Source organism: Sarcophilus harrisii, chromosome 2 (genome assembly GCF_902635505.1).
Source record: "Sarcophilus harrisii chromosome 2, mSarHar1.11, whole genome shotgun sequence".
In the NCBI taxonomy this organism is placed as follows: Eukaryota; Metazoa; Chordata; class Mammalia; order Dasyuromorphia; family Dasyuridae; genus Sarcophilus; species Sarcophilus harrisii.
The window spans coordinates 245734420-245878598 of NC_045427.1; the positions used below are offsets into that span (position 1 = coordinate 245734420).

At 37.2% G+C, this 144179-nt stretch overlaps 2 protein-coding genes across 2 annotated transcripts; both read left to right on the forward strand.

Annotated features, from left to right (window-relative positions):
• The first annotated feature begins 21002 nt into the window (after positions 1-21002).
• Positions 21003-91400, forward strand: PRPF6 (pre-mRNA processing factor 6). The gene is made up of 21 exons (XM_003757553.4): positions 21003-21345; positions 22892-23060; positions 24384-24502; positions 32861-32939; positions 33967-34143; positions 34370-34525; positions 34778-34872; positions 35648-35804; positions 37871-38033; positions 46558-46676; positions 47527-47745; positions 48594-48716; positions 55538-55659; positions 57567-57705; positions 59504-59623; positions 61448-61624; positions 62249-62382; positions 62956-63047; positions 83909-84023; positions 87723-87849; positions 90492-91400. Exons 1-21 carry the CDS (start codon positions 21275-21277, stop codon positions 90642-90644), a joined length of 2826 nt encoding a protein of 941 aa, XP_003757601.1. The 5' UTR covers positions 21003-21274; the 3' UTR covers positions 90645-91400.
• A 5638-nt stretch (positions 91401-97038) lies between these two features.
• On the forward strand, positions 97039-104054 carry C2H20orf204 (chromosome 2 C20orf204 homolog). The gene is given in 5 exon segments (XM_023494393.2): positions 97039-97212; positions 97214-97379; positions 97540-97617; positions 97801-97965; positions 98183-104054. Coding segments are annotated over 5 exon segments (798 nt in total). The 5' UTR covers positions 97039-97054; the 3' UTR covers positions 98414-104054.
• Positions 104055-144179: the final 40125 nt, after the last annotated feature.

The window sequence follows — 144179 nt, forward strand, 5'->3', positions numbered from 1 at the left end:
ATGGCTCTTTGCATGACAAATCTGTTGGAATTGCTTTGAATGACTTCACTGTTGAAAAGAGCCAAGTCCATTACAGTTGATCATCAAATAATCTTGCTGTGTACAATGTTTTCTTGGTTCTACTCTTTTTATTTAGCATCTGTTCATATAAATCTCTCCACGTCTTTCTGAAATCATCCTGTTAGTTGTTTCTTATAGAACAATAATATTCCATCACATTCATATACCACAATTTATTCAGCCATTCTCCAACTGATGGGTATCCACTGAGTTTCCAGTTCTTTGCCACTACAAAAAGGGCAGCCACAAACATTTTTGCACATGTGGGTCCTTTTCTCTTTTTTATGATCTTTTTGAGATGTAGACTCAGTAGAGACACTGCTGAATCAAAGGGTCTGCACAGTTTGATAGCCCTTTGGGCATCGTTCCAAATTGTTTTCCAGGAATGATTTGATCAGTTCACAACTCTACCAACAAGGTAGTAGTGTCCTAGTTTTCCCACATCCCCTGCATTATTTATCATTATCTTTTCCTGTCATCTTTGCCAATCTGAGAGGTATGAAGTGGTACCTCAGAGTTGTTTTAATTTGCATTTCTTTAATCAATAGTGATTTAGAGCATTTTTTTCCTATGACGATAACTGACTTGAATTTCTTCACCTGAAAATTGTCTATTTATATTCTTTGAATGGCTTGTATTCTTATGAATTTGAGTCAATGCCCTGTATATTTTAGAAATGAGACCTGTATCAGAAATACCAGATATAAAAAGTTTTCCCCAGCTTTCTGCTTCCCATCTAATCTTGGCTGCATTTGGTTTTGTTTGTATAAAAATTTTGTAATTTATTATAATAAAAATTATCCATTTTATATTTCATAATGTTCTCTAGTTCTTCTTTGGCCATAAATTCTTCCCTTCTCTATAGATCTGAGACAGAGAAACTAATCCCTTGTTCTCCTAATTTTCTTATAGTATCACTCTTTATGTTTAAGTCATGAACCCATTTTGACCTTATCTTGGTAGAGGGTGGTAAGTATTGGGCAATGCCTGGTTTCTGTCATACTATTTTCCAGTTTTCCCAGCAACTTTTGTTAAATAATGGGTTCTTATCCCAGAAGCTGGAATCTTAGGGTTTATCAAACACTAATTTTTTTCTATTTTAGAATAAATATTTTATTTAGAATAAATGCATATAGATATTCTTTACCTTTGTTAAAAATGAAGATATCACTAGGGAATATCACAAAATCAAAGAAATTAAATATCAAAAATCTGTTTGAATTATTGAGGCTATTTTCACATCCAAGGATAGAATTGTATCTTTGTAAAATAGCTTTTGATTCTGTCTAGTATGGTTTAAGTATCTTAAAATTTTCTTAAACTGCCCAATGATGTCAAACACTAAATTATTATAGTCATAACTATTGGGTCTTATAAATCTAACCTATTCAACTAATCCACTATTTCTTAGTACCAAATGGTTTTGATGATTGCCACTTTATAATATAGTTTTAGGTCTAGTACAGTTAGGTCACCTTCCTTTGAATTTTTAAAAATGAATTCCCTTGAAATTCTTGACCTTTTGTTTTTCCAGATGAATGTTATTATTATTATTATTTTAGTTCTATAAAGTAATTTTTTGGCAGTTTGGTATGGCACTGAATAAGTAGATTAATTTAGGTAAAATTGTCATTTTTATTAAATTAGCTCAATATGCCCACGAGAGCTTGATATTCTTCTAACTGTTTAGATCTAACTTTATTTATGTGAAAAGTGTTTTATAATTGTGTTAATATAGTTCTTCACTTTGTTTTGACAGGTAGATTCCCAAATATATTATTTACAGTAATTTTAAATGGGATTTTTCTTTCTACCTCTTGCTGCTGGACTTTGTTAGCAACATATAAAATATTGACAATTGATGTGTATTTATTTTATATCCTACAACTTTGCTAAAGTTGTTAATTGTTTTTAGTAGTGTTTAGGTGATTCTCTAAGATTCATCATATCATCTGCAAAGAGTAATCATTTTGTTTCATTATCTATTCCAATTCCTTCAATTTCTTTTTCTTCTTATTGTTAAAACTAGCATTTCTAGTACAATATTGAATAATAGTGGTAATAATGCACAACCGTATTTCACTCCTAATCTTTTTGGAAATGCTTCTAGTTTATCCCTATTACATATAATGCTTGCTGATGTTTTTAGATAGATGCTACTTATTGTTTTAAGGAAAACTCCATTTATTCCTATCTTCTCTATTGTTTTTAATAGGAATGGATGTTGTAGGGTGGTTTTTGAGATGTAGACTCAGTAGAGACACTGCTGAATCAAAGGGTCTGCACAGTTTGATAGCCCTTTGGGCATCGTTCCAAATTGTTTTCCAGGAATGATTTGATCAGTTCACAACTCTACCAACAAGGTAGTAGTGTTTCCCACATCCCCTGCATTATTTATCATTATCTTTTCCTGTCATCTTTGCCAATCTGAGAGGTATGAAGTGGTACCTCAGAGTTGTTTTAATTTGCATTTCTTTAATCAATAGTGATTTAGAGCATTTTTGTCTTAAAAGCATCAAATGCTTTTTCTGCATCTATTGCTAAAATCATATGGTTTCTGTTAGTTTGGTTATTGATATGCTCAATAATGCTGACAGTTTTCCTGATACTGAACCAGTCCTTGAATTCCTGGTATAAATCCTACTTGGTCACAGTGTATTATTCTAGAGATAAGTTGTTGTAATCTCTTTGCTAGTATTTTATTTAAGATTTTTGCATCAATATTCATTAGGAAAGTTGGGCTATAATTTTTTCCTCTTTTTTGGCCTTTCCTGGTTTAGGATCAACACCATATCTGGGTCATAAAAGGAATTTGGTAGAACTTCTTTTTTCCCCTATTTTTCTAAATAGTTTATATAGTGTTAGAATTACTTATTTTTGATTTTTATTTGATTGTGGTTTTTATGTCCTTATACCTGGTCAGTTGTTGATTTGGTGCTATGTACTGATGAGAAAAAAGTATATTTCTTTCTGTCTTTATTCAATTTTCAATATAAGTTTTCTAAGATTTTATTAATCTCCTAGTTTCTTTCTTATTTATTTTGTGGTTATATTTATCTAATCTGAGAGGGGGGAGTCCCCTACTAGTTTATTTTACTCTCTATTTCTTTCTATAACTGGCTTTTCTAAGAATTTGGATGCTGTACCACTTGATGCATATACATTTAGTATTGATACTACTTCATTGTCTATGGTATCCTTTAAGAAGGTATAGTTTCCTTCTTTATCTCTTTAATGTAATCTATTTTTACTTTTGCTTTATTGGAAATAGAATTGCTATCCCTGCTTTTTTTTTTTTTTTTGCTTCAGCTGAATCATAATTTTACACTTACTCTGTATGCAGCTCTCTGTTTCAATGTGTGTCTTGGAAACACCATATTGTAGGATTCTGGTTTTTAATCTACTCTGCTATTTGCTTCCATTTTATAGGAGAGTTCATTCCATTTACATTCACAATTATGATTACCAACTCTGTATTTCCTTCCATCCTATTTTCTCCCTAGGATATATATATATTTTTTGTCTCTTTCTCACTTCTTAGTAGTGTTTTGTTTCTAACCCATCCTGCCCTCAGCCTGCTCTCCCTTTTATCACCCCTCCTTTTGTCTTTTACCTCTTTCTGCCTATGTTTCTGCTCTCCCTTCTATCTAGCCCCTCCCTTTTCTTTTCCCCTTTCTTCTCCTACTTCCTTATAGGGTAAGATAAGTTTCTTTACCCAACTGAGGGAATATTATTCCCTAGGCCAGAGGGGAAATTGTCCCAAGCTCTTTTGCAGGGGTATAGGGACTTCTCATTGACTGCGCTGGGCTAGGACTGGGACTGGGACTGGTGGTGCTGCAGGCTTTCCCACTGCTGGGTGGGCCTGGCCAAGTCCTGTTATGTCATTTGCCTTCTGTAATTGCACTGAAGTTCTCACACAGGTCTGCAGCATGCCTTCTGAACCAGGCCAAACTTCCAGTTTGGCTAAAAGCCTCCCCCTAGTTCCCTGTGCCAGGCCTTCTTGCATTGGGCCTCCCTGTGCTGTGCCTGTGCTGGGTCATGTTCCCCCTGACCAGAGAGACAGACCTTTCCTGAAGTCCTTCCAAGATATCTTAAGCTGGAAAATATTTGTGGGTCCCATCACTCCAAAATCCATTCAGAGGCTTGATCTACTGTTGATTCTGAGGGAAGGTGGGAAGAGCCCAGGCCATGTCCTGACTACTCTCCACCTTCTTGGCTCTGCCCCTGACTCTTGCACATCTTGGGAATCTCATGATTCTGCAAAGATGGAACCAACATTGAAACCTCGGTAGGACCCTCAGTCTCTGGGGACCCTTTTCCCTCTGACTGGTGAGGGTGGAGGATAGACGGTATAATTCTCCTCCAATTTCCTCTTTAAAAAAGGGGTCCCAGGGCAGCCAACTCATTACTTCCCGCTCCTGGACTCCTTTACCCTTCATCATGACCCTTCCCTTTTTGTGTGTCATCTTCCTCCATTAGATTATCAGCTTTTGGAGGTCACAGACTGTCTTGTCTTTCTTTGTATCCCCAGCACTTACAGCGCAATGCCTCACATTCATAGCAGATGCTTAAGAAATGTTTGAGCAGCTATACAGGGTAGTGGATGGAGTGCCAGAACTGGAATCAACAAGATGGGTCTTTCTGAGTTCAGATCTGATCTTAGATACTAGCTGTGGGTATGATCCTGGACAAATCACTTAACTCTATTTGCCTCAGTTTCCTCATCTCCAAAATGAACTGAAGAAAGTGGCAAATTACTCCATTTATCATTTGTTTTTGCCCAAGTAAACCCTGAAAGGGGTCAGACGTGACTGAACAACAACACCAAAGAAATATTTGAATATTGATTCCTTCAAATTGTATGAACAGTCTAAGACAAGTTATGTAACTTGTCCAGAGTTGCATGGTTCACCCAGGCTTATGATAATTTTAACTCTACTGAGGATCAGTACATATAAAGAGTGTCATTGATATAAGCCATCTCTCCTCTTATCCCTCCCCCCCCAAAAAAGAGCTACTTTTGGGAGAGTTAGAATGATGTGCTTTGGAGAGACTTTGAAGCATGTATAGATATTCTATAACAATTTTGGTCTGCTAACAATATGGTTAGACAGAACCTTTTCATTTAACTATATAGCTGGAACTGGGGGGCTGGAGAGAGTAGAGTAAGGGGGACTAGCCAAATAGAGCCAAAACTTTTTTCTTTGGGCACTCTTTCCTGGTGGATCACAGCTGGTGGTTTGACTTTCAGTGATGGAATCCATTAGACTGTGAGTTCCTTAAGATCAGGAACTATTCTTTGTCTTCGTATTCTCCAGTGCTTAAGACAATATCTAACACATAGCAGGTATTTAATAAATACTTATTGCCTGATTTAATGAGTATCTAATACAAGCCTACTAAGCAGAATGGTTTTGGGTACTTTCTTTTCGAAGCTAACATGTAGCCCTGTCAGGATGAATTTGATTACTTTGATTCAGTGTTTGTTATTTCATTTTAGATGGAGGAATTAGAAGGTCTACCTTCTGAGTTTTGAAAGATTAGAAGGAGCCATCCAGGTGTCTGCAAGCATCTAGGTATCTGGGAGACTGGGGAGTCTGGAGAATCCAGAAAGCCCTAGTCCATTCCATGCTAGGTTTGGAAAGCAGGCCAACATCAAGAGCATACTTCAGGACCTAGCCCATCTAGAGAAAAGAACTATGGAGACTGATTGTGGATCACAGCATAGAATTTTCTCCTTTTTTGTTGTTATTTGTTTGCTCTTTTTTTTCTTTGTCTTTTTGATCTTATTTTTCTTATGCAGCATGATCAATGTGGAAATATGCTTAGAAGAATTGTACATGCTTAATCTATATTAGATTACTTGTGGTCTAGGGGAGGAAAGGGAGAAAAATTTGGAATACAAATTTTTTTGCAAGGGTGAATGTTGAAAACTATCTTTGCATGAATTTTGAAAAATAAAAAGCTATTACTATTAAAAACAAAAAAGATAACAAAACAAAACAAAAAATATCCAAACAAATTCTTGAGGGTAAGCCCTAAGAGCCATTTTAGCCCATATTATGTACTTAGATGGGCTGGATTCCATTTCCTCATCTGTAAGATGGGGACAACCATATTTGTAGTATGTATCTCACAATCTCATTGTAAGGCCCAAATACAAAAAGCACTTTTTAAACTTTATATTGGTATAAAATTTCACTTATCAACATCATCATCATCATCAATGACAACAACAAAAGTCATACCTCATATAGAGAATACTTCTAACTCCTCAGGTTATCCCTAGAACCAAGGGGGAGATGTGGGTTTTGGATGATGAGACAGAGCATGCTTGCTACACAGGTTCATGCTATCTCCTAAAACAAAAGGTAGTTTCTTTTTACACCTCCAATAGTTTACATTTCATTCTAAAACCCACCATCTTTTATTTTATTCACTTGGGTTAAGGGAACAGTGGATCTATCCAGAGTTGCTGGGTCGCTCACATCCGTTAGCAAAGTTCCATAGTACACATCTGCACAGAAGGGAGTCAGAGTACATGCCCAGCTCTGTGAAAAGCTCTATTGTTTCCTCACTACAATTCTTTGATGTCTCCTTTGATAAAGAACTTGTAGTGACTCCTAGTGCTTTAGAGTTCTTGGACTAAAGTCTAGGCAAGGTGTTTCTGTCCCCTGTGACCTCTGGTTTGGAAATAAAAATAACTCATATTTTTATTTTATTTTTATTTATTATTGCTTTTTATTTACAAGATATATGTATGGGTAATTTTTCAGCAATGACCCTTGCAAAACCTTCTGTTCCAACTTTTCCCCTACCCCCTCCCTTTGATGGCAAGTAGACCAATAAATAATTCACATTTAAGGGATTATTCAGGAGCTCCCACTTTTGTTTTCATAGGAAGAAGATAGAGAACTTCACTCCGAAATGCAGCAGGAATAAGGAACAATGAAAGGTTTGGGAAGAGGATATTGGGTAGAAATAGAATTTTACAATAAAAGATTGCCAATTTTTTTTTCTAGGCCAGAAAAGTCCCAAATGGAAAGGGGAATATCACTCACAATTAAGTCCCAGTTCATTCTCAATGAGGTCTTTCTGACTTTCCCGGATCCCCTGGTTTGGTATCATCACTCTACAATTCCACAGCCCTCCTGGCTTATGTAAGGATAAAACTCTTTTTTTCCCCTTAATTCCACAAGATCTCACATAACTCTCTCCTATCTCTCTACCTCTACTACCATGTCTCACTGAGACAGAGCATGCTTGCTACACAGGTTCATGCTTTCTCCTAAAACAAAAGAGGTAGTTTCTTTTTATACCTCCAATAGCTTACATTTTGGGATGCTCCTCTTGACTCTAACTGCCATTATCCCAGACTATGAGGTCAATTGCTTTCACGTTCTTCCCTCTAATATTTCTTCATACCAGTACCAGATTAATCTTGTTTACATGTAGATCTGTTAACAGCAGCAAAATCACTTCTGTAGTACCTCATTACTTATGGAATAAAATTTAAAATATCGTTGCCAAGCATTTAATGCCTTCCACAGCCTTGTGGCATCCTCCCTTTCCAGTTTTGTCTCATATCACTCTCTTCTCCATTCTCTAGCCTCTGATGAAATGGAACTGTTGTTGGTATACAACCTATTCCTCTGTGATTTGCTTATATTGTTCCAAATATTTTTAATGCCCTCCCAATCCCAATTTTCACCTATTCTTTATTGTTACTATTCAATTGTGTCCAACTCTTCATTTGGGTTTTTCTTGATAACAATACTAGATTAGTTCACTATTTCCTTCTCTAGTTCATTTTACACATAAGGAAACTGAGGCAAACAGGATTAAATGGCTTGACCAGAGTCACACAGTTAGTAAGTGCGTGAGGCCAGATTTGAATTTACGAAGATTAGACCTGGCATTCTATTCACTATGATACCTGTCTCTTTCTTTAAAATCCAAATAAAAGGCTACCTCTCCTACTACAATCTTTTTTGCCTTGGACCTCAGCATGACAATTTGTGATAGATCATAAGAAAATAGATCACTAGATCAAAGGGTCATAGAATCATAATTATAGAGCTGAAAAAGACCTTAGGGGACAGCAGATTGTTGAGGTCCAACCTTCATTTTACAGATGAGAAAAATGAGGCAAATAAAAATTAAGAAACTTGACCCATATTACACAGATGATATGTGAGGCAGGGTTTCCACCCAAGTTTTTCTGAATCCAGGACTAGTTAGTGCCCTATCTACTATATCACACTGGCTCTTAATGCACTTGATTTATATTATAGTTATCTTTATTTATTATAACTACCAGCTCTTACGCTCCATTAGGGTTTTATGTCTAGCTAAAGTTTGTATCTCACTCAGTACCTACTAAAGTGGCAGATAAAACCAACGAGGGCCTTGTGTGTATGGATTATCTATTCCTGGTGGGTTATTTTCAGTAATTTCGGTATTTTTGCTTGCTGCTAATCTATCACCTGAAGGCTTAGTGATATTTCTTGAGCCATGAGTGATTGAGTGGCTGGTGCTGTTTTCTAAAGGAAATTTTCTGATTAGCTGAGGAGCTGGAAAGAAAGAATAAAGGAGAGGCTGAGCACTCAGTATGTTTTGACTGAATAAACAATCTTTCTTCCCTAATGGATTTCAAGTGAGTGAGGAGGATTGGTATAAGCCATCAGGTGAGAATAATGGTGACATTATCTTGTAAGTTGGCTGCCATGTGTCCCTAAGGACATTGAACCTATTTCTTTTATGCTCCTTCTCTTCTGATTTTAGGTGAATATTCTGGGATAGGAGTGCCCGGGTACCTATGGAGACGGGGAGATCTATCAAAGCACCTGAGATCCCACTAACTGGTGTTTCAAGGTTAGCAGCAGCAGCCAAATAACCTTTACCCGGCCCATCAATGGATTGACCTGTCACCTGAGACACTGAATCTCATAAAGAGATAGCCTAGTTTAAGAAGGGAGAGACTCACCCTTTGAGGACACCATCCTTAGAATCAAACTTGGGATTTTGTGAAGGTGGAAAAAAAGAACTTAGATTCAGGAATATTGAAATACTTGTACTTGCCACATGTTTTCTAAACATATATCTCACGGCCTTTGCACCATACATTTCCTTTTTTTTTTTTTTTTTTTAATTTTCACCAGTTATGTGTAAAAACAGTAGTTTTTTGGTTGCATATGTACATTTATTTTCTTATATTTTCTTTATGAATCATGTTGGGAGAGAAAAATTAGAGCAATAGGGAAAAATCACAGGAGGGAAAAAAACAGAAGAAAAAGACAAAAAAAAAATGAACATAGCATGTTATTGATTTGCTGTGGCTATGTACAATGTACATAACATTTATGTACAATGTACATAACATTCTATAGTTCTCTCTCTGAATGTGGATGGCATTTTCCATCCAAGGTTTATTGATATTGCCTGAGATCATTGAACCACTGAGAAATACCAAGTCTGTCATAGTTGATCATCACACAATCTTGCTGTGGCTATGTACAATGTTTTCCTGGTTCTACTTGTTTTTACTCGGCATTAGTTCATATAAATCTTTCCAGAACTTTCGAAAATCAGCCTATTCATCATTTTTATAGAACAATAATATTCCATTACTTTCATATACCATAACTTATTCAGTCATTTCCCAGTTGATGAGCATCTACTCCATTTCCAATTCCTGGCTACCACAAAAAGAACTACCACAAATACTCTTGCACATGTGGATCCTTTTCCCTCTTTTATGATCTCTTTGGGGCATAGACCCAGTAGAAACACTGCTGGATCAAAGGGCATGCAGTTTTATAGCCCTTTGGGCACAGCTCCAAATTGCTCTCCAGAATGGTTGAAACAATTCACAATTCCACCAACGATGCACCAGTGTTCCAGTTTTCCCACATCCCTTCCAACATTTATCATTATTTTTTCCTATCATTTTAGTCAATCTGAGAGGTGTGAGATGGGTACATTAAATTTCAAAGTACTTTCTTCAGGGACCTTGTGGGAGGAGGGAGAGGAAAAAGGGTGGGAAGAGAAGAGTGTTCCTTTTGGTTTGAAAAGGAGCATTTTATAATTACTGTTCTTACTATAACTTTTCTATGCTTACTCATTATGTGACTCTGGGCAAGTCATTTAACTTCTCCTTGCTTCAGTGTAGTAGTATCTTTTACATATGTAAGCACTCTATAAATATCAGCTATGATTGTTATAATCTTCTCAATAAATTCCTTTTGTAAAAACTAACTGATGTCAACTGGTTGATATTGGAGAGATTGGGGAGATATTCATTAATTGCTATTTGGGAGTGTACTAAGAGGAAACTTGACAGTGATTGCATTAGAAACTCAACCTCTTTTGAGAGATGTCACCTTCTTGGGACCAAGTCTAATAGGAGATGGGAGAGTGAGTCTAAAGAGAATGCTATACTAACAAAGGACTCTGTTCAAAGTTAGTGGTTATTAATAGTAAGTAGTACAGTGAATAGAATCATTCACTGAAGTCAAGATCTAAGTTCATCTTGCACTTCAGACACTTGCTAGCTGTGTGACCCCAGGTAAGTAACTTAGTCTTACTCTACCTCAATTTCCAAATCAATAAAATAGGAATAATAATAACACTTGGCTGTAAAGATTTCTGTGAGGATCAAATAAGATTATATTTCTAAAATGCTTTGCAAACCTTAAAGTACAATGTAAACACTATTAATAAACATTTTAAATTGAACCCACTGAAAATAAGATTTTTTTAAAGCTTTACTAGCAAATTAAAGAGAAAATCAAACACAACAAAATGTGACATGGAATTTAGTCAAATCCTCAGGTATATAAAAGTTCTTCCATTTAACTGTTTGTAGCACCAAAGTCTACTATCCTTTTTTGCCAGTCCTGAATATATTGTTTAGTACTGTCTAGAACACTGGTTTTGGAGTCAGAGGGCCTATTTTCAAATTTTGGATGCCTGTGTGATCTTAGGCAAATTGTTTAGCATCTCTGGGCCTTTGTTCCTTCATGTATTAAATGTATAAATTAATGAATATTTAATCTTTAATGCTGCATGCTGGGCAGACAAAATAAAACGAAGGAGGTTGAATTGGATCACAAATATCAAATGTGTGACCTGTGGCTCACATTTGGCCCAACAACATTTCCGGATGTGGCTGGAATAAAATTAAAATGTATTGGGAAATATTTAACAAAATAAATAAAAGTACAATAAAACAAAGATATTATTACATTTTAAAACTAACTCAATATGTGGCCCACTGGAATTCTAATGTATGGATTAGTGACTCCCATTTCCATTTGAACTTGCTCATCCCTCAGCTCAGTAATCTCTGAATTATGTCAATGCTCTAAATTAATGATATTTCTATACTCTCTTCCTGAGTTCAGAGGAGAAATTGTCGGTTGGAACAGTGAACATTAGGATATATATTTAGAGCTGAAAGAGAATTTAAAGACCTTGTGGTCCAACCCTTTTTGAAAAAATGAGGAAATAGAAGTCAAGCAAATGGAAGTAACTTAACATACAAGTCACATGGACCTTAAGTGGCAGTCAAGATTTGAACCCATGTCTCCTAACTTCAAATTCAGTTCTCTTTCTCCTACATGAAGGTGTTGGGAGATGCCCAACTGTTGAGCTGAGTTATATTTTTCTCTAGGCTACACTGTACACTGTACATAAACTTGGCAGACATTCAGGCATTACTTTTTCCTCCTTTCCTTTGAAGTAAAGGTCACTATAGAGTAAAAAAGGAGGAAAAAAGAGAGAAAAGTAATTTCTCTGTGTTACAAGGATATTGGAATATATATATATATATATATATCATATATATATGATATTGGAATGAGAGGACATAGATACAAATCCTGATTGTCTTATTTTGGGCAGTCCAATTTACTATGTAAATTTGCATAAATCACTCAATCTCTCTGATTCTCATTTCTCTGTATTCAATTCAATTCAATAAACATTGATTAAATTCCCACTGTATGCCAGACATCGTGCACACTGAGGATACAAAAAGAGATAAAAAATAGTTAAGGAGCTTAAATTCTAATGGGGAAGACACCGTGCAAACATATATACAAACCACATTAGGTTGAAGGTAAATATGAAATAATTAAAAGAGGGAAAGCTTTGGTATTAAGGGGGTTGGGAAAGGCTTTCTGTAGAAGCAGTTTTAGTTGGGATTTAAAGTAAGCCACAGAAGTCAGTAGGTGGAATGAAAGAGGAGACTATTCCAGCAATGGGGGACAGCCACAGAAAATGCCCAGAGCTGAAGGATGAAATGTCTCTTTCATAGAACAGCCAGGAGATCAGTGTCCCTGAATCAAAGAATATTTGTTGGGGAGTAAGGTGTAAGAAGACTGGAAAGATAGGAGGGAGTTAGGTTATGAAGGGTTGGAGACAACAGGAAGCCACTGTTGAGAATCATATATAGTTGAACTAACTCCTCAGTGTGACAGAAGCACTCTGTAAATCCTTAATGTGCTATAGAAATATGAAGTCCTCTTCTCTCTCCCTTCCCTACAACTCTGGTAACTAAACTGGGTCTTTGGAAAAGAACAAAGTGATATATATGTATAGAGAATATCAGATGACATCAAAAGGTCTGCTTTCAATTGAGTCCTCATTACTGATACTAAATTGTATGGTTTGAGGCAAGTAAATTAAGCTTCTGTCTTTCAATCTAGTCCACAATTTATTTTTGGTTCTTCCAAACCCAAGGGTAAGAATTCTGCTTTGGAATGTTAATTCTGGGAGGGCAGTAGGTAATCGGATTCCCAAATCAGGGGCAACTTCCTCCCATACAAGATTTAAGGACAACACTATGACTGAGGGACAGGAGGAGGTAGAGGCTGAACTCAGATAGTTTTGGTCAAAACAGTTAGTTTCCAGGTGCTTAGGATAATTGAGATGTCTTAAGGGAGATAGGAACTGGGGGGTCAAGCCACCATTCCATGGGGTTTCCTTGACTCCCTGAACTTGAAGATCTAAAGGAAATGTAAAATCCTTAAGAATAATGCACTATCTCACTGCTTCAAGCAGGACTAAGAGGGTGACTCAACCATCAGTCAATTAACAAGAATTTATTAAGTGCCTATGTGCCAAGCAATGTAAGCAGAGGGGATATAAATATAAAAATGCACTCTTTGCTCTTTCTTTGAATCTTTCAGCTAAGATTTTTTTTCATGGACTCTGCAGATTCATAATACTCCCTCCTCCTCAAGATATCTCAGATGTCCTAGGCACTATCCTTCCTTTGGATAAAACCTGAAAAGATTAAAGAGTAGTCTAGTTAATCCCAGATACAGTCCAGCTCTGTGTGAACTCTGTAATTCTTTCGGGGAGAATAGGGCCATCTATATTTCACTTGTGCATGGGGATCCCCTAATTTTGACTTAAATAAATTAGAGGTTCACCATCAGACTTCCCAGGGAAGTCCTGTGACGAAAGGCCCAAGGCAGGACAGGAATCAGCCACAATATAAACCTCCAGGGGGCGCAGATCCTTCAAGTACCTTCAACCTAAGTGTGGATCCTGCACATCTCATCTGTTCTCAAACTTCTGAGTGTTTTTACAACTACTCTTAAAAATTATCGAGGTTGTTCCCAAAGAAATTCGGTTCACTCTATATTATATGATGATATTTATTGTATTAGAAATTAAAATGTCTTCATATAATTATAAAAACAGTTTTGATGCTATGGATCCTCCTGAGAATTGTGGCCCCAGACTCCTCTGCTGCAAAAAGGTCTGGATTTTTTAAAAGAAGCTTTGTTAAGTCATTTATACTTGCATATTTTAGGGGCTACAGTTCTTGACTTTTGCCTTAGTCCTGTTTGAGGAGCCCAGAGCTTCTTCCCAAGATCAGTTTGGCTTTATTCTGGGACTGTTGCTTCACCTGTTTCCACAGTCAGAAGGAGACTTTCCCTTTCCTGTTGCCTAAACACATCCACCAATTTCTGAAGTCAGTTCTTTGCCAGGGAAATCAGAGATGAGCTGATGACTGACAAGTCCTAAAGGTTTTTTTTTAATTATAACTTTTTATTGACAGAACCCATGCCTGGGTAATTTTTTTTACAATATTATCCCTTGCACTCACTTCTGTTCCGACTTTTCCCTTCCCTTCCTCCACCCACACCCCTAGATGGCAAGCAGTATTATACATGTTAAATATGTTATAGTATATCCTAGATACAATATATGTGTGCAGAACTGAACAGTTCTCTTGTTGCATAGGAAAAATTGGATTCAGAAGGTAAAAATAACCCGGGAAGAAAAACAAAAATGCAAACAGTTTACATTCATTTCCCAGTGTTCTTTCTTTGGGTGTAGCTGCTTCTGTCCATCATTGATCAATTGAAACTGAGTTAGATCTTCTCTTTGTCAAAGAAATCCACTTCCATCAGGATACATCCTCATACAATATCGTTGTTGAGGTATATAATGATCTCCTGGTTCTGCTCATTTCACTCAGCATCAGTTCATGTAAGTCTCTCCAATCCTCTCTATATTCATCCTGCTGGTCATTTCTTACAGAACAATAATATTCCATAACATTCATATACCACAATTTACCCAACCATTCTCCAATTGATGGGCATCCATTCATTTTCCAGCTTCTGGCCACTACAAAGAGGGCCACCACAAACATTTTAGCACATACAGATCCCTTTCCCTCCTTTAATATCTCTTTGGGGTATGAGCCCAGTAGTAACACTGCTAGATCAAAAGGTATGCACAGTTTGATAAGTTTTTGGGCATAATTCCAGATTGCTCTCCAGAATGATTGGATTTGTTCTCAGCTCCACCAACAATGCATCAGTGTCCCAGTTTTCCCACATCCCCTCCAACATTCATCATTATTTTTTCCTGTCATCTTAGCCAATCTGATAGGTGTGCATAATGGTATCTCAGAGTTGTCTTAATTTGGACAAGTCCTAAAGTTAATGAATGTTCATCCCTGCCACCTTCCACAAGTTAGTCCATAAGTTTGAGGAGTGAGTGGCAGGAGAATGCTGGAGCCAGCTCAATGGGAGAGCTGAATGCTAAATTTCCTGTTTGAGTTTTTCTCCTCAGAAATTAGTCAGTGTTACAAATCAGGATATGATCTATTGTTTTGTAATGGAGAAATTGTTAGATGCAGATTAAACTTAAAGGCATGCCATATGCCCATTTTTTTCCCAGAAAACTTATTTTTAAGCATTTACTAGCATACTCCTGGGTGAATGTGTATAGGGGTGGTGGGTGAGACTTCATAGTCTCAGGCCCTCCAGCTTCCTCCTTCAGAATGAGCTATCAGAAGAAAACTATTAGAACCTAACAGGATATCTGGAACACTTCCTATGTGATCTTGGGCAAGTCTCTACCTGATAGGTGGATTGATAGTCAAATAGGTCAAACACATAAGTCTGGACCACAGAGTTATAAAGAGAAAATGGTAGCACGCTGGTAGGTGTAAAGATACTAGCTCATATCTACATAAGCTAGCATGAAGAATATAAGAAAGTATGGGGTGGGGGCGGTTTGGCTAAGATGACAGGAAAAGATAATGATAAATGGAGGGGATGTGGGAAAACTAGGACACTAATACATTGTTGATAGAGTTGTGAACTGTCCCAACCATTCTGGAGAGCAATTCTGAATTATCCCAAAGAAATCATAAAAAAGAGAAAAGGACCTATGTGCACAAAAATATTTGTAGCAGCCCTTTTTGTAATAGCAAGCAACTGGAAACTGAATGGATGCCCATCAGTTGGGAAGTGGCTTAATAAGTTATGGTAAATGAATGTAATGGAGGGAATATTATTATTGTATAAGAAATGACCAACAGGCTGATTTCAGAAAGGCCTGGAGAGATTTACCTGAATTGATGCTAAGTGAAGTGAGTAGAACAAAGAGAACATTGTTCACAGAGACAACAATGTTATGTGATGATCAACAGTGATAGGCTGGGCTCTTTTCAAGAACAAAGTGATATGGGTCAGTTCCAATAGACTTGCAATGGAGAGAGCCATCTGCATCCAGAGAAAGGACTATGGGAATTGAATGTGAATAACAACCTTTGTCATTGTTGTTGTTTGCTTGTTTGTTTTTTTGTTTCTCATTTTTTTCTGTTTTTTTGACCTGATTTTTTCTGGTGCAGCATGATTGCACGTGCTTAACCTATATTGGATTACTTGCTGTCTAGGGGAGGAGAGGAGAGGAAGAATGAGGGAGAAACACTTGTAACACAAGGGTTTTTGCAAGGGTGAATGTTGAAAACTATCTTTGCATGTATTTTGAAAAATAAAAAACTATTATTATTTTGAAAAAAAGAAAGTATGGGAGAAATTTGTCTCAGGGGATGTTGCCTTCAGTTTCTGATCATTTCACCTTCCTTCTATTGGTTCTGAAGCCCAGTGGCTGAGATATCAATTAGACCATGCTGAATAACCCCAATCTAGTCTTTTTCCCACATCTGAATATTTCAGGACAGAAATAGAGGATCATATATGTTACAGAATTTATCTAGCAGGGGTTACAAGAGCCAGAGTAGCCTAAGCAGAAGGTGTGTGTGTGTGTGTGTGTGTGTAGATTCTTCCAGTCTTTCCTCTTCATGTGTGGTATGGCAAATCCTTACATTCATTCAGATGGGGGAAAGGACATGTTAGCCTGTTTAGGTGGGTCCTAGCTATCACAACTCCAGAGCCACAATAGGATAAAATAAAATATGAAGGAGATAAAAGAACAAATATACAGTTGAGGGATAGCTCAGGAGGTATTAGATACAAAGTTCCTCTATACCAGCCCCTGCAAACCCAACCTCATCCAATTGAAATTGAGTTCCAGGTTTACCTCCTCTAATCCTGGAATCTTTCCATACTGTACTATAATATGAGTAGGCCAGTGTTACTTATTTCTTTTCTTCCCGCCTCTCCAGGGCTGGGCAACAGTAAGGCAAAGGATTGAGAATAAGGGACTTTGGAAATAATTGTGATGGTCATTTTAAGAAACGGTCAGTCTGTGATAAGTCTTGTCATAGAAGTGTCAGGAACTCATATGTATGCACAATTCTGTGTACTAGTGTGCCCTCCAACCAGGCAAATGCTGGTAAATATTTGACTCCCACCCCTGAAAGGCAGGTGACACTTAAGTTTAATCAGCCTTATTAACATTTTCTCTACCCCTTTCTTAAATTCAGATAATCAACAAAACAATAAATCCTTTGAAGTTCAGTTGTGTTGTACACTTCCTGATCTCATTTAGGGTTTTCTTGGCAAAGGAATAATTTGCTATTTTCTTTTCCAATTCATTCTATAGATTAGAAAATGGAGGCAAACAGAGTCAAGAGACTTGGCCAAAGTCACACAATTATTGTCTAAGAACAGATTTAAACGCAAAAAGATTCAGGCTCATCCCTATGCTGGTGATTCTCAAATCTACCTATCTTGTCTCAAACTCTTTGCTGACTTCTAATCTCATATCTACAATTGCCTTTTAGACATCTAGCTAGATGTTCAGTAGATATCCTAGACTCCTTGTGTACAAAATGGAACTATTATCTCCTCTTTCTCCTCTCCCTCTCATGTCCTAGCTTCCCTATTTACTATAGAGGGTAACACCATCTTTCCTGTCCCTCAGTCTCATAACCTTAAAGTCAACCTGGATTTCTCATGATCTTAGCCCCCATATTCAATCTATTGCCAAGGTGTATTGATTTCACTTTTCTAACACCTCTCATATACTCTCCCTTCTCTCCTCTGACACTGTCACCATTCTAGTGCTGGCCCTCAGTATTTCAAGCCTTGATTATTGCAATATCCTGCTGATGGGTCTCTCCTTACCCCAACCTATCCTCCATTTGACCACTAAAGTGGTTTTCTTAAAATGTAGGACTGATAATATCACTCACAGTCTCTCTCCCCAACTCAATCAGCTCCAGAGGTTCCCCATCACTTGCAACATCAAATGTAAAATACTCTCTTTAGCATTCAAAACCCTTCCTAGACTCTTCCTACTTTTCCAATCTTCTTATCCTTCATTCCCCAATACATATTCCTTGATCCAGTGATAACTGGCCTCTTGGCTGCTTCATGAACCAGATATTCTAAATCTCAGCTCTAGGCATTTTCTCCGGTTGTTCTCTACACCTGGAATGCTTTTTCTCCACTCTATCTATTGACTTCCCTTGGCTTTCTTTAAGTCTCAATTAGAATCCCACATTCTATAGGAAACCCTTCCTAATCCCTCTAAATTTCAGTCTCTCCCTCATGTTAGCCATTTCCTATTTATCCTGTACAGAGCTTTCTTTGTATTTGTTTGCATAATGTTTCCTGAAATTATCAGCTCCTTGAGGACAGGGATATACCTCAAAATTCCTCAAAATAAATGACAACAGAGGTATAATTGTGTGTCCCAGTGAGCCTTTAGAAAGTTGAAAGGTAAGGGTAAAAAGACAGAGAAATGAAATGTAAAACTGACATTCCAATTCTTAGAAAAGTTCAGATGCATGTAGAGCATAGCTGCATATGAAAATCAGGGCAACTAGGAGGCACAGTGGATAGAATGCTAAACCTTCAGTCAGGAAGACTCCTCTTCCTGAGTTCAAATGTGACCTCAAATGCTAGCTGGGCCCTGGGCAAGTCATTTAATCCTGTTTACCTGTGTTTCTTCATCTGTAAAAGGAGCTAGACAAGGAGATGGTAAACTATTGCACTGACTCTACCAATAACACTCTAAATGGGGTCTTGAAGAGTTGAACATGATTGAAAATGACTGAAAAACGACACAATTCTTCCCCTTCTCTTCATTCCCTCTGTTAGCAGTTCAGGATTGTTGTGAAAATCAAATAAGATAAAAATTTTAAACACAACAGTGTCTGACAACATAAGTGCTATATAAATAGTATTTATTATGTACATTCTTATTTCCTTTCCAATCTCTATTAATGGATCACTGTCCATAAATCCCCCAACATGTACTACCTTCATTTCTGTTAAATGTTCTTAATTTAATTTTTTGCCACCTTTTGACAATTTGGTGATCAAAATCTATTTTTGCTATAAACCCAAACTCAGAATAATAATTTTGAATGCATAAAATAAGATATATAGGCTTGCAAAATAAAACAATTATAGTGAAGTTATTTATCTTCTTTCTTTTTTTTTGTGAGCTTCAGAATGTTTTTTTTTTTTATTTAATAGCCTTTTATTTACAGGTTATATGTATGGGTAACTTTACAGCATTAACAATTGCCAAACCTCTTGTTCCAATTTTTCACCTCTTACCCTGCACTCCCTCCCCAAGATGGCAGGATGTCCAGTAGATGTTAAATATATTAAAATATAACTTAGATACACAATAAGTATACATGACCAAACCGTTATTTTGCTGTACAAAAAGAATCAGACTCTGAATTATTGTACAATTAGCTTGTGAAGGAAATCAAAAATGCATGTGTGCATAAATATAGGGATTGGGAATTCAATGTAATGGTTTTTAGTCATCTCCCAGAGTTCTTTCTCTGGGCGTAGCTAGCTCAGTTCATTACTGCTCCATTAGAAATGATTTGGTTGATCTCATTGCTGAGGATGGCCAGGTCCATCAGAACTGGTCATCATCTAGTATTGTTGTTGAAGTATATAATGATCTCCTGGTCCTGCTCATTTCACTCAGCATCAGTTCGTGTAAGTCTCTCCAGGCCTTTCTGAAATCATCCTGTTGGTCATTTCTTACAGAACAGTAATATTCCATAATATTCATGTACCACAATTTATTCAGCCATTCTCCAACTGATGGACAACCATTCAGTTTCCAGTTTCTGGCCACTACAAAAAGGGCTGCCACAAACATTCGTGCACATACAGGTCCCTTTCCCTTCTTTGTAATCTCTTTGGGATATAAGCCCACTAGTAACACTGCTGGATCAAAGGGTATTTATTTCCAAGATATTTTTAAAAACTTAAGCTTTTAGTTCTCAGATTAAAAGGATTAATTAAATTAAATTAAAATTAAAAAGATTTGTAGGGGATATCATCAACTTCTCACAGATTCAAATACCATCTCTGGATGTTTGCTGATCTACATATCTAATCTCCATTTCTTTCCTCAGTTCCAATCTTACCTCACCAACTCCCTATTGGGCATTCTTGCCTAGATGCCCTATAGGTATCTCACAGTCCACGTGTTCACCACAGAATCTCATAATTCTCCTCCTTAAGCCCATTCTTCTTCTTAACCTCCGTACCACCGATGGAGGCCCCACCCTTTCCACTAGGTTCACAAAAGAGGTTAGGTGTCATCCTTGACCCTTAGTCTTTCCTTATTCTCTGCATTCAATCAATTGCTAAATTTTATGACGCAACCTTCGCGTCTCTCACATCCATTCCCTTCACTCACAGTCCCATCCTGGGTAAAACACAACTTCTGATTAGTCTGTGAAGCTCTCCAAAATCTGGCCTCAAAATCTTTCTAGCCATCAGCCCTGCTTACGATTGCCTTTCAGTCAAACCGACCCACCCGCTCTTCCTCTGGCCCATATCCTATCTTCTTCCAGAGTTTTCTGGAAATCGTAGCTGCTTCCGCGCATCAGTCCCAGGGTAACCCTCTGACATTTCCGGCTTCCTGGCGCAACCCACAAATTACTTGGCATTTATAGTTCGGCGTGCCTGTCGTTTTCCAGGGCAGAACACGCTCGTAAGAGGAGGCGTTGTTGCATTTTCCCCTAGCAGAACACCTGGCAGATTTAGCAGGCGCTGAACACTTGTTGAACGAAATGAGTCGTGCCTGCATGAGTCTTCTGCGTTCTAGAGCTGGGAGCTTCGAACGTTTTTATTCGAAAAGCGTGGGCAGCTTTACGCTACTGGAGGGTTAGGTTGCATCTGCACAAAAGATGCTACCGCATTCATCCGCCCACGGCAAGAGCCTGCGAGGACTGCTACGCATGCGTACACACCCACCACTTAGCAACCTCGCCATTTTCATACAGTCCGGCCGGAAAACTAGGGGAAAAGTACTTCCTGTCAACCTCCCGAGAGGAAGAGGCGGGGCGGGACGCGTCGCAACGGAGCCGTCATACACTTCCGGGTTGAGGTGACGCACTTCCTCGTCCTCGGGTCCGCTGGTTCTGCGACACCTCTGTCTCAGAGGAGTAACCCGAGGGTCCCCTCCACTTCCCCGGCGACCCCCGGCCTTCCCGCCTCCAGCCGCAACCATGAACAAGAAGAAGAAGCCATTCCTGGGAATGCCCGCGCCCCTTGGCTATGTGCCGGGGCTGGGCCGCGGGTGAGCAGGGGCTGCAGCGGAGCCGAGGCCAGGGCCAGAATAGGAGCCAGGCGGCCCTGAGCAGTGGGAGCTGCGTCCCTCGTCCGCCCGCTTGTTGTCGTCCGCCCGTGTCCTCGGGGGGAGGGGAGGAGAGGAAGTAGGAAGGATGCTGTGGGGAGGACTCGTCGCCCAAGATCCACAATACAGACACGCACATACGCACGGTCCTCTTCCGTTCCCCACAGTTCTCGTTCCTTCTCCTCTTCCTGCCGGTTCCCTCCCCCCCCTCCTCCCCTTTTATGTCTCCTCACCGTATTCCTCTTCTGCCTCCCGGCATGATTAGGGTCTGCTCCTTCTTACTCATCTTCCCTCAGATAAAATACCGTATCATCAGAATCCTGGTAGTTCTGGTTTAGATAATAACTAAGCCATAATGTCGTGATGCTTCAGGATTTGCAGAGGATTTTTTTTTTCCAACTCTGATGTCAGTGATACAAGTATACGTCACCTGCGTTTTACAAGTCGGGTAAACTGAGGTTCAGAGAGTTCGATGGAAATTTTCAACTTGAGGATGTCTGATTCCACCCAGAGCTCTTTCTGGGAAACCCTCAGTGCCTTGCATTCAAGCTTAGTTTTTTGAATGTGGCGTGGGCAGATAGGATATTTCATCCTATCTGGCTTTTCCACCTTAGTATCATTTTTGTTTTTCCTGCTTTTTTCCCTTCATTTTCTCCTCTGCCTTGATATAAATTTATCCACTGGGTGTTGGAAGTGGAGTTAATGAGCTCGTTGCCCTTTTCATAGAAGCTAGGAAATCTCTATTTATAGCATTGTTTTGTTTCGAAAATACGACAATGGTTAGTTTATCTCCATTGAAATAGCTTTATGGCATCTTAAAATTACTTTTTGTTTAGATGGATGCTAGGAAAAAAAGAAGAGGGAAATTGGTATAAGAGTAAGGTAGATGAAATGGAGTTTCTTTTCCTCATATTATTTGGCTTACTTGATGTCTATTAAAATGCCACCTTCTGCAAGATTCCTTTCTTTCCCAATCCTTCTGAATATTAGTGCTTTCCTTCTCCGATTTCCTCCTTTTTGTTAAATGTGTGTATAATTGTTTGCATATTATCATAAGTAACAGTCCTTGTTTTTTGACTGCATGGGCTGTTATTGCCTTTCTTTGTATTCCCAATTTGCAGCATTCTGCAACATAGTAGGTGCTTAATAAATACTTTTTGACTTGATTGAAATCTATTAAAAAAAAAAATATGGCTTTGTAGATAGAGCCTTCACTTGGATTCTGAAGCACTTTGGTTAAAATCTTGCCTTTTATACTTACTAGATGAGTGACCATGCAATCGATTAATCTTTCTGAACCTTAGCTGCTTCACATATAAAATAGAAAATAAATGTACATTCCTCACAGCATAGTTTTGAGTCTGAAATGAAATAACATGTAAACCACTTTGCAAACAGTAAGTCTCTGTGTAAGTGTTATATAAAGCTTTTTAGGTATTTGTTAAGAGTTATCATACATCAGTAGCTGAATCTATGCCATTTCCTACAGAGCCACTGGTTTCACCACTCGGTCAGATATTGGGCCTGCTCGGGATGCCAATGACCCAGTGGATGATCGGCATGCTCCACCAGGCAAAAGGACTGTAGGAGACCAAATGAAAAAAAACCAGGCTGCAGATGATGATGATGAAGATCTGAATGACACTAACTATGATGAGGTGATAACATAGATTGAGGCTTTCATGGACTTTTTTGATAGCTGCCTAGAAAGAGAAACTCTAAACTCCCCTTGCTGTTATGCCATTACATCTGTGCTAGAGAATACTTTGGATAGCTGGTTTGTTTTTTATATTTTAGCTATTAGACCATTAACAAGGTGAGAAAGGTTAAGGTTAAAATGTTTGTATAACTTTTGGACTTCTACAGAAAAGATCATTTAGGTTCAATTACCAGTATAACAAGTAAAAAGCAATACATTTTTTGCATTAATGTAGCATCTTAAACTTTAAAAAATTATTGATATGTTACCTAGTGTATTCCTCCACCTTGCCCTGAGCTATCTCTTATAATAAATAATTAAAAAGAGGAGGAGAATGTTGAGTAAAATTTATCAATATATTACTATTCTGGTGGTCTCTTCTGCAAAGAAAGGAGATAACATTCTCATATCTGTATCTGTTCCTTGAGGCCAAGGGCATTTTGTCTTCAATGTGAATGATATTGAACACCTAAAAGTTTGGTTGCTGGTATTTTTTTTTCTTTTTGGAGGGGAAGGGATTATACTTTTTATACTGATAGTACTTCTGAATAGTGATGAGAAATAATTGATATCCGTGATCTCATCTAGTTAGATCCTTTCTTCATCTGATTACATTGCATTCTATCCATGTCTTTTTATTTTATGCTGTACTTCTCTCTGGAGTATCTCTCCAATGCCCTGGGGATTTTTCTTTCTTTGATTATTTCTTGGGTATCAGTTCACTACTTAAGCAGTCCATCCATTATTTTTGTTATTCTTTGTTCTTAAAATTTGACCATTCTATCTTTTTTTTTCCTAGTTGTATATCATTGATGACATCTTTATACCTTTTTTTTTTTTTCTTTTTGGCTAAGGCAATTGAGGTTAAGTGACTTGCCCAGGGTCACACAGTCAGGAAGTGTTAAGTGTCTGAGTTCAAATTTGAACTCAGCTCCTCTTGACTTCGGGGCTGGTGCTCTATCCACTGTGCCACCTAGCTGCCCCTCTTCACTCTTTAAACATGTTATCATTAATAAGATGCATCTGACCTACTTATACTCTCCGTGTATTTTTTATTATTCTGGGTTTCTTACATTTTTGATTTTGAAATTGTTGTATTCTGTGATTTACAACTGTATAACAGCACTTTCTAAATTAAGATTTTGTTCTTAAAAATATTCTACAATAAATGTGGAAAGGGATATTTTTGCCCTTGGTTATATTGACAGAGATAGTCTTCCTTCTTTCTGTTGATACTATTAAAGGAATCAATTAATTCAAAAATTCTTTCTTTGGATCTTAGTTTAATGGTTATGCTGGAAGCCTTTTCTCAAGTGGTCCTTATGAAAAAGATGATGAGGAAGCAGATGCTATTTATGCAGCATTGGACAAAAGGATGGATGAAAGAAGAAAAGAAAGAAGGTAAGGATAACTTTTGCACTATACATTTTTGTTTAATTTCTGAGAACAGCTACATCTTTGGTCTGTGGTAGTCTCTGCTTGCATCACAAATCAAGAGCTGGAAGGGCAGGGGCCATCTAGTTCTACATCTATATTTTTGAGTGATGAAAAAATTGAGATTGAGGGAAGTTAAGTGACATGCCCAAGGTCATTACAGGAAGTAACACAGGTAATATTGGAACCCAAGTCCTTTGAATCTGTTGCACTTTTTTTTGTTCTATATATGCTTGTAGTGGACTCAGCACAAAAAACATATTGGAGCCTGGGTAGAGAAGTCAGAAAGTCTTAAATTCTGTGTGTATGTCAAAAATTTGCATTAATATTTTGAACAATTTACTGTGTCTCAAATTTCACATCATAGAAGTAAACACTATTTGAACTGATTAGGACAAGGTATAAGAAGACTATCACCTTTATTCTTAACGTAGTGACCTGTCTTTTAAGATTGCATTAATTGCTTTGGTTGCCCTACTGTAGTGTTGATTTATTGAACTAGTGGTCCAGTAAAAACTCCCAGATTTTTTTAGATTAACTTCTTTATAGCCAAACCATAATCTGTCTTGTACTGGTGAAGAGTTTTTTTGTTTTTTGAAATTAATTAAATTTCTATTTTATTGGATTCAGGCGTTCATTCCTTTTTAAGATTATTTTGGATTCTAACCTTGCCATTATTAGCTTTGATTCATTTGCAAATTTGATAAACTTTGCCATCTTTGCCTTTATATAAGTCATTGATAAAACTGTGAAAACCAGGATTAAAGATACATTCTTGGAGTGTTCTTCAAGAGATGTCCTTCCATATCGGTGAATGGTTAGTGAATCATGAATGGTCATTGTATTTATCATAGTTCTTGCAGCTTTCTGAGTTGTTTCTTTTTACAGTATTGTTACATTCTCATTGTGTTCATTTCATTCATCGTCAATTTTATGAATGTTTTCAAAATTGTGCATTTTTGTAATATTGATGCTATAAATTGTTCTACTGGTTCTTCATTCTTCACAAGTATATATGAATACATTCATATAAGTTTTTTAAAGATATTTTGAAATAATCTCTTTATTGCAGCACAATAATATTCCATCATATTTACATGCCACAACTTAATCAGCTGTTCCTCAATATTCAAAGGAATTCAAAGGTTTCTAGTTTTTTTGCCATCCATTGTACATGGATGATTTTTTTCCTCTTATTTTTTGTCTCTTGGGTGTACATATAGCAGTGTTGTAGCTGGATTAAATTAGGGCATATAAAGATTAATAACTTTTTGTTTGTATATTGTACACATTCAGTTTCACTAACAGTGCATCAATGTGTTTGTTTTCTTACCATAAGCCTTCCAACGTTTATCGTTTTCCTTTTTTGTATTCTCCATTTTTCTGATGTGTGGGAAATATAATTAATATATGAAACTTTTATTTTTTTCATATGCCTATAGGTAGCCTGAATTTCTTTCCCTGTTTGAATCAGTTCCTTATATTACTTGGAAATGAGATGTTTGTCAGACAAACATACTGCAAATATTTATTTCTAGTTAATCTTAATTTTAGCTCTATTAGATTTATTGGGGTAAAAACTTTTTAAGTTTATGTAATCAAAAGTATCCATTTGTCTTCTGATCCTCTTTATCCCTGCTTAGTTATTGGCTTTTTTCCTATCCATAGATGTGATGGGTATTTTTATCATTTTTTAAAATTTGTTTTTGGTGTGACCTTTAACATCTAGGACACATCCATTTGGGGCTTATTTTCGTTTAAGATATAGATAGTGGTTTAAATCTATTTCTTTCATATTGCTGTTCAGTTTTTTCCTGCACTTTTTGTAACCGTGATCATCAGAGGCAGGTAGATAGAAGAGTAGATAGAACTTTGAACTTCAGGTAGATAGAAGAGTAGATAGAACTTTGAACTTGGAGTTAAGAAGACTTCTGTTCAAATCCAGCCTCAGATGCTTACCAGTTATGTGATCCTGGGCAACTTACTTAGCCTCGGAGTATCTCAAGTTTCTACAACTGTTAAATGGGGATAATAATGACATTTACCTTCCAGGGTGCTGTGAGGATCATATGAGTTAATATTTGTAAAGTGCTTATTTCATTGTCTGGCACATGTTGTTCAGTTGTTTTTCAATTGTGTCCTATTCTTTGTGACATCTTTTGAGGTTTTCTTGGCAAAAATACTGAAATGGTTTGTTATTTCTTCTAGCTTATTTTTACAGCTGAGGAAGCTGAGGCAGGCAGGATTAAGTGACTTGTCAAGTTTGAAGTCATTTTTTAATTCAGGAAAATGAATTTTCCTGACTTGAGGCCCTCCAGTCTATCTAATATGCCATCTAGCTGACCCTGATACATGTTCGGTGATTAATAAATGCTTGTTTCCTTCTTCCCTCTCTCCTGGCTTCCCTCTTCTCCTTTTCGTTAGATACATTGGCTTCTTTATGTTATGTAACTAATTTGTTCCATTGATAGATCTCTATTTTTTAACCATATCAACTTGTTTGAGTAACTATTGTTTCAGAGTATGGATCAAAATCTGCATGGCTAGGCCCCTTTTGTTCCCATTTCTTCTCATTATGTCTCTTGAAATTTTTGATTTTTAAAAATGAATTTTTTCATTATTTTTCATAGTTTTGTAAAGTATTGGTAGTTTGTTTTAGCATTGAATAAGTAAATTAATTCAGGTAGTATTTTATTTTTATCATATTTATTCACTCTTCTTATGAACAATTAATATTTTTCCAATTATTTAGACATATCTATTTCTATTAATAGTTGTTTGTGGTTGTATTTATATGGTTTTTTAATTTTTTAATTTTTTTTTTTTTTTTTTTGGTGTACCTTGAAAGTTAGACTCCCAGCTATTTATATGTGCAGTGGTAGTTTTATGAAATTTTTTTTTTCTTTTCCTTCTTAATGGGTTTTATTGGTATTTTTAAGAAATGCTGATAATTTATGTGGGTTTGTTTGCTTAAGTTATTGTTAGAAAAAAGTATACCTATGTCTCATACACAAATTGGCTGTCTTAGAACATGAGAATATAAATATCACAAAAGTGCAGAAAAATTATATATATCCTTTACTCATCACAGAAAATAAAAATAAAGGGCCACAGAAAATCAACGGGATACTAAATAATTTATTCTTAAAGAATTGTTGGTCAAAGAACAACTCATATTAAAAATAATAACAATGAGATAACATTTCATATTTTTGAGGGTACAAAAAAGCAGTACTTGAAAAAAATTATGTTTCTAAACATTTTTATTAACAAAAAGTACAGATCAGGGAATTGGGAATGCATCTAAAAATACTAGAAAGCCAACAAATTAAACCAATTAAGCACCAAATTAGAAACCTTGAAAATTAAAGAAGAAATTAATGTAATTGGAAATTTAAAAATAATTCATCAGTAATTTTTATTAAATAAAATTAAGAACTTTTTTTTTTTGCGGGGGGACTCAAAACATTAAAAAAAATCACTAGCTGTTTTGATTATAAAGAAAAAAAGGAGGACCAAATTATCAGTATCAAAAATGAAAAATGAGAATTCACAGCATATATTGAAAAAATAAAGGATATTAGAAACTATTTTGCCCCAATACCTACCAATAAAGCCAACAACTTAAATGAAAAGAAAATATTTACAAAAATGTAACATACCCAATTTAATAGAACAAGAAATAGAATATTTATAAATTCAGTTTCAGAGGAAGAAATTGAAAAAAGCCTTAAGTGAATTTTCAAAAGAAAAATTTCCAGGATCAAATGGATTCACAAATGAATTCTATTAAATATTCAAAGAACAATTCCAATATTATATAATTTTTTGGTATAAATTACAAAAGAAGGGATATATTCCTTATATAATACAAGTAAAACAGGGAGAATCAAAAAGGAAAGAAAATTATAGACTAATATCTCTAAATGAACATAGATGTAAATTTTTTTAATGTTGTGAATTTGTGTGGTTTTACTTTTTAAAATGTTAATGATTTATTTGAAAAAAATTTTTCTTTATTTTGTGTTCTGACCACTGATGATAGATAACTTAGAATTTTTAAATGGTTTTAAAAAAAAATCTAGGTTCAAAGTACTTAATTTTAAGACCCTAGAGTTCAAAGGGAGCTCAACTAGTCCATCTAGTCCAACTTATACCTGAACTTTCTGGGTACCATATAACCCAACAATTGGTACAGATGTAAAAAATTAAATGTAAAATATTAACAAAGAAAAAACAAGAGTTGCCGTCATTTGCAACAGAAGTAAGCTAGAATCCTTTCCAATAAATTCAAGGATGAAGAAAGAAAATCCATTGTCACAGTTCTTTTTGACATGATGGTAGAAGTAATGGCTTTAGCAGTTAAAAAAAAAAGAAAAAGAAATTGAAGGGATAATCACAGATAAAGAAATAACAAAATTAGCACTTGCAAATGATGTGGTGTACTTTAGGAACCTTAAGGGGTCAACTAAAAATTAAAGTCACTAACTTCATCAGTGAAGGAAGGGAAGTGCATTTTCTCAATTGTTTTCAAGGGCTAGGTTTATTTTTTATATACATACATATATATGAAATTATTTTTGTTCTATGACTTATTTTTCATGATACCATGCTGTCTGTGATCATCCCTGCCTTTTCTAAATATTTATTAATCATATTTATAATTAGAATTTTTCCAAGAATCAAAATAAAGCTCATTGGCCTATTCCCTTCCCCCGCCCCCGCCCCCCCCCCCTTTTTTTTTTTGGCTGAGACAATTGGAGTTAAGTGAGTTGCCCAGGTCACACAGCTAGGAAGTGTTAAGTGTCTTAGATCAGATTTGAACTCAGGTAATCCTGACTTCAGGGCTGGTGCTCTGTCCACTGAGTACTCTCCCCATTAAAAAAATTTTTTTTAAAATTTATTTATCATCCATTTATTTATTTACTTTTCCCCAGTTACATGTAGCAACAAAAATTTTTTTGATTATGTACCTTCTTTTTTTTCTTTTTTTTTTATTAACATTTCCTTATGAATTATGTTGGAAGAGAAAAATCAGAACAAAAAGGAAAAACCATGAGGAAAAAAACTTTTAAAAAAGTGAACATAGCATGTGTTGATTTACAGTTTTAAGTTCTCCAACTGACCCAACTGAATCAGAGGTCATGTACAGTTTTATAGCCCTTTGAACATAGTTCCAAATTGCTCTCTAGAATGTTTGGATTGTTTCACAACTCTTCCAGCAATGCATTAGTGTCTCAGTTTTCCCATATCCCTTCCAACATTTATCATTACCTTTTCCTGTGATCTCAGACAATTTTATTGGTATGGGATGGTAACCTTAGAGTTGTTTCAGTTTACATTTCTCAAATCAATAGCCACTTTCTCTTTTTTTTGAAAATTGGGATGTCATTTGTCTTCCTCTAATTTAGTTGTCCAATGTTTTGAAACATTAGTGACAATGGCTCAGTAATCTCAACTATCAAAAAAAATTTTTTTAAAGCTTTTTATTTTCAAAACATATGTATGGATAATTTTTAACATTAACCAATTTGTGATTCACCATTCACAAAATTTTTTCCTTCCCTTTCCCCATCATCTCCTTAGATGGCAAGTTCTCAATATTTGTTAAACATGTGCATTTCCCATATATGTTATTTCCACAATTATCATGCTGCACCAAAAATATCAGATCAAAAAAGGAAAAAAAATGAGAAAGAAAACAAAATGCAAACAAAACAACAGCAAAAAAGTAAAAATGCTATGTTGTGATCCACACTCAGATCTCACAGTCCTCCCTCTGGGTGTAGATGACTCTCTTCATCATAAGATCATTGGAACTGATCTGAATCATCTCATTGTTGAAAAGAGCCGTGTCCATCAGAATTGATCATCATATGGTCTTGTTATTGCCATGTACAGTGATCATCTGGTTCTGCTCCCTTAGCAACAGGTCATGTCTTTCCAGACTTCTCTTTAATCTTCTTGCTGATTATTTCTTATAGAACAGTCATATTCTACAACACTCATATACCATAACTTATTCAACCATTCTCTAACTGATGGGCATCCACTCAGTTTCCAGTTTCTTGCCACTACGAAAAGGGCTGCCACAAACATTTTTGCATATGTGGGTTCCTTTCCTTCCTTTAAGATCTCTTTGGGATACATGCTGGATCAGAGTTTGATAGCCCTTTGGGCATAGTTCCAAATTGTTCTCCAGAATGGTTGGATTTGTTCACAGTTCTACCAACAATGTATCAGTGTCCCAGTTTTCCCACATCCCCTCCAGCATTCATCATCATCTTTTCCTGTCATCTTAGCCAATTTGAGAGGTGTGTAGTGGTATCTCAGAATAGTCTTAATTTGCATTTCTCTGATCAATAGTGATTTAGTGCTTTAGAGCACCTTTTCATATGACTAGAAATGGTTATAATTTCTTCATCTGAAAATTGTCAGTTCATATTCTTTGACCATTTATCAATTGAGGAGTGACTCGTGTTCTTATAAATTTGACTCCATTTTCTTTGTATTTTAGAAATGAAGCCTTTATCAGAAATATTGGCTGTAAAAATTGTTGTCCAGCTTTTTGCTTGCTTTCTAATGTTGGTTGCATTAGTTTTGTGTGTGCAAACCGTTTTAAATTTAATGTGTTCAAAAGTATACATTTTGCATTTCATAATGTTCTCTAGTTCTTTCATCATAAATTCCTCCCTTTTCAAAGATCTGAATAGGTAAACTAACCCTTGCTCTCCTTATTTGCTTATAGTATCAGCCTTTATACCTAAATCATGTACCTGTTTCCACCTTATTTTGGTATGGGATGTGAGATGTTGGTTTATGGCTAGTTTCTGACATTATTTTCCAGTGTTCCCAGCAATTTTTATGAAATAGTGAGTTCTTATCCCAGTAGCTAGAGTCTTTGGGTTTATCAAATTGTTCTTTCAAAATCTAGAGGCAATGCTCAGTTTGTTTTTAATACAAATTCAAAGGTGGTATAGCTATTTTTCCCCCAAGGGTCCTTTCAAATTTGTTCTAACCACCAGTTTGTGTTTTTTGGTGAAAATCAGGTCCAAAAAAGACAATCCTCCATCTTTTGAAGCATAAACTTATTAATATAAATCTAGAAAATGTTAGTTGCTTTGCTTTAGCCAGGAGATTTAATTGAAGTTCTTCATTACTCCTTTAGCATGCCTACATGTCAGTCTTGTGTTCTCTTTCCCGTTTTCTGTTTTTGATCAGGTGGTGTAATTTATTGACAATACTAACTTTGCTTCTGCCAGTGTTAATCTTAGCTCATTCCACTTCACTATGCTTACCTTCTTTGATTCTTGATTTCCTTGAGGTGAATTTTAATATACAATACAACTTTTCCTTACTTCCCTGGATTCATTTTAGCTTGTCACTTTCCTCTTTGAAAATGTAGTGTTCAGAATTGGATATAATATTCTAGATATCATCTGAAATGAAAAGAATACAGTGTGATACTCACCTCCCGTATTCATGATGTATTTCTATTTATGTACCCCAAGATTGAATAAGAGTTTTTTTGGCAGCCCTCTCACACTGAGCCTGCTGTGCCATACTGAACCTGCTGTCCACTAAAACTGTCAGGTCTTTTTCACATGAACTACTTTTTAGTCTTGAGCTAGTGAGATTCGGTTATGAGAAAAAGTCTTTTACACCGGAATACTTAATTTCTTAGGAAGGGTAAAAAACTAGAGTGTAAATTTTGAGAAACGGGTCAATGCAACTATGATGCATATTTAGTATCACTTTGGCAAAGGGAAGGTGTTGAGTAGATAAAAGTTGGAAAAAGTGGAGACAGCATTTAACTCCTTCTATGCTTCTTCATAGTGTCATTTAATGGTTTGAAGTATTATGAATTCTTTAAACATAAACTGTGTCTTTAGTTGTCAATATGAAAATATGTTCCAAAAACTTAACTTTGTTTCTGAATGGATTCTTTGCTAAACATAATGTAAACAAATATAACAAACTTCATTTATGGATATATAAATTTTTCAATTTTTTGCTAATGATGCAGAAGTATAAATAATGTAAAAATTAATGTGCTAGTATCCTAAGATTCCATTAGGCATGTTACTAAGATTCTAGTATGTTAATTTTTTGCATTATTTGGAATACTACATCACTCTATTAGTAAAAATAAATAGTTGCATCTATGAATGAATAATATTTTTTACCATAAAACTTTTATCATTTGGAGCAGATGCAGAGTCTAAGAAATTATTTCTTTGTAGACAGATGTTTGAAAAGTGCTGTAAAGCTTAGGGATCCTTGCAGAATGGAGACTCAATATTTTTATAAATTTTCCTTTTCTAGGGAACAGAGGGAGAAAGAAGAAATTGAAAAATACCGTATGGAACGTCCTAAAATTCAGCAGCAGTTCTCAGATCTGAAAGTAAGCAAATTATTTAGCAAGCCAGTTTTAAGTGATTTTTTATCAACACTTGAGAATCCTTCTGTTTTTATTAATTTTGGCACAGAAGTAGTGTGACCATAAGTTATTATTTAACTTTTTCAGAATAATGAGTAGGTGGGGATTTCCTTCTTTAAAAAAAGAAATCTGTGTGAATTCTGAATGTAGATTAAAGCATACTTTTTTCACTTTCTTTTTCTTCTTTTTTTTTTTTTTTTTTTGGCAACATGACTAATAAAAATGTTTCGCATGACTTCACTTCTATAATTGATATATTGCTTGCCTTCTCAGTGGGTGGAGAAGGACTGGGAAGGAGGGGAAAAATTTGGAAATCAAAAGTTTTGAAAAACAAATGTTAAAGGAAAATCACAAAAATAAATAAGATAGATAACTAAAAAGACCCAAAACCTCAAAAGAATCTGTAGCCAAATGTATTTCCCTCCTTCCTTTCCCCTCTCCCCCCCAAAAAAAACATATGCCTTTTAAGATATGTTCTTTGGACTCTTCAAGGATATTTTTTAGTTATATGGAATGGAGAAGATAGAGAGCATTGCTAGTAATCAAAAAATTATACTTTCATAGAACTATTCTGATGCTAAAGTTTTTTCCAATTAAGAGTATAAAAATTTGAATGCTGTTGATTTTAGTTATGAATATCAACTTTTATAACTAAGTATTAATGCCTCTAAATTACTTAATCATTATGTGTTTCTTACATTGGTTCTTAGATGCTATGCCAATAAAACAGGCAGGGGAAGTCCTGTAAAGTGGAAAGATTTCTATAGACCTGTAATGGACCATATATAACTTATCTGTTGCATAAAGACCATACTAGCTAAATTATATCATCAGAATGGCCTCAGGATTGATGGATTTTTTTTTCAACTTTTGAAGATTATATAGGAGAAATTGTGATCTGTATTGGTAGAGAGCATGTGCCCTTATAAAATTAGATATACTTGAAAAATTAAAGTATTAACTTAAGTGATTGATTCATTTTTTTCCCCAGAGAAAGTTGGCAGAAGTTACAGAAGAAGAGTGGTTAAGTATTCCTGAAGTTGGTGATGCTAGAAACAAACGCCAGCGGAATCCACGATATGAGAAACTTACCCCTGTTCCTGACAGTTTCTTTGCTAAACATTTACAGACTGGAGAGAACCATACTTCAGTGGATCCCCGACAAACAGTAAGTCTCCATTTGAAACAAAAAACCTATTCTTTTCTTATATCTAACAAAACAGTGTGGGGATGTTTATGATGAAATCTTAGGAAAATTATAAGTTGAAAATTCTGGGGATAAGAAAACATAGTAGTTATATAAACTACATGACTATACATGACTTAACCTAGAAGACTTCATAAGATAAGATATTTCTTCAATACATAAATCTAATTTTTTTTTTTTTTTGAAGCAATTTGGAGGTCTTAATACACCCTACCCAGGAGGATTAAATACTCCATATCCTGGTGGAATGACACCTGGACTAATGACACCTGGAACAGGTGAATTGGACATGAGGAAGATTGGTCAAGCCAGGAATACGTTGATGGATATGCGATTGAGTCAGGTATATTAGAATTTAATGCATTGCAGGGAATATAGATTTTTACATAATACTGTTCCTCTCCTATTCTATCCCCTCCAATTAATGACAATATTTTTTTATTATTATTATTATTATTATTATTTTAGTTTCTTCAGATTTTCACAATTGATCATTGGAATTTAGAATTTTTCCCCTCAGGAATCCATTAGGTAGAGTTTTTATTTGTGACTAAAATGATTTTCACTTTAATTTGTCTCAAACTTAAATTTGCAGGTTTCTGATTCTGTAAGTGGGCAGACTGTGGTGGATCCTAAGGGTTATCTTACAGATTTGAATTCTATGATTCCTACACATGGAGGAGATATCAAGTAGGTATTTTAGGGAAATATTATCTATGAGATGATACTTTAATTTTAAGTATTTCACTCATTTTGTGATAATATCAAATTTCCTTGTGTAACACTGATGCTTCTTAGTTTTTTGTATTGTAAATATTTGCATAGTGGCAGTACAAAAGGGAACTGACCTCAAAGCCAGGGAAACCTGGGTTCAAATCCTGTCTTTGACATATTAACTGTGTGATCTTAAGAAGTGGCTTAATCTGTCAGTGCTTTAGGTCAGTGGTTTCAGACTGATAAAGGGGAGTTTCCTCATTTGGGAATTCCCTGTAATCACTGAAATCACAGATTTGTTTCCTGTGCCTAAATCTTTACATCCCTATCTATGTCCAAAACTGAATTGATTGTATTTTGTTACTGCATTCAACCCGTTTTTGAAGAGCCAGCAGACAATTTAGTTTCTTTAATGTGCTCATCTCTCTCTCTCTCTCTCTGTGTGTGTGTGTGTGTGTATACTTTTTTTTTTGCTGAGACAATTGGGGTTAAGTGACCTGCCCAGGGTCACATAGCTAGGAAATGTTAAGTGTCTGAGGTCAAATTTGAACTCAGATCCTCTTGACTTCAGGGCTGGTGCTCTGTCCATTGTCCCACCTAGCCGGCCCTGTATATATCTTAAATGCTTTTTATTGAGGTGCAAGGATCCTTTGTAATTATATGCACTTGGGTAGTTATTATTTTATGTATTTATGATACTGATTATGATAGCATAAAAAGTTTAGCAGTGTGAATTTTCCTGTCCTCCTAGTGACATTAAAAAAGCGCGTTTACTTCTAAAATCTGTGAGAGAGACAAATCCTCATCATCCTCCAGCATGGATTGCTTCAGCTCGTTTGGAAGAAGTCACTGGAAAATTACAAGTAGCAAGAAATCTTATTATGAAAGGGACAGAAATGTGTCCCAAGGTAAGACATTTGGAAGCACCTTACTTCCTGTTTGATAATTATAAATTTATTGAAAATAGTGACTTGTTTTTAATGGAATTTGTAATCCTAAAAATGCATGTAATGTTCCAGGAGAGACAGATACTAAGATTAGGATAATGACTTTTAGATATTAAAATCCATCTCAAATAGGAACTCATGACTTGAAGATTGAATCATCATTGTGGCTTTTATTTCCTTTTCATCTTAATAGGTAGTAAAAGATTTACTAGGACCTGGTTAACTGAAAAATAATTTAGTACTGGTAACTAGGAAAAAATTCACCCCACTGACCTAGTCTTCTCCTGTTGTCTTACATAAAAATAATTATTTGCCATAGTCCAACATCTTAAGAAAATGTTGCTTGCACATTTTCTGGAAGGGATTAAGAAGGAATCTTTTTATTCAGTGGATTCAGTGAAGGTCATATTGTGTCTCCAGGTTCAGAGCATTATATAGACCAATGATTTAAAAAAATTTCTGTTTATATTCTTCATCCATTGGTGTCTGTTTATAAAATCTACAAATAATATATGTATGCTAATATAGTTGTAATTATATGCATTATTATAAAATTTAAGAAGGATGCGCTACAGATCATAGGTAAGCATTTAAGTGATTATTATATGCCAGGCATTGTAATAAGTGTTATGGATACAATTATAAGCAAGTAAGACAATTCCTGCCCCCTAAAGAGGTTACATTTTAATGGGAAAAGAAAACAAAAAAATGGTGCTAGAAAGCTGGTTGGAATGTAGTGATGGAGTGGGGAAAGTTAGTGAGGAATAAGGAGTGAGGAGGTTATTCTCACACAATCATAGTGAGGAGATAGCCAGGAAATGTCCTGGAGGCCTGGGCCCTTATGAACTACAATGAAACTATTTGATTTTAGAGACTGTGAAACATCACAAGAATTTATTTAGTAAGTAGGGGAATGACATCAACAAATTCTTTAGGAAAATCACTTTGGTAGTGTGTGTGTGTTTGAAATATGGTTTGAAGTAGGTAGAGACTTGAGGCAGAGAGACTAAGTAGAATATTGTCACAGGAATCTACATAAGATGAGGGCCTGAACTATGGTGATATATTTGTGAGTGGAGAAAAAGGGATGTGGGAAAGATGTGGATGTAGAATTAAGATTTGGCATCCAGTTGATTGGATACATAGATGTGTAATGAATGCAGTCACTTCTGACAATAAGGTTATGGATGATTGGAAGAATGGTACTGCTCTTAGTGGAGAAGTTTGTTAGAGGAATAAATTTGAAGGTAAAAGTAATGTAATGAGACCTATGAATCAGATTACAAATCTACCTATGCTTGCTCAACAGTGTGTCTTATACTTTTTATTCCAAAATAAAAAGGTAGAAGACCAAGCTTTTATCAGACATTATTCCCAAGTATAGAGTTCACTTTCTAGGGGCACCTGCTATAGCCACAGGGTGATCTGAAAAACTGGAATAGGGCTGGAATTTTCCCAGTGGCACTTGTGCAGCAAATTGGCTTGTAGTTAGTTTAGGTATGAACTGGTTTTAAGGTTCAACATCACACTCAGAAGTGGGTTGCAAATTTGTGGTGAATTAGGAAGGTATGTGTGTTGGAGAATAATATAGATATGATTGTGTTGGAGACAAATCCCACAATTGGCTGTTGCAGCAAGGACATTTCTGTACTTTAAAGAATAAATTTTGGACTTTTTAAAAGTAAGGAACATCTTTTTTCAGTCTGTGATTGGTTGCTTACATACTCTTGGGGTCACGCCATAGCCTCTTAGGGAAACTTGGCCCCTATTTTATAGACCATTGATAAAAAGTACTTTCATTACTGTAACACAAAAAGTTAATATGATGGTTAGCCATATTCCAGAAATACTAGGAAAGATCTTTTATGTTTAAACACTATGAAATTTGTGCAGTTCAGTCTTAAGAGAAGATGAACCTCAGAATCTTCCTATTTTAACAATCATTATTTCTGAGGAGCCACTTTGGACTTTCTTATTATTTTCAGGTACCACTGATAATATTTACTCCTATTATTTTTGCTCCACAGAGTGAAGATGTATGGCTGGAAGCAGCTCGTCTACAGCCTGGTGATACAGCTAAGGCTGTGGTTGCCCAAGCAGTTCGTCACCTCCCACAGTCTGTCCGGATTTATATCAGAGCAGCAGAGCTAGAAACAGATATCCGAGCAAAGAAGCGTGTTCTTAGGAAAGGTAAGACATTCTTTTAACAGTCTCTTATTCAAGGAAAATTTCTGTCCTTTAAAGAGTAAACTTTGGAATTTTTAAAGGTAATTATATTATTTGAATCTTGACATTTTTCCTCTTTCTGATTATTTTAGTATTTACTCTTAATAAATAACTCATCACTGCTAGATTTTCCTAGTAAGAAACTATTTGGCTTTATTAATCTTGTGAAATAAAAAAAGAAACAAAATACCCTTTAGTCCTGCACTACTACCCCTTTCTCCTGTTGCAGTAACAAGTGTCAGAATGGATAAAAAGGAAGTGGAATGTGCTAAGAAATACAGTTTTTAGATCATCCATGAACATTAATCAAAATATTACTATCTTGAATATGAGATTTTTGGCCACTGGCTAATGAGTGAACACAAACCAGTTGGAGTAATTGAATCATATCAATCTTGACATGATGCCAGAAGACACAAGGAAGTTGCAGCTAAATAAAAAGGGGATAGACAGGATCTTCTTTAGTGAAACAAAGGAATTGACAGAATTTACCTTATTGTGTATCCAAAGACAAATGTTATGAGACATTTGATCATCTATTTAATAACAATTACAATAAGTATTTTCAAAGATACCATCAGGAAAATAATTTTCAACTTATGTCCAATAACTGCTTTAAAGTAGTATGAAGTAGAGAAATTCTTTGAAGAACTTGATAGCCAAAGACATAGAAAAAATATCAGAGATTATTAGTGTCTTAAACAATAACTACTGATCTCATTCCCATTTTTTCTGCTGCATAAAAATTTTACTAAAATTATTTGTGCCTATACATTGAGAGCATTCTTGAAGAAAATATTAGAAGGGAACAGGCTGATTTATATACTGAAATGTTCCATACTAGGTAACACCTTACTATCATAAGATTGACCAAAGATGTGGAGAATGCAAGAAACCGTTATGCTCATTGTTTGATTGTAAATAAAGCATTTGATTCAGGAGAGCAAATTGCATCTTAAGGTTTTTTCTGCAACAAGGTGTATATTACATGCTTATATGTAAGAGGGCCTGCCAACCCCCTGCCAATCTTGGATATTGCACAGGGCATGGCTTAAGTAATCTGAGGGTAGCCTTGTAAGGGTGAACAAGATGGTGCTGGGAGGAAGGGGGTCCCACCGTAAGGAGCAACGTGGCAGTTCCCAGAAGAGGTGTGCCGCACCTTAGAGGGGAGAACCTTGAATGTCCTAATTAGGAAAGGAATGCACATAACATATCTACATGTAGCTTCCTGTAAAGAATCATGTATCTATTATAGGCCAGGATGTGATTACGTATGAAGTAATAACTATTAAAAAAGCACCAAGATGATAAAAGGCCCTTCAGTCTTTGTAATAAACGGAGTCTCACACCACCCTGGCTCTCACCCCTCATTGCTCACAGTCTCTGCCGTTTCAGGTAGACAGGCAATGCTGGTCATATAAGGCCTGTTCCACTCAGGAATTAGGGCCAAGACCCCTAACACTTATATCAGAGAGATAAAAGATTACTCCACAGAGGTTAGAAAAGATGGGGATTGAGAAGTCTTAGTAGAAAGGGAAATTGAAAGATCATTGTAACTTTGGAGAAAACATTTTCAGTTTAATGATGAGGTCAGAAAATAGATTGTAGATTGTTCAAAAGAGAGTAAAAGGAGAGGAAATAGAGGCATTAAGTGTTGTTAGAATAAGGCTTTTTCAAGAAATTTAGCAATAGGAGAGGAAAGATACAAGACCATAGCTATTGGGAATTGTAGAAGCTAATCGGGATTTTTGAAACATGGATAAACATTGGCATGTTTATAGACTAATAGTTTCAAACTCAAATAGAAATGAATCCCTCTGGGAATTGCATAGTGATTTAAAAAACCATAAATTATACATTCTATTATACTTTTTTATTTGTTTTGTTAAATATTTCTCTATTCTTAGTATGATTAGGTTTACTCTCTCACTCCATATAGCTGAGGGCATTGAGTTAGACATTTCTTATAGACCACAGGGTTGGAACTATGCAAGTTTCCTCAGGCTTACTGAAACACGACAGAGTTTCATCAAAGAATGATCTTGAACCTCCTAAACATTTGTCTTTCTCTCCTCATCCATTGATCTTCTTGGTCATCCTTAATGATTCATTGTTTCCTTATTCTTCCTGTCCCACGGATGCTGAACCTCTCACTGCCAAAGAACAAATCTCCCTCTTTAGCCATAGCTGTCTGCTTCATCATTCCCATCTAACTCAGCTCTGTCCCCAAGATGATCCACTCTAGTTTAGCCTATTCCATTTACAATGTCCTTGAGACTACTCTTTCTGTAATTAAGCAAGCTTCCTTTCATTTTAAACCTTTTTCTTTCTCCTTCCATCTTCAGGTACTCAGACTTTGCTTGTTGTAGACAACACTATTACTGTTTATTCTTTTTGTTGCTGACTCCTTTTTTCTATAACCCCAATTCTGCTTCTGATGAGTGAGTCAGAATACTTCTTGCTATCCATCAGTACTTCAGATACTCCCTTTACCAGTTACATCAAGCTTTTTGCCTTTGAGGTTTACATAGTTTACATTGTTGTTGGTCGTTTTCTACATAGTCTCTTTTCCCTTCTTCCTCATAGAGTTCAGTGCATGACTCACAGTCTTTCTACCTCATTCTACTGCCCTTATGCCAGGGATTTTCAGCATAAATGTTAATGTTCCCTTAAATATCCTAATTCCCCTGTTTCTCATTTCTACTCAAAGATCTATTCCTTTATTTCATCTCAGCTAGACAGAGATGATCATCTTTTATTACTCAATTTTCTCCTTTCCTTTACAACCCAACCTGTTATTTGCCCTCTCATAACCTTCAGTCTCTTCATCTCTCCCTACACTATTCCATTTCCACCTCAGCGAAACAGTTCAATTTTATCCTATACTTTGTTCTCTTATACCTTGTCCTCTTATCCTTCATTATATACTTTGCCAAATCTCAGCTCTGGATTATTTCTACCATTCTCCTCATTTCCTTCTCCTCATGTTACTATTGAATGAAGCTAGAGAGTCATGTAACTAGTAAGTCCATTATAAATTATTCTATTTCATCTCAACTGGGCCCTCACTACAGCACCATAGTCCTATTCCTTCCTAATTATTTTAAACCTTTTCTCCTCCCCAGCCTTGGGCTAAGAATCTTGCCTTAAATGTCACTGAAAAAAATTGAGATTTTTTTTTTTTTTTTTCTGAGGCAATTGGGGTTAAGTGACTTGCCCAGAGTCACACAGCTAGGAAGTGTTAAGTGTCTGAGGCCAGATTTGAACTTAGGTTCTCCTGACTTCAGGACTAGTGCTCTGTCCACTGCACTACCTAGCTGCCCCTAAATTGAGAATATTTACTGGGAACTCTCTTCTTTTTTTTCCTCCATATGCACCTGCCCATTGTTTCCTTCTTCATTCTGGTCTTTGATAAAGAGTCATCCTTATGCTTAAGGTCAATTACTCATCATGTACCCTTGATTTTATCTTCTCTCATTAATTAAAAAAAAAAAAACACAACCAATTCCTCACTATTGCCCTAGCAAAGAGACTAAAAATTGATCAGGAACCATGTTGGCCAATATCCAGTTAAGCATGGAGAAGAAGGTTAACATCAATTTAGAGTAAAAACCCTTTTAAAAAACATTGCAAGGATCACAAAACACTACAAGCTCTCATTTCACAAAATTGCCCCAAACAATTGAGTTTTAACACAAAGCCTGGCACATTAGAGGCCCTTCACAAATATTTATTATTTGAAAATGAACTTGTAGTGAGTTTGATCAAAAGAAGCTCCTCCAAACATGTGTTTTATTATTATTATTATTGTTGTTGTTGTTTTTTTTGCTGAGGCAATTGGTGTTAAGTGACTTGCCCGGGGTCATACAGCTAGGAAGACATATGTGTCTGTGGCCACATTTGAACCTCAGGTTTTCCTGACTTCAGGGCTAGTACTCTACCCACTGTACCACCTAGCTGCCCCAACATTTGTATTTTATACAAGAATTATATCAGCATTTACATAGAGCTTTAAGGTATGTAAAACACTTTACTTAAATTATTTCATTCAATATTCACAATAAACCTTTCAGGTAGCAGAAAGACGTAATCCAAAGTCCAGTTCTACTGGTGTTTTTTAGTGATTTCTTTAAATTACAATGTTAGTGCTACCACCATTGGGCCTAGTCCTTCAGTACATAATGGATTATGTGAGAAAAGGAAAATGAATGGCTTTTGTAAAGATGAAATTTGGAAGAGTAGCTGAATTTGGCCAGATACATTCAGAAGACATCCAAGTTGGTGTCAACACATTCTGAAATCCAGAAACATAACAGATTAATTTTTAAGACATTTTAAACAGGAAGATCAATTTTTTCTAGTTTTCTGACACCTTTGTCTAAAACTAGCCTCTTGACTGTTCCACAAACAAGAATTTTCTCTGTCTCCCAGGGCTGGAATGCTCTCCTTTCTCTACTCTGGGCTCTTTTCCATTCATTTTTTCAGTGAATTTAGTAAAGGGCATGTCTAGGTGATTACCTTTGCTGAAGTCTGGTTTCATTACTATAATCTCACTTACTCATTGGAGAATTTTGAGTCAGCATTTCTTTACAGTGAGGCCACAAAAAAAGTCTGTCTTTGAGACTTGTTTGTATAATTAATTTTCAAGATAATCAGAAAGCATATTTTGAATTTGTTAGTTTGGGATGCTGTAGACTGTAACAAAAGCAAGGTAGATATTTCTTCTGTCATCTCTCTTAATTTTCAATTTCTTCCAATCTACTGATTCTCTTCTCTCTTCTTTGGGGCCAAGAAGACTCATCATATTTTCACACTATTTTTTTTTTTTTTATTGTTTTGTTGATCTTTTCATTTTCCATTATTTTCGTGCTTGGGTTTTGGTTCTGCTTACTATTATGTCAGTTCATATAAATCTTCCTATGCTTCTCTGATTCCTTGATGTTGTTTCCTATTATGTAGTAATATTTTGTACAATGGATCACATATTTAGAATTTGAAGGGAACTTAAATGTTTATTCAGTCCAGCCTTCTCATATTACAGATAAACTGAGGTACAAAAAGATTATGTACAAACAAGAATAGCTAAATGAGGGGAAAATCCTTTTTTTCCACACTACAAAATGTCTTTAATTGCTCAGTTCATTGAATTACTTCATCAGTATAAAAATAAGCTTGTCACAGAAATGAATAGCAGGACTAATGTAGGCTAGACAACATTTGGAATATCGTCTAACACATTTAGTTGATTCAAGCTATCCTCTGTGAGAGAGAAAAAAAAATCTGTTTAATAGCAGTTGTGTTACAGCCACACTACAACTTTTACAATGAAATGGGGCAGTTATAGGATTCCTAAAAGTATCTGTCATATCCAACAATTTTGAAGGATCAATTATAGTGTGTGGGCATACTATCTAGGTGTTTTGGGATGCATAGTGATCGTGAAAAGTCACCAACCAAGGAGAAAGAATGCTTTAGGGAATGATTAAACTAAATGTTGAAGGAATAGTCACATAAAATTAAAAGATCTAAAATTAGTTTTTGAGGGGCATATATTATTTTAAATAGTACTTAAGGGAAGGCAAGAGTATCTTCAAAAGATAAAGTAGAAGGACACGGATTCTCTAAAGGGGTAACTTATAGAAAAATTATCAATAAAAAAAACTTAGTTGTACAAAGAGATTATGCGATTTGCATAAGGTCACACAGTAAATGTCTGAGATGGAATTTGAACTCAGATGTTCCTGACAAGTCCAATATCCTCTCTATTACTCTATTAATGTATCACATTTTGTTTAGTTGTGCTCTAATAAAAAGAAAGCCTTTCTTTTTATTATCAATACATTTACATAGAACACTGCTTTCTGAAGAATTAAAGTTGAGTGTCCTCCAAAGGACAGTAGAGAGGTATGTGTTGGGTGTGATAAAGTTGCAGTATATTACAAATCGACATTTATGATGGAGAAATAGTTTAAAGAATATCATCAAAGAAATATATGAGTGAAAAAGAAGGGTATTTGGTCATGGAAAATCTGTATCCTTCATTAGAATCTTCATTATGTCAAGAGAATTTGAGGAAAGTCTCCCTTGATAAACTCTATTGGAGTACTAAAGGTATCATTAAAGTTTTCATTCATTTCTTATTTTTCACCACCTGGCTATCAGTTTCATATACTGATATTTATTTATTTCATACCGCAGTGCAATAAAATGCTGACATCCAGGGGAGTTCAGCTGTGGCTATTTAAAAATCACCTCATTGTGGTTTGTGATAATTTTATGAACTCTTCTGGTTGCCAGAAGAAATTTGTATCTTGTGGGATCTCTGCTTTCCTAAGTTTTACTGGCATTGTGCTTGTTTTTGTGTGTCTTCCTTTGGTGAAGCCTGATTTTATTACTGTAATCTTACTTATTCATTGGAGGATTCTGAGCCAGCATCACTTTAAAGTGAGGCCACAAGCAGAAGACTAGCATCTGTCTTGGGTTATAGAAATGGACTGCTTATCTTTGCAACCAGGAAAACATTTTTCTGATGAATAACACATCATGCTATTAGCAATTAGCTTTATTCATTTAGAAAAGCTCTACTGATTCTCCTGCTGCATTGACTGTGATGAAGGGCAATTAATGTATGTGTATATACTTCACTATTCACAGGAGAACTAAAGCAGCAAATTTCCTGAATACATTTTTGATTGGTTTTACATATGTAGGGTGGCAGAATCTCTTTGGGGTATTGTTAGCTTAATTATAGTTCAAGGTCATCAGAAGACATGTCTTGAATAGTTGTTTGTAGCTTGGGATACTCTGAACTGTGCAGCAGGAGCTAGTCTGTTGACAGCATATTTTCTCTAAGGAGGGAAGAATGTTTGGACAACATTAAGTTGAAAACCCCTTGGAGAAATTGAAAGAATATCGAGTTACCAAAATGACACTTAGAGTTCAACTGCTTGGATCTTAATGTTAGCATTGGCTTAACACATTGCTTTTTAATGATTCTGAAACCAGAATTCTAATGACTTTTTTGGGTGACTGAATGATAAATTGCTTTTGAGAAAGCTAGGTTATCCTTTAAGCTGTCAGTGAATGCTTAAAATAAAGCTGCATTTGGGGGACCTAATTTAGACAGTTGAAGTTGTGGCTATTATTTGTAAGAATCTGTAGATGCAAGCAAATGTTATGTTGTACCTGTCAAGATTAACATCTATTATGTAAGTGACATGACTTTATGATTCTGATTTAGTTAAAACAGTATCCATATGCATGGTACCTCTTCTAAGTTCTTTGAAACAGTGACAAAAATGAAAAAATTCACCTTTAAGGAGCTTACATTTTCCTGGGTTTCCCTTTTCTGGATTTATACTCTCTTATATTTTTAAATGTTTCATTGATGCTCTTATTCCATTTTGATATCACTATTGCTATCCATTTATTGCCCCAACCCTAAATAGACACTCTTACCTCTAACAAATAAGAGTAAATCAAGCAAAACATATCAACATGTTGATGTATGAAAAAGTGTTTGCTTTTGTCAACTCTTAAGCAATAAACTTTTTAGGAGGGAAAGAGCACTAAGAATGGGTAGGATCAGGAAAGACTGTGTCTAAGTTGGCATTTGAGCCTTAGTTAGAAAGAAGATAGATTTTACTAAGTGAAAGTGAGGAGAGAGTACATTCTAGACTTTAAGGACCATTTCTGCAATGACACAGGGGTGGAAGTGAAATGCTGTGTACAGCTGGGAGGTCACCTTGAAATGGAAAGTTAGCAAAGGGGAATATTACAAAATAGAATTGGAAAGATAGGTGAGAGTCAGATCATAGGGGATTTAAATGCCAACCATAGGATTTTGTGTTTTATTGTAGAGGCAATAGGATCTGTTGGCAAATTTTTGAGGGAAGTGATATATGAGCTATATTTTAGAATATTCACTTTAATCCCTTTAGAAAGGGGAAAGATACATCTTCTGTAGTGATCAGGGAATTGTTTGATTTATGCCAAATAGTCTCTAGCTTTGTTATTTAAAATATGTATTAAAGTTAATATAGACTCAGTATAGCTCTAAGCAGAATTTAAAACTGATGAGAATGCCTTTGAGGTGTTCAACAAATTTAAATAGAACAAATTTAAAGAAACAAATTTGTTTCTTTGTGCTCCAACGTAATTTCACTTGAAACTACTTGGATAAGAATAGGTTAATGCACAGCTTATGTACATCCAAGCAGCATTGTCAGTATAGAATTTCTGATTTTTTTTTCTAATGTATTATTTAGTTTCACTTTAAAAAAAATTCCCTACCAAAACAAATCCCCAAAAGAAGGAGGCCTCTTCCCATCTTTGGGGGATTGCTGGTTTCTGATATTTTTAATGTATAATGATTATGGTCCTAGAGGCGGTACTACTTTATTATGTTGGCTGCAGCATTATAGTGCACATAAATCTCCTCTCTGTACTCTGTTTTCCATGACTCAATTTCTCAGTTTATCTTTCTCAGCTCTTGAACATGTGCCAAACTCTGTTCGCTTATGGAAGGCAGCTGTAGAATTGGAAGAGCCAGAAGATGCTAGAATAATGCTAAGTCGAGCTGTGGAATGCTGCCCCACTAGTGTGGAGGTAAGCCATTGAAGTTATTTCCAGGTAACTATTTCAGGTTGGATTATATTAGACATAGGTTGAAAGTTTGGAATTTTGGAAAATAGTTCCTTACTGAACCTTTATTAGGTCTATTTTGTTTATTGCAACTGGATAGTATGTCAATGTGGAGTTTTTTGCTTATTTGATAAGCAAGAATGGTCACTTTATATTACCCTTAAATTATACTTCTGTTTATATTATCTCTGTCCTAAAAGCCAATCAAGTGTCTAGATTTTTACAGCTTTTTTCTTTTCCTTTTGTTTAATGCAGTGATTCTTGATCTTGTGCTTATATCTGAGCTTGATCATTTTGAGCTGCACTAGGTATTAGATAATGGAATATCTGTGCTAAATTTAGCATTAATATAGTTAGACCAGGAGAACAGGGTTAATGTGGCCAGGAAATAAAAAGAGGAGGAATCAGCCAAAATCAGAAATAGAGAAAAGCTCTTGTGCCAGTCTGTACTATATTTTCATCCTTGGTGATGAGATATAGAGATCCTGGTTTTTTAAAAATTTAATTTGAAAGAAATGGTTTTAATGAATAATGTCACAGAATCATTGACTTGTTAGTAGTCAACTTAAGAGATGGTTTCATTGAATGAGAAATTGTTATAAGAAAAATCAACCAATTCATTTTTAAAATAAAATTCAGTTTTCATATACAACTAGTTTTGTTTAAAGAGACATTTGCGTAAGTGGTAGTAGCATTTCCTACTTGCCTTTTTCATAGCACACATTCAGGTTTGTTCATACTGCTGCCTTGAGAGCACTGTTTTCTTTGGCCTGCTAATCTATCTCATTATTTATGATGTCTTTCTTCCATACAGCTTTGGCTTGCTTTGGCAAGACTGGAGACCTATGAGAATGCCCGAAAAGTCTTAAACAAAGCACGTGAGAACATTCCCACAGATAGGCATATCTGGATTACTGCAGCAAAACTAGAGGAAGCCAATGGAAATACTCAAATGGTGGAGAAAATCATTGACAGAGCCATCACGTCACTTAGAGCAAATGGTGTAGAAATCAACAGAGAGCAATGGATCCAGGTAGTGATCCGTATCTATTTTTGTTTTAAATGACTATAATACAGAATCATTTTAAAAATGATAATACATATTAGACGCATCAATGTTGAGGAAAAACAACCAGCACATTTAGGTGAGAGGAATCTTACATAAGTCATTGACATTTGTGTACTTTTAACAAAACTAAATAGATAGATATAGATAGATATAGATATTTGCCACATGCCTGTAATACCAAGCTTTTTATTCTTTCACAGTAACCTTTTTGTTGAAGTTTTTTGTTTGTTTCTCCACATAGATATTTTATTTAATTTTTTTAACATGTATTTTATGAATCATATTAGGAGAGAAAAATCACAGCAAAAGGGGAAAACTATGATGGAAGGGAAAACAAGTGAACAAAGCATATGTTGATTTGCATTCAATCTCTATACTTCTCTTTCTGAGTGGAAATGACATTTTCCATCCAAAGTTTATTAATGTTGCTTTAAATCACTGAACCTCTGAGAAGAACCAAGTTTTTCATATTTGATCACTGCACAATCTTGCTTTTACTGTGTGCAATGTATTCCTGGTTCTGTTTGTTTCTCTCAGCATCAGTTCATGTAAATCTTTCCAGGTTCAAGTTTTTTGAGACAAGATTTCTGAATAATTTACATTGTATGAGACTATTACAATTTGCCAGTGGATATGAAAAATGGTTTTGTGATTGAGATGGATGATTCTAAAAAAAGTGTGCCATATTACAAATTCTATATTGAAAAAAAAATTTCTGCCATCCTTAGGAGACTCTTTTGATTTGGAGAGAACACCTTGCTCAAAGTTAGTCTCTGCAGTCTTTACACTTAACATTATATCTCTGTATTTAGGATGCTGAGGAGTGTGATAAAGCTGGGAGTGTGGCCACCTGCCAAGCTGTTATGCGTGCAGTCATTGGAATTGGGATTGAGGAAGAAGATAGAAAACATACCTGGATGGAGGATGCAGATAGTGTGAGTCTGGTGTATATTAATTCTATATGTGTATTGGGGATAGGAGGGAAATGGCAATTCATTTCAGGAAATTTTATTTATTAAAATACTCTCTAGTATTAGTTAAAATACTGAGCTAATTATTAAAATACAAAAGAAAAAAGAAAAACTCATCCAGTCCTCTGACTAGTCCAGCCATGTTACATTATAATGGGGGAAAAACAATAGGAATTCATATAACTAAGTGCAATTATATACAAAGCAGATAAGGAGTTTGGAGAGCAGAATGGCTGTTAAAAATTGGAAATGATCAGAAAAGGCCTTGGCTTGGAGGTAACTCTTGAACAGAGCCTTGTAGGAAGCTAGATAGAGTAGTTAAACAATATCTAACAACTAACAATATTTAATAAATGGACTATCTATAGAGAATAAGAAGGCATGCTATTTTCAATCAACTTTGTAATTGAATCATAAGTAGCTCAGTACCAAATAGTAACTTTTTACTCATTGAAATAGGGAACAAGTAATCATAAATTTACATTTTCTTTCCTAACTAGTCAGAACCATAATTTTTTTTTCTCTGAAGTTAGTGCCAGTCTTCTCTGTTTATCTATTTTCTTTCTTATTTTTACTTATTTGATAGTAGTCTATTTAAATGTGACTAACGTATAATGGGATGTATCTGCTATTTTAAATTGTTCCTCTAAACCAGGACTTCATGAACTTTTTTACCTGAAGTCCTTTTTACCTGAGAAATTTTTATGTGATCCTGGGTATACAGATATATAAAATAAACATACAAACTTTTTTTGATAATAAGTCAGAATTTTGTGACCCCCCACATTGGGTTGCAACATGTGTGTTGCAACCCACAGTTTAAGAAACTCTGCTCTAAATAGCTTCCTCTTTCACATGTAATTCATGAGTGTACCTGTTTTCTAAATTTTCTACCTGTGCTAAAGAGTATGACATTCTTTGTACTGCTTTTTATAGTACCAAGGACTTACTCTTTTCACCACTGGGGACAAAACCATACAAAAACAAGCAATAATTGAGAAACTTAACTTTTCACTATTATTTCCTCTTTATGGAAATGATTATATAGACTTTCTCTGCATTTTCAGTTTATTAGTTTGTTGATTTATCAGACATTTATTAACTATCTAATATGTACAAGGCCCCAGACAGGACTTTGATGATACTAACACAAAAGATGTTCTCTTCACTCAAGAAATTTACAATAAAGTGGGGAGAAAAAGGGACATCCAACTATATACAGATTATAGTATGGCTTAGTGTATGGGAGATGTCAAATAGAGAGGCATGAATGATTCAAAGAGAGAAGAATCATTATAGTTGAAACTATCAGGAAAGATTTTATGTCAAAATATGCCACTTGATGGGTCTTGAAGAAAGAGAAGGATTTCAATAGACATATTTGAATGGGGGGTTGAGATGGATAATCACTTCCAAATATAGGAGATAAATTTGTGTGAAGGTGGAAGCAGAAAGTTCAAGGTTTAGGAACAATGGATTGTTTAGTTTGTCTAGAATATTGTGTTATTTTCATCCTGATATCTCTGCCTAACCTGGGTATTTAGAGGTTTTGTGGTAGGTGTGACTTTGCTGTTTTCTGGGCTGGTCAGAGGTACATAGTCTGGTTATTTTACTCAAGGAACCAATGTGCAAGAAAAATCCCCCTTTTTTTTCCTAATTAATGCCATACTTACTTGATGATTGGTGATAATTCATATTCTCCAGGAAGGAGGTTGGAAACTTAGAAAGTGGCTTTTAGATTGGTTTCTATGGATGTCAAATTTAGGCATTCCTGTATCATTTTGTCTGAATTATACTTCACAAGTAATATTTCTTGTGTCTTTCTTGTGCATGACTCTTGGTGTATAACTGTTAGCTTTTTGTGACAAGGGTAATTTATGCTCTTTAGAACCAGGCATTTAGCTTCAATCTATAGTGGTTATTTCTACGACCATTCTTTTCTATCAACTGCTTCTGCCTTTGCTTTACATCTTCTAAACTTTTTTTTTTTTTTGGTTTTCATTAAAACCTCTTAAGCTCCCATCCCCCTCAGTATTTTTCTAATCTTCTCTGGGAATTGCTGTGATCTCACTTCCCTCCCTCTTTGACCACAGCCCGGTGGTTGGTCATTTCATCTCTATCTCATCTTGGCTCTTCTTTGAATCTTCTGACCCCTTAACCTGATGCTGCCTTTTTTTTTTTTTGGTGTCAAAACTTAACCCTGGATTATGCCCAGCTTTCATTTTATATTCCTATTCATGAGCTGCTTATCATAGTTGAAGTTTCACAACTGCTGAATGGATTCATTAATGGTGTTTAATCTGAAATGGGCCCTCCTTTTTGCAAGACAGGCCTTTTATTTCTCCTTAATGAATTCCCTATCTCTGCAAAAGCTAAACCTTCTCTTCCCTCCTTAGGTAAGGAACCTCCCAAACCTCCTCCTTCCCACTCTGTTAAGAATATTGCCTCTTTGCTGAGAAAATCAAGACCTTTTGATATAGTGACCATTATTTTTTAAAAGTTTTTTATTTTCAAAACATAAATAGAGGGGCAGTTAGGTGGTGCAGTAGATAGAGCATTAGCCTTGAAGTCAGTAGGACCTGAGTTCAAATCTGGTGTCAGACACTTAACACTTCCTAGCTACGTGACTCTGAGCAAGTCACTTAACCCCAATTGCCTTGGCAAAAAACAAAACAAAATAAAAAACCAAAAACATATGCATAGATAATTTCCAACGTTCACATTTGCGAAACCTTGTATTCTAGATTTTTCCCTTTCTTCCCCCCATACCTCCCCTAAGCAAGTAATTCAATATATGTTAGATATGTGCAATTCTTCTATACATATTTCCATAATTACCATGCTGCACAAAAAAAAAAAAATCAACTGAAAAAAGAAAAAACAAAAAGCAAAACAAGCAACAACAAAAAAGTGAACAGACTGTGGGGCTGATTGTGGATCACAATATAGCATTACAATAGCGAGGTGATTCAGGCCAATTCCAAAGGTCTTATAATAGAACCATCGGGTTCTCTCTATTATAAGACCTTTGGAATTGGCCTGAATCACCTCGCTATTGTAATCTTATTGTTGCCATGTACAATTTTCTCTTGGTTCTATTCATATAGTGACCATTTGATAACTTTTTCTTCTATTCTCAGAGTCCCATAATATAGCATATCATTTTTCTATCCTCTTATTTTTCAGTGTCTGATAAAGAAGAGTCCCTTCTCCTAGCCAAAATTGCCTCCAGCTTTCTTCTGTCTTGTGTACTGAATCTTATTCCTTCCTGTCGTTTCCAGCACATTTCTCCTATATTTTTAACTTTTCCCTATTAGTTCAGTTCCTGCTGCCTCAGAAATACCTATGACCTCCCATCATTAAAAAATCCTTCACTAGAGCTTACTATTCCTTCATCTGTCATATATCATCTATATATTTCTCCTCTTTCCCAGCCAAACATCAATGAAAAAGCCATCTATACTTGCTGCTTCTACTTTGTGTCTCCTCTTACTTTTTTTTTTTTTTTTTTTAAACACTGTTCAGTATAGTTTCAGACCCCATCACTCATCTGAGATTGTTTTCTCCAAAGTTACTATTGGTCTCTTAAATGGTCGGATTGAATAATCATTAATTAATTTTTTAGTCCTGAGATCAGTAAATAGTGCAATGGAAAGAGCACTGGGATTGGAATCAGGAAAATCTAGGTTCCATTCTTGCTTTAGACACTTACTAGTTGTGTGACTAGACACATTACTAATCTCGAAGCTTCAATTTCCTAACTGTAAATGAGGAATTACTAGCACTCATTTTATAGGCTTGTTGTGAGAATTAAATGAGATAATTTTTGTAAAGCATATTGTAAAACTCAGAGTGCTAGATACATGGAGCTGTTACTGTTCTTCTCGATATATCCATTCCATTTTATACTGTTAGCCTTTTTCTCCTCCTGAATAGTCTCTATTCTCTGAGGTTTTTTGGACACTTTCCTGGTTCACTGTCTACTTTTTTGAGTGCTTTTTTCTCAATCTCTTTTGATGGTTCATATCATTCATATCATGATCCCTAGCTATATTTGTTCCCCAGGGTTCTATATTAGACCTTTTTTTTTTTTTTTCGTCCCTCTACACACTGTCTCTGGATAATTTTTCTTGTAAATGATTTTTCTATTTCTGTGCAGATAACATCAAGATTGCTATCTCCAGCCTCAGTCTTCTGAGTTTCAGTCCCATGTCATCAGTTGCCTTTGAACTTTTCAAACTGAATGTCCTGGAGTCCTCTTCAGCTCAGTATATACAAAACTCTTTCCCATCATCCCCCTAAATTCTCTCCTCTTCTAAATTTTCTTATTCTGTCAAAGACAACACCATTTAGCTAGTCTCCTTGGCTGTAATCTTGGCATTATTCTTAGCTCTTTACTTTTTCACACATATCCATTTACTTGCCAGGTCTTCTTTCCACTGACATGGCTACCACAGTTCAGACTCTCATCACTTTGTGTTTAGTTGCAACAGCCTCCTAATTTCTACCTCAAAACTCTCCCTACATGCTACTGTCTTTCCTATATGCTGCTCTTCAAGTAATTTCTTATAAACACAGATCTGATTTTGTGACTTTATTACTCATTCAACTCTAATGGATTGCTGTTATCTGATAAAATATAAACTCTTTTTGTTTAACTTTTAAATTCTTATACAACCTAAATTTAACTTTTCTATCTAGTTTTGTTGACTATTAGCCCCACCTCCACCCTTTATGGTCTAGCCAAACTAGCTATTTCTCTGATTCTCAGCCATAATAATCCCATTTCCCAAATTTGCATTTGCATTGACCATTTCACATATCTGGAATATGTGTACTTCCTCCTTACTGCCACTTCATAGTGTCTCTCACTTTAAGCATCATCTTCTACATAATCCCTTCCTCATTTTCCAACCTCTTGTTGCTGTCTTTTCCAAACTACCTCATATTTAACTACTTTAACTACTTTGTATTTTGTCACTTTTATGTTTGTCCTAAATAACAAGTATAATCCCTCCAAAAAATCTTAGTAAAGGTGTAGGGTTTACCAAGAAGAAAGGAATTGAGCATTTATTAAAGTTTATTATGATAGACTACAATAAGTAATTTTAAAATACTATCTTATTTTATCCTCACAGCAACCCTGGGAGGTAAATATGATTATCATCCCCATTTTATAGTTAAAGGAACTGAGGCAGATAAGTTAAGTGACTTGCCCGTGGTCATATAGGTAAATGTTTATAGCTTGAATTGAATACAAATTTTTTTTCCCACAATTATAACTTTTTATTGACAGAACCCATGCCTGGGTAATTTTTTACAACATTATCCCTTGTACTCACTTCTGTTCCAACTTTTCCCCTCTCTCTCTTCACCCCCTCCCCCAGATGGCAAGCAGACCTATACATGTTAAATATGTCACAGTATATCCTAGATACAGTATATGTGCGCAGAACCAAACAGTTCTCTTGTTGCACAGGAAGAATTGGTGAATACAAATTTTCTTGATCCAGATTCAAAAGTCTATCCATTGTGCTACTAGCTACTTTAATGGATTAATGTTAATAAAGCTTAAAATGCACTGAAACTTTTGGGACACCCCATATTATTTTAAAATTTGTATTTGTTGTCTCTCCCATTAGATTGACCTACTTTTGAGTTTTTGTTTTATTTTTTGTACTTGTCTCTTCAGTACCTTAGCACGTTTGACACATAGTAGGCACTTAATAAATATTTATCAATTGATTGCTTAACAATGTTTTTTGAATTGAAATTGGTCATTAAGTATCTACAATGTGTCAGTCTTAGAGTTAGGAGATCCAGTGTTATGTATGAGGAAAACTCTTTAGAAAGTCACTTTTTATTGAACCACAGTGAAGAGGAATACTATATAAAAAGGCAGGTTGGGACCAAGTTGTGAAAAGCTTTAGATACCTATAATGGAGGAATTTAAGTTTCATATCAAAGACAATAAGAAGTTACTGGAATTTATTGAGTAGGGGAGTAACATGGTCTGATTTATACTTTTAAGAGAATTGCTTTGACAATCTTTGTGGAAGGTGGATTGGAGTGGAAAGAAATTTTTGCCAGGGAGATGAATTAGGGAAAATTAGGGTGAGAGGGTCTAAAACGAGGGTAGTGGGTGTGTGAATGAGAAAAGGGGACAGATCCAAAAGATAGAAACAAGATTTGGCTGCTGATTGGATCTGGTTCTGTGTAGTGAGGGAGGGTGAGGAGTCAAAAGTGACCAAAAGAATGGTGATATCCTTAATGGAAATACAGAAACTGGGGAGGAGAATGAATTTTTGAATATTATGATGAGTTTGTTTTAAATACATATAGTTCATCCAATTTGGATGTCCTATAGGCAGTTGGTGATACATGAATGGGATTCAGGAGAGAGACTGTAGAGTTGGATATATATAGATCTGGAAGTCATTTGTATGGAGATGATAATCAAACTATTGTTAAGTGATGAAGTCATTGAGAGTGAGAGAATACCTGTAGCAGACAATGTTTTGTATTCTATTTAAAATTGTTGGCAAAAAACAGCACCAATCAGAAACAGAAAGCCCATATGTTTCTTGTTTGCTTTTCAATTTCTTATACAACATTTTGTCTGTCTCATATTATAACATTTAATTGTGATCAACCAATATTATTATGCAATTCCTATTAAATGCCATTACCAGGGAATCAGGACTGTATAGGGATGAATCATTCCATTTGTTCCCATTGGAGAATATTCTGATGCCTATTTTTATCTATTTTTCCCTTCCGTGTAGTGTGTTGCTCACAATGCACTGGAGTGTGCCCGAGCTATTTATGCCTATGCCCTGCAAGTTTTTCCTAGCAAGAAAAGTGTGTGGTTGCGAGCTGCTTACTTTGAGAAGAACCATGGGACCAGGTATGTTGTGGGTTGGTCATTTCTTTTCAGATGGGAGTATATTCATAAGAACAGTTTTAACTTCTGATTTGAATAGTACTTGGATTTACAATGTCTTAAGAATGCATTAGCTTTGTTCTATATGGATAAACCTCTGATTCTGTAGAGTGATTTTGAAGGAGGTCATGATGAGGATAAAAGTCTTTTATAATACTTAGTTGGCCAACTGCTTTGTAGAATTTCTTGTTAATCTTTACAAGGATCATGTATAGCATTATCATCATTTTTCAGTGAAGAAATTGAAATGCTAACAGAGAAGTATCAACCATTTAGTTGGTGGCAGGTCCAGAGTTAGAATGCACATCCTTAAGAGTTCACTGAATTGACTGAACCTTTTTTTGGGGGGGGGGAGAGGGGTCAGTCAGGTATTTAGAATGTCTGATGCAGTAGGGGCTTATGATAAATTGCTCATTTAGCATGAATGAGAGTAAACGTGCTGAAGAGATCTTCAGACAGTTGAATTTTGCTTTTAACAATGTGGGAGGGTGAGTCATTTTGGGATTAGTATCATATGCTTTTCATTTAAACTTAGTTCTGATTTTTGGCTAATTCTTGTGCTTTGAGGAGGTCCTGGATAATTTTTAATTGTCTCTTTAATTGAAAAAATATTTGAGGTTTTGTTTATTGGATATAAGCACTGATTAAATTAAGTGTTGCAATTTCTTAAATGTTTAACTCTTGCTAGTGCTTCTTAAGGTTTGCTCTCTATGATGTGCATCTGACATTTCTTGAATCTGGGTTGACCTTCCTAAAATTTATATCTAGCGCCAAATTGTTTTAAAAGCCTGAATTTTATAAGGTTGTTAATTCTTTTCAGAGTATTTCTACATGTAACTCTTAAAGTGATAATTTTAGAGTGATCAACTACCATTCTACATGGCTTTATCTATGTTAGTAGTTCTTTAATTCCCGTTTTACTCCAGACCAGAAACTAAGAAAGTAAAGGAATGAGAAATCTTGAACTGATCTTTGAGTTTGGTTAATAGTCTTGTGGTAGCTAGGTAGCACAATTGATATACCATTGGATTTGTAATCAAGAAGACTCAAGTTCCTTTGTAACCTTAGGTAAAGCATTTAATATCTCTCTGTTTTAGTTTCCTCATATGTAAAATGGATATAATTCTAAGTACTTCCCATGGTATTGTGAGGATAAAAAGTAACAAAATATATAAAATGCTTTGCAAACTTTAAGGCACTTTACAAGTATTAGCTATTATTCTTTTTTTATTAAGAATGTCAGAGATTAAGGAGCTTTGTTATGAGGTGGGGAGGGTGTCTATTTGTGGAAAACGGGGAATCATTTAGAATTGACTTTTTTTTTTAAGCCTCACTAAGATATATTTTTTTAAAGATTAGCAGCCTTCAAATGTCACTATAAGTTAAACCATCTTAAAATATCTTCTAAAATAATATGGTCTTTGTCATTTTCTTCTTTTCCTGTTGGAAGACTATAGACTTAACTATAATTGTTTTTATCATTGCCATCCAGACTGTTTTCAGTGATTCAAGGTGAAAATGCCTGACTTAGCACCATATCCTATGAGAATTATTGCTTCAGTGAGTAGGCCCTTTCCAAGACACACAAGCTGTAAAAAGGATCTTTCCTGAAGTTGCTTTTATCAGAGAACAGTAGTTAAACAAAGAGGTGCTTTGTAGAACCTTATTGTGAAGTTGGTTTTAGGATTTTTATGGGCAAAAAGAGTTTCCCGAATCCTCCCCATTGTAAAACTTGATGAATCATTTATAATTTTGGACTTTGAAATAATAACTATATTTACAACATCAGAAGATAATGGAAGTTAGCACACTCACTTCTACAATTTTATGGTGACAAATCTGAGTAACTACAACTCCCTGTTGTTTTGTAGGGAATCCCTTGAAGCACTCCTGCAAAGAGCAGTGGCTCATTGCCCGAAAGCTGAGGTGCTCTGGCTCATGGGGGCTAAGTCCAAGTGGTTGGCGGGAGATGTGCCTGCTGCGAGAAGCATCTTGGCCTTGGCTTTCCAGGTGGGTATAACTGTATTAACACAAGTAGGAATAATATCAAGGCCTGAATGACTTTGGACATGGGGAATGCAAAACCCCTTAAAGAGGAGGTATCATCTACTCGTTCTCCAACACCTTTTGATTGTTCAGGAGTGGATTAATCAAGAAGACTCAAGTTCCTTTGTGATCCTAGGTAAAGCATCTGCATTGACAGGTCTGAAGCAAGAGGAAAGAGTGAAGACCAGATTCTATCTGGCTACATTCTTAAGCCAAATAGAAATGATTTTGGTATGCTTTTTTCTCAATATCTTATCTACCCAAATAATCAAGAAGTGGTGGAACAGGCCAAAAACTAGTTTAGGAGATGTTACATAGTTTGAAAGGATAAAAGGCAAGGAAGGTCTGTTTCATCTTACATGGCTGTGTATTGACTTATCAGAACTGGTGCCTTCTGAGTATCTCAGGTCTTTTAGTTAAGCTGACTCAGATTGGGCTGTTGCTACTTGGTTCAAAATTTGCTTTCAAAAATAGGAAATGTTATTTCTGATGGCATCTTACACTTCCAGTACTCTATTTCATGTGTACTGCACTTTAAATAATATGCAATTTTATGAATAGATGTCTTTATTAGAGAAGTCAAAGAAATTCCAGTTCCACATCTGAAATGTCTAACAAATTGTAGAACTACAATCTTTCCATGTAAATTTAAGACAGTGAAGAGTAATTTGAAAAAATGGCCGTGAAAATGTTAGTGAATGATCTGCCATATAAGAGTCTGTCTTGTGCTGCTAAATTTTAATGGCAGCTAATGTAGCAAGAAACCCATTCATTGTTTTGAGTTTAGAGTACAAAATCATAAGAAATTATACTACACATGGTTAATATTAGCCAGCCTTGGTTGCATTTAAGTATTTGGATGTTTGTTTTTTTTATTGTTGTTGTTGATTATTGTAATATATCCTAACAACTTTGGCATTAACCAAATACATTATTTTAAAAATCCATGCTTCCTCAGTTTCTTAGGTAACTGTCCCTTAATCTCTTCAGCTTGTTCTAATTCTCCTCCCAGAAATATTTAAGATAACTTCAATGCTCTGTATTAATTAGGTGAATAGGCTGAAGGAAGGAGTGTAATAGTACTTTTATAATCTAAAATAAAATAATCTAAAGAGGCAGCTAGGTGGTACAGTGTGGATAGAGCATCTACTGGTTCCCTAAGACTTTTTGATTGCTCAGGAGTGGATTAGTCCTGAAATTAGGAGATACTGAGTTCAAATCCCATTTCAGACACTTACAACTTACTAGTTGTGTGACCCTGATTAATCCCAATTGCCTCTCAAAAAAAAGGAAAAAAAGAATATTACCAAATAAGATAACCAGAAGTATTTATTTTTGACTTAAGAGTATAATTTTTTTTTAAAATAACTGATTTACTTTTTTTTTTTTTTTTTGACCCAAGTATATTCCCTTGATTGGACATAGATTTAAAGCAGGAAGAAGCAGCCTAGAATTTTGCTGGGTAGCAGAAAGATATTAACTCTATTTTTTAATTTTGTTATCAATAATCCATACTTGAGTTATCAAGGATTGACTATATGCATATTTATTATCTCTAAATAATAATAATGATCGTAATATTTGTGACTGGGGGGGGGTGTGGAGAGAGGGGCAGGGATTACATGATATGTACATATATACTTACCTAGTAGGCTGATATTCTGATTTCCTCGGACATTATGAGGTAATTTAGAATTTTTAATCAGGTAAGAAATGAATGTACTGTTCATGAACTGTATGTGCTTTGCCTTTTTTCTTACAGGCCAACCCTAATAGTGAAGAGATCTGGTTGGCTGCTGTAAAACTTGAGTCAGAGAACAATGAATATGAGCGGGCTAGGAGGCTGCTGGCTAAGGCTCGGAGCAGTGCTCCTACTGCGAGGGTAAGTGGGGAAAGGAAGGAACAATAGGCCTGACTGCTTCTTAGACACTCTCTGGGATTGAATATTGTGAGGAGGTGTTCAGAATTCTTTTCAGGCAGATAAGGTGGGGGATTGAGGGCATCTGAAATCTGTTAAATATATTGGAATATATATTCTTATTGCTAATGATTGTGGTTTTCTTTTAGAGGAACAATGCTATTTTTTTTTCCAACAAAGTTCTAATTTGCTCAGCACACAGGTGGGTTAAGATTTTGTCCTTAGGATCTAGTATTAGCATAATACAGAACTTATGTAGGTCAAGGAATTCTTTTTTTGGTTTTGTTTTCTTCAATACTGTTATCATTTTGATGAAAAACAGGTGATATATTAGGAAAGAGCATATGGCTCTGAAATCCAGAAGACTTGGAGGATTTTACTCTTCATTCTTTCACTTAGTAGTTTTGTTATCCTGGGAAAGTCACTTGATTTCCCCATGTATAAAGTAGAAATACTATTTATCCTAGTTATTTCACATTGTGATGGTGTGGAAGATACTTTGTGAAACTTAAATAATACTACAGGTTGTCCCTAAAGTTTAGGGAAGTTTTAACCTTTTTAAATTGCACTTAGATTTTTGGATCTCCTTGTATATAATAGCAACAGGTTTTGGATCTGTGAACTCATTAGTGAAGGGAACTCTTAAGTGAGTTCCCTCTGCCAACAAAAGACATTACCTTAGAGAATTGCCTGAACTTAGAGATCATGACTAGCTTAGAATCATCATATAGCCAATATATGTTCTGAGTTCAGGTCTTGTCTCTGATATATATTGACTGTATGATTCTGGTTCAGTTACTCTAAGGGTAAATTATTATGAAAATATGACATAACAATATGTCTTCATATTTGCAGAGACTGAAGTGGTAAAGAAAACTATGCTTAAATGGCAGGATCAAAATGACTGACTAGATTAGAATTGTGGACTAAATCTATTAAGATTAAATAGGGATATATGTAATGTCTTGATATTTTAAAAATCATTTGTATCAGTGTATGTTGAGCAGACTACAGGCTGGAAAGCAGTTCATGTGAAAAAAGCAGTTCATGTGAAAAAAGATCTAGAGGTTTTAAGGAACTTCAAGCTTAATATAAATTAACATCATGACAAGGAAACCAGTAAAGCTGATAGTATCTTTGAATATATTAATAAAAACCTAGTATCCAGAAGGAGGGAAGTTGTTAGATTCACTTGTATTCTATCCTGTTTGGCCCTTTTCTTAATTAATTCTGGAGTCCATTCAGAGGAATGTAAACAGGATGGTAAGAGAATTCAAAACTATACCATAGGTAGGATATTTTGAGAAATAGGGATATTGAACCCAGAGAAGACAGAACTTAGAATTACATAATACTTGCCTTTAAATATTGGTCTCAAAGGATAATAGTTGGAAATTGCAGAAGATATATTTTGGCCTAATATCTTGAAAGACTTCCTGAAGATTAGAGTTGTTTAAAAGTGCAAAAAATCATTTTTTTTGGAAGTAGTAAATTTCCCCTTACTTCAAGGTCTTCATTTGAAATTAAGTATCAAAGATGTTGAAGAAGTGATTTATGGTTCAGATATGGATTGGACCAAATGATCTCTGAGAATTCTTTTTCATTCAGGTGTTTTATGATTTGGAAATTTGGAAGAAGACAAGAGAACTGTTAACACCCAAGCAGTGGTGCCTTTTATTCTAATCTCATGATTTTGATTTATGTAAAACTTCTTCCTTTGCAAAAAGAGTACCAACATAAATTGGTTTGTGGTTAATAAGTGGTAGAACCCATTCTGTCTTTGCTTAGGTGTTTATGAAATCTGTGAAGCTTGAATGGGTGCTAGGGAACATTGCAGCTGCTCAAGATCTTTGTGAAGAAGCTTTGAAGCACTATGAAGATTTCCCCAAACTGTGGATGATGAAAGGGCAGATTGAGGAGCAAGAAGAGCTGACTGAAAAAGCCCGGGAAGCCTATAATCAGGGGGTAAGGAAACTGTTTCAAATTGTTTTTCATTCATCAAGTAGCTCTCCTGGCTGTCACAATCAAAGTGGTTGTCTTAATTAGCTGTTAATCTTTATTAGTAGGCAGAAAGATATGGCCCCAGGAATTAGGAATGAGGAGTTAGTAGGGAAAATGACTTCACCAAGATTATTGAATCTTTCCTTCTTAATTTGATATATGTCAACCTTGTGAATTCCTTTAAGAGCTATGGTATACAAATTGCAGTTTTAACTTCACAGTAGTACAAATGAAACTTTTTAAAGAGTTTAGGTATGGAGAAGAAATCCAGATTTATATAACATCTTTATATGTATAATATCTTTAGTTTTCTGTACTGCCTATTCCATAACTTGTTGATGCCTATGGGGATATACATTAGAGATTTCCTTTTTTAGTCATTTTGATTGATACTAAACATTGAAAAGATAGAACATTCCTGGGTGACATGAAAAACTGCTCCCTTTCCCCCCAAAAAAAGTGAGGTAACTGTGTAATAAAGACAGATTTATTTTGAGACTTGTTTAGTTCTATTTTCTAGGTCTCTGTAGGAGGTAGTGTTAATTTCTTGATTTCTACTCTCTCTTCAAACTTTATTTTGGGAACTAGTTGAAGAAGTGTCCCCACTCTACACCCTTATGGCTTTTGCTTTCAAGACTGGAGGAGAAGGTTGGACAGCTAACCAGAGCAAGAGCCATTTTGGAGAAGTCTCGTTTGAAGAATCCAAAGAACCCTGATTTGTGGTGAGTCACAGTCATGTTTAACATGCACATTTGAACTTTTGCCTATAGATAGATTGCAAGATGAGGGCTTCTTAAATATCTCTGACTAAAAAAGTTATGTGGGGAGCTTCTTCTTTCATGGTCAGTTCCTGTTTGACCTTGCTTTTTCTGGAGAAGTTAAATTTATATGTATGTTTATGCTTTGAGTGGCTGTGAATGCTAATTACTTTGTTTCTTCTGGCCTTAGTATCCTAAAAGTATCTTTAGCAACCAGGCTTATCATTTTTCAGCGTATCTTCCCTTTTTGGTTTTAATAATGTTAAGGAACATCAGGTTTCAACCTTTTGTTGGCAACTATTCTCAAAGAATGGTAATGGCACAGGTACATCAGAATTTTTTTCCATTACTTTTCACATATGCATTATTCAAGGTACAATGGAATTATTAGCGATCTAGGTACCTTATAGCTACTACTGTTATGGTTTAGCAAGTCTAAAACCTTAGTCTTTCTGATAAAGGTTTTTTGAAGCTGTTGGGGTTGTAATTGAATTAATTGCTTAATTTTGATTGTCTGCTTAATTTCTGTGACTTCAGGTTAGAATCTGTGAGATTAGAATATCGAGCTGGACTGAAGAACATTGCCAATACACTCATGGCAAAAGCTCTGCAGGAATGTCCCAACTCAGGTAAGGAACAAGTTTCTTTAGGAAAGCTATTTTACTTTGGTGAATAACAATAGATCCTAAAGAATCTAAGAGTTGATTCATATTTAATTATAAACTGTTGTATTTGAACTAACTCAAATTTAGATTTCTTGAATCTACCTGATTAAGTCCCAAATTCAAAATGTTAGCTAGATAAATGTAGATAAGCCTGACTAGTAGAAGTAAGAATCAGATGCTATTTATTTTTTCAGAGAACCTATGTATAGGTTTTAAAAGATTTTCTGAATCAGGTGTTTGCTCTTTATAATAGCTGATATTTAGTACATTAATGTTTACTGAGTACTTAGATGTATTCTCATTTGGTCCTCACAAGAATCCTATAGGTACTATGGGTATTGTCTCGATGTAACAGATAAAGAAACAGACATTCAGAGAGGTTAAATAATTTGTCCATGGCTACACAGGCAGTAAATGGAATGGTAATCAGTCACCAACCACTTACTTATTAAGCTCTTTCTATGTACCTGGCAACGTGCCATGAGTTAAGGATATAAAGAAAAAAGGAGTATGCCCTGGTGTCATTATGTTTTCTTTCTTTCAAAAGGGAAGACACAAATGTGTACATTTGCACACACAAACAAGTAATAGGTAATTTTGGAGAGGATAGCACTACCAGAGGGATCAAGAAATTCTTTATGAAAATGTGTGGTATTTGAACTGAGTTTGATATAACAAAATATTCTGAGAAGTTGTAAAGAGGGAAGACATGGGAGACAGCCTATGTAAAGTATGATGGCAGGAATGATGTATCTTGTAAGTAGTATTAAAAAAGCTAAGACTGTAGGTTTTTAATGACAAAACAGATTATATTTGATCCTTATGGCAGTAGGGAGTCATTGGAGTTTTATGAAATAGTAGAGTGGCATAGTCAGACTTGTACTTTAGAAAAAATCACTGACAATTATCTAGGGTAATGGCTTAGATTGAGGATAAAAACTTTAGTAAGAAGCAGATTGAGAGATTTTTTTTTATGATATTTTAATTGAGAACTAAGAGTGGGGACTCAGAGAAAGAGAGAAAGGACAGAAACAATAAGATTTGGCAATTGATGGAATATGTGGAGTGAGTGGCGTGAATGAAAGTGAAGAGTTGAGGATGATCCTGAGGTTGTGAACTTCTGTTGCTGGAAAGATAAATGATATTAGCAGAAATAAGGAAGATTAAAAGAGTGTGGTGGGTTATGGGGAAAGATAAAGAGCTTTGTTTTGTACAAGTTACTTTGGAATTCATATGGAAAATCCAGCTTAAAATATCCAATGAAGACAATTGGTGATGCTTTACTAAAATTCAGGAGAGGGACTAGGGTTGGATATATAAATCTGGGCATCTTCTACATAGAGATAGTTAAATCCATAGAAGACAATGAGATTATTAAATGAGAGAATATAGAGAAAGAAGAGATGAGAGCCCAGGACAAAAAGCTTTGGAACATAACCATTTGGAAAATATCTCAAGTCACCAAGATGAATAAGCAAAGGAAGCTAAGAAGGAGTGTTGTAATAGGAGAAGAACAAAGAGAGAGCAGTGTCATGAAGATTAGATAGGAGAAACCTATGAGAAAAGGGTAATCAACAATGTAAAAAGCTGTAGAAAAATCAAGATGGATGAAGGTTGATTAAAAAGCTATTTAACTGTAATTAAAAAATTATTGGTAATTTTGGACAAAACTCTTTTTGTTGAATGATATGGTGAATGACTAAGTTGGAAGAGAGAAATTGGAGTCTCTAAGTCAGCTTTAGATAGGAGTTTGGCTAAGAGAGATATAGTATGATAGCCTGTGGGGAATTGTAAAGGACTATTGAGGGTTTTTTCAGGATGGGAAAGACAGGTGTGTTTATAGCCAAAAGGAAAAAAATTAATAGGTAGGGTAGAGTTGGAAGATTAGAGTATAGGAATGATAATGTGGCCAATTTGATAGACATTGAGAAAGAATAGGATCAAGGATGAAGGCAGAGGTATTTAGACTTGGCAAGGAGAAAGAAAGGCTACCTCAGTGTCAGAGACTGGGGGAACAAAGGAGAGAATATGAATCGATTTCAGTGATGCGTTGACTACAAAATAGTTTTTTTACCAATATCAGTTCATGAATCTCAGCATATGTGGACAGGGAAAGAGAAAGCTGAATATTTGCTTCAAATTTAATATAATTTTCTCAGGGAGGATGATTTTTGTTCTTTTGGTGCATTGTTTCCATAGTGCCAAGGATGAAATGGTAGAAAAGGTGGAATCATATAAGTCTTAAACTGCCCCCACACACATATACAGCTGTTGGTTCTTTTACTAGTCAGTCTTATTTAGTAATAAATGATTAGACATACTGCTGTAGAAAATGTGCTACAATCTTCTGGCTATGATTGAAGCTAGAAGACATGAAGCTGCAACCAAATGGAAGGATGCTTACAGTTTTACCTCAGAGAGGTGAATAAAAAGGTTAATGAAATTGATTTCCTCTTGTACCCAAAGACAACAAAGGCAAAAAGACCATTTAAAACTTGGTCATCTATATCAGGTGTAAATGAACAGACCACCTTGAAGTTAATTAGAGCTTATACTGTAATATCTGTTGTGAAGCATGAAAAAAGTAAGAGAAGTTAATGTGAAGAACTTAACAAGAGTAAGTATGTGCCTTATATGAACTTTAGAATGAAACTAGAGACAGAGAGAGAGTAGCAGAAATTGTTGGAAAATAATTTCTAGGGTCAAGAAATGAAAGACAGAGATCAGAGGCTTGTAGATTAAGATTTCATACCTGAATTTTCTATACACTTCAGTAAGAGTTGGAAGGTGTTGGACATGATGAACATCAAATAGCAACATAAGAATAGAATTGGTTGTATTTTAATAGATATGAAGCAACTAGTTATAGATATGGTGCTGTCTTAGAATCAGCTGTCTGTGTGTGGTCATGCTGTCTTAGAATCAGCTGTCTATGTGTGGTCATGCTACTATCTGACTGTAGCAGAGGCCAAAGTAAATACTAAATTAGGAGGAAGGATAAAATTAGAAGATACTGCATGTGTATCCTTGGCAAATCATTTAACTTTTCTGGGACTCAGTGTCTTCTATCTGTAAAACAAGGCATTCAGATCATAAAACAGCTGTAATCTGATCTTTTTATTCTTCAGTTTTAAAATATTTAGTTTTAAGTGTTAAATTCTCTCTTTCCCTTCCTTCTCCCTGAGCTAATAAGCAATCCAAATACAGCTTATACATATGCAGTTATGAAAACATTTCCATTTTAGTCATTTTTGTATGAGAATTCACAAATAAAAGAAAAAAGAGAAAGTGAAAAATCGCATGCTTCAGAATGTATTCAATCAGTATCAGTTCTTTCTCTGGAGGCAGATAATATACTTTATCATATTAGTCTTTTGAAATTGTCTTGTATCATATTGTGGAGAATAGATAAATTCTTATCAAAAAATATTGCTGTTACTGTGTTTAATGTTCTGATACTGTGTATCAGTTCATATAAGTCTTTCCAGGTTTTTCTGAAATCATATTGTTATTTCTTATAGCACAATAATATTCCATTACCATCATAATACCACAGCATTTAGCCATTCCCCAATTGATGAACATCCCTTTGAGTTCCAATTTTTAGCCACCACAAAAAAGAGGTACTGTAAGTATTTTTGTATAAATTGGTCCTTTTCCCTTTTTTTGAATATGTCTTGCTATAGACTTAGTAGTGATCTCTGGATCAAAAGGTGTTCACAGTTTTCTGCTCCTTTGGGCATGGTTCCAAATTGTTTTCCTCTAAATAATTGGATTAGTTGACAATTCTACCAACAAAGCATTAGCATCCCAGTTTTCTCACATTTCTTCCAAATCCTATATTTACCTTTTTAGTCATATTAGCCATTCTGAGTTGTGTGAAGTGGTACCTCAGAATTGTTTTAATTTGTATGTATCTCTTTAATCAATAGTGATTTAGAGCATTTTTTTTTCATATGATTATAAATAGCTTTGATTTCTCCAAAAATTGCCTGTTCATTCCTTTGGGCATATATCCATTGGGGAATGATATGTATTAATATAAATTTCCCAGTTCTCTATATATTTAAGAAATGAAATCTTTGTCAGAGATGCTTGTTGCAAAATCCCTCTTCCCCCAGTTTTCTCTTTTACTTTTTTGACTCCGTTGGTTTTTTTTGAAAACTCTTTAATTTAATCAAAATTACCAATTTTACATTTTGTAATGCTCTATGTATCTTCTTTGGACTTAAGTTCTTCCCTTATTCATAAATACGACAGGCAATCTATTCCATACACTCTTAATTTGCTTATGGTTATTACCCTTTATGTGTAAATCATGTACACATTTTGACCTTATCTTGGTATATAGTGTGAAATTTTATTGTATATCTAATTTCTGCCATACTGTTTTCCAGTTTCCCCAGAAGTTTTTGTCAAATAATAAGTTTTTGTTCCAAAAGCTTGGATCTTTGGGTGTCATTTTCTATAAATAATTCAATATACCATTATATTAGCCATTATTAAATCATTTCAATAATTGCTGCTTTATAATAGAGTTTGAGATGTGGTACAGTTAAACTACTTTCTTTCTAATTTTTTTCATTGATTCCCTTGATATCCTTGAACTTTAATAGTTTTAGGTGAATTATGTTGTTATTTTTCTAGCTTTATAAAATGGTTTTTTTGATAGTGTAATTAGTATGGCACTGAATAAATAAGTGAATTTTAGATATAATTGTCATTTTTATTATATTGGCTCACCTACCTATAAGCAATATTTTTCCATTTATTTAGATCTGACTTTTATTTGTGTGAAAAGTATTTTATAGTTATATTTATGTAGTGCTTGGGTTTGTTTTCTATATATTTTATATTGTCTAGTTATTTTAAATGGAATTTCTTTGTCCTTTGCTGCTGATCTTTGTTGTTTGTATATAGAAATGTAATGATTTAAGTGTGTTTATTTAAGAGTCCTGTGATTTTACTAAAGTTGTTAATAATTTCAAGTAACTTTTTAGTTGATTCTTTAGAATTCTCTAAGTATAACATCATATTATCTTCGGAGTGGTAATTTTGTTCCCTCTTTGCCCATTCTAATCTCTTTAATGATTTTTCTTATTGCTGTGGTTAACATTTCTAGTACAATATTAAATAATATTTTATGTTTTTAATACATTATTTATTACATTGTCATTATACATATACATATTATACACATCTATTACATGATATAAATTATATAATACATATTACATATATATATTACATTTACAATACAGCAAATAAATAATAGAGGTGATAATGGGTATTCACCACTGATTGTTTTGGGAAGGTTCCTTCCTTATTACTATTACAGATAATGGTTTTAGATAAATATTAATTATTTTAAGGTAAGCCCTGTTTATTTCTTTGCTCTCTTGTATTTTTAATAGGAATCAGTGCTGTATTTTGTCAAAGGATTTTTTGAATGTATTGTTTAATTATTGATATGGTCAGTTATGCTGATAATTTTTAAAATATTGTATCAATCCTGCATTCCTGGTATAAATCCCATATAGTCATAGTATATGAGCCTTGTGATATATTGCTGCAATCTCTCTTGTTAGTATTTTATTTAACATTTTTTTTGCATTCTTTTTCTGTTTTGGCTCTTCTTAGTTTCAGTATCAGCACCACATTTGTGTCATAAAATGAATTTGATAGGACTCCTTCTCTTTGCCTTTTTTTCCAAATAGTTGTGAATCCACTTTGTTTGGGAATTTTTTTTATTAGGAAGTCCATTTATAATTTGTTCAAATTCTTTTTCCAAATTTGGATTTGGATTTCTTCTTCTGTTAATCTGAGCAATTTAAATTTTTGTAGATATTCATTTACTTCATTTAGATTGTCAAATTTATTGGCATGTAATTGGACAAAATAGCTTCTAATAATTGTTTTAATTTCATCGTCATTGGTGCTGAATTCACTTTCATTTGAGTACTAATAATTTTTCTTCTTTCCTTTTTTTAATCAAATTAACCAGTGGTGTATCTATTATTTTTTTTTTCATAAAATCAGCTTCTAGTTATATTTATTAGTTGAATGGGTTTCTTTTAGCTTTATTAATTTTTCCTTTGATTTTTAGGAATCCGAATTTGGTGTTTAGTTGGAGATTTTTAATTTGTCCTTTTTCTGCCTTTTTTTTTTTTTAAATTGCAGTCCCAATTCACTGATCTGCTTTTTCTCTCTTTCATTTATTTAAGCAACTAGAGATAAATTTTCTTTGGCTGAATCCCATAAATTTTGGTATGTTGTCTCATCGTCATTTTCTTTAATGAAATTATGGATTATTTCTGTTATTTGTTCTTTGATCTACTTGTTTTTGTAGGATTAGATGATTTAATTTTCAATTAATTTTTAATCTCCCTTTTAATTGTCCATTATGATCCAAAAAGGATGTATTTATCATTTCTCTTTTTCTGAATTTGGTTGTGGTTTTTATGTTCTGATACATGGTATAAGTACTTATACTGCTGGGAAAAAAGTATATTCCTTTCTATTCTCATTCAGTTTTCTCCAAAGATTTATCATATTTAAGCTTTCCAGAATTATATTCACCTTCTTAACTTCTTTTTTGTTTATTTTTTTGTTTAGATTTATTTAGTTCTGAGAGGGGAAAATTCAGATCCTCCAATAGTATAGTTTTATCTATTTCCTCTTGTAACTTTTTCAACTTCTTCAAAAATTTAGATAATATACCACTTGGCACATATAGCTTTACTATTGATATGACTTCATTGTTCATGATACTTTTCAGCAAGATAGTTTCCTTCTTTTAATTAATCTATTTTTTGTTTTTGCTTTGTCTGGGATCATGATTGTTATTTCTGTTCTAGCTCCTTACTTTTACTCTGTGTGTGTAGCTTTCTGATTCTAATATGTTTCTTGGAAACACCATACTGTAAGACAGTGGTTTGTAATCCATTCTGCTATCCGCTTCTGTTTTATGGATGGGTTCATCCTGTTCACATTATAGTTAAGATAACCATTTCTCTCCATGCTATTTTTTTGCTTGTTTATCCTTCTCTTTCTTAAAGCCCTCATCCTTTCCCTCCTTACAAGTGTTTTACGTCTGATCACCACCTTTCCCAAGGACAAATAAGAAATTCAATGAGGTTAAATTGTTTATATTTCTGTATAGTAAGATTATTTAAATTACTTTATAACTTAACAACTTTAAGAGAAATTTGGAGTATATGTGGATGTAAGATATCTTTGGTGAGATGTTTCTCATTCTTGTTTCTTTTTTTACCTTTTTATGTTTCCTTTGAGTCTTGTATTTGGAAGTCAGATTTTTTTGTTCAGCTTTGGTCTTTTAATTTAGAAACACTGGAAAGTCTTATGTTTTGTTAAATGTCCGTTTTCTCCCCCTGAAATGCAGTTTTGTTGTGTAGGTGATTCTTGCTTGTAATCCTAACCTAACTCTTTTGCCTTCTAGCATATCATATTCCAAGCACTCTGATTCTTTAATGTGGAAACTGCTAAATACTGTGTAATCCTGACTGTAGCTCTGTGATATTTGAATTATTTCTTTTTGATTGCTTGCATTACTTTTATCTTAGTCTGTAAGCTCTGGATATTCTTGGGAGTTTTCATTTTGGGATCTCTCAGTTGGTGATCAGTTAGATTCGTCCATTTTCTCTTTTGCCCTTTGGTTCTAATATATCAGGGCAGTTTTCTTTGAAAAAAATTATATATATACATACATATATATTTGTTTTATATATAATTGTTTTATTTATTTTTAATGGCAATTTCTTGAAAAATGGAGGCTTTCTCTCTCCTCCCCTTCCCCCCCCACCTTAAGGTGATGATTAAGCTATGATTAATCATAGCTTTCAGGAAGTCCAATAATTCTTATATTATCTCTCCTGGATATTTTCTAGGTTAGATGTTTTTCCAGTGAGAAATTTCACATTTTCTATCTTCTTACTTTTTAAATTTTGTTTTATCATATCTTGATGTCTCATTCTCCTTATTCAGTTCTAGTTTTTAAGGAATTAAGCTTCCTTCAATAAGGTTTTGTACCTCCGCCATTTGATCAATTCTATTTTTTTAGGCAGTTATTTTCCTCAGTAAATTTTTGTATATTTTTCCCTATGCTGTTGACTTTTTTCCCATAATTCTCTTGTATTACTCTCATTTCTTTTCCTTGCTCTACTTCAGAATCCTTTTTAAGCTCTCTTGGGGATTATTTTTGGGTCTGAGGTTAAATTACATTTTTCTTTGAGGCTTCATATATAGACAATTGTCTTCTAAATTTATATCTTGATTGTTCCCATCACTTATTTGTCTACCTATAGTGAAGCTCTTTTTTTTGTCCCTCTCCTCTTTCCCCTCCCCTCCCATCAGAGAGAGAGAGAGAGAGAGAGAGAGAGAGAGAGAGAGAGAGAGAGAGGGTGTGTGTGTGTGTGTGTGTGTGTGTGTGTGTGTGTGTATGAGAGAGAGAGAGAGAGGAGGGGGGAAGGGGGGAAGGGAGAGAGGGAAAGGGAGATTGATGGTGTAATTTGAGAGCTGATCTGTGGTCCTGGGCATTTCAAGCTTTCCAAGGTTTCTGTGATAAGGGCTTTTCTGTTGACTGGCCCTGGAGGAAGGAATTTTGTTGCTGATTGGCCCCAGGGATGGACACTTGCTGCTGGGGGTTGTTAAGAAAACAGGGTCTCTGCTACTAAGCCCCAGGGAGGCAGGTTTTCATTACTGTTCAGCAGTGGAGTCAAAGCCTAACTAGTGGCTTCTACTGGGGGTGGGATCATGGTGGTGAGATTTTGCTGCATTGAACAGATGGAATAATTGCATAGAGGACTACTAGTTTGGAGGAGGGAGGGACTTCTCTGATGTATTTTTATTGCAATAGACTTGGAGCCTTACTGTAGGTCCCCTCCTGTGAAGCTAATTGCTATTTCCTCTTGGACCTTTCTTTCTTGCCACCCCAATGAGACAAACCTTTCCTTTGTGCTGATAAGCTGCTTTCTTGCTCCTAGAAAAATTTTGAGGTGGTTTTCTAATTGTTTAGAGGGGAATTTAGTAGAGCATTCTTTATCCTCACACTACCTTGTTGGCACTGGAAATCACCCTTTTAAACATGCTGCAAATTACAAGAAACTTAAAATAAACAACAGTAAAAACATTCTGTTACCATTTGTTAGCAAAGTTGAACTGATACAAAGCAGTTGCTAGAATATAGAGTTGGAAAGAGCCAAAAACTTTCCTCATCCCACAAACAAAGTCTTCTTGCCAAACAGAGACATGGTAGCCAAGGACAGCATTCCTTTAAAAGATAAATCCATTTGTAAAAAAAAAAATTAAGGGGAACATAATGTTAGACTTTGTATCACCTCACAAAACAATAAAAAGTAATTCAGAAAACTAGTCTCCAGCGAACTTAGATCATACTGACTTTATACATGAAGTTGGAAGGAAAACACTACAAACATATAAAAAGGAGTAGATTGGCATTGCTATTTTTAATACTATTTTTTTTCAATTACATGTAAAGACGATTTTAAACATTTGGTTTTTAAAAATTTTGAGTTCCAATTTATTTCCCCCCTTCCTTCACCATTCCTACACCTAAGATGGTGAACAATTTGATATAGATTATATATGTACAGTCATGTAAACCATTTCCATATTAGTCAAGTTGTGAAAGAAGAAACAGGCCAAAAGGAAAAGAACCTTGAAAAAAATAAAAGTGAAAATAGTATGCTTCAGTCTGCATTCAGACACTATAGTTCTTTCCATCATGAGATTGTCTTGGATCATTATATTGCTGAAAAGAACTAAGTTATACATAGTTCATCGTTGCGATGTTGTTGAAAAAATGTTCTCCATGTCCTGTTCACTTCACTTTGTGTTACTTCATATAAAGCTTTCTACGTTTTTCTGAAATCTGTCTGCTTGTCATTTCTTATAGTGCCATATTATTCTGCTACATTCATATATCCCAACTTATTTAGTCATTTCTCAAATGATGGGCAACCTTTCAATTTCCAGTTCTTTACCACCACAGAAAGAATTGCTTTACCAATTTTAGTACATGTTGGTTCTTTTACCTTTTTGGTGATCTGTTTGGGATACAGACTTAATAGTATTATTGCTAGATCTAAAGATATGTGCAGTTTTTTTTTCCTTTGCCTTAATAGTTTTGTATTTTTTCAATTACATGTAAAACTAATTTTCAACATTTATTTTGTAAGATTTTGAGTTCCAAATTATTGTTCATTCCCTTATTTTCCTCCCCAACATAGCAAGCAATATAACCTAGGTTATACATGTACAAGTTATATATGTACAATCATTTAAAAATACATTTCCATATTAGTTATGTTGTGGAAGAAAAATCAGAAAAAAAGGGGGAAACCACAAGCAAAAAAAGGTGAAAATAATGTTTCAATCTGCATTCAGTCTCCACTGTTCTCTTTCTGGATGTAGATGGCATTTTCTTATTGAAATTGTCTTGGATCAGTGTCATTGTATTGCTAGAAGATCTAAGTCTATCATAGTTGATCATCACATAATCATTGTTACTGTGTTCTTCTGAGTCTGCTCATTTCACTCAGCATCAGTTCATATAAGCCTTTCCAGGCTTTTCTGAAATCAGCCTGTTCATCATTTCTTATAGAACGGATTCTATTTTTCCAATATTCCATTACATTTCTATACCATAACTTAATCAGCCATTCCCCAATTGATGGATATCTATTCGATTTCTAATTCCTTGCCATTACAAAAGGAGCTGCTACATATGTGCACATGTGTGGCCTTTTCCCTCTTTTAAGATCTCTTTGAGATACAGACCTAGTAGTGTCACTCCTGGATCAAAGGGTATGCACAGTTTTATAACCTTTTAGGCATAATTCCAAATTTGCAGAAAAACATGTAAAGGTAGTAACAGATCTTCTTTAAAGATAGTTAAAAGAAAAGATATTTTTAAAAGGGAAAAAAATTTTCATTTCCAAAAGAATGGAAGATATTTCTGATGATGCTTTCATCAAAAAAGACAAAGTTGCTAATGATACAATTTATTTCTATAGAATCTTTATGATAATAAACTATGTGTGTGGTACAGTGGATAGAGCACTGAACTTAGAATCAAAAAGGCTCATCATCTTGAATTCAAATCTGACTTCAGACACTTAATAATTGTAGGCAAGTCATTTAATCTTATTTGCCTTGGTTTTCTCATCTATAAAATGAGTTGTAAAAAGAAATGGCAAACCGTTTCAATATCTTTGCCAAGAAAAGCCCAAATAGAATCCCACAGGGTCTGACATGACTGAAACAACTCAACAACAAATGCGTTATGAAAACATGAGAAATAAACATATATTTTCTATACCTGTTTATGATTTTCTAAACCAAATGTCTTTAGAGTCCTCTTAAATGATTGGTATAGAAAGTGGAAGATTGTAGTGTAACAGATTTGGAACTGGAGACCATCAAGCCAAATTTCCTCATTTTACAAATGAATAAACTGAAGCACAGAGCAGTTAAATAAATTACTACGGTGACATAGCTAGTAAATATCTGAGAAAGTACTCACATTCAGTATACCAGTACACTGTATTTCCTCAATATCTTACTGGATTGATTTTTGATTGATTTTTAGAATAATATTTGTTTTGATAGAGTAAAATAGATTCTTGAATGCTTTCTTTGCACAAAACATGAAACATTAACCATGAAAATTATAGAAGAATCAATGATAGATAAGCCTATGAAGGCAAATCTATTCTGTAAATTGCTGGATATTTACATCAAAGTGAAATCTAATTCATAAAGAGTGTTCATCACTGTTACAGAAGATGCCTTTGTAGAGTCCAGAAAAGAGGTTTTCCCATTAATAGCAAGGTTCTCCAAATTTTCATAAGTGAAAATGATATGCTAATTGCATTGAGCTTTGAAACACCATACAACCTTTTTATCATGAAAAAGAAATAAATGTAATGATAAATATATTGGAAAAGCAAAACAGATGATAAATGTTGCGTATGAGATTATACACAGCTGATAGGCAACCTGTTTAAATCATCATTATATAATTTCATATATGTTCACATAAGTAGTTGATTATCAGGGCCCAGACTTGAATAGGAGCAAATAATTGGGAAATTCCTTGGTAGTTTTGATTATCATAAATTGATCATTCTATGAGAGATTATTTTTCTAAGATGTGTATTTCCCCAGTGAGGCGCCAAGTTTCTGCAAATCTTGGAACATAATGAGCTTGAAATGAGCCTAACTCAGTATGAACAACCCAGATGGCAATAGAAAGATGCATGAAGAACATAAGCAGATTGTAGCATGTAATTAATATTGATCTGTGCACAAAAGATGGTATAAAAGACATTATTGAAGACACAAATGAATTGGAAAATAGAGGTAGGATGGTGATACAGTAAGAAGGAGAGACAACGCATAAGTAATCTGAGTGACACCTCTGAGATATTTGAAGAACCAGAAGAAGGTCTTAACACAGAGATAGCTTCTCTGTGATAAATTTTTGGAAAGACATAGAAAAAGCATATACAGAAAGCAGAATCAAGCTGGCAGAATGTTAGGAAGCATTGTGGTGTGTTCCTTCCACAGACTTCTCCAAACCATACTGGAAACGTATATACTGAACTCTGATAGTGAAATCCAGAAGGTCACAGCGAGGCATTTGTTCAGTCCAGATGTCAGGTTGGCACAGGCCAACAGGTAGTGTGTGGTCATCAGAGAGAAGTCAGGCCCAGAAACATGCCCTGAGCCCTCCATGGTCTAGGGCAAGAGGAGGTTCCTACCTATATTGGACAGCACAATACCCATACCTGGACATTGTGATGGGAATGGGTTCAAACTGGCAGCTTTTTTGGTTACTACCTAGTTCCCTGTTATAGATATATAGGCCAGACTGAGAATGGGGAGTGGTGTCCCTAAATAAGGACACTTTGGGCTATGTATGGAGAAAAGAGGAAGTTCAGAAGATAGCATCACAGGATGGTATGGCTCAGACTCCAGCTTAGAACAGGTTTTCACTTTCAGCATTTAGCCTAGCCTGCAAAGGAATAACCAGAACAGGAAACCCATACCAAAGGGGAGTCTATACTATTGTCACTCTGTTAATAAAGATTTCCAGCTTGCTGATAGGGGCTGAGTCCAGTAGCAGACTTCTATTGTTCAGACCAAATCCAGGTCAGCATTTAACAGAATAGGGTGACAGCTATCAGACTTTGCTTTAGATCAAATTGCTTCTCTATTATTATCGATAATTATTTATTTCATCATTTCTAAAGTTTTAGGATTCTATGAAACATAGTCATACTTGCCACAGAAGTCAAGTGATTAGGAGAACAAAAAATCTAAACTTTAAAATCACTAAAAAGTAATTCTTACCCATATAAGAATCCATAAACTTCTGTTTTCTCTTTGAGATTTCCTAATACAAGTGAACTTCAAGGTCAGATAACTTCTGCTTCTAGGAAGTAGAGTGTAAGAATAGATGTTTTGCCTGAAGTTAGAAAATAATTAGAGGAATGGAGAAACAAAAAAAAGAACTCCATCATAATAAGCTATTATGGTGACAGAGATGTTGAGAACTCAAATGCAGAAGAGAATAATTGCAAAATATCTATAAGCAATGTCTCAGAAAAGAGCACTACTTGGGCTCAAACTCAACTAGAATTCTTGGAAAAGATGAAGCAAGAGTTGTTTTTAAAAACAAAATATCTTTATAAATGTAATAGGGATGCTTGGAAAAGAAAAGGCTCTATTTTATTTCATTCATTAAAAAATGAGAGCCACAGAATACAGAATTGGAAAGGAAATGAATAGATTGTTTGGCACAACAGGTATAAAACTTTTATCTAAATACCAAACTCCTTGAAAATTCAGGTGGACCAAATAGAAAACAGTTACTTTATGAGACAACAAAAACTATTAAATAAACAAAGTTGAAAGACTGAAAAAAAAATTAGTGAAACATGTTTGAAGGAAAGTTTTTTTTTTAATAATTGGACTATCTGACTGCATGACCCTCCCCCCCCCCCAAAAAAAAAAAAAGAGTCTACTACTTGATGTCTTTGTGATTGACAGATGTAAAAACGTAAACTTTGGGAATAAGAATTCACTATTTGCCCCACCCTCCCAAAATGGGGAAAATTAGGCAGTCTGGTAGAAACTGGTAGAGACCAATATACTCTTTATCAAGATAAGGTCAAAATGGATGTATGATATGATATGTATTATTTATGTATGATAAAGAGATAGCAGTGAATTAGAAGAATGTGGAACACACTACCTATTGAACCTACAGATAGGAGAATTTATGAATAGACAGGAGAGGGAGATACAAAATGAATGATTATATTGAAGTAAAAAAGATTTTGCATAAATAAGACTAATGTAATCAAGATTGGAAGAAAAGTAGAAAATGGGAGGGATTTTTTTGTAAATAGTTTCTTGCATAAAGGTTTCATATCAGACACTTAAAAGAATTTTATCAAATTTATAAAAACGAGTCATTCCAATTGAGAAATGGTCATAGGATATGGGCAGGCAATTTTTGGATGAAGAAATCTAAATTATGCTCTAAATCGTTATTGATTAAAGAAATGCAAATTAAAACAAATTTGAGGTATCATCTTCATCAGATTGGCTAAAATGATAGCAGGAGGAGATGGCATGTTGGAGGGGATGTGGAAAAATTGAACACTAATAGTGCTATGGTCTAGCTGTGTGTGAACTGATCCAACCATTTTGGAGAGCAATCTGGAATTAGGGAAAAAGGAGAACCTAAGTGTTCTAAAATATTTATAACAACTCTCTTTGTGGTGACAAAAGAACTGGAAATTGAGGGAGGTATGCCCATCATTGACTAAACAAGTTGTGGTGTATGATTGTGATGGAATATTGCTGTATTATAAGAAATGGTGAGCTTGGTTATCTTAGAAAAATATGGAAAGGTTTACATGAAATAATGAAGAGTGAAATGAATAGAACCAAGAGAACTTTGTGTGCAATAACAGCAAAATTTTTCAAAGAATAATTGTGATTGACTAAGATAATCTGAGTATTAAACATATTCAAATCAACTACCAAAAAATCTATAAAGATACTGTTTACTACAAAAGAACGAACTGATAAATAGAAGTATTTGTAGTATGATTTAACATATATAAATATAGATATATCTTTACCTTATCTATATCTATATTAAATGATGGTCTTGTGCAGGTTGGGAATGGAAGGAGGGAGATGTTTCAGAACTTAAAATGTAACCAAAAAAAAAAAAAGAAGAAGAAAAGAAAAGAAAGAATTCAGCTATAAAGGAGCCACAATCAAGATCACATATGATTTGGCACCTTGAAACATGATATTCTAGAAAGATAAGGGCTTATAACTTAAAACAACTTAACCAGCAAAACTGAGTATAGTGTTATAGAGAGAAAATGGACTTTTTTTTTTTTTTTAATCAGACTGATGGAGAAGATTTGATTTTAAACACAGGAATAAAGAGAAATATAAAAAAGTAGATATGAATGAACAATGATAAAAGAGTAAACAACCTATTTACATTTAAATATGGGGAGATAATTCAAAGGTTATTTCTGAACTCTATTATCATCAAGTTCATAGAAGTAGTCCAATTAGACAAGGTATATCTTATGTCTTGATGATCTAAAGAGAAAAATGGAAAGAGGGGAAAGAAGAGATCAAAGAGTATTAGGCACAGTTATCTTTTCCTAAAATGCACAGACATCTAAACAAAATAATGGGGATGGGAGGTAATTGTTGGCACTTGAACTGTACTCATCTGAACTGACCAAAAGAAGGAAGCGTACACACTCATCACACATACACATAGGTACAAAAATATATTTTACTCTGCAGAGAAATAGGAAAAGGGAGAAAGGAGAAGGGGAAATTGGAGGGGAAAGGAGATTAAGAGAGGGATTAGTCCTAAATAAAACAAATTCTCAAGATATACAAAAATATTTATAGGTCGTCTTGAGGTGGTAAAGAGAGAGAACCTGAAGGGATGTCCATAAATTGGAGAATGGATGAATTAGTGATGGCATATAAATATGATGGAATATTATTGTACGGAACTCTTATCAGCATAATGACTAAGCTGGATCCCAGAGGCCTAATGGTGAAACATGCTACCCACTTCCCACTGGAGAAATGAAGAATTTAAACGGGATAAATATGTTTTGGACCTGGCCAATGTGGGAATTTGCTTTGATTGGCTATACATGTTTGTAATAGGATTTGTTTTTCTTGTATTTTCATTGGGTGCTGGGGTTCAGGATGTTGTAAGAAGATTGTGGATGATTAAAGCAAAATAGCAAAAACAAAACAAAACTTATAGATGATGTGAAAGTCTGGAAGGGAGTGGCTATACCAAAGAAACCTCAACTCTATCAGTATCTTAAGTAGGATTCCTTATCTGCAAGATTACTCAGTTTAGACTCATCTACCAAGTGTCTTGGGTTGAAATAACACTTTGAACTTTACAAAGTATACATTTACATCTTTATATTGGCATACAATGTAATTGAAAAAAAAAAAAAAAGAATGTTATATTTTGAGCCAGAAAACTGGGTTTTCATCTTTGCTACTTTGGGCTTTGCACAAATTGTTTAACATCACTTTGTCCCTGTTTCCTTGAAGTCCTTGTGAGCTCTGAACTTTATAATCCTAAAATGAGGAAACTGACACCTAGAACCACAATCTATATGCTACAGATCATACAGCTAGTGTCAGAGTTGATATTTGATTCTTCAAATTCTTTATCAATACTCTATTGTTTATACTGAAGCTTTTATTTTCAGATGATGGAGATTGCCTTTGTCCCTTTATTTCTTTGAAATAAATTCTTAATCTCAGGAGGAAAAAATAGGATGTTTTCAGATCATGCCCTCTAACTGTAGATATGTCTCTGGATGTGATCTCATCTTCTGTGGATTTATCATCTCTAAACTGATGATTCTCAGTTCTGTTGGTGCTGCCTCAAATGTTTCCAATCTTAGGTCTCTACCTTTCTGACATTTAATAAAAATTTTCAATAGTGTTTTTTTTTCAAATATATGTAAAGATAGTTTTGTAAGACTTTGTGTTCCAGATTTTTCTACCTCTTACCTCCCCTCCACGACAGCAAATAATCTAATATAACTTTAAAATGTTGCAATTCAGCCATCTCTTAACTTAATGTACAGTAGACATCTTAAACTCAGTGTCTAAAATGGACTCATAATCTTTCTCTCTAATGCCTCTGCCCCTTCTATTTTCTCTATTACTTTATTTTTTATAATAGCATTTTATTTTTCAAAATATATGCAATTTTCAGCATTCACCTTTATTTCAAAACCTTGTGTTCCATATTTTTCTCACTCTTCCCACTCTTCCTCCTCCCCTAAACAGCAAGCAATTCAATATAGGTTAAACGTATGCAATTCTTCTAATTTATCATGCTGCACAAGAAAAATCAGATCAAAAGGGGGGGGGGAGGGGGGAAATTAGAGAAAAAAAGCAAGCAAGCAAACAGCAAAAAAAAAAAAAAAAAAAGGTGAAAATATTAGGTTGTGATTCACATTCCATCCTGAGACCATAGTCCTCTCTTTGGGTGCATTTGGCTCTCTCTATCACAAGTTTGTTCTTCCCTATTACTTTAGAGGGGAGAAACTATCCTTTTGCTTCTTTGGGTTTGCAATCTTAAGAGTTATTTTTCCTCACTTTCTCTTAAACCCCACTTCCAATATCCATCTGGTGTCAAGGACTATAAATTTCATTTTTGCAACATCTCTTGAATAAGCTCTTTCCTCTCCTATGATATTGCCAGTACTCTGGTGAAGGCACTTATCACTTCACGCCTGGATTAAATAGTCTGCTGATGAGTCTGCCTGCTTCATCTCTCCCCACTCCAGTGCATTCAGCCACTAAAGTAATTTTTTTTAATCGAAGGTAACCTCCACCTGTGGAAGTCGCTCTCCTGCCTTGTCCCCTCCACCCAATTCTGGGGGCTTCCTAGCCCCTCCAGGATTAAACACAAAATATTCTGACCTTCAAAACTCTTCTAGCCTATTCTGATAGAATGATAGGAGTATGTCTTCTTACACTTTATTCCTGGAAATGTATTTCTTGATCTAGTGATTCTAGCCTTCTGATTTTCCCTGGTTGTCCTCTTATATTTAAAGTGCTCTTCTTCTTTGGCTCTGACAACTGACTGGCTCCTGACTTCCTTGAAGTCCCAACTAAAATCTCATCTTTTACTGGGAGCTTTCCCCAGCCTTTTAATTTCTAGGATCTGCCTTCTGTCAGTTATTTCCTATTTATCTTGCATATGGTTCTTTTTGTGTATGTATATGTATATACATATATATGTTACATATATATGTAAGTTTTGTGTATGTATAGTAATAATTATCTATAATTTTTTGCATGTTTTCTGTATTATTAGACAAAACAGTACTTGAGTGCACAGATTATTTTTTGCTTCTTTATGTATACCTTAGCAGATTGCCTGCCACATAGTAGGCACTTAGTAAATGTTTAATGACTGGTTGATGTTACATAAGCATGCCATATTAATATATACATCAAAGGTTCAGAGGATGCAAAATTTAAGGATCAAATTGGCAGTTTCTAGTTGGGGAATATTGCATTTATTTTAAATATACGTTTTGTTACAAAACTTAAAATTAAGAGTTGGCCCTACTACTAGAAACAGCCTACAACTTTAGCAAAGTTGCAGGATACAAAATAAATCCACATAAATCATCAGCATTTTTATGTGTCACCAACAAAGTCCAGCAGCAAGAGATAAAAAGAGAAATTCTATTTAAAATAGCTGTTACCAGTATAAAATATTTGGGAATCTATCTGTCAAAGGAAAGTCAGGAACTATATGAACACATAAATTCAGATCTAGACAATTGGAAAAATATCAAGTGCTCTTGAATAGGTCAAGCGAATATAATAAAAATGTCAATACTATCTAAATTAATCTGCTTATTTAGTGCTATGCCAATCAAACTCCCAAGAAATTATTTTACAGATCTAGAAAAAATAATAACAATTCATTTGGAAGAACAAATGGTCAAGAATTTCAAAGGAATTAACGAAAAATGTGAATGAAGATGGCCTAGCTGAACTAGATCTAAAATTATATTATAAAGCAGCAGTCATCAAAACCATTTGATACTGGCTAAGAAATAGAGTAGTCAATCGGTGGAATAGGTTAGGCTCATAAGACAAAATAGTCAATGACTATAATAACCTAGTATTTGACAAACCCAAAGACCCTGGTTTTGGGGATAAGAACTTACTATTTGACAAAAACTGCTGGGAAAATTGGAAACTAATATGGCAGAAACTAGGCATTGACCCACACCTAACACCATATACCAAGATAAGGTTGAAGTGGGTTCGTGATCTAGACATAAAGAATGATATTATAAACAAATTAGAAGAATATCGGATAGTTTACCTCTCAGACTTTATGGAGGAGGAAGGAATTTGTGATCAAAGAAGAACTGGAGATCATTATTGATCACAAAATAGACAATTTTGATTATTTTAAGTTAAAAAGTTTTTGTACAAACAAAACTAATGCAGACAAAATAAGAAGGGAAACAATAAACAGGGAAAACGTTTTTACATTCAAGGATTCTGATAAAGGCCTCATTTCTAAAATATATAGAGAATTGACTCAAACTTATAAGAATTTAAGCCATTCTCCAATTGACAAATGGTCAAAGGATATGAACAGACAATTTTCAGACGAAATCAAAACCATTTCTAGTCACATGAAAAGGTGCTCTAAATCCTTATTGATCAGAGAAATGCAAATTAAGACAACTCTGAGATACCACTACACACCTCTAAGATTGGCTAAGATGACAGGAAAAGATAATGATGAATGTTGGAGGGGATGTGGGAAAAGTGGGACACTGATACATTGTTGGTGGAATTGTGAACGGATACAGCCATTCTGGAGAGCAATTTGGAACTATGCCCGAAGGACTAGCAAATTGTGCATACCCTTTGATCTAGCAGTGTTTCTGCTGGGCCTGTATCCCAAAGAGATCTTAAAGGAGGGAAAGGGACCCACATGTGCAAAAATGTTTGTGGCAGTCCTCTCTGTAGTAGTAAGAAACTAGAAACTGATTGAATACCCATCAATTGGAGAATGGCTGAATAAGTTATGGTATATGAATGTTATGGAATATTATTGTTCTATAAGAAAGAATCAGTTCAGAGAGACCTGGAGAGACTTACATAAACTGATGCCAAGTGAAATTAGTAAAACCAGGAGATCATTATACATGGCAACAACAAGACTATAAGATGATCAGTTCTGATGGACATGACTCTCTTCAACAATGAAATGATTCAGACTAGATCTAATGGTCTTATGATGAAGAGAGCCATCTACACTCAGAGAGGGGACCATGGGAACTGAGTGTGGACCACAACATAGCATTTTCACTCTTTTTGTTGTTGTTTGCTTGCATTTTGTTTTCTTTCTCATTTTTTTTCTGGTTTGATTTGATTTTTTTGTTCAGCAAGATAATTGTATACATATGTATGCATATATTGGATTTAATGTATATTTCTACCATGTTTAAAATATATTGGACTACTTGCTATCTAGAGGAGAGAGTGGGGAAAGGGGGGGAAATTGGAACACAAGGTTTTGCAAGGGCTAATATTGAAGAATTATCCATGCATGTTTTGAAAAATAAAAAACTTTAATAAAGAAAAAAAAAAGATTTGGGTCCCTGGGATAAGCAATGATTAGGTTCTTTTTGTTTGAATTTTAGGCATCCTGTGGTCAGAAGCGATTTTCCTTGAGGCAAGACCCCAGAGGAAGACCAAGAGTGTAGATGCCCTGAAGAAGTGCGAACATGACCCCCATGTCCTGCTAGCTGTGGCTAAGTGAGTCCTTTAATGTGTTTAGTGTGTTATGTGGCTGTATTAAGTGAGGGTAAGTTTCAAGAATAAGGAGGTGATAGTCTTATTGTAGTGAGAACATGTATCATATTTTAGAAAGGATTTTAGAAAGGATATTGATGGAACTCGGTAAAACATGCTAAAGATGACAATTCGAGTTTTAAAAGGCTTCAAACTTATGCCTTTATAAAATAGGAAGGAAGAACTCGAATTATTTAGTCTTAATATGAAAGAGCTAACATTATAAATGGTATTGTCTCAGTACCTCAGTTTACTAATTCCTTTTTATTTTTTTCTTTATTTTTCTTTATAACTCTTGAAGTTATATAGTTGGGTGATGCATAAGGTTTTCAGGTGCAGAACAGGAACTTTAGTCCCAAAGATTTCATAATATGTGATGAATTTCTTGGCATTAATGGATAGCACTGATATTATTCCAAGAAATTTCTGCCTTTAATGCAACATAAGTTTCAAATTTATTCCATTGGGAAGTAAGTAGGAGGACCTGGGGTGATTTAGTCTGAAGAAGAAAGGGCTAATGGAGGGGAAAGGGAACATGATAACTGTCTTTAATTATGTCAAGGCTGACATGTGGAAGAGGGATTAGATTTGTTTTGCTTGGCCCTAGTGTACATAATGAGGTAGAAGTTGGAAAGAGGTAAATTTAGATTTGATGTCAGGGGAAGACTGCCTTTTAACAGTAAGGACTATCCCAAAATGGAATGACTGCTTTAGGAGATGCCTCTCATTGGATATCTCCTCAATGGGTATCCCCTCATTAGAGGTCTTTAAGCACCTTAATACTGGATGACTACTTGTCAGTGTTTATAATAGGGATTGGAGTGATGGTGGTAATGGGGATATGATTTGAATTAAATGAGTGATGAGGTATCTTTCAACTCTTGATATTTTAAAGATTTTAGATTATTAAAATCTGCTGATATAGAAAAATGTGTGCTTCGTGGTGAGACTTTATTTTCAATATATAATTTTGGTAATATTTTCCAGACTTCTTCATCAAATCAGATAATGATTCTTGTTAATCATTACTGGACAGTTACATGCATTTTAGTTGCACAAGTTCCCTGGGGAAGAAAATGCTTGTTTCTCTTTAAATTACTCTCTGGGTGAGGGTATTTTTCTCTTTTATTCTTAGTCTTTATACCCTTTGTGATGAGGCCATAATAAAGAAGATTCAGAGAAGATTCAAATCTTCATGATTTAGGGCTTAAAATTTTTTTTTTTTTTTAAATAAACAGGGTCTTTGTAGTTACCTTTCTTCGAATATGTTTTCTGAGTAGGTCTTTTCTTGTGTAGTAGGAAAGCTGTGCTTTCTCTTTGGGGATTAGGTCAGTTTTTCCTTGACTAAAACTTATAGGCCACTTGGAAGTAAAATCTGGTTGTCTAGTAATCTGTGAATGAAATCTTCCTCTTGCATGCTCTCTTATTCCCTTTAAAGTTTCTCTCTCTTTAGGGAGTCAAATGGTTACCTTGTCCTACTCCACTTTTCCTTTTAGTAGTATAGCTTCTATTAACTTTGTTTTATTTTCCATGCTATGGATGTAGTTAAAATATACAGAAAGTTTCTTTTGAGTAGTGAGCAACTCTTCAGCACTGATACACTTGTTTCCATTAGGTTGGTGGCCTGCACTCTCTCGGGGAGATATTCATTTGTCATAAACTTAAGCCTGGTCTGGCATTTGCTTGATATAATTTATTTGAAATAACTGAAGAAGCATAGACTGATGTTGAAATTAGGCTTGATGAAAATTCCCCTTTCTCTATTCCTTCCTCTTAGTGTATTTAAAAGTCCTATTTATTTAAATTTAATCTTCTTTGGTAAAGTTTGCCCCCTGCATCCCCATGACCCCCACAGTGACTTTCTAATAGCTTCTATTCCAGAGAATGACTGGCTTTGGTTTGCTGTGAACAGAGCCAATTATTCTGTTGCTCATTTTTTTCTTCAGTGCCAAAAGCATTTAATAGATGAGGAGTGGAAATTAGTGTCCCAACTCTTTCACAATCTCTTCCAAGCCAAAGCAAATGAGGCTCCACAGGCTCTAGCAATATGGACTGCCAGAGGACTGACAGATAATGGGACTAATTCAGTTTAGTCAGCAAAGGAGAAGACTTTTTCCAGACCCTCTTTTAGTCTAATTTGTACCTCTTTAGGTATACAGCTAAATCCAACACATGTGCTTCTGCTGCCTCTAATGACTTTCATATATGACATTCTGATAGGGATAACTATAATAACCTTGTAAAAGGCTTTGGTTAAAGTAAATAAGTTACTCCTAGCTGTTCCCATGCTGGTGTTTTGTATCTCTGTTATCAGGGTTCATGCTCTTTAAATCACAGTTTATCTAACACTGAGCAATTAACAGAACCATAAGGCTTAAAAAACAATCATGTTATCAGGCCATGAAATTATGCCATTTAGTAACTTGTACCAGCCAAAACAGTCACCTTATTCATAAGAAATTGGCTGGTATAATTGAGCCCTGTTTGATGTGCAGAAACCAAGCCCATAAAATATTTGCACAATGGTAGCTGTAGTCAGAGGGAAAATTAAATTAGACCTGCCCTGAACATGGATATAACTGTTGTGGTCCCCCTTCTGACTTGGGGTAGTGGCTTTAAATTTCCCATTGAATTTTCTTTGATGTGGTGTCCCTTTGAACCTGTGTCTAATAAGACTGTGGTGAAGGCTGATCTTGATTTGTTTCTGATTATGACTGAATTTTTGAATTTTAGCAAACATCATCCAAATTTCTGTTGTTGCCTTGACACACCAGTTTACCAGATCTTTTAGTTTTTTTTCCTTTGAAGTTTTTTGTTTTTTAACAATTGTTGTTTTAACAATAATTTGCAGTTACATAATTAAGCGATAAATAGGATTTTGCAGGTACAGAACAGGAGATAAAGACCCTTTGGGAACTTTAATCCCAAAGATTTCATAAATCTGATGTGTTTGTTGGCATTAATGGACAGACTTAGCTTTTTTTCAAGGACATTTCTGTCTTTAATGGGGTGAATGCTTATAGTCCTGTTTTAGAGCAAGGCAGAAAAACATCCAGGAGATCTCTTAATTGAAATCAATTTCTACAAGAACTTTTTTTATCCCTTCCTTGGTAATATCACAAATTTCATGCAGTTATGAGTATTCCTTTTTGTGTTTTGTTGTCTAACCATGGGAAAATTATCATTTATTAGGATTTGAAAATCTGGCTCTTGTATTTTGAGAAATGGTTTGTTTATCAGGGGTCCTCAAAACTACGGCCCATGGGCCAGATGCAGTAGCTGAGGACGTTGATCTCCCTCACCCAGGGCTATGAAGTTTCTTTATTTAAAGGCCCACAAAACAAAGTTTTTGTTTTTACTATAGTCCGGCCCTCCAACAATCTCAGGGACAGTGAACTGGCCCCCTATTTAAAAAGTTTGAGGACCCCTGGTTATCTAGACACAAGGGATAACTTTGTAAAAATTATGGTTGTTATCCTAGAGAGATTGTAGATTCCCCTCTTTAAAATAAAACTAGCTTTTTTCTGACTCAGAGCTTTTAGTTCTTTCCTTCTTGGAGCACATGACCCTGTTGGTCCTGTACAATTTTGTTGTCACCATATGACTGTGTGCTGGAAATGATGTCCAGCTCACTCGTTGACTTCTTTCTATTCTCTGCCATAGACTGTTCTGGAGTGAAAGGAAGATCACCAAGGCCAGGGAGTGGTTCCACCGAACAGTAAAGATTGATTCAGACCTGGGGGATGCCTGGGCTTTCTTCTACAAATTTGAATTACAACATGGTACGGAGGTAAGGAAGCTTTTTTTAATAACAGTTCCTGGATTGCTACTCTGCTCTGGAGTACTCTCTCTTATCTTCCTATTTTAATTCTTTAGTCTGAGATGAGGAGATTTGAGATCGTATAAGAATAGGGGTGGGCACTGGAGTTGGGAGACCTGGCTTCAAGTCCTGGGTTTTGCTTTGTGACTTTAGGTAAATCATTTCATTTCTCTGAATCTTAGTTTTCTTCTATGTAAAATGAGAAAATCTAGAGAATCTCTGAGAGTCTCATCTCTTTTAACATTCTGTGATTTGAGATATATTATTAATACTGCTTGAGTTTACCCAGGGCTGGGATTCATTCTGAGCAATCTTCCCCTTAGTAATATGGACTTCTTTTTAGTACTAGTTCTTAGAGGATGCTGATTAGATCATGATTTTCTTTCTTTTTTTTTTTTAAATGAGAAAAAAGGAATGGTTTTTTATAGCAATGATTGAAATGTAAAATGTTTACAGTACCATAAATAAGTTAAATATCACATCTTGCAGTCTGTTTTGAATCTATATCAATTTTTCAGAAATTGATTCCAAGATTTTTTTTGCATTGTTTTTAGCTTTTTCTTCTATTCCTGTTTGGTGTCTTTAAAGCCTTCCTGTTTTGAATTATGTTAGAAGATAGATAGAGATCACTTATTTAAAAAAAAGAAATAAAGAAAAGCAGAATTTAAAAAAAAAAAAAGAAAAGAAATTGATTCCAAAACTAGACAGATCATTCTAAATAATTTTAAAATAAGTTATAAGCAGTTTTGGATTGGTATTAAATGATGGTTAAGGAATCTATTAAAAAAAAATCTGAAAACTATATTGCAAGCAAGGACTTTTAAATCTTCCCAGGAATTCTTAATCTTGGGCCTAGGAACTTTTTTAAAAAAATATTTTAAATTTATTTAAATATTTTTGTTTTGCATTAATAACTTTGAATATAATTGATTTCCTTTGTAATCTTATGTATTTTATGCATTTAAAAGCATTCTATGAAGGGGTCCATAGGTTTCACTATATAAACTTTTAGGGTCCTTGCCATAAAAGCCCCAAACTTGGACATTTTGAGGCTATCAATTTGTCAATTCGATTTATGGGGCAGTGGTAAGAATTTTGCAAACTAATGTGGCACACTCTAACCAAGTTTAGGTTTTCTTTGACCTAAGCTCTGCATTTGCTTTTTGAGAAGAATGAGTGAAGCTGCTTAGCAGTATGTTGATGGAGTTCTTGGCCTATGTTATTTCATTTCGGCCTATATCGTTTTGAATTCCTTTCTGCTGAGCCTCCATCTACCTTGGGAAAGATAAGCAAGCTACACTAGATATTTTTTCAGGACAGCAGATTGTATACTACCATTATTACTAGGGGGAAAAAATGCTTGCGTGACCCTCAAATAGTTAAGTATTATAAACTCCTTTAGCTAAGGTTTTGAGCTTAGCTTTTCTCTTTTTTGTTTAAATATCCTTCTAAAATCTGTCTTGGGAGGGGCACCAAGATGCTGAGCTAGTCTCTTTATAGAGATGAATCTCCAAGAAGATGATAGTGTAGGAGGAAATAACCATTTATTAAGCACCTACTATATATGCCAAGGACTGTGCTAAGTGCTTTACAGATACTATGTATAGGTGATATTATTATTCCCATTTTATAATTTAGAAAACTGGGGCAGACAATTTAAGTGACTTGTCTAGAATCACACAGTTAATAAGTTGTGGCTGAATTTAAACTCGTCTTTCTGATTCCGGGCCCAGCATCCTATCTCACTTTGTCACTTTGGGGGAGGGGTTAATATGATCCCTCCCCAAAAGAAATCATCTCGGGCACATCCTTGTGCTTGGGACAGATGCGCCAGTCAGTGCAATGGAGCCCAGGTTCTATTAAGAAATCCCTGGGAGAGTAGACTCTATTTTCCTGTATTCCATCTAACCACATTTTTTTCACCATGGTGCACATAGTCCAATGGACGTCCATTGGACTTATGTGCACCATGGTGAAGAAAATGTTTGATTTCAAGAATAAATATAGAGTCAATTCTGTTATCACCACAAATTGATTATCCCATTATCTGTGGTGAATTTTAAATTCTAAATGACTTCTTTCCATCTAACATATGCTTGGGTGTATACATACATGTTCAGGTGATTTTAGGGAATTTAGACTTTTGATTCAATCTGAACTACACATTGACGAATAAATTGGCCAGATATTCCTTTCACTCCTCCTCCCCTCCAAATAACAAAATGAAACGAAATATGGTAGTTATGTATTCCAAAGCTGACTGTAAAGGAACTTAGAGTTTGCTTTTTTGGTATTAATCTTGCTTCAGTTGTCCATCATAGTGGATGGTGGAGAATTGACCATATGTTAATTGTCAGACTAAAAATAAGTAGGACTAAATGAAAGCATGTCTCTTTACTCTGTCACTGATTAACATTTGACCCTCCTTATTGTTGGAAACTTATTGTCCTTTAATTATTCAACACAACCTCTACGAACTGAAGTCTTGTCATAGGTTTTGGCTTGTGCTAGAGTTTGGGATAGAGTAAATATATGGGGATCTTGGAGCTGATAATCTTCAGATGAAAGTAGATACTCATCTGCTTAAAGTGTTGTTTTGATTCCTCCTCTAGGAGCAGCAGGAAGAGGTCAAGAAGCGCTGTGAGAATGCAGAGCCCCGCCATGGGGAACTGTGGTGTGAAGTGTCCAAGGACATTGAGAATTGGCAGAAAAAGATTGGGGAGATCCTTGTGCTTGTAGCAGCCAAGATTAAAAACACCTTCTAACTGATGCTCCATCCATTCCTGTCACTGTCCCTGGAGAAAGTAGCATTGTCTTGCTATCCAAGGTCCAGAAGGAGGGAGGTAAAGGAAGGTCTCCCAGTAGCTGTGCTGCAAGATGCTTTCCAGATGAACTGTGCATACCATGAGGAATGGTCTTTGAGACATTAGAATTTTTGAGTGCTGATGTGCTGGGCAAGCAATCTCTTTAAATGGGTTAACTTGCTCTTTAAATTTAATTAAATTTTTTTTTTTTTTAATCTATGTGTCAGGTTTAATAATTATAATTTGTTATTGGATTATTCTTTACTGCCCTATTATACTTCCTTTTCCACTTTTGGATTTGTCCAGCTCTGAGTTTTCTCCATCGAAAATTGTCATAGACAACTCAAATTCATAGTAGGTATATACTGAAAAGCTGTCACTCATCAAGACTCAGTGGGGAAAAAACAAACAAACAAACATTGTTGCTATGTCATTTAAATCTCTAAATTATGTTTTGGAGAAAATGGGGTTGGTCTTCTTAGCTTTCTTATATTCCTTAGAGTTCAATTCATTGTAATTTTCTTTAATACAAAGTGAGTGTGTGTGTGTGTGTGTGTGTGTATGTATGTGTGTGTGCGTGCATGCGCATTCATGTGCGTGTGAGAGAGAGGGAGAGAGAATGCATAGTAGTTATATTCAGCAGCAAATATAATGCAAAATTTGAAGTTTTAAAGTATGTTGCTTCAAAGAGCTTAATAAAAAGCATTTAAGTGTTCATTGAATTGTGTGCATGAGTTTCCCTCAGGGATCATATGATACAAGTTTCTAGCCACAGTTCAAGCTAACAGTTCCCTGGACCATGCATGAGCTGTTGCAGAGCTGAACATGTAAATTGCCCAGCTCAAAGAACCACCCCCTCTAGGAGAATTGCTAATCATACATTTTCCTGAGAAATGAGAATTCCTTTCTGGGGACACTTGTTCTTGGCATGTGAGGAAGGTATTTTGCCTGTGATACTATTTTCTAAAGGCCTCATTAGTAAAAACTGAGGGATATAATTAGAAACAATGGCTGACTGGTACCCCAACCTTTTTAACTCCACAAAAACCAAAATTCTCAACTGTACTGTTTTCCATGGAAAAGTAATCTGCTTATTTCTTCAAGGATGAGTTGAATGTGAATGATGATCATTTTTCAACATTTATTAAACCTTTAGTATATGAAGCACTGCACTAGACATTCTATATGTACCATCTCATATATGGAAATCCAAAAGGCAGTTTAATCAGCTTTTTACCAGTCTACATTGTGTGCCTTTGAGGAACTGGGTAAGAAAAATACATTGTTATAAAAAATAATTTATATGATCAAAGGTAATTAGCCCTTGTTGATTATGTCAATATAAACAACCATGAGATTGAGGTTTTTCATTTCGGTTTATAGAGAGAGCATAGGAGTAAGAATTAGATAATCTAAGAGTTTTTTAATTCTTTACTTCTTTCTAATATTGAGATGATTTAAATCCATGATGATTTAATATGTAGGGAGTGGTAGTATATACTTCCAGGTTTCGCTATGTTTTCATTTCATTTAGAAATATCCCTTCCTCTCTGGAGACCCTATGCACACACAGCATCAAGTGTACATTAAGTGATTATAGAGATAAATTTTCAGAAACAAAGAAATTTGTAATTGAAAGGAAGGCCGCCTGTTTCCTGAGGTTGTGATCCACAGCAGGATACTTGGTGAGAAAATTATTCAGAATTGTTCTCCACTGCACATGGTTCATTTAAGATGTGTCCTGTGTGTCCCCTTCTGTTCCCTCCCCAAATTATATTTGAATTTCCTCTGATATTTAGTGCTGTTTTCACAAAAAATATTGAGACAGTTAAACTACATATATATATACACTGTTCTGATTTCTTGCTATTGACTTGAAATTACCAGTAGAAACAATGGAAAACTGAACTTCTAACTTCAAATGTTAGCTCCAAAAATAAAGGCAAGTTCAATTTTACAGGTTCTTTTCTTCTGTACTTTTGGTTTAAATTGTTCCATCGTTTCTCTGCTTACTATCCATCTAGCCTGCTCTAGATTCTATTTACTTTCATACTTAAAAACTCTGTCTTGAAACAGTGACCTCTACAAAAGGATGAATATCATAGGTGACCTAGGGAAAGAAAGAAGATAATAATAGCTGAGATGTTTCCTTCTCTGGTAGACTATACTCTTGCTGAGATGTACAAAACTTCCTGAGGAGTACATATCTTTGAATCTGAAACTTAGTGTTTGCAATTGCTCATACAATTCAAAGCTAGTAGGATTTCTTTTCCAATTTCACTGTAATTCCTTGAAAGTGGATAATCCATACAAATGGGAAAAAGAAGAATCTGGTATTACTTTGAAGTTGGAGCTGGGTATGCTGTCTGATGAAGTGAAGTCATTTGTCTCTGCTGCATTATCCTTTATATAGATTCAGAGATTCCTAGAAAATTAGATCAAGAAAGGAACTTTTAAGATTTTTTCTCTTAGTCAACTCATTTTATAGAATCCCTTAGAATAGGCTGGGAACCTTGTTTCCATGAAGGAAATTTGCTCTTTGTGCTCTGGAACCAATTTCAGCTCCAGGTTTACTAGGTTGTCCTTGGTTTGCCACCCATTTGATTTAAAGGATTTTGTGCCTGAGAAAAAGGTGGGAGGGGTATTGGAAGCTTCTTTTGTTGACTATTTGGAGAAGAAAAGTTGTTTGAGGTGAAATGAGCCTTTTTCCTTTTCTCTGTGAAGAACCACAGAATTATGAAAGATTTGTTTCAGAAATGAAAAGGAAAAAAAAAACTGCTCTGTGAAATATTAGCTATCTCTGCACACTCCAGAACAAGTCTTTCTACTCTAATCCAGAGAAATGATGTCACCATGATGAGCAAGCCAAGAGACCTCTTCCATACCCCCATTTATTTAAACAGGGGCTTTGACTTTGGAGGAATAGGTGGGTGCCAAAATTAGGTGCAGCTCAGCCTCTTATCTGAAGAACCGGATTCTGTGGAGAAAGTGCTCTCTGCTTTGGCAACAAACTTCTCCCACAGTGGTCTCTGGAAGTCCCCGTATCAGAGAGCTAGGTCAGCGCTGCTAGGACATGACAGGACTGGATGGTGTCAGGTCACATTCATATTATCTGGCATTGGTTGCTTAGGGAAGCTGACAAATTCTCGCTTTGTTTTGCTTTCTTGTAATCAGCAGAAAATAAGACTTTTGAAAGAAAGCTTTTACATTGAGTTATAAGGGGATGAAATGCATGAAAGCCCAATCTTAATAGATAAGAAACAGTCATTTACGGAACCCCAATGCAGCAGCAGCAACATCAGTCAGGACAACAGGAATATGACCCTTAGGATTTTTCTGGGCAATGTTGGGACTGGATAACACCCTAAGTAGACAAAAGGCCATAGGATACAGGCCTCTGGTTTCACTGCCTTGGAAGCCCTCAGCAAATCAAGTTGTAGGTCTCATCAGAAAGGGAAGAAAACATCTTAATTGTGGGCTTCTCCAGCTGGGAAGTTTGGTGCTGGTCTCATCCCACTGGGCCCTGTCCCTATTCCTCTCCCGAGGGGCTTTTGGAATGGTGGCTACTAGCGTAGAATGTACTTTTTTTCTCTTGGTGGTGACAGGTATGCGACAACTGGCCTACGAAAATTTAACTTTGGTTTTCAGCTTCACGAGTACTTCACAGCTCTGACCTTCCAGACTCTTAAGGTTATTTGTTCTTGCTAAATTAGTGAGGGGCGCTGCGGAGACGGTAAAAGCCTCACAGAATTGGCTTCTGCTGGGTTGAGCACGGGCTTGTGCGGCTAAGTTCTTTCTGCTTCCAGTCAGACCAGGCTAAAGACCGCTTGAGCTCTTTCCTACCTTCGCTGACCTCACACCGACCCGTCGGACCAACATGTCGCTCCTGTAATGTGTCTTTTTTCCTTTTGGCTGATAACAGTTTAATCAAGAACCAACCGAAGGCTCTCCGGAGGGGATCTTGGCCGAAGGAGGCGGCGCAGAAGGCTGGTTAATTGATCATCTGCCTGAAAGACTTGATGAGACAGGATATGAAGAGGCGGAGAGGGGAGGATTGGCAGTTCCGAAGGGCTCCCCTTTCCTTCCCTCCCCTTCCCTCCCCCTTTCACACTCCCTCCCTCTTGCTCCCCTATCGCCTGGTGGAGCCAACTTCAAATGCAGAGCCTTGGGCACTTTTAGGGAGTCTGGCAGTCATCCGCCCAAGGGGGAACGGCTGAGCTCCGGTACCACAGCTTGAAGGGGAGGCTGGGACAGGGACCCCCTGCTGTGTACGGTCCAGCAGGGACCATGCCTCAAGGCTTCTCTGCCTGAGTTGGGGACCCTGAGGGGAACCTGGCTCCTAGAGAGCCCAATGGTGAGCGGAGACCCGATCTAAGGTTTGGAGGGGTGATGAGAGCCCTGGAATGAGTCTTGAAGGAAGGGGGCTGGGTTAGGGTTGGGGAATCAGGCTAATTGGGCTGGAGAGGAAGAGGAAGGACACCTTGATTGGTTTTGGGGTTTTTTTTTGGGGGGGGGTGTCTGGAAAAAAGTTCTCTAGCTACTTTGGAGCACTGGGATGCAGCATGGAAAAAAGATAGACTCTGAGGCTTGAGAGTTCAGAGCTCTTATAAGCAACTCAGGTTTTGTGTTGGAGTCCAGAGTATGCTTCCTGGTGGGCCATTCCCCAAAATGGGAGTTTCAAAAACGTGAAATTTATTGGGAGAAACTATCTTAATACTAATTAGTTTTTCCTTTCCTTTCCTGTTACCCTTTGGGAAACTCCCTGCAGTGGTTCCTGTAACCCAGCAGGATCCCTGGGGCCCCTTTCCCGGTTAACAAGTTGGCTTGTGGAAGGTCTTGCTGGGGAGAGGGGGGATGGGTACAGATGTAGACCTTTTCTGGGACTGGATTCTCTGACTTCCCACAATACAGTGAACAGTGGAGCCTGGTGGGCTGGGAGGGAGAATCTAAAGTGCCTTCAACCTAAAATGATGCTTATGTATTTGTGTGCATTGAGGTGGGGGGGAGTCCCTAACTTGGGTGCACACAGAAGAGTAACTCAATAGGACTAGACTATCCCCTTGGAATCCACCGGAGTTGTCCCTCTGGGTGGTTTGAACAAAAAACCAAGACCTGACTGTGCCCTTTTCCCTCCTCTTTCATGTAAGTTTTCTCAAGATCTGGGATCCCTCATGAAAGAAACCTGTTCTGTGCAACAGTCTCGCGTTTCAGCAGGATCTCTACTGAGTACAGAGGCTTGTGTATTCAGTCATTTTATCCAGCATTTTGCTTTCAGGAAATATTACATTGTCTCCTCTAGGCAGATGGTCTATTCTTCCCTTTTTTTCTTGTGGGAAACCCTGTCCAATTGTCCTAATGTGGTTTCTCTAGAGAATCTGAATGCACTAGTGTGGTTGAGTAGAGTTTAACTTTTATACGGAGTACCAGAAACTTCCATGCACTCACCTACTAACACATTCCCACTGACCAAATCTTTTCAACCTACCTGCTCTCATTCACCAAAGCATCCATTCAAAAATATTCCTCCTTCAGCTAAACTACTCATCTCACCCACTTACTGCTTATGTCTTGTTACTGCTTATGTCTTGGTTTTGGCACAAAATGTGTTCTGGAGAACCCTGAAGAGACCTCCCTCCCTCCCACCCCAAGATCCTAATTGTAACCACCTGATCTCTATATTCTCCTGTCCTGGGGGTAAGAGGATTCCCAACCTGGGAGTATATGGCCTTAGATGTCTGTAATCACTGAAAAGTTGAGGCACTGGTAACTTGGGAGCCCAATTTGAAAGGCACTTGGGAGAAAGATGTTTCTTAGATGTTCTGTTTTTGGAGATGGAGTGTTGGGAGGGGATCATGGGGAGTTGATTATTGTATATGGCCGTGAAGTGCCCCCAGATCTCCAGTTTTCAAGCCTTGGCAATCAGTGTAGCATGAATATTCCACAGGGTTTGGAGGAGTCTGTATTCAGACTCTAGTCTGTCTCAGGAGTGTCCCTTATGAATTTCCCAGCACATTTCCACTTTTTATTCTCTGGTCTAGGAAGGCCTATATTTTACATTAATCCATAAGTCTCCAATAAGTGGATAATGGAGAGGCAGCAGAACTGTATCTTAACAGAGGACTCAGATGAATCCCACATTTGAGAGCAGAATAATCATTTGGGGAGGAAGGGCAATGGCAGCTGAAGAAAAGTCATATATGGATGTATCTATCAGACGCACATCCTTGGTGGTGCTAGTCACCCTTACATTTACCAGGTGGCAAGGAGACAAGTGCACAAACAAGTGATTTCAAATTCTCACAGAGCTGCAGGATGTGGGGAGAGGGAGAGGGATGGGACAGGGAAGCACAGGGCCTGGATGAGAGGATGCTATGACTGGGGAAGTATGCCTTAGTGGAATGATTGGCCGTCGCATGGATGTAAGGAACCTCTGGAGAGTTGGAGTGTGGTGGTGGGAAAGGGTGAGGTCAGAGAAGGGGCGGCTTCTTCCAGGTGGCTGGTGCTGGGGGCCGGGTCACGACCTCTATGACGCGAGACCCCGCTTTCCCCCAGGTGCTTGCCAAGCCTGCTTTCTGCATGCTGCTCCTGGCTATCCTGGACTCGGCTCTAGGGCGCGGCGGCAGACGCAAGGACTGCAACGTGCCCGATGTGCTTCGGCATTACCGCGCCGTCATCTTCGAGGAGCTGCAAGCCGTGGTGAGGAAGACCCCGCGGGGACTGCTTTGTCTGGGGAAGGGCCACGGGTTGTGGGACCGAACCTGTGGCCGGGGGCTGGGCCTGGGAGTGGGTGAGAGTGCAGGAGCTGCTTATTCTTGTCTGTTGGGCCAGGGCCAGTTTCTTCTTTGGTTTTATCCAGAAAAACTTGGCAAGCACCAGGGGTCTCAGGCGCCTGGGACGAGGGCGAGCAGGGGGCGCCTCCTGTCGGGCAGAAAAGGTAACTTCTCAGAGAAGCGTTCTTGCTCCACCCGGTCCGGAGAGTTGGGAAAAGGAGTCTGGGACTCTCCCAGGACTGGGGCCGGAATACGGGAGAGGGGCGGGGCAGAGATGACGGGGGCGGAGCCGGACCGACGGCAGCTTCAGTCCCTTTCTGGTCACCTTCTCTCTCCCTCCCCCCCAGGAGCACCGCATCTTGCAGTCTATCTCGTCCATGGGGCAGGCTCTGCGCGAGTCTGTGGCGGGGACCGGGGCCGGAGGCCGCCGCGGAGCCCTGGAGAAGGCTGTGTGGGCGGTGGCCACGCACACTGAAGCAGTGACCCGAGAGTACTGCGGGACTCTGCATCAGGTCCGTCCCCGCCCCCACCCCCATTCCCGGAGGGACTCGTCCTCACAGCGGAGGCGGCGGTTAACTTGTGAGGGGCTTTCCTGTCCCTCCGGGGACGTCTGGGCGGGGAGCCCTCCCAGCGCGATGTGGGCTGCGTGTAGCACGGGGAGAGGGGTTGGGAGAAGGGAGACACCCGGACGCCCGCTGACCCTCTCCTTGTCCCTGTCCCCACTGTCAGCCAAGCCAGAAGCGGCTGAGCCAGGACTGGCGGGAGCGGAAGCGAGGTCCGGAGATGGAGCCAGAGCTGAACCTGGAGCCTGCCCTTGTCCCGGGGCAGAGGCGGGGTCGGGCCCAGAGACGGCGGCTTTTGGGAGCCGTGGAACACCTGGCTGCCTGTTGGGAGAAATTGTTCTCCTTGCGCTCCTTGGCTTCGGCCTCCGGGAGCTACCAGGGGAAGAAATGGGCGTAGGGGACTGTGGGGAGGCCCGGGCCTCAAGCCTCGGGATTCCTGGGCTGGAGAAAGAGACCCCACGCCTTCCCCCTACCGTGTCTCCTCTCCGACCAATGAAATAGCTGGTGTGTGGGCGGGGAGGGCGGAACGCAGAATTTCCTCGTTCTTCACGTCGCGTCAGTCTGGGATTCTTAGGATTGGAGGACTTCATGCTCCGTCTCTATCTTCCTCGACTCCTCAGGAGAGTCCGAGTCCACCCCGAGTGGGAGCGGAGGCATGGAGAGTCGGAGCCGAAATCTAGTGTCGCTGAAACTATAGCAGTTTACGCTTTTATATATTACCCTAATAAAGGAAGGGATGGGAGGGAAGTGTTCTGCGGGGGGATGCGGGATGCGGTGCCGGGAAGGTGAGGTGGTGAGACTATGGTGCTAAAAGTGATATTTCGGGGATTGACCTATTTTAAAACACTTCCCCAATCAAACAGGAGAAGCTTTTTCTGTACCAATACCCCTAAGAAACTACGCTGAAGCTAAATTTCTCTACTGTCTGGCGCTGACAGCCCAGCCCCAACCCAGCCAGCGCTTCTCAAGGATCTTGTCCTAAGGCCATATTCCCCCTTCGAGGCCTCAGGGAAGGGTGGATGGCTGGACTGAGGGGAGTCGTGGAAGGAGGGATTATAAAAGATGGTGGATAGAGACCAGGTGCCGGCTTTACACACACAAAACAAGACCTGGGGCTTTTGGGACAATTCGAAAACAATGAATAGCCTCTTTCAGGCTTTTCAGCTTGTCAGCTTCATAAATGTTATGTGCATCTTTTCCCCTCACTATACAACAGTTCTTTCCCTGTTCCACTTCACGTTTAGGATCCCTAGAGAAAATAGGTGTGAGTCTGTCAGGTCCAGGTTTCTAGTTATTTCTTTGAAAAATCTTCAACGCCTCTGAAAAATAAATGGTTTTTGGCTGCAACACCCGGATGTCACCGGGCCAATAATTACATCAGGCTGGAATTGACCTATCCCTGCATTAATCTGTCCCAATACTCACTTTTCTTGGTATTAATTTTCCTGGCCTGACATGCTCATGTATACATCTGCCCAGGCACTGACTTTTCCAGACATTAATGTTATCTAGGGGGAGCCCCTGAGCTGGAGAAAAGGTATACATAGCTCAGTCACAAGGAAGAGAAATGACTGACCCAATCTGATTCTGCAGTCCACTCTATTCTATCTCATAGACAAGGCAGTAGGAATCTTAAAGTTCTGTTGAAAGGAGATAGAAGGATTAGAGGGGCTTAGTCCGGGATCTGCTCACAGAGAAAGAGGCCACTCTAAATCTGATCAGTTCTCCTTTCTAGTTCTCCATGTGAAGGGGATAATTTTCACAATCCAGAGACCTGATGTCCTGGGGATAAAACAACTGGGGAATTCAATTTCTCTGTCTTGAAATCAAATTCTAAGTTTGGACCTCACTGCAATGCAGGCATTCACACCAGTCTGATCTGTTTTGCTTGCACCAACTTCGGATGGACTTGAGCCTCCTTATGACACTCCTTCTATGCCTTCCTCCCTTCCCATCTTAGCTTAGTCACAGGGTGTAGGCTGCCCTGGTATCTCTGACTTCTCTGTTAGGTCAACTAGAATGCCAAAGGAAAAGAGCTTCTCTTATTCAAATATTCAAATAAATCTCCTGAGTTTCATGAGAGGAGTAGTAAAGAATTGCAGATGGCCTATGGAGATTCCATTTAATTCTTGCCTTCTATTATCCCTTTCTCTCTTCAACTCTCTTCCCTTTCTGTGCTTGTCTAGTCTTTCTGATAAGGGGATAGAGTGATTTTTGCATCAGGGGAGAGCTATAAACTTCTCCTAGGAGGCTACTTCCGTGGCCTGATACTAGTGGTATTCAGTGACATTTTCTGGGCATAAATCTTCCCAATTCCCAGAAACAGGTATCCCACTATATCCCACAGGTTATTGAGTACAAGATATTCTTCTAAGCCCTTTTCCCATTCAAGATAAATTGGCGTAATGAGGGCCCTTAGCATTCTAGGAAAATATGCCCCACATTAATAGGAAGTCTTCCCTAAATCAAACCTTCTTGGGCCAAACTCACCTAAACAGAATCTCTCCTGGACGAGCACCTAAGATGCTCTTTTGGCTGAAACTCATCTGGGTCACTCTCTCTTCTGAGAGAGAAGGTCTCCAAAACCCTCCTTAGACCTGCTTCACCCTCACCCCTACTCCCTTGGACCCAGAGCACAACAGTTTCCCTGCTGTTACCACTAGTTCCAGAGGTCTGAGGAAATGGGAGGGATATTTTGATTTAGTGCTAGTTCTGCTATATAATTCAGCATATTTTCTGATCCATATCTACATGTGCTGAGGCCACCAGGGGTCAGTATGCCCTGGGATGGGCAAGCTGTTCGCTAGGACAAAGCCTCCTCTTCCCACTCATTCTCCTTTCTCAAGTCTTGGATATGTTAGTGACCAGTAGGGGGCAGACGGAGGTCACGCTGGGCACTTTTTCCTTTAGGAGACTGAGAGATGCCTGGCAAGAACTCTGCTTCCAGAACCCATGGCTACCCTTTGTCCCATCACAGATCTCAGGATCCTTCCTGATCCTAGACTTTATCTCTCCCCCCATTCCTTCCAGGACTCCTTTCCCTTCCACCTGCATTTGTGGGAAGAGGGTTAAAAAGATGGAGAGAGATGGGAAACGCCCTCCCAATGACTGACATTCTAATGGGGATGGAGTTGGTAACTTGCCACAGTTAACAATAATATAGTGAAATGCTGCCCCAAATTAAGAATCCCTGAGCTTACGTGAGAAATACACCAGTAAGGGAAAGGAGGATGCACACGGGGCTGGTCTGACTTCCAAGCAATTATGGAACCCCAGCATTGGAGAATTGGAAGGGACTTCATTGGCCATCTAGAAGGAAACCTTATTGTAAGAATAAGTAGGCATCCATTCTCTGCTTGAAGACCCCCACTGAAAGGGAACCCACCCGGTCTTGAGACAGCCCACTCCACTTTTGAATAGATCTAATTGTTAGGAGGTTTTTCCTGACAACAAGCTTACATTGTTCTCTTTGCCGCTTCCACCTTTTGCTCATTTCTATCCTCTGGGGCCAAGAAGAACAAGTCTGACCCCTTTACTATTGTAATATCCCGTCAACCTTTCTCAGTCAAAATTTAGTGATGATTTCTGCATTCTCTAAGTCTCTCTTGTAGACTCTGTACAAGGTCTGGGGAAATTTACAGGCAGCTAGGCTTGACATGGAAGGAGTTATAACTCCAGGATTCTGTTTCCTATTCCCAAATCAAAGGGGTTTCCGGGCCCATTTCCCAAGGGGTAGTGCGTTTGCAAGCACGTTCACATGTGCCTGAATGTGCAGAGGCATTTTTGTGTTCAACTCACAAATATTTACTGATAATTATCAGAGTACAGTTCTAAGCACTGTGGAAGGGACAAAAGAGTAAGAGGTAATTTAATTTTGAGGCGATTTGTTATACTGTGTCTATATTTTCTTCTCTACTTGTTGACTGGGTAGAAAATTAGGCATGCATATGAATGGTATGGACTCTTAACCCATGTAGGAATCCCTGTTCTATTTAGATTTTTCACAGAACATCCTCTATGACCTTAAGGAACAAATGTCTTCCTGTTTTGTGCCTTATTCTATGCAAATTTTCAGAGGATCAATTAAGCAAAATAGAGCATTACTTTTGGTTCTTTTAATAGAGAGCAATGAAGTGTTTAGGTTCTACTATTACTCTTCACTACAGTGACTATCCTAGCTTGTTTTCAGATCATATACCTCTTTGATGATACCATATATGTTACTTCCAAACGAATAATTGTTGGTGGTAAAATTACTTTATATGCCTCTCCATTGGTGTTTCAGATGGTTTGCACTTTTTATTCTTCTGAGTGTTTTGTTCCATAATTCACAGTTGTATGGCGAGAGGAAGAAGAAAAGCATTTAATAAATACCTACTATGTTCTAGGCACTAAGCTAAGTGCTATACAAATAATATCTCCTTTGATCCTCCTAATAATCCTTGAGTTAGATTCTGTTATTTTCCACAGTTTTCAGATGAATTAACTGAGATTGAAAGAGGTTAAATGACTTGCCATAGTTGGCCAATGACTTGGCTTGTTAGTGTCTCAAGCCAAATTTGAATTAAGATCTTTGACTCTAATGCTCTGGCCACTCTATAATCTGTTACCAGTATTAATGTTGAAAAAAATGGGCTTTTGTGACAACTTGTATTCAGGAAAAGCCCAAAACAACTTGCCAAATATGACCAATCTGGTCCTCCTTTTCTTTATGGAGCCATCATCTTCCATATGAACTGACTCTTTTTCATTATTGGGAAAACCTCATCATCCTAAAAGATCAGCCTTCATACTCCATATTTTCATTACTCTATGTCCCTTTGATTGGAAGGTGAAACTATACTCTAAAAATCTCCATTGAAAGATGGAGCTCAGTTCAGACTTCTTTTGATATTTGCACTACTTTGGGACTTCTCTGACTTCTCTATCATACCCCACATTAGATCCACCTCCTACTTTTAAATCTTTTGTGTATTGTCTTTCCCCAGTAGATTGTAAACTCCTTGAGGGCAGCAACTTTTTTTTTTTTTTTTTCTTATTTGTATTTCTACTGCTTATCACAGTGCTTTGCCCAGGGTTGATGCTTAATAAATGTTTATTGATTATTCACTAATGGGTTAACTCTTTGGTCTGCTCACCCAACTGCATGCCACAATCTGGCAATCCACTGGGTTTTTCCATTGTGGTCTTTTAAGTAACCATGAACCTCACTGTTAGACCCTGTAGTATTATGGGACTCAATGCAATCATTATATCATCTGCAAACAGAAACATCCATAGTCTCTTAGCCCATGTAGAGAACCTCTATTCTATTTGAACTTTTCATGGAACATCCTCCGTGACTCCAGAGAACAAATGTCCTTCTGTTTTGTGCCTTGCTTTATGTTAATTTTCGGAAGATCATTAAACAAAGCTATCTTTGTACATGTTTGTCATGGACTTTGACATGGTCTTAACACCCAAGGGGAATCTTTAAGGCAACATTTCATCCTACCTAGTCAAATGCTGTTTTGGAATCAACAAATAACAAACCCAGTAAGATTTTGCATTCTTGACCTCTTAATCAGTTGTGTGACTGTGAAGATGTGGTCTATTATAGAAAATCATGTGCATAAATCTTTCTGCTCCCTTCTTACACTTTCATAAAGAATAACTTCAAAGATGATTATCATATTGATTTTATAAAGATGAAACAATTATTGTACTGGTTGATAGGTGCCAGTATCTTCTTAATCGCCCTTTTGGGTTACTATTTTTTTGATTAAAACAAAGTATCTTTCCTTCTTTTGGCAATATCTGTCTCTGATTGGCTATAAAAATCTATTTTGTCTAGCACAATTTTCCTCCTGGATTTGGTCAGATCTAGCTCTTCTTTCTGAGTGCATCTTTTCCATACCATTTCTACTTCCTCAAATAATACATTGAGTAATGAAGCAGAGGAGCCCAAAAGTGGTGATTCCATTGCTATCAAAAACAGATATATTCATCCCAGCTTTTGGGATAAGAACTTACTGTTTGATAAAAATTGCTGGGAAAATTGGAAACTAATATGGCAGAAACTAGGCATTGATCCATACTTAACGCCGTACACCAAGATAAGGTCAAAATGGGTTCATGACCTAGGCATAAAGAATGAAATTATTAATAAATTAGAGGAACATAGGATAGTTTACCTCTCAGACCTGTGGAAGGGGAAGGTCTTTATGACCAAAGCAGAACTAGAGATCATTACTGATCACAAAATAGAAAATTTCGATTATACCAAACTGAAAAGTTTTTGTACAAACAAAACTAATGCAGACAAGATTAGAAGGGAAGCAATAAACTGGGAAAATATTTTTACAGTCAAAGGTTCTGATAAAGGCCTCATTTCCAAAATATATAGAGAATTAACTCTAATTTATAAAAAATCAAGCCATTCTCCAATTGAAAAATGGTCAAAGGATATGAACAGACAATTCTCAGATGAAGAAATTGAAACTATTTCTAGTCATATGAAAAGATGCTCCAAGTCATTATTAATCAGAGAAATGCAAATTAAGACAACTCTAAGATACCACTACACACCTGTCAGATTGGCTAAGATGACAGGAAAAAATAATGATGATTGTTGGAGGGGATGTGGGAAAACTGGGACATTGATTCATTGTTGGTGGAGTTGTGAACGAATCCAACCATTTTGGAGAGTAGTTTGGAACTATGCTCAAAAAGTTATCAAACTGTGCATACCCTTTGATCCAGCAGTGTTACTACTGGGATTATATCCCAAAGAGATTATAAAGAAGGGAAAGGGACCTGTATGTGCACGAATGTTTGTGGCAGCCCTTTTTGTAGTGGCTAGAAACTGGAAACTGAATGGATGTCCATCAGTTGGAGAATGGCTGAATAAATTGTGGTATATGAAAATTATGGAATATTACTGTTCTGTAAGAAATGACCAACAGGATGATTTCAGAAAGGCCTGGAGAGACTTACACGAACTGATGCTGAGTGAAATGAGCAGGACCAGGAGATCATTATATACTTCAACAACAATACTAGATGATGACCAGTTCTGATGGATCAGGCCATCCTCAGCAACGAGATCAACCAAATCATTTCTAATGGAGCAGTAATGAACTGAACTAGCTATACCCAGAAAAAGAACTCTGGGAGATGACTAAAAACCATTTACATTGAATTCCCAATCCCTATATTTATGCACACCTGCATTTTTGATTTCCTTCACAAGCTAATTGTACAATAATTCAGAGTCTGATTCTTTTTGTACAGCAAAATAATGTTTTGGTCATGTATACTTATTGTGTATCTAAGTTATATTTTAATATATTTAACATCTACTGGTCATCCTGCCATTTAGGGGAGGGGGTGGGGGGGGGTAAGAGGTGAAAAATTGGAACAAGAGGTTTGGCAATTGTTAATGCTGTAAAGTTACCCATGTATATATCCTGTAAATTAAAGGCTATTAAAAAAAAAAAAAAAAAAAAAAAAAAAAAACAGATATATTCCATTTCACATCTATTTGTTCTCCTTCTTCCTATTCCATATATAAATGTGCTTGGGATTATATGGCTTAATTGAGTACTACACAGCTTTCTGAACCAGCATTTTCTTTCCTGCTTTTTGCTTTTTTTTTTTTTTGTGAGGTGATACTGAATATAGTCTAACATCATGTATAATGTTTTGCAAGTGAACTTATTCTTTAAGTATTTGTTGCCCTTGGCTGCCCTTTGCTTGGCAAGGAGATCTAGTATTTGTTAGCTGAGATAGTTTCTCGGCTCTTTTGGCAACTTCATTGTAGCAATTTTTCATCAAATGAAATTTCTCTAAAAAATGGTAATAGGCACAACACTGAATATTTTTACTTTGGTCTATTTTCTATTTTTTTTTTGAGTCAACAGCTTATACAAATTAGAATTGCTACAATCACATGCTGTATTGTCTTGTTTTTATCTTTTTTTTTTTTTCTAATTTGGTATTTACCCTGTCCTTTACCCTAACTATTCAATAGCAATCTGAGTGCATAGCTAATTTGTAAATAACTTCCACATCAGTAATTGGTTGTTTCCTGTCCATTAAGTTATCAATAATTTAATTTTACTTGGCAATGTTGCCTTATCTCATCGTGTCCTTTGTTTCCAGATTATATTCTCAAAGTAAATATCCATGATACACATACGTAAGTCTTATGAGTAATCAACAAATCTTTGTCTCTTTCTTAAGCTTTAACCATATTTTCCAAACCATATGGTTTTTGCTGTTCTTCCCTTTGCATTGAAAATCACCAAGTTTTAAATATCAAGGTATAGATTATCTTAATTTGGAGGATATTGTTAAGTCATTGTAGAATTCCTCTATTTCTTCACCCTCTGCAACAAATGTTGGCATGTAAGCTGCAGTTGTCCTCAAGGTGGCTTTTTTGCTTATGCTTAAGATGAGGATAGCATAGTGACATGATGAAGTGTTCTGTGAAGTGATGTTTATTGTGGTCTTGGGTGCACGTTGGGGACATGCTATCTTTCACAACTCTTTTATAAGTTTACTGAGGAGAATCTGTGACCCAGCTTTTCATTAGCTATAACTTATTTTTCTTCCAAACATTTATAGGAGGAATATCAACATAGATGTGACTAATAGTTTGGATCAGTAATTCATCCATTTGGTAAAGAGCCCACATTTAGATAACCCATAGTTAAATTAATGTTTGTAGATGATTAAATAATGTAATTCTTAACATCTTTTCTCCTTTTCTGCCACAGTCATGGAGAAACTGTAGAAGTAGAAAGGAATTAAATAGGACTAACAATTGTGTTGTATTATTGACTGTTTTGTGGATTGCTGTGTCCAAATTGTTCACTATGTAGTTAGCTTTTGAGGGATGAACCCTTCTAAGCTGTTCCTTTGGAAGAATATATATCTTTTTATCTCCCCAATTAGACTTTAAGCTCCTTGAGAATAGGGACCTGTTTAAAATAAAAACAAATTTTTTTTGGCCTTTTACCGGATCTCATGTGCTAAGAACCATGTCTGGAACATAGTAGAAGCTTGGTAATGTTTGCTAACCAACTTTGGCATTTACCTAATGTCTCTGACTCTCATATCTGTCTTTGAGACTGTATATAAAACTTTTCCAGGGATTGCTAGAATTTGTACTGATAGCTTTATAGAATGCAATATTCTAGATTTTCTTAGTGAAATTAAAAAAAAAAAAGGCAGAACCTACCTCTCCTCCCTCCAATTTTCCATAAAACCAGGACAAGTTTTGATTGTATAAAAGTAAATTTGTGTTTATAGGAAGGAACAATTGAATTTGTTCCAGAGAGCTAAAGTGAATCAATCCTCAAATCAGAAGAGTGGAGCATGTTTGGAGCTAAAAAGCATCCTTCTCTTCTGAGACCATGAAGAAAATGGACACTTCCATGAAACCCAAGTTATGTTTTGGGAACTTTACTAAAAGTTAGACCAAATGTCTTAAGTAGTATTCAGGCTAGAAATGGGTAGTTGGTTTGATATTTGTGAAATTATATATTCCATAGAAAACCTTCCTGTTGACTGGTGTATTATGGAGTCAAAGAGAAGAGGAAGGGAGCACATTAGAACAGGGGATCTCATTGTAGTGCCGCCATCAGAGGAAAGGGAACAAGATAATCAAAGAGTGGCTGTTCACCAAGTTTAAGAAGGTTCAAAAGATGTGGTATCTCAAATTGAAGTTCTGCATCTGAAAATGTTAATAAGTGGTAAAAGTTCTGGAGGCAAACTAGGATCCCTTAGACCATCTCCAAGGATATATTGGAATCCACAGGATGTTGGGCCAGATCAACAAAACCTGAGGTCTAGGGAAAGATAGTATTTCACAATAATCCTGCTCTCATTGAGCTCATAGGCCAATAGAAGCAACGAAACATGGACACTAATATCTGTAATATAAGGAAACGTGATAAATAATATAATAGAGGGACAGGAGTCCAGAGGAGGAAGAGGGCTGCCAGCTTGGAAGTGGGTGGGAAAAGCTTCATAAAGTAGGTGGAACATTATTTAGACCATGGAGAATCAGGGATGGAAGAAAGGTGAGAAGAAGGAGGGACTCCATTTCATGCTAGAGTGTAAGCAAAGACAAAGCTGGAAAAACACCAGAATCTGTGGGGGATGATTTGTCTATAGAATAAGAACATTCTAAGGCTAGAATGGTAAGATGGGCGAGAGATCATGTAGGACCTTGAAAGCTAGGCTAAAGAGTTGGACTCTTGTTTAGCAGCATAGCGTCACTGAACATTTGTGAACAGGGCAATGCCATCCAGTCATTCATCATTCCTTAAATATTTATTAATAACCTGATATAGGCTAAAATATAAAGGGTCATATATTCAACACTGGAAGAGATACAAAAGATGGATAAGATAGGATCCCTATTCCCAGGGAACTTGTAATCTAGCAGTGATATCTCTACATTCAGAAGATTATATTGGCAGCTGTGTGAAGGGTGAAATGGAAAGAGGAGAGACAGGAAGCAGGAAGATCAGTAGGCAGCTACTGCATAATCTAGAAGAGGAAAGAAATGTTGTCAGCCAAAGTTCTGGCAATAGGAACGAAGAGAAAGGGGTTGAAGGGGGAGGGGACATTATCAAATTCTATGCATAGGTTTTGGTTCCTCCTCTCCCTCAAGGCAAGATCCTCCATCTCCCCCATTATTCTTAGGCTCTGAGTCAACCTGTCCAGACCTCCGAACTTAGTAACAAAGCAGGGTGTGTGTGTGTGTGTGTGTGTGTGTGTGAGAGGGGTGGGGGGTGGGGGTAGGGGGTGGTGGAGAAAAAATGATCAAAGATGACCTTAAGTTTTTGAATCTGGGTGAATAGACAGTGGTGATATCCTTAACAGGATTTGGAAAGTAGGGAAGTGGGGAGCATATTGTGAGGAGAATGTTTTTCAGACAGCATGATGTTTGTGTGTGTTTTCCATGGGTGTGACTATGTTCATCTCTCTGTGTGCATGTTATGTGGGGGTTGTGTCTCTGTGTATGTGTGCATTGTTATGTGGGGGTGATCATGGGAAAAAAAAGAGGGAAGGGGAGGGGCCTTGAAAGGACAAAGCCAAAGATGGAATGAAATCCAGGGGGAACCTCTAGGGCTTTAGGTGGATTTAGAGCAAAAACAACCGGAAAAAGGAAACTGGCGAAAAGAGGAAACAGAAATAACTCAGAGCTGCCCTGGGCCATCTCAGGGATAGGAGGCTGCTTCCTCCATTTCTGGGAGGGTCTAGTTCCCTATCCTCTTCTTTTAACTGAGTCTAGTTATTTTTCAGTCATGGGCTCTGGTGCCTCCAGAGTTGGCAGGGAAAGGGATTGGAGTTGTTTGGAGTTGTGTCACAGTTATATCACAGTTATAGTCATAGGAATGATCAGTTCTGAAGAGCTCTTTCTCAGAGAGCTTTAAAAAGCGAGGGGGGAGGAAGGAGGAGATCCAATTCAACAAAATTAATGAACATGTCTGCTGTGCCTCCTATTTTTGTAATGAAAGGGAAGTGGTTTGACAGGAGTTGATTGCTACTGTCTAAATCCCACCCTATGTAAAAGGCCTAACACCTCTTTTCCATGTCCCCCAGACACGGTCTTGTGCTCTGCCTCCATTCACAGGATCTTGTCCCCCTATTCCTAAAGGATATCACCTATTCCTTCCAAATCATAAATTTTGACTGCTCTTCCCCCACACGACCTATTTCTTCCCCCTTCCCCCCCTCCCCTTCACAAAGTCTGTCTCTCCCTCCTCCTTTTTAAGGTTTAGTCCCAGGGGTCTCAGTCATGAGCCTATGGCAGAATGTGGCCCCTGTCATTTCATTTCCCTCCTTCTAAGGGAGGATGGTTGAGAGGGCTGATTGTCACCTTCTCATCCCACCCCCTAGCCAGTCTAAGACTACTGAGTATCTCTTGCCAGATACAAATTGTCAAATGTCAGATGCAAAGGCACAATGTTAAAGACTCTAGCAACTCTTCTTCTGGAGTGGCACTTCACAGAAGAAGGCTCTCCTAGGGGAATTCTCTGCCACATTTGTGCCTTTGTCATGATTAGGGCTGGAGAGGATTTGCACTGGAATGGTACCCATCTACAGATTATCATGTGCCATGAAAATGTAATCTAAGCTGGGTAGGTCTCTGAGGTAGGGGGCAGAAATTTAGCTTCCCATCTCCTTTTCTCTAGGACTTGGAATTACAACCAGAGTCTCAGGCCTTTTTTAAAGATCTTCACCTTTAAATTAATGGGAGGACAAAGTAAGGGCCAGATAATGTCAAGCAAAGAATAATCTCATGTTTATTTTTGTGGGGGGACATTGTTGGCCATTCTACTACAGGTTAATCCTCTGATTATGCTCAGGGATAATCAAGTGTGTTTGCATTCTGTATACAGATGAGGAATTCTATAGTACCCTCCTTTAAAGAGCTCAAGGTGAGAACAAGAGTGGTTTCTCCCTCTACTGTACTCAGCAGGGGTCCTTTAAATTAGGTTCCAATAAAGCAATTAACCTTTGGGGATGAACTGGATGACTAATTGTTTTCTTTTTCTTTTTTTTTTCTGGATGATGGGAAGAACTATCTGTGACATTGTATGATGATATTTCCTTCCTCTCTCCGGGGGAGAGATAGGGACAGAGTTTAATTAGTGAATGAGTCAATGGGGAATATATGGGTGGAGAGTGAGAGATGGACACCTAGAACCCTCCCCATTGACTAATATTTGGTGCATTTTTCTACAATAGACAAATGAGTGCTGCCTGGGGCTTTTGCTAGGACGATGATGATATGTGTATGTGTTTATTGCCCAAAATATGACCTGAAGTTGGATGGATAACCCACAGAGTTAGTCTATTAGTATAATCTATGGGAAGATGATTATTGAACTGGTTGATTGAAGATGATTGATGATTATTGAAGATGATTAATGAACTGGTTCTAAAATAGGAAGCTCTGTGGTGCAGTGGATAAAGCACTGGGCTTGGAGTCAGAAAAGCATATTCCTGATTTCAAATCCAGCCTTAGACACTTAGGCTAGCAGTATGACCCTAGGCAAGTGCCTTAATCCTGTATGCATCTAAATCCTCATCTAAACTGGAGAAAGAAATGACAAGTCAATCCAGTATCTTTGCCGAGAAAATCTCCAAAAGGGGTAAAAAAGAGTTGGTGACAACTGAAAAATGATTGAACAACAATTGAACCTTGAACTGAGTTGGAGGAAGAGGATGGATTAGATTATACAACTATCAGTGACCTTAAACTGCTCACTGACTCCAATGTACTTCCCTCTCCCACTTAATAGTATTTTATTTTTCTCAATTACATGTAAAGATAATTTTCAACATTCATTTTTGTAAGATTTTGAGTTATGAATTTTTCTCCCTTTCTCCCTTTCCTCCCCCCCACCCCAAGATGGCCAGCAATCCAATATAAACTATACATGTACAATCGTGTTAAACATATTTCCATATTAGTCATGTTTTGAAAGAAGAAAGAAGAGCAAAAAGGGGAAAACCATGAGAAAGGAAAAAAATTTTAAAAGTGAAAATAATATACTTCAATCTGCATTTAAACTCCATAGTCCTTTCTCTGGATTTGTATGGCATTCTTCATCACAAGATGAAATTGGAATTTTCCTGGATCACTGTTCCCAACACACTTTTTAAAAAATAATAGTGTTTTATTTTCAAAATACGTGTAAAGAATAGTTTTCAACATTCACCCTTGCAAATCCTTGGGTTCCAAATTTTTTTCCCTCCCTTTCCCCTATCCCCTCCACTAGACAACAAATAATCCAATATAAGTTAAACGTGCAATTCTTCTAAACATATTTCAACATTTATCATGCTGCAAAAGAAAAATCATCTCAAAAAGGACAAAAAAGGAAAAAAGGCAAGTAAAAAACAATAAAAAAGATGAAAATACTATGTTGTGATCCACATTCAGTTCCAACAATCCTATTTCTGGATGCAGATGGCTCTTTCCATAACAAGTCTACTGGAACTAGCCTAAATCACTTCTCCAGTGCACTTTTAAAGAAACACTAGTATTTTAGAAGATTGGGGAGCATCACATGGAACTACAAATGTCTGAAGGACCAAAACTATTTAGGTGAATGATTTAAATAGTGTAAATAGAACAAGGCATATTATCAATAATGAATTATTAATAAGAAATGACATGAAAGCTGTCATCAAGGACATCTGTATGTTTTCAGAAAAAAGAGACAAGCATAAATGGACATCTCATAGGCTTATGTTAGTTATGTAGAAAATATTAAAAAGCTCAGAGGAAGATCTCCATTCATTGGGTGAACTCTATGGAGGATTTCTAGGAGAATATAGATGAGGATTGCACAGAATGAAACAACATGAATAGACAAATAAAGTATTTATTTATAAAGTATTTATAAAGTTCTTACTATATGCCAGGGATTGTGCTGCTATAGTTGTACAAATAAAAGCAAGCAAGGAAGTCTCTGACTTCAGGGAACTTCTATTTTAGTGGGGGACGACAATCTGTAAGGGGAGATGGAGATCAGGGGGCATGGTGCTATTCTTCAGTTAGCATGATTTGGAGCTAGTGTTGAGGAAGTGAGATAGAGGGTCCTGGGCAAGGAAGGCAGTAGTTTACTTGTTGGAGTCCTGTGGGGTCCACTGGTCATAGTCCAAGTTTAGTTTAGAAATGTTGGAGATGAAGATCGAAGGAGAAGCAACATGATTCAGAGCTAGTAAAAGGAAAATGAGTTGCCATCTACATTGTTAAAGAGAATGCCTACATCAGTGAGATTATTGATCCATTCTTCAATATCTAAAAGGGCTGAGGTGAGTAAAGTGCTTTGTAAAGAAGCATGGTCTTTAATACTAGTGAAGCTGAGGCTGAGGCTGGTAGATTGCTTGAACTGAGTTATGGTAGAGTTAATGCTGACTTGCGTCAACCAGGCCAGGTTAGAATGGAATAGGTCCAAAATTTCAGACCCATGGGATTGGGCCCGTGAGAAGCTGTAGCATTTCCAGTTTGGGAGAGATAGAGAGAATCTTCCTCCCTATCCCCCTTAAACTTCAAAACATAAACACAAATACACAAAAAAATTCCAAAAATCCCCTAAAAACTAAATATGAGTTTTTGTGGTTATTATCATATATGCTTAAATATCAGAAATACTGATTGATGCTTTTATGCTTTCCTTTGTAGTTAAATCCTCTGTAAAATATTTGTAGCCTGAACTGTGTGGGGAAGGGTCAGCTGAAAGAAAAAGATAGAATGCTTTTGGAAAGAGTGTGTCTTAAGATGGTGGCAATGGTACTAACTAATTACAAGGCAGACAAAGATAGGATTTGGCTCAGGGAGCTCATGTACAAAGTAGCTGACTAGGAAGACAGGTTGGTGCTCAGGACTGGTACCCAGATCTGAAGAGTAGTGATTACACAGAGAAAAGCTTTGACCCAGGAATAGTTTTCTGTAGGGACAAGTTCTTCCCTTTATAAGATGGAGTACACACACCAGTTTATAAATGGTCAAAGGATATGAACAGACAATTTTCAGATAAATAAATTAAAACATTTCTAGTCATATGAAAAAAAATGCTCTACATCACTATTGATCAGAGAAATGCAAATTAAGACAACTCTGAGATATCACTATACACCTCTCAGATTGGCTAAGATTAAAGGAAAAGATAATGATGAATGTTGGAGGGGACATGGGAAAACTGGGACACTGATGCATTGTTGGTGGAGTTGTGAACTAATCTAACCATTATGGAAAGCAATCTGTAACTATGCCTAAAGAGCTACTAAATTGTACATACCCTTTGATCCAGCAGAATTTCTACTAGGCCTGCATCCCAAAGAGATCATAAAAAGGAAAAAAGACCCACATGTGCAAAAATGTTTGTGGCAGTCCTCTTTGTAGTGGCTGGAAGCTGGAGACTGAGTGGGTGCCCATCAATTGAAGAATGGCTGAATAAGTTAGGGTATCTAAATGTAATGGAATATTATTGTTCTGTAAGAAATGACCAGCAGGGTGATTTCAGAAAGAGATTTACATGAACTGATGCTAAATGAAGTGAGTAAAACTAAGTGAAAATTGTACACAACAACAAGATTATATGATGATCAACTCTGATGGACGTGGCTCTTTTCAACAATGAGGTGATTCAGGCCAGGTCCAATGGTCTTGTGATGGACAGAGCCATCTACACCCAGAGAGAGGACTGTGGGAATTGAGTGGGGATCACAACATAGCATTTTCACTTTGTTTTGTTGTTTGCTTGCATTTTGTTTTCTTATTTTTTCCTTTTTGATCTGATTTTTCTTGTGTGGCATGATAATTATGGAAATATGTGTAGATGAATTACACGTTTAACCTATATTAGACTAGTTGCTGTCTTAGAAGGGTGGAAGGAAGGGAGAGAAAAAAATTTAAAACACAAGGTTTTGCAAGGGTGAATGTTGAAAATTATCTATGCATATATTTTGAAAATAAAAAGCTTAAAAAAAAAGATGGAGTGCTTCAGTGAGCCCAAGGCTAGGGATTCTTTCACCATAGTCCCTCCTGTTATTTATTGTCTTGGATCATGGGTTAGGAGAGGATGGGAAGGAATCTCAACATTGCCTCACCACTTGCACCACTTGAGTGTCTTCCCTCCCCTATTCTCCCTTGGAGCAGCTTCTATATGGGAAAGCCTTGAATATTTCCTCTATCATTCAGATGTGTGCTTGTTTGTATGTGTGTGGGGAAGCTCAAATAATTGTCTGTGTGGGTTGAAAGGTTGTATTCCTACTCTACAAATTCAGAGAAAATTATCCCCATGAGGGGAATGCAGTGGTGGAGTGAGAATAGGTCAATCTTAGCATGTCTCCTTCAGGAGTCACTGCTGATTTCTTTTAGGCTTCAGGTTTGTGCCCCTGAACTTGGCCTGAAGCTGCTCAACAGCTGTCTGCAGCTGCAACCCTCCCCCCAAAGCTGCCCTCACATCTGGCCAGGCCCTGTTCTGCCAGGGACCCTCACTTCCCTCCCAGCTCCTGACTGAGATCAAAGGCTGAGTGGGGGTTACCACCCTCTCCCCACAATCCTAAAAGGTTCAAACAGAAACCACAGGGTCTCAGGGGGCCCTGAGGAGGCCTCGAGATCAGAGGCTTTGTGTTGTATTGGACATATGTTGGCAGGAATTGGGGCTAGGGCACTTTGGGGAGGGGCACAGAAATGAAATCCGGCCCCACATGTGACTGAGCCCTTGAACCCTTATGATCCTGGAGATGAGGTGGTGGTAGCCAGAGTGAAGAGGGAGATTAGGGGGATCAATTGGTTATTGAGATGACATTCTACATATTCTCCTTCCCCCAATCTCTTGGGTTTCTTCTTGTAGGATCTCAAGTGATTCCTTACTCCACTTTGTTCCTATTCTTGGAGGGTGGAACAGAGCCTCTGATTGGGGGTGGAGTGGGAATAGTGGTGTAAGAAAGCATGTCCGATGGGTCCTTTGGGGGGAAGAAACCTATCTCCAAATTCCTCGTATGAGGAAATAGGATTTTCTACCTAGCCTTTTTCTGTTTTTTTTTTGACTCCGTATTTTATGTGTATGTGTGTGTACATATGCATGCATGTATTATGTATGGGGGTGGTTCTTTGAAATGGGGACTCCTGTTTTCCTTTGCTACCAGATGCTCCTGTTCTTTTAATCTAGGGATGTTTAATTTTCACCTGCTAGCATACATATATATATTAACTTCAACAGACCTCTGATCTTGATCCTTAAACCTTCAGTTATCTCAGGACAGAGGTTATTTTCCCAAAACTTTCTTCTAGTATATTATACTTCAGTGTGTATGTATTTAATGCTCCCAGGTATGAATTAAAGGCAAGATCCTTAGGGAAGCCTTTTTGGATCTCTTAGTTCAATTTAATGCCTCCTGGTTGAGAAATCTTTTATTACCATGTTACAATCAATGTCTTCTATTTAGCTTTAATTTCAGCTCCTTTCTTCTGTCTTGACCTCATATAGATGGAGAGAGGATCTTGTGAGGAATTTGAGCTTGTGGACAACTTTCCAAAGATTTTAGCTTCTCCCAGGTGACTTAACTCCAACCCAAGCCTTTCATCTTACACTCCTTTCTAAACCTTCTCTGATCACTGAACCCTCATACTCTCCACTCATTCTAGGCAGTAAAGATCTCTGACTTTCTTGGCCCCTAAGTCTATTTAATTTCCTGGCCTGAGAAATCTGCTATGCACCAAACCTGATTACCTGTCCCTCTATCTCTGTCACTCTAAATACTTTTTGTTGTCTATACTCTTCACAAAAGATTGTATTTCTAGAGTTCATTCCCAAGGGCAAAGAGAACATGTGAATTCAGAAAAAATAATCTAGGCAAACAACATTTAAATGTTCAAATCACTTAAACAATCAAATATTTATTAAGAACCTTGAGTGTTCCCAGGTAATTCTAATAAACTTTAGATAGAAAATGCCATCTGCATACAGAAAAAGAACTATGAACCAACATATGCTATGTTCACTTCTTTTTTCTGTTTTTTTTTTCCTCTCTGATGGTTTTTCCTTTTTGTTCTGATTTTTTCTCCCAACATGACTCATAAAGAAATGTGTATTTAAAAAGTTAATATACATGTATAACCAGAAAAATAAAATAAAGGAAAAAAATAACAAAGAAAAAAAGAGACTATAGTGTGCCAGAAAAAAAAGAAACTATAGTGTGCCAGAAAAATACCCAGTCCCAGGTTAGTTAGTTAGTACTTAAACATCCTACGTTAGATATATTCTCTAAATTGGGTTTAGCCTATTTCTAGGTTTGACCATGTACCACAGACAATGGTGTCTCCCATCCCAAAGATAGCTTAAACTTATTGGTCTATTACATCATTCCATTTAACTCTTCAGCTACTTAGGAAATTTCCTCATTGCATGATGGATTTAGGGATGTTCTTTATAAATTCCTATTTATTACTTACTATCTAGATTCCTCTTCAATCCCAGAAATTTCAAGGGAAAATGAGAAGATATATAAGCACAGATAATGCTCTTTTTACCACAGTTCAGAATAGGAAAATTCAGAACACGTCACTCTCAAAGCTCACAAAAAACATTTCATCCTAGAATGTCCCTAGATTTTCACTTTTCTAGATTGACTTTTAGGAAATGCTTAAGTGCAGGAAACAAGCTCTTCCCCAACTGACCCATCCTTGCCCCCTTTATTTTATTTTTATTTTTTGCCGAGGCGATTGGAGTTAAGTGACTTGCCCAGGGTCACATAGCTAGGATATGTTAAATATCCAAGGCCAGATTTGAACTCAGGTCCTCCTGACTCCAGGGCTGGTGCTCTATCCACTGCACCACCTAGCTTTCCTGACTCTTATTTTAGATGGGTACATGGGCCAGGTATGTGACTATAGATCCTTGTAGGAAGGAGAAATTAGAACTACAACAGATGGAATGATTCAAGGGAACTCTTGCTTCTAATAACTCTTGTGACAAGATTCCTGCTTTGGAGGATGAGGGAAGACCTAGTGTATCTCTACTAGCCATTCCCAGGAGGAAGTCCATGCACTGTCCATGCAAGGGAAGTCTGAGTCCCAGGCCTGGGGCCTACAAGATAGCACCCACCCAGAAGCGTGCTTGGTCCAGAATAACTATGCAGAGTGTGGGCTCTCCAAGGGCCAAAGCACCTGAATATTGAGTGTTTAGGCTGAGCATGGGAAGAGGAAATGCAGAGCAGTGGCAGCATTGAGATCAGCTATATAGGGCCAGTGATGACTGCCAGTTGGTTGCTACAACTGGAATGAATGTTTAAACATCTGGCACATACTTCCGTAGGGAGCATGGGCTGGTTAAGGTCAAGGAGGCATCGGGATGGGTTCTAGGAAGGAGTGACTGGTTACCCAGAAGTGGCTGGTTCTTTCCTGCAGGGCTATAGACCTAGCTAGGGATTATCTGAGGCATCCCCAGGGTCTCATAAAATCTGGTGCTCCATATGCTCTTGTTCCTGGAGTTCTACGCCCCGTGTCCTAGCGTGTGATACAGAAAATTAGCTATGGAGTTCTATATTTGGTAATGAAGACCGTTGGGAACTTCAGATCTTTCCCCAGTGAGGAGGGAGAAGCAATGATCTCGTTTCTGGTACAAAGTCCTTCCTGCTGTTCCTGGATTTCTGAAGGCCTCAGGGAGCCCTTGTACTGCCCTGAAGTGGAAGTTGATCAGGGAACTGTGTTGATTCCCGATTTCCAAGAAGCCAGACACTGGACTGAAAATTTAGAAATCTGGGTAAGATTGATTTTAGGCAATTCTGAAGTATATTTCTTTGATAACTCAAGAGACAAATATATAACAATTAACTTCCAACTTCTCCTTGAAACTCCTCATCTTTATGGCATCCAAATCCACAGAGAGCTGCTGAATGAAGGTTCAGCATAAGCGTGGCTAGGAGTGGGGAAGGGAGGAGATCTCAGAACCCCATTAAAAAAGAGTTTGGGGGTTTTAATGAACCCACTCAGAGAGTCTGCCTGGGCTAGACACAGCAGAGTCAAAGAGGACAAAATCCAGGAGTTTATAACCAACAAATATACCAAAGACAGAGACATGAAGAGAGAGAGAACTAGATATACTGAGAAATGGGGAGATAGAGAGATTATAAACCAGAGACAAAAGCAGATTAGTGGAGAGATGGAGACAAGCAATGTAACATGGACAGCAATGGAGAAATAGGGGAGAGGGAGGGCAAGCCTGGAGGGTTCTTGGTTAGGCCCAGTTGTGTAACTTTCCGCATGTTGAAGCTCTGGGACCCCCCATGTGCTGAGCTGAGGGAGAGGCAAGCTGGAGGCTTTGAAGGCTGTTCTCCCCACTCCCGTTCTCATGGCCTCTAGCTTTGTAGCCACTGAGCCTTTGATGGGATGAGGCAGGAACATCTGGAAAGAGGAGGACTTAGGCAAACACAATTCCCTAGACTCAAGAAACAAAAAAGTTAATCCTGATTTTGCCACTTGTGTGTTCCCCCACCCTGCTGCTCCCCTCCCAGCTGCCTCCTTGACTAGGGTTTCATCTTCCTCCCTCACCCACCCCCTGGGGTCCCATTCCTTCCTGCCTCAGCCGAGTTCCCAGAGTGGCAGAAAAGGGAGGGATGCCCATAATAATGGGCTCAGAGGCAGGCCATCCTCCTTTTGACTTGGAGACCAGCTGCCCCCATGCAGTTGGCTTGATATCATTGGATTTGGTCTCCTGGAATCTCTATTTTTTTTTTTTTTAATTTAATAGCCTTTTATTTACAGGATATATACATGGGTAACTTTACAGCATTAACAATTGCCAAACCTCTTGTTCCAATTTTTCACCTCTTACCCCCCCACCCCCTCCCCTAAATGGCAGGATGACCAGTAGATGTTAAATATATTAAAATATAACTTAGATACATAATAAGTATACATGACCAAAACATTATTTTGCTGTACAAAAAGAATCAGACTCTGAATTATTGTACAATTAGCTTGTGAAGGAAATCAAAGATGCAGGTGTGCATAAATATAGGGATTGGGAATTCAATGTAATGGTTTTTAGTCATCCCCCAGAGAATTAATGAAAAAAAAATCAAATGATGGTGGCTTAGCTGTACCAGATCTAAAACTATACTATAGAGCAGCAGTTACCAAAACTATTTGGTATTGGCTAAGGAATAGAGTAGTTGATCAGTGGAATAGATTAGGTTCAAGGGATAAAACAGTCAACAAATATAGCAACCTAGTCTTTGACAAACCCAAAGATCCCAGCTTTTGGGATAAGAACTTACTGTTTGATAAAATTGCTGGGAAAATTGAAACTAATATGGCAGAAACTAGGCATTGATCCATACTTAACGTCGACACCAAGATAAGGTCAAAATGGGTTCATGACCTAGGTATAAAGAATGGAAATTAATAAATTAGAGGAACATAGGATAGTTTACCTCTCAGACCTGTGGAAGGGGAAGGTTTTTATGACCAAAGCAGAACTAGAGATCATTACTGATCACAAAATAGAAAATTTCGATTATACCAAACTGAAAAGTTTTTGTACAAACAAAACTAATGCAGACAAGATTAGAAGGAAGCAATAAACTGGGAAAATATTTTTACAGTCAAAGGTTCTGATAAAGGCCCTCATTTCCAAAATATATAGAGAATTAACTCTAATTTATAAAAATCAAGCCATTCTCCAATTGAAAAATGGTCAAAGGATATGAACAGACAATTCTCAGATGAAGAAATTGAAACTATTTCTAGTCATATGAAAAGATGCTCCAAGTCATTATTAATCAGAGAAATGCAAATTAAGACAACTCTAAGATACCACTACACACCTGTCATGATTGGCTAAGATGACAGGAAAAATAATGATGATTGTTGAGGGGATGTGGGAAAACTGGGACATTGATTCATTGTTGGTGGAGTTGTGAACGAATCCAACCATTTTGAGAGTAGTTTGGAACTATGCTAAAAGTTATCAAACTGTGCATACCCTTTGATCCAGCAGTGTTACTACTGGGATTATATCCCAAAGAGATTATAAAGAAGGGAAAGGACCTGTATGTGCACGAATGTTTGTGGCAGCCCTTTTGTAGTGGTTAGAAACTGGAAACTGAATGGATGTCCATCAGTTGGAGAATGGCTGAATAAATTGTGGTATATGAAAATTATGGAATATTACTGTTCTGTAGAAATGACCAACAGGATGATTTCAGAAAGGCCTGAGAGACTTTACTGAACTGATGCAAAGTGAAATGAGCAGGACCAGGAGATCATTATATACTTCAACAACAATACTAGATGATGACTAGTCCTGATGGATCAGGCCATCCTCAGCAACAAGATCAACCAAATCATTTCTAATGGAGCAGTAATGAACTGAACTAACTATACCCAGAAAAAGAACTCTGGGAGATGACTAAAACCATTACATTGAATTCCCAGTCCTATATTTAGTGCACACCTGCATCTTTGATTTCCTTCACAAGCTAATTGTACAATAATTCAGAGTCTGATTCTTTTTGTACAGCAAAATAATGTTTTGGTCATGTATACTTATTGTGTATCTAAGTTATATTTTAATATATTTAACATCTACTGGTCATCCTGCCATTTAGGGAGGGGTGGGGGTAGAGGTGAAAAAATTGGAAAAGAGGTTTGGCAATTGTTACATGCTGTAAAGTTACCCATGTATATATCCTGTAAATTAAAGGCTATTAAAAAAAAAAAAAAAAAAAAAAAAAAAAAAGAAAGGGAGCAACATGAAATAAGAACGGATAAACAGGGGCCAGATTGTGGAGGCATATTAGAACACAAAATAAATGATCAATATAAAATTTAAAAAAAAAAAAAAAAAGTCATCCCCCAGAGTTCTTTTTCTGGGTATAGCTGGTTCAGTTCATTACTGCTCCATTAGAAATGATTTGGTTGATCTTGTTGCTGAGGATGGCCTGATCCATCAGAACTGGTCATCATCTAGTATTGTTGTTGAAGTATATAATGATCTCCTGGTCCTGCTCATTTCACTCAGCATCAGTTCGTGTAAGTCTCTCCAGGCCTTTCTGAAATCATCCTGTTGGTCATTTCTTACAGAACAGTAATATGGAATCTCTATTTTTGCAGTGCTGCTTCTACCTTAAGCTGGCTCTGGGTTTCTATTCATCTTCCACATTTGATACAACTCTCTTGCTTCAACAGGAGTGTTTATTGCCTGTCTCATTTGAAGAATGCCTGAGGCAATGGGGGTAGGGATAATAGAGGTGATGGAGGCAGGGAGGAATATAGGGGAGATGGTGGGAAGTCTTGTGGGTTTCTGAAGGGGTAAACAGAAATTATGGGGAGGTGATTAGGGTGGCTGGAGTTTATATAGGGAAGTGATAAAGGATATGATTGAATTTAGGAAAGAGATGAGAAGGAGGTGATAGATGGAGCAGCGATAAGGAAATGATATAGGGGGTAAAGTGGCAAACAAGATTGTTAGTGCAATGGATAGTGGCAACAGTCTCTGTCTGACTCTGGAAAAATGATGATTGATTATGAAGATCACTGCATAACCAGAGCCTAACCTAGCATAAGTAAACAATAAATGCTTATTGCTTGATTAATTAACAGGGTATTAGTTGCTCAGTCTGAAAATGCTGAAGTTAGAGTTTGTTTCTGACGTGAAAGTTAGGTCAAGTTCTGTTGGTGCTGTGCCTATGGTTGTTCAAGGCCAGGTCAGGATTTGTCCTGGGTCAACAGTAAAGAAATAAGGGTCAGGTTTAGATTAGGCAGGCAGCTAGGTCACTCAGTGGATAGAATGTCAGGTCTGGAGTCAGAAAGCCTCTTCTTCCTGAGTTCCAATCCAATTTCAAATACTTTCTGGCTATGTGACCTTGGCAAGTCCCTTGACCCTATTTACCTCAATTTCCTCATCTGTAAAATGAGCTGGCGGAGAAAATGGCAGTATACCATTCCAGTATCTTTGACAAGAAAACCTTAAATGGCATCATGGGGACTTGAATATGATTGAGGAAAGACTGAACAACATAGATCTATAAAGCCAGGCCAATGGATTTGTAAGATCCCTAGGATATTCTGCTTGGTCAGTAATTACCATCACCCACAGAAAGCACCCATGCTTTTCTTCTACATCTTGCCATACCTGGAAACTTTTTCTGCTCATACCCAGAGGTGCTATAAAGTTGAGCAGAACACATCTTGGGATATTTTGGAAAAAATGGCATTGCCTCCTTTGACCATCATATGGGGATCTCTTTGTTCTAAAACCTGAAATGCTGTTCCAGTCTCCCTGTCCTAGTTCTCTTCTCCTGTCTCCTTATGGAGTTTGCATACTGGATCTCAAACTCAGTGTCTTTTTATCTGTGCCTTTTGTTTCCATCTGGACTTTTAGACACTGGATGAATTTTGCTGGCTTAGACTTTGAAATCATCCTGACACTTCTCCCCCTCATTATATCAGTTTCATCTTCTGTAGCTACACTACTCCTATTCCTTTTAGATGTGCTGATTCTGCTGTTTGTCCATACGGACCATATGCTGTGTCCTGATGTTCTAGTTTTTGGTCCATCCTAGACCCGGATGTTTTCTGGCTTTAGAGGATTCCAGGTTGAACCTGGGCTTTAGAGTTATCCCAGTAGTCTGGAAAGGATGCCTACCTCCATCTGTCTGGTTCATTGCCCAGGCCTGGGGTTGCTTGAGGTAGGATCTCATTGCTGATATCAGACTAAGATCTGACTAAGGTGGGCTCAGGAGAACCTCTCTGCATTCTGGCTATGAGATGCTCATGTCCAGCCATCAGTACTGACAGATGCTTAAAGTTTGCTCTCTCCTCTAGAAGCCTTATTCTCTGTGGCAAAGCCTAGGAGCAGTGTGCTACTCCCCTGCTTTCCCACTAAATATGATGGGGGTGGTCAGCCAGGTCACTCCTTTCCTGAGAGTCCTAGTTCAGGCCAGAGAATATGATGGAAGTTGGAAGATGATTCAGCTAAGATGACCCATATGTTCAGGCTGGGGTTGGCCTTGTGGAAAGTCATTTTCAGTGATGAACAATAAATACAGTAAGTCAGACGTTCCATATGGAAGCATTACTGCTCCAGGTGGGGACTGAATGGAGACAAATACTTCCCCTCCATCTTCCACACTCTTTAGAAGGGAGAGAATAAATATCCTGACAGGGGGCCAGGTGCTGTTCAATAGAACTAGGTGATATTGTCTTTATGTGTATGTGAGACAGAGGCTGCCAGGCAGATTGTGTCCTCCAGAGGACAGTCCTGCATCCTGCCTCAGCTAAGTCCCTCCTTCCTCCCCCCTTGCAGGAAAAAGCTGAACTTTGTAAGAAACAAACAACAGGGTCCTAGGTCCCTGGGTCCTTGGAAAAACCTGCCACCAGGGCCACCTGCTCAGGGAAGCAGTGACTCTGTCTCTTATCTCTCATGGAGAGAGGAAGCAGCTGCTCTGCCCTCTGAGGTCAAGGCTGAGGAGGGTGTTTGGGGATGCTCAGCTCCCTAAGCCTGTGGAACCCTAGGAGAAGGTCCTAAGGGGATATTTACCATGTCCTTTACTGGGGGGAAGGAGATGGGCTTTGTTTCAGGGGTGGGGGGCAGGGATATTTGTATCCCCAGGTGCATCCATAAAGACAATGGACTGAAGTCAGACATCCCCCTTCCCCCTTTCATTGGACAGGCTTCTAGGGGTAGGGGACAGTGGGAACAATAATAATAACAAGGGTTTGTATTTATATAGTCCTTTAAGAGTTTCAAAACATTTCACAAATATCTCATTTAATCCTTACAACAATCTTAGAGGGTTATTGTCATTATTATTCCCATTTTTACAGAGGAGGGAACTAAGAAATAAAAGTTAAATGACTTACCCAGTATCACACAGTAATAAGATAAGATTTGAACACAGTTTTTCCTGATTTCAAGTGCAACAAACTATGTACTGAGCCACCTAACTGCCCCTGCTGCTGTAGGACCCATTCTTTTGTGTTGAAAGAAACCCACCCTCTGATCTTAATTATCCATACAAACTGAAAGACATTTCTTTGGCTTTCCCTCGTGCACCCACTGCCACTTTGATAAGTTCTACCTTGTGGCTAGCCGGAGTCCTTCCTGCTTTAGCTTCAGTCCCTTTCCTTTGGTCCTGACTGATGCTGAAGGCGCAATCTCTTGGCCCATCATTTTTCACATCTGAGGAGCAAAGGCAGGCCAACTGCTCTGGTCCCCTCCCTCTATGGGACCATGTGGCAGCCTCTGCCTCTGCCAGGCCCTCCTGTGCCCCTTTGTAGCTGCCTGGGCTTCCTGCCAGCAGCAGGTTCAGCGCGTTTCCGCAGCAGTCTGGAGCCCCGGCCCTGCTCCCCAGGTCCTTCCTTGCTTTGTCCCCCGGCTCTCCCACTCTGTGAGAATTCCCAGGCCCAGGCGCCGGTCCCTTAGCTGCCTGGTTTAGAGACAGTTACCCCCGTGCTGAGCGGACCCCAGTTAGCCCATCTCCCAGGCAGCTCCTCGGGGTCCTCAGCTCCTGGCGCTCTGTTTGTGGGTTTTCTGCTGGCAAAGACTGACTGCCTCATGCTCAGCGTTAGGAAAATACAGATATGCCCTTTCTAAAGTGTAGGCTGGTGAGCGGGATACCCGAGACTGGGGGTTCTCTGTTTCTGGTTATTTTCTCCATAAACTGAGCACTCTGTGTAATTTCCCTGCCGAGTGACTCTGGCTGATCACGCCCATTTCTGCTCAGGGTTTTGCGCGCTTGCTCACCTTCCTGGCTTTCGTGCCTCAGGTTCCCCGGTGATACCAGTCACCTGCCAGGCGCCCTGGATCAAGGGAGAAAGATGAGACTCAAACTCAGGCTTAGGGTGGGGGGCAGGGCAGGAGACAGCCTGTCCTGGGCTCCAGCCACGCGTGTTCAGGTCTCTGGGCTAGGAGCCTGAGCCTCGGAGAGCTGGGCTTTCCGAGCCTCGCCGGGCTCTGGGCCGTGCCAGGCCGGGGGAAGGCCCTGCCTGGTTGTGCTGCCGGGGAGGGGGAGAGAGGCTGGTGCCGGGGGTGGCTGGGAGAGGGCAGGGAGCTGGGGTGGGGGGAGCCAGCTGCGGGGTGTTTGTCAAGGAACTCGGAGCGGAGTGCGTGGCTGAGATAAGCCTAAGAATGCCCGGGCGCTTAGGCCGGCTTCCTGCCGCTTCCGCCCCCTCCTCGGGCGCCTGCTCCTGGCCGTCTAATTTCCTCCCTCTGCAGCCTAGGCCGCTTCCTGTTTTCTCCATGGGGGCTGGGCCGGCTGGCCGGGCCGGCTGGGGGGCGGACGGGGACTGGAGGGAAAGCGCACGCCGCGGGGGACAGAGCACCTGCCTCACTCCTGCGGATTCTAGAGCGGCAGAAGCCGGGGATGAGGGTGTCTGCGTCCTGAACGTGTCTGAACCCCCCACAACCGGTCCCTGCTGTCCTCCCCGGGACCCCAGGCTTAATGGCTCAGCAGGTCCGGGGATTAAGTCCAGTGACGGAGATTTAACGCTGGCCTGAGCCCCCAGCCCTCCCCAAGCTTCTCCCAGCACTGAGCCTCCCGGCCGGCGGAAACGAATGAGGCTTTATGGGGTCAAGAGGGCTAAAGCCCTTAGAGGGAGTCCAGCCAGGTGTTTTTCAAGGTTGGGACAGCCTAGAACTGGCCAAAGGGAAACAGGTGTAGAAGAGGCTTTTGCTTAGGCTTGAGGGGAGGAGGAAGGGGAGATAGGGGAGGGAGCAAGAGGAGCGTGGGGGAGGGATATCAGGAGGGAGCACAAAATCCCGGTGTTTTGTACTGTACTCTGGGGCCAAGATTCCATAATGGAGCCCAGTGTTTGTCCAGAGCCTCCCTGCTGGTGGTGGGGGGAGAGTGGTCAGGGGGAGAGGAAGTCAAAGCAGCAACTGAAACAACAATGAGAAGGAAATCGGGCTCATAAATCAGAGACCCCTGGGACACCTCCCTCCCATAGGGTCTACTTTCAATTATTGGTGCTGCTAAGGGGCATTCCCTCAGATAATCCAAAATGGGGGGTAATCCAAAAGCGATAGATTTTACTACATTCATTCCATTCTCTTTGCCATTGGAATGCAGAATAAAATCATTGATTTTTCCTCCAGAGGATCTGAGTTCTATTTGGCTTAGAATGATGTCTAAAAGGGGTAGTATTGCCTAGGTATGGGTTGAGGATGGAAAGCTTAGAGGAAATGTAGGCCATAGTGAATAATCACCTAATCAATTTCCAAAAGTGGAAAATTGATACTTGTGGGAACAGGTGGAAGAAAGATAAAGACAGAGGTATCCTAAATCCTCTGCACTGATAACTTTGTAGGTCATAGATTTTAAAGCTAGAAGAAATCTTAGACATCATCTAGATCTCTCCTTTTTTTGACGATGAGGAAACTGTGGACCAAAATGGAAAAGTCACTTGCTCAAGGTCAGTGGTAGAGTAGGAATTTGGACCCAGGTTCTCTGACTTAACTGTCCAATACTCTTTTCACTGCTTCCTTTTTTGGGAGGATAATACTATGATGTGTGATCTTTTCCATTCTTTTGGAATTTTCCACTTTTTTTTTTTTGAGATATGAGTTTATTTAGAATTGTGTCACTTCTAGCATGGATTCTCCTGCTTATGTATTTGATGAAGTCCATCTACTTTTTCTGAATTTATTTTATTAGGTTTCATTCCTATTTCTTAATTGTAACCCACCGTGTGCTGAGATGTTGGTGAATAAATGTGGTAGTTGCAGTGAAATCAGTGATAAGAATATATTAATGGCAATCTGCTCTATTTTATGTCTAATTGTTGTCTCCCAGTTTTATCTGTAAATGCTTTTGGAATAAATACTTAGTTTTCAGTAAGTTTATTTTCTCCTTTTTTTACTTTTCAATGTTTTGTGACGTGATATTCCTCATAGTCTTCTGTCATTCTTATCTATAATGTCTTTTCAATTTACTTATACTCTAAATTATTGTTGCCTTCGGCTGCTATGTCTCTATGCTTGGCAAGGGGTCATATTTTCTGAATGAAGTGTTTTCTGGGAACTTTTGGCCTCTGTGTTATAGCAATTGTTTAGTAATTGTTAAATTTATCTTAGAAATAGTGATGACTGGAGTCAATGTCTCTACTTTTATCCATTTCTAATTTTTGGGAACCTATCTTATTTAAATATGTAGCACTGAAGTAATTGTGTTTGCATGTAGGATCTTTTAGTCTTTATTTTTCTAATTTAGTATTGATTTGCTTTAACTAGTCAGTGATCAGATTGAAAATGTACAGCAGATTATGAAATGACTACCACAGCACTAAAACTAGCACAGCATGTTTTTCGTGTCTGCTAAAATAATTGCTTTGAAAATTAACTTCTCATTTTGTTTGGTATTTAACATGTCTGATATCTTTCAGTTAATTTTGTTAATACTTAATGAAGTTAGATGTTAAGACATTTGGAAGATATATGTTTGGAATTGATATTGATTTCTTATCTATGGTTCCTTTCAGCACAAGATAATGTTGGTAAAGTTCAGTTATGTCTGACTCTTCATGTCCATTTGGTATTTCTTGGCATGGAGTGATTTGCCATTTTCTTCTTCAGCTCCTTTTTTTTTTTTTTTTTTTATTTAATAGCCTTTAATTTACAGGATATATACATGGGTAACTTTACAGCATTAACAATTGCCAAACCTCTTGTTCCAATTTTTCACCTCTTACCCCTCCCCACCCCCTCCCCTAAATGGCAGGATGACCAGTAGATGTTAAATATATTAAAATATAACTTAGATACACAATAAGTATACATGACCAAAACATTATTTTGCTGTACAAAAAGAATCAGACTCTGAATTATTGTACAATTAGCTTGTGAAGGAAATCAAAGATGCAGGTGTGCATAAATATAGGGACTGGGAATTCAATGTAATGGTTTTTAGTCATCTCCCAGAGTTCTTTTTCTGGGTATAGTTAGTTCAGTTCATTACTGCTCCATTAGAAATGATTTGGTTGATCTTGTTGCTGAGGATGGCCTGATCCATCAGGACTAGTCATCATCTAGTATTGTTGTTGAAGTATATAATGATCTCCTGGTCCTGCTCATTTCACTCAGCATCAGTTCGTGTAAGTCTCTCCAGGCCTTTCTTTCAGCTCCTTTTTTACAATGAGAAATGGAAGCAAACAGGATTAAGTGATTTGTCAAGGGCTACATAGCTAGGAAGTTTGGAGGTCAGATTTTAATTTAGGAAGATTTCTCCATTTCTTTTGCTTTTTAAAATCCCCCTCCTTTGCTTTCTTGCCTATAGTCTCTCTTTTTCCTGATAGATGAGGAAATATTTTTCCTTCATTGTTAGCTTTTGGATTGATGAGATTACATATTGCATATTTACATATTGTTTTCTGTCTTTTTCCCTCATCCCTTTTATTCACCTTCTCATTCTTTAATTTAGTCTCATAAAAACAAATATTGACTCACCTGTAGGTAAGATGTAAGATGGTTAGTTCATGATGTTTCAGTTCTGTTTCTCCCCCATCATTTTTACCTGACTTGCTTTCACCCTTGTTCTTTCTGTATACTTAAAAAGAAATCTCTTTAATGTTATTTTTGTTGTTATTTTGTTATTCTTGTGATCCATGGTTAATACGCACATTTACCTTGGAATGTTTATGTTGTTGTCTAGGGTGTTTATGTTGTCTAAAGTGTTTTCAAGGCAAAAAAAATCTATTCAGGTATAGTTCTATTTCTAGAAATGCTTCAAATGCTTCTTTCCCCTAATTAACAGGCCCAAATTTGCAGGCTATGTCATCTTAGGCTGCATCTTTGCTTCTTTGCTCTTTAGAACATATTACTCCATTCTCTCCTGTGATTTCTGGTGGATGAAGAATGGTCTTTTATCATTCAAATTTGCTTTCCTTTATATTTGATCTTTCTTTCTTTTGATCACTTGCAGAATTTGTCAGCAGAATTGTTAAAATTACCCACTATATGTTTTGGAGTTTGCAAAATAGGTATTTTGTTTGTTTGTTTTGTTTGTTTCTAGAGGTGATCTATTCAGTTGGTATTTTGTTTTCTGTGTTCAGAAGTCCTGGGAAGTTTATTGTATTATTTCTTACATTTGTGGTATTAGGGTTTTTTGACCTCTGTGAATCTTGTCTTTAGGATAGATGTGTTTTGCTTCTGTGGAAGTCTACTTTCTTTTAACTGCTTTTTGCTTCTCTTCTTCCATATTTTCCTAAACTTCTATGAACAGTGGTACTGGGACACTCATCACTAATTGGTTCCAGAAGGTACAAAAGTGGCAAAACCAATAAGTATTCAACAAATTTTTCCCATTAGGGAGTATATCTCCAGTCAGCAGTCTAACCATTCCTCCCCACCCAATTCCCCAAAGAAATAAGTGGGCCTTCTAACTGCAGAGAAACAAGCCAGACCACTTCAGTCCAGCTGGGTTCCTACCTTTTTGACCCAACTTACTTTCCTAGAGGAACCTCAACCTTTATACTTTCCTTTTACCACACATAGTCCAAGCTTCCTTCTGAGGGGTAGGGCTGGATGTAGAGGTAGAAGCTATGATCTTGCTTTTTCTGCTACCAGGACTGTGACTGCTTGGGACTTGGGGCTTCCAGGAGTTCTGGATCCTTTGCACTGCCATCACCCCTGCCTGGGCTGTCTCTTACTGTTGCTCATGCCATTGTTCCTGCTTCTGCTTCTCCTGCTGAGCACATTGGTTGCTTTGTGTGCACTTTCCACTACTACTGTTTGAGGCAATAGCCTTAGTCCTGTGGACTGGGCAATACACCTAGTCAACCTCACATCCCTACTGCACAACCAACACAACAACTAAGTGTGACCAGTGCTGAGCAAGTGTCAAGAGCTGAAGCATTTTTTTCTTATGGAAATGCATCAAATACTGAATTCTGTGAGTTTCAAAGCAAATAATGCTGAGGTATGCTGTATTTGCATTGTGACATTATTTGACATTAAGAATGTTACCCTCTCTTGTTTCTTTGGTGAGATTTGCTACTATGGATTATATCTTTCCCCTCCTTCCAATTATTTATGCTGTACAGCCCATAGACTTTGCTTTCACAACTTATTTTTCTTTCTTTTTTTTTCCTGAGGCAATTGGGATTAAGTGACTTACCCAGGGTCACACAGCTAGGAAGTGTTAAGTGACTGAAGTCGGATTTGAACTCAGGTCCTTCTGACTTCAGGACTAGTGCTCTATCCACTGTACCACCTAGCTGCCCCAAGTTATTTTTCTTTTAAACAATTCAGGAACATCTTGCTATGACTATGCTTTCTTGGGAGTCTACAAGGCATTCTTCTTCATCAGATATCAATTCATTTTCTTTTGTCTTACAATATTTGTTTATAGATCACTAAATTCTTTTGCTTATTTGGGGAGGACATATTTCCTTCTGTTGCTAATAGCTTTCCTGTTCATTTATCTGCTTATGCTTAAGTCACTTAAATTTTCTTCCTTTTGAGATCTTTAGTCATTTTAATCTTTCTTCCTTATTTTTCCTTATTATTCATTTTCTGACTCCTTCCCCTTTAATGGTGGGTTCCCTGGGGACTGTGATTTTTGCTCCAATTGATTTTGAAGGTGACAAAAGTGACCCTAGCTGTATACTTTTTTCAGGATTAGTAAAGTGCCACACAGCCCTTCTCACTCCTTACCATAAACACACACATGTTCTGCCATCTTTCTCTATTCCTTGGTTTTCTGGTCAAGGGCTACTATGCTTCTCTTGAAGCAAGCACCAAAGGTGTAAGCAAATTAAAATAGATTATACCAACATCATGTGGTTGGTTGAAGAGAATCAATAATACTTCATTGGGCTTGGATCAAAGCTCAAACCAATTCAGAATCTCACATTACAATTTCAGTCCAACCTTGTGGTGGAGCAGCTCTACCCAAAACCTTCAGAAGGAAATTTTTTTTTCAGTAAAGGACTTTCTATTCTTCTTCCACTCCTTGACTAGAGCATGGCTTTGAACTTCAAAAGATTAGGGGATTTGAACTTCCCATTAGCACTAGTAGCTGTGGCCCCATCATTTTGCTTTTGGAACTTTCTAGCTGCTCCCACTTAGCTTCAGGAGGAAGGTGGTTAACCAGGTTGGGGATAGGGTGGAAAGGTCAGCCAAGTAGGGGCTACTTATGATCACCCAATGGCTTGGTGTGGATTATAAAATTTGTCAATAAGAGAATCATAGAAAGCTTAAGAACTTGGGGATAGCCAAATCTTCAGGGAAAAGAAAACTTGAAAATAAGATGGAATTTAGTGGGAGATTAGAGTGAAGGGAAGATATACGCTTGTGGTTGCCTCTGAAAGAAAACAGCAACCAAACCATGTGGAGTAAATGTATGTACTCATTCAGATCCCTAATAACCTAGTTTGGTATTCATATTGATTTGGATTAATGTTTTAGGTTTCTGATCCCTCTGAATGTCTTCCCCGTGACCAATTTCTATATTAATCATGTAGTATCACATTGCAATGGTGAAAAAGGACAGTTTATTTTCTTTTTTTTTTTTTAACCATTACTCTCTGGCTCCTGTTGCCTGAAGAAGTTTCAGTCTCTTTGCTCAAACTCTTTATTGTATTCCTCAAAAACTTTGGGGTCTCTTAAACTTAAGTTCTATTTAACCACTCAATAGTCAAAATAGTTATTTCAAAGGAATATTTATCTCAAAGGCATGAAAAAAAAACAAACATGCAATTATTTCCTTCCAACATCATAATCTTCCCCTGACTTCTACCTCAGTCTTTGAGAAGGGGGAAAGAATTAGATTTAAGAATTAGATTTGTAACTTAACTCAGTTCTGATAAAGTATAGTCTTACTGATTTCCAAGTCCAAAGACTACTATGGGCCCGAGTTCTGAACCCCTTGGCTTCTCAAGGCTTCTCTGATGGACAAATAGCAATATCTGGTCTGGAATACTGCCTCTAAGGTTGCCATGTTGATAGTCAGCATTGGGGATATCATCTCTTGCACTATAAAGAACAAATGAAACTGTAAGTCCATTTCTTAGAATAATAGAGCCTAAAAGGGGAAAAAAGAGAAGCTGTAATTCTTTCCTTATCCATTTCATTTCATAGGGTCTGTGCTTTGCATAAACAAGACTTTTATCTCTAGAAGAGTAGAAAGAAACTATTCATTTTAATCTGTTATTTTAAAGATGTAGCCTGTTCTGGCTACTTAGTCAATGGAAAAGAGGATGTTACTGATGAGGTTCAGGGCTCCTGATGGTCAGGGAGTCAAATGAAGAGGTTTGGGGTTCAGTGAACCAAATGAAGATGTTCAGGGTTGTATCTCCAAATGATGAGGTTCAGCACAGGATCCCCTTGATTCCCTTAGGATTTGGTGCAGGGCAGGGAGTTGTGGGAACTCCTTTGGTTGGCACAGAGGTCCTTTGTAAAGGAATTTACAAACCCAAAAAGTTAGACTGGCAAAAGAAGTTTATTATTGACATTGGTAAGTCAGCCTTTGCTAGAAAGACTGAATTTCCTTGGTGACAAGGTTCTGACAGAGGGATAAAGTTTCTAGTAAAGGAGTCCTGGGAGAGGGAGTTTCTAGCAGAGAAATCCTGACAGAGAGGTATAAAGCCTTGTTAGGGAAATAGGTGAGAAAGAGATAAAGATGGGGTAATGCTGAAAGAGAATATCATTCCAGCTGGCAGAGGGCTGCTGTCAAGGGGAGAGAGAGATTCCTTGGCATAGCATGACATAGCATGTTAGGTCCTCTGCAAGGACTGAGGTTCAAGTTGCATCTTTTTATAATTAAAGCCTAGGGGCTATTGAAGCTGCAGCTTCAATAGAAGTTGGAGGCAGCTCTTGGTGGGGGCTGGAAGCAGTTTGAATTGGAATCAGAATAGAAAATCTTGCAATTGAATGAGTATCTCTGGTCTAATCTCCAATTCAATAACATTGGAATCTCTAGCTCAGGCTAAGTAGGAGTGGTATTCAAGAAGTCCCACCTAGATAACAGAATGAAACCATTTTATCTTGATTCCCTGGGGTGGGTCTTTACCAGAGGCAGGGTTCAAGGAGAATCTCTCCTTCAAGTTGCTTCTCAAGTGCTTTATCTCATGGCTCACCCTCAAAGTCAGAGAGAGAGAGAAAGAGAAAAAAAAACAAACAACAATTCAAATACACTGGAGCTACAATTAGAATCATACAAGACTTATCAGCAACTCCAATACTGCAAGTCCTGGAATCATATCTACTGACAATCAAAAGATCTAGTCCTGTAGCCAAAAATATTGTGTCCAGCAAAATTATAATTTAGAATGAGAAAAAAATGGATATTCAACGAATTTACAGATTTTCAGGACTTCCTATCAACCAAACCTCAATTTAAGAGAAAATTTAATATACAAGAGCCAATATCACAATACCAAAGATCAGGTTTTTGTTGTTGTTATTGTTGTTTGTTTGTTTGTTTGTTTTTTTTTTTTGCTGAGGCAATTGGGGTTAAGTGATTGCCCAGGGTTACACAGCTAGGAAGTGTTAAGTGTCTGAGATCAAATTTGAACTCAGGTCCTCCTGACTTCAGAGTTAGTGTTCTATCCACTGTGCTACCTAGCTGCCCCTCAAAGATCAGTTTTAAGGAACTCAATATGGACAAACTGTTTAAAAAAGGACAAATTGTTTATATATATACTACTAAGAATATAGCACCCTCTAAAATCTATAGAGAGATAAGGGGACAGGGAGGATGGGTGGATGGAGAAGTAAAGGGTGAGGGAAGAAGACAAGGGAGAGCTCTTTGGCTGGGGAAGGAGGAGGTTAAGTAATAGCAAGGAGAGTTATAGAACAGAATTTAATTAAAAAGTCAGTAGGGATAGGAAAGACATGTATGTGTATGTGGTGTGCGTGAATATGTATATATTTATATATGTATACATAAATATATCTTTTCTTAACTGTAGCTTATTTGGGGGTGGGCAGCGAGATGAAAGTGAGATTGAAAAAAGAAAGTAAATAAGATGTGCAGCAGAGAACTAAAGAACAATTTACAAAGAAGTAAAGAAAAAATGGACATTCACAAATACAATTTCTTCTACTAATTATCTATCTATCTGTCTATCTATACTTTTTTGATCTGGTAATTTGTTGTTATATATTTTGAATCCTCCCTGATGTTCTGCTGGGCACTTGACAATGTTCTTTTTTGTTTTGCTTTATTTTGTTTTGTATTCCTTTTCTGTTTTTCTTTTTTCTTTATTTTTTCAAATAAAATAAATTTTAAAAAGAAATAAAAACTCTCACCTTAAAAAAAAAACAAAACCCTCACTTAGAAGTATACCAAATATGTGTAATTGCTTATGTTTTCCTAGGACATATAAAGTTTCTGTGGTGTAGTGGGAATTGACTAATCACCAAATATTTATCAAATTTCTATTGTATATTAGGCATGGTACTGGGACCTGAAAACACAAATTTAAAAATGGAATAATTATTGCCTTAAGGAGATTATGGTGTATCAGGGACAAACATGTATCTAGTATATATATAAATATGAAAGCTTGGTTTCTACTATCTTCCCAAATATTCAATTAATAGAGCAAACCAGGTAGTAAGGAATTTTCCTATCCCCATCACAATATATGGACATAGTATAAATCAATTTGAAAATATTATAACTATTTGGATGAAATGTAGATCATACTACACAGGAATCATCTTGTGAATAGTTAAGAAGATGAAGCTCCCTTTTGGGTTACATAAGAAAAAATCTCAACAATGAGCATCTCCCTTTTTGTAGTGGCTAAAAACTGGAAACTGAATGGATGTCCATCAGTTGGAGAATGGCTGAATAAATTGTGGTATATGAATATTATGGAATATTACTGTTCTGTAAGAAATGACCAACAGGATGATTTCAGAAAGGCCTGGAGAGACTTACACGAACTGATGCTGAGGGAAATGAGCAGGACCAGGAGATCATTATATACTTCAATAACAATACTATATGATGACCAGTTCTGATGGACCAGGCCATCTTCAGCAACGAGATCAACCAAATCATTTCCAATGGAGCAGTAATGAACTGAACCAGCTATGCCTAGAAAAAGAACTCTGGGAGATGACTAAAATTCATTACATTGAATTCCCAATCTCTATATTTATGCACATGCATTTTTGATTTCCTTCACAAGCGAATTGTACAATATTTCAGAGTCTGATTCTTTTTGTTCAGCAAAATAACGGTTTGGTCATGTATACTTATTGTGTATCTAATTTATATTTTAATGTATTTAACATCTACTGGTCATCCTGCCATCTGGGGAAGGGGGTGGGGAGTAAGAGGTGAAAAATTGGAACAAGAGGTTTGGCAATTGTTAATGCTGTAAAGTTACCCATGCATATATCCTGTAAATAAAAGGCTATTAAATTAAAAAAAAAAAAAAAAAAAAAACAATGAGCATCTCACTGGTGGGCAGATTCTAGATTCTGAGGAAATTACTCTTTATAAGGGGTTGGAAGGGAAGAAAAGAGTTTTTATTTTTCCTCCTTCCATCCACTGACTATGTAATTAAAGAGAAGGGACCAGTAGGGCACAAGGCATCCAACTGAAAGCCAAGAGATATTATGAAGACAGTCATTTGAAACAGGGGAAACTATGTCCTAGAGCAGAGACAGATATCTTAGACAAACATGAATAAATATGAATACATAAAGCTAACCACTGGAGAGAGAAAGCAATATCAAGGAGCTCTTTCACCAAAAAAGAATGCTGGCCATGGTCTCAGTAAATGATTTCTATTGACTAGCAGAATCTTGTATGTTTTCCCTTTGTTCACATGTTTTCTACATGCATGTCACTACCACAGTAATTTTAAGTTTGAGCATATTCTCTCTGAGGACCTTATTTGCGCAAGATTTGGGGATGGATGGAATGTTTTTGTAATGACTTTTTGCTGTACTCTTCATAGTAAATACCTTTTCTGAAAACTAATTAAGTCTGCCTAGCAATTGTCAATGGAAAACACACTGGTAGGGGCTAATAAATGAGACAGTACCAGAGACTCAGCCCTTCAGAATTACCTATAGTTCCTAGAGAACACTTGCAACCAACAGCTCTTTGGGAAAACAAACTTTGAATTGGGTATATAGCCTCTAAATGGGGTACTATATAAATATACAAAATAAGTTTTGGCAAGGAGAGAATTGGCTGCTGAGGAAACCAGGAAGGAATTTGTATAGAAAGTAGAACTTGAGAGAATGTGGCAGACATCTGGAGAGTCTCTCTTTATATGAAGCCTAAACTCCAAATTTTGTGTTTGGGGAGTGAGTTGATAGAGTTAACATACTGGGAGCCATTCCTACCTTCTTGGCTAATTTTTTTAATACTGAACTTTGGTAATACCATAGCAATTTTTCTAGAGAGATAAATGGAGCACTGGACTAAACACTAGGGCTTCTAGGTTCAAATCTTGAGTCTTACAGCCATTAACTTTATAATTTTATGTGCAACTAACTTTATTTTTTTTAATGATGGCTTTTTATGTACAAAACATATACATAAGTAATTTTTAAACATTGATCCTTGCAAAAACTTCTGTTTCAATTTTCTCCTCCTTCCCTCCACTCCTCCCCTAGATGGCAGGTAGTTCCATACATGTTAGACATGTTAAAGTATGTGTTAAATACAATATATGTATACATATTTATACAGTTCTCTTGTTGCACAAGAAAGATCGGATTTTAAAAGAAGATAAAAATAACCTGAGAAGAAAGAAACAAAAACACAAGCAAACAATAACCCAGAAAGAGAGGAAATGTTATATTGTGGTCCATACTCATTTCCTAGTGTTCTTTCTCTGAGTATAGCTGGTTCTGTTCATTACAGATCAATTGAAACTGATTTGGATCCTTTCATTGTTGAAGAGAGCCACATCCATCAGAATTCATCATGATGTAATATTGTTGTGCAACTAACTTTATAACTTTACCTGCCTCTATGGATTTAATTATAATTCCTCTGCAGATAAGTCATAAATTCTTATATCTAGTACCAGTCTCTTCTCTTAGCTTTATAACTATATGACATGTTGTTTCCTGAACATTTCAAACTGGATATCCCAAAAATTGAATTCAACATGACAAAAACTAAACTAATTTTTTCCCTCCCAAAATCTTTCTTCCTAACTTTCCTATTTTTGTTAAAGGTATCACTAGACTTCTAGTATTCTATATTTGTAAGCTTGGCATTATTGTTTCTTTCCCACTCTTCCTCACTATACTCTATATCCAATCATATGACAAATATTGTTTTTACCTCCAGGACATCACTTAAATTCTACCCCTTTTTTCTATTTACATAGCTATTACCTTAGTTCAAGCTCCATTACAATTTGCCTGGATGTATTGCAACAGCCTTCTAATTGGTGTTCCAGTCTCATCTTTCTCACGTATGTCAAAGGGTTTTTCTTTGAGTGTCTATCTGGCAATGCCCCTATTCAATACATTCTAGCAGTCCCTTATTGTCCCCAGAATTAAATATAAACAATTTTGCTTAAAGGCCTTAACAACCTGGCTTCATCATATCTTTTTAACCTCATTGGATATTACTCCCCTACCACACTCTTCAATTCACACAGCTTAGCCATCTCTGGACAGCTAGATGATGCAGTGGATAGTGTACCGGGCCTAGAGACAGGAAGACACTTTCCTGAGTTCAAATCTAACCCTAGGCAAGTCATGTAACCCTGTTTGCCTTAGTTTCCTTATCTGTAAAATGAGCTGAAGGAGGAATAGCAAACTTCTTCAGTATCTTTGCCAAGAAAACACTAAATGAGGTCATGAAGTGTCAGACACCATTGAAAAAATGTTTCAATAGCCTTTTCTGTGTTCATTATAGCTAATGCTTCATTTCCAGTATCCGTAACTTTATATTGGCTCTCCTCCATGTCTTGGACTCTCCTTATCCTTTCCTCATAGAATCCCTCTCTTCCTTTGAGAGGTGGTTCAAGTATCATTTTCCACATCAAGTCTTTTCTGATCTCCTTTACTGCTAGTTCCTTCAAATCTCAGCAATTGTCTTATCTTCTGCTAGAAGTCTTTTCCAGTTTTATTTGATCTTTCTTTATACTTTCCTTCTGAGATTATTTCCAGTTTTATTCTGTTGTATCTTGTTTATACAAAGCTGCTTGCATGTTCCCTCTCCTTTTGACTATGAGTTTCTTATGGAGCAGGTTTTTTTAAACCTTTCTTTATAGCCTTTCTCTTTGATGGGCTATGGCTTCATTCCTCTTTCATCTGCAGTCCTGATTCTCCTGGACTTTCTGTAACTCATTTATAAAGAAAAAAAGAAATAACAATTACAAATTTCTTTTGGTACTTTCCCTATAATAACATTGTAAAATAATATATCATTTTTATAGATGAGGAAATTGAGATTCAAAGAAGTTGAATTAACATGCCCATGTCAAGATAATAAATCAAATGCACTTATTAAACACCTACTATGTTCCTGACACTGTGCTAAATGCTGGTAACAGACATACAAAGAGAAAGAAAATCAATCTTTTCCCTCAAGGAGCTTACATTCTAATGTGGGAAGATACATCTAAACAGAAGCTGAAAGGGGAAGTAAGAAAGTAAGAAAGAACTAGAGTCAGTCATTGTAGAGAAAGTCCAGGATGGGAGGAGAAGCTACAGCTGTTGAGTCCAGAAAGCACAAGTGGGGCCTATGATCAGAGTGCAGGTGTAATAGTAATTTTATATGGCTCAGAGGTGAAATGAGTGAAGTTGAAAACATATTGAGTGATTGGAGGGAGGATGGGAGGGAGAGCATTTTAGAAGTGAAAATAAAGTTGAATGTTTAAAAAGATACTGAGTATAATTAGAGTTATGGGAAAAATCTCAGCAGATTTTCTACTTTGGACAGATCCCACTGTGATCTGATCTCTAGCCAGGGGAATTCCACCCCAAGGGTATAAATCTGTTGCTTTACCCATAAAGTGGGGATTGAGAGATCAGTTGTGTTTTTCAGAGAGGCAGGAGGGAGTCCTTGGTATTTTTTCCTTTGAATTCCATCCCTTCCTTGTGGGGGACTATGTTGCTGGCAACATAGGGGTCAATTACTTGGTCTCAATTCTCATGGTCCACAAATTGGGTGGGGCTGATTCCAACAGACATAGAAGGAGAAGTCAATGTGGGGCAAAATGGAATCAATACTTGGAAGGAATGGCTGGGTTTCAGAAGAAGGAGATAAATGTCTTATACAGGGAGCCAGAACACCTGGATTATATTGCTGACTGGGCCCTGACTCATAGCTAATGCTAAGGCCATGACTTCCCTTCTCTGGGCCTCCTGGCCTTGCTTCAGAGATAGGAGAGAAACAGCCAACCTTCAGGGGAGCTGGGGCTGGAGCCAGGATGGAAGCAGGCCTGGAGACTGGACACAGCCAAAGAAGGGGATAGGAGCCTCTAGTCCCTTCTTGGCCTTTCCTTAAGCACAGTGCTGCTCTCTAGTTCCTGGTGGAATGCAGACCCCCGACCCTTAAGATGGGTGGCTGGCAGTGCAGGATACTGGTTAGCATTGGAGAGTGTGGAAATAAGGGCAGCAGTCAAGAAAAGACTCGGGAGACATAGGGAGGGAGGAGATGACCTTTGTTGAGATTCACAAAATTGCTAGGGATAAATTTGGGGGATATCTGTCCTTCCATTTCTAACCCTTTCACTCCCCCACCTTCAGCTCACTCTTCTCAGAGTTAAACCCTGGGAGACTCCCTTCTATCACCAAATCAACACTGTCCCTTTAAGCAGTTCTTTACAGCAAAACATTCTTACAGAATTAATCAAATACATGTAACCATGTCACTTAGAGGGGGAAGGAAAGGCAATTGGAAGAGCCTGATATTAAAACCATCTGCCTCCCCTTCTCTCTCCCCACCCCCTCCATCCGTTAATAGTTTCTCAATGGGAGCCAGCGAGTAAGTTAGGAGAGAGCCAGGACTGCTTTCATGTCCCTTTCCTGATCGCATTTCAGCTTTAATGGATTCTGAAATGATGGAAAAGGGCACAAAGGGAGAGGTTGGGGGAAAAGTAGAAGGGGACCTTGGTATGGTCTTTCCTTCCAGATTCAAAAATATCCTCAAGATGGCTCTTTTTACTGAATTGTCTTCTCTGGCATGGTGAAGCTACACTCATCCTAGTCTATGTAGGGAACACTTCTGGACTGTCAGACCCCTTGCCAGGTAACAGACACCAGGTGATAGGATGCCAAAGATCTTGCTAATGGTCTCAACTTCATGGAGTTTTCCAACCCATAGTCCTTTAGCTACATCACCAACCCCCAACTTCTTGTTCTTGGTTTTCCCCATCTGGGGATGGGGAACTTAATTTCTCCAGGAAAAAGACATTCTTTTTGGACAAAGCTGGGGATGGGTGGGGCATGGGTGACCCCTGAGGGAATGGAGTGAGAATTGTTCTCTCCTCCCTCAGTTATATTAGCAGGGGATCAGGGAACAATCCACCCCAGAGCCTTGGGTATCTGTAGAGATACAAATCAGCTTCCTTAGGGAATTTCAGACACTCCTGGGAGCCTGGCCCAGGGAATTTGCCTTTTCCCTTAAAATTTTACCATTCTCCGCTTTTTAAATTTTTCTAGATTCTGATAACCCCCAGTTTGAAGCCCAAAGCTACTGCCACCTTTTATCCCCCAGCCTGCTTCATTCCCTGAATTCTAAGATTTTCCTTCCCTGATGCCACATTCCATATTTTTCATCTTCTTTTGTCAGTCTTTTTAGATGCCCAATGCTGGCACTCACTCTTTTCCTTTTCACTTTCGTTCCTCCATATTCCATACCATAAAAAGACATTTCTAGAGCAAAGAGAATATATAAATCCAGAAATAGCACATTAAGGAAAGGTAATTAAATGTATAACTAAAAGAAAAGTATGCAGTTGTAGACTAGTGGCCCTTAAATTTCTCAAATGATTCTTTTATATCATAATTTGGCTTTATATTATGGAGTCCAGCTATCTCATAGGCCCCCAAGCAAATGACAAATTCCATCCCAGAGCATCTTTTTTTCAGTTTGGGATTGGTCCAGCTAGATGCTCTAGATAGAAAGTATTAGTTCATTCTATAATCCTTGTCTCACTCTGTGGCCATTCAGGGAATTTTCCAGATGGCAGGGCTCATTTTCTTTAGATGCTCCTTTGCATTTCTTTCTAATTTCTAACAATCTAACTCCCCAGGGGAAAACTAAACAGGTAAAGAAAAGTTTCCCATCACCTCCCAAAATAGGACACAATAGTGAAACATGCAAAGAAGAGTTCTTCTTTAGCCACAGAATCCCCAAATGGGATGATTTTGCTGTCTGGGGGTGGGAAGGGCAGCCTGAAGCACTGTAAGGGGAGGTCTGAAGGCAATGAGGGAGGAGGGAAATGGGATGTTCTAGGGGCCAGGCAGGGTCTGAACTGTCTGCTCTGGCATGGTGAAACTGCCTTTATCCTAGCCCTGGCCCCAGCAGGCTGGCTCAATTCCCAGACAAAGGACCCAAGCCAGCTCCAGCTGGGTAGGAGCAAGTGACTATGTATGTCTGACTAGGAGTGTGTGGGACTGTTTCTGATACTTCATGTGTGATTTACTGTGAGAGTGTGTGATTGTGCATTTCTTGATGCTTGTGTATTTGATTGTGTCTGTATGGATATTTGATGTAATTATAATTGGCCACAAGAATGTGATAGTCTGATACTGTGACTATAAGAGTAATAAATTGTGTGACATGGAAACCAAGAGAATATATGACATCGTATATGATTCTGTGACTTTTAATGTATCTGTTCCATTGATAAGTGTGTGTTAGTTGTGAAAGGTGATAAATAGACCTTGCCTAATTATAGGCAAGGTTTGAATTTTACTTTGGGAGCATGTGAATCTCCTTTCCCAGCCCTCCTTGAGCAAGGAACACAGTTTGGTGTTGACCAAAAAGGAAGCTGGGATAATGTTACTAAACATCTGCCCATATCTGACTACAATTGCTGAGGAGAAGCCTTTTAGTTTCCTCTCCCCCTTCCAGGGTCTCTTTCTTTTTTCTTTTAAATTTTATTTATTTTATGAAGTAAAACAAACACTTCCATAACATAAAATAAAAATGATGATTGCACATGAAACTGCAAGTCTATTATGTACAATTTGTTATTCCTTTTAAATATATAATAAAGTTATCCATGTAGATGTTTTTCTTCCTTCTCTTTGGAAATGGCTGCTATTAGATACAAATGTGTATGTGTGTGTGTGTGTAAAATCATTCTACACATTTCTATTAGTTCTTTCTCTGGATATAGATAGCATCTTTCATCATAAGTCCTTTGTAGTTACTTTGGGGTATTTATAATAGTCAAAATGACTCAGTCACTCAAAGGGGCTCTAAAACAATATTGCTCTTACTATATACAATGAATGTTCTCTTGGTTTTGTTCTCTGAGAGCTGCCTATGCCAGGGACAGAAGACTGGTCCCATCCTGTTCCATCATAACCTCATTGCTCTGTCCTTGTCTGTTTCTCTAAAGTGAAATTTGGAGGTTTTCTGTTGATTTCAGTTATTCAGCCCATGTCTTTTATACATCTTCCCTGAGTCCTAATAGGAGAGCTCAGGCAGGCATTTTCTGGTGGCATTTTAATGTTTCTCTTGGTCTATCACTGGGAGCAGGGCTTTGGGTGGAGGATCACAATGTAATGTTCTTCAACCTCCACTCATCTCACAACTGGGGAATCACTCAATATATGGCTGATGCCCCTCTTTCTTGTCTCCTCTGAGATTTCTTTGCCCTTATGGTTTCTCTGGTCAAAACCATAACACATGGGAATTACTAGAGATTCTTAGGATGCCCTTGCTTGAAATGTGCCTACTTATAAAAGGCACTCAACAGTCTCTCTAAAGAGCTACCTTCTAGTTCTCTAGTTCTTAGGTTATTTTCAGCACAGTGAAGGAATTGTTCAGCTTTCTTCTGTCTCCAAATATCAATGGGGTTTACATGTTCTCTAACCTCACTTTTCTGAGTCCAGATTCCCACCCCACTTTTACACCAACCCCTCAGGCTAACTCACTGTTGCACCTACCTTGAGGTCAGGAATAGCTGAGAAAAACTTAGGACAGCTGTTCCACTTACCAGTGGTAACAGGGGTTATATCCATCTGTCTCTCCACCTGCCTGTATGCTTGGCTTTCCCTTTCCCTAGATTTCTCTTTCTACCTTGATTTCACCCCATTTCTTAAATTTAAAAAAAAATTCCCTTTCTCTCTATAATCTGTGTGTCTCTATTTCTTTCTGTCTCTGTCCCTGTTTCTCTTTGAGTTTGCAGGAGTCAGGGCTCCAGGTGCAGTTGTGTTGTAGGACTGTTTTCCCCAGTCTATCAATACCAATCCCCACCCCCACTCCACCCCAGCTGAGGTCTGTGTAAGGCATGTTGTTTTAATATAGAGTGATGCCATCATGTTCTCTTTAATGCCATAAAAAACCAGAACATCTATAAAACTACAATCTGACATACATTTAAAGATAATCAGATACACACACAAACATACAGCTCCCTCCCCCCCCAGATATATACTCATGTATCATAAGGAGTCATGCTTATGCACAGGCTTACTCCATCATGGTAATAAGTCACAATCATGCAGAAACGAACACAAGCATATGAAGGC

Bases quoted from the DNA above. Each gene is read 5' to 3' on its own strand.
- PRPF6 (XM_003757553.4), top strand. From the start codon at position 21,275: ATGAACAAGAAGAAGAAGCCATTCCTGGGAATGCCCGCGCCCCTTGGC. The intron at 59,624-61,447 runs GTAAGTGGGGAA...GTCTTTGCTTAG, and splicing joins GCAGTGCTCCTACTGCGAGG to GTGTTTATGAAATCTGTGAA. The intron at 63,048-83,908 runs GTAAGGAACAAG...TTTGAATTTTAG, and splicing joins GCAGGAATGTCCCAACTCAG to GCATCCTGTGGTCAGAAGCG.